The 144,179-nt window shown below is 42.9% G+C and overlaps 2 protein-coding genes across 4 annotated transcripts; both read left to right on the top strand.

The window, feature by feature from the left end:
- Positions 1 to 44,007: 44,007 nt before the first annotated feature.
- On the top strand, positions 44,008 to 55,413 carry LOC139407650 (protein NDNF-like). 2 transcript variants are annotated; one of them, XM_071151489.1, is made up of 4 exons: positions 44,008 to 44,070; positions 50,999 to 51,202; positions 51,652 to 51,776; positions 53,298 to 55,413. In XM_071151489.1, the coding sequence occupies exons 2-4, from the start codon at positions 51,003 to 51,005 to the stop codon at positions 54,689 to 54,691; spliced, it is 1,719 nt and encodes a 572-aa protein (XP_071007590.1). In that variant the 5' UTR covers positions 44,008 to 44,070; positions 50,999 to 51,002; the 3' UTR covers positions 54,692 to 55,413. The 2 variants fall into 2 exon arrangements, with proteins under 2 accessions (XP_071007590.1, XP_071007589.1); XM_071151488.1 differs by lacking the exon at positions 44,008 to 44,070 and adding an exon at positions 44,424 to 44,764.
- Positions 55,414 to 77,956: 22,543 nt separating this feature from the next.
- On the top strand, positions 77,957 to 142,265 carry LOC139407649 (PR domain zinc finger protein 5-like). 2 transcript variants are annotated; one of them, XR_011634112.1, is made up of 17 exons: positions 77,965 to 78,209; positions 78,981 to 79,064; positions 82,363 to 82,485; positions 84,135 to 84,303; positions 84,437 to 84,614; positions 85,285 to 85,383; positions 85,520 to 85,641; positions 87,129 to 87,208; positions 89,548 to 89,632; positions 89,733 to 89,890; positions 96,634 to 96,727; positions 108,597 to 108,757; positions 112,203 to 112,296; positions 128,687 to 128,772; positions 136,644 to 136,748; positions 139,713 to 140,139; positions 140,232 to 141,622. XR_011634112.1 is itself a non-coding variant. In XM_071151487.1 (16 exons), exons 1-16 carry the CDS (start codon positions 78,111 to 78,113, stop codon positions 139,875 to 139,877), a joined length of 1,902 nt encoding a protein of 633 aa, XP_071007588.1. In that variant the 5' UTR covers positions 77,957 to 78,110; the 3' UTR covers positions 139,878 to 142,265. The 2 variants fall into 2 exon arrangements, 1 of the variants encoding a protein (XP_071007588.1); XM_071151487.1 differs by having other exon boundaries at positions 77,957 to 78,209; positions 139,713 to 142,265.
- Positions 142,266 to 144,179: the final 1,914 nt, after the last annotated feature.

Genomic DNA, 144,179 nt, shown 5'->3' with positions numbered 1-144,179 from the left:
ATGATGTCCTGATTATTACGCTTTAAATTACACTTATGAGTTTGTCCACTGCAGGTTTGGGCGGAATGGGAACATCCAGTCCTATGTGTCAGATATCCATCAGATACCCCATCTCCTCCATCATATGCTTTATTCCTATTGATGTTGTGTCACACATGGACTAAAAGCATGCATTCTTGCCTAAAGAGATTGAATATATAGGCCTTAAACAGGTAATTAACTGTTTTGTGTCCAGAGCAGCTGTCATAGAACAGGGCCAAGTTGCATAAAACATTTCAAGTGTCCCTTCAATATGTAACTTTTTGGGCGACCCAAACAAATTCACATAGGAATGTGAGTTATAGATTTGTCATTCTCATTGAAAGCACCTCTAAGAAGCAGTAGATATGTTCTATGTGTGCTATTTCTATGCTTCCTGATCTTAAGTTTTGTTTTTGCTTTTACTTTCAGTTTTGTACACCAGCTAAAAAAACAGCTGAAAATATAATATTTTTGGTTATTGAACATATATTTCACAGCGTTTTAGATGGTTTTGTCACATAAACTGAAATTTGGCGAACCATTCGTATTTTAGCAACCAGGAAAGGGCAGTGTAATTTCTGCATGTTGCACCTTCAATGGGTTACCTAAGGAATCATTTCCCCTTACCTAAGGTAATTGTTTATGGGTGTTGCCATAGCCCCTCAAACATTTCCTTAGGTAAGGGCATAATTTAAGGGTTTTACAAGTTACCATGGAGACAACCTGATTCACTGAATGAAACCTCATCAAAGATTTTTTATTTATTTTATTTTACCTTTATTTAACCAGGTAGGCAAGTTAAGAACAAGTTCTCATTTACAATTGCGACCTGGCCAAGATAAAGCAAAGCAGATCAACACATACAACAACACAGAGTTACACATGGAGTAAAACAAACATACCATCATTAATAAAGTAGAAAAATAAGTCTGTATACGATGTGAGCAAATGAGGTGAGATAGGGGAGGTAAAGGCAAAAAAAAAGGCCATGGTGGCGAAGAAAAAAACAATATAGCAAGTAAAACACTGTAATGGTAGATTTGCAGTGAAAGAATGTGCAAAGTAGAAATAAAAAATTATGGGGTGCAAAGGAGCAAAATAAATAAATAAATACAGTAGGGGAAGAGGTAGTTGTTTGGGCTAAATTATAGATGGGCTATGTACAGGTGCAGTAATCTGTGAGCTGCTCTGACAGCTGGTGCTTAAAGCTAGTGAGGGAGATAAGTGTTTCCAGTTTCAGAGATTTTTGTAGTTCGTTCCAGTCATTGGCAGCAGAGAACTGGAAGAAGAGGCGGACAAAGGAAGAATTGGTTTTGGGGGTAACCAGAGAGATATACCTGCTACAGGTGGGTGTTGTTATGGTGACCAGTGAGCTGAGACAAGGCAGAGCTTTACCTAGCAAAGACTTCAAATCAAATCAAATGTATTTATATAGCCCTTCGTACATCAGCTGATATCTCAAAGTGCTGTACAGAAACCCAGCCTAAAACCCCAAACAGCAAGCAATGCAGGTGTAGAAGCACGGTGGCTAGGAAAAACTCCCTAGAAAGGCCAAAACCTAGGAAGAAACCTAGAGAGGAACCAGGCTATGTGGGGTGGCCAGTCCTCTTCTGGCTGTGCCGGGTGGAGATTATAACAGAACATGGCCAAGATGTTCAAATGTTCATAAATGACCAGCATGGTTGAATAATAATAAGGCAGAACAGTTGAAACTGGAGCAGCAGCACGGCCAGGTGGACTGGGGACAGCAAGGAGTCATCATGTCAGGTAGTCCTGGGGCATGGTCCTAGGGCTCAGGTCCTCTGAGAGAGAGAAAGAAAGAGAGAATTTATAGATGACCTGGAGCCAGTGGGTTTGGCGATGAATATGTAGCGAGGGCCAGCCGACGAGAGCATACAGGTTGCAGTAGTGGGTAATATATGGGGCTTTGGTGACAAAACGGATGGCACTGTGATAGACTGCATCCAATTTATTGAGTAGGGTATTGGAGGCTATTTTGTAAATTACATCGCCGAAGTCGAGGATCGGTAGGATGGTCAGTTTTACGAGGGTATGTTTGGCAGCATGGGTGAAGGATGCTTTGTTGCGAAATAGGAAGCCAATTCTAGATTTAACTTTAGATTGGAGATGTTTGATGTGAGTCTGGAAGGAGAGTTTACAGTTAACCAGACACCTAGGTATATGCAGTTGTCCACATATTCTAAGTCAGAACCGTCCAGAGTAGTGATGCTGAACGGGAAGGCAGGTGCAGGCAGCGATCGGTTGAAGAGCATGCATTAGTTTTACTAGCATTTAAGAGCAGTTGGAGGCCAAGGAAGGAGAGTTGTATGGCATTGAAGCTCGTCTGGAGGGTTGTTAACACAGTGTCCAAAGAAGGGCCAGAAGTAAACAGAATGGTGTCGTCTGCATAGAGGTGGATCAGAGACTCACCAGCAGCAAGAGCGACATCATTGGTGTATACAGAGAAGAGAGTCGGCCCAAGAATTGAACCCTGTGGCACCCCCATAGAGAATGCCAGAGGCCCGGACAACAGGCCCTCCGATTTGACACACTGAACTCTGTCTGAGAAGTATTTGGTGAACCAGGCGAGGCAATCATTTGAGAAACCAAGGCTATCGAGTCTGCCGATGAGGATGTGGTAATTGACAGAGTCGAAAGCCTTCGCCAGGTCAATGAATACGGCTGCACAGTATTGTTTCTTATCGATGGCGGTTAAGATAACGTTTAGGACCTTGAGTGTGTCTGAGGTGCACCCATGACCAGCTCTGAAACCAGATTGCATAGCGGAGAAGGTGCGGTGGGATTCGAAATGGTCGGTAATCTGTTTGTTGACTTGGCTTTCGAGGACCTTAGAAAGGCAGTGTATGATAGATATAGGTCTGTAGCAGTTTGGGTCAAGAGTGTCCCCCCCTTTGAAGAGGGGGTGACCGCAGCTGCTTTCCAATCTTTGGGAATCTCAGACGACACGAAAGAGAGGTTGAACAGGCTAGTAATAGGGGTTGCAACAATTTCGGCAGATAATTTTTAGAAAGAAAGGGTCTAGATTGTCTAGCCCGGCTGATTTGTAGGCGTCCAGATTTTGCAGCTCTTTCAGAACATCAGCTGACTGGATTTGGGAGAAGGAGAAATGGGGAAGGCTTGGGCGAGTTGCTGTGGGGGGTACAGTGCAGTTGACCGGGGTAGGGGTAGCCAGGTGGAAAGCATGGCCAGCCGTAGAAAAATGCTTATTGAAATGATCATTTATAGTGGATTTATCGGTGGTGACAGTGTTTCCTATCCTCAGTGCAGTGGGCAGCTGGAGGTGTTCTTATTCTCCATGGACTTTACAGTGTCCCAGAACTTTTTTGAGTTTGTGTTGCGGAAAGCAAGTTTCTGATTGAAAAAGCTAGCCTTGGATTTTCTAACTGCCTGTGTATATTGGTTTCTAACTTCCCTGAAAAGTTGCATATCACGGGGGCTGTTCGATGCTAATGCAGAACGCCATAGTATGTTTTTGTGTTGGTTAGGGGCAGTCAGGTCTGGAGAGAACCAAGGGCTATATCTGTTCCTGGTTCCAAATTTCTTGAATGGGGCATGCTTATTTAAGTGAGGTGAGGAAGGCATTTAAAAAAAATAACCAGGCATCCTCTACTGACGGGATGAGGTCAATATCCTTCCAGGATACCCAGGCCAGGTCGATTAGAAAGGCCTGCTCGCTGAAGTGTTTCAGGGAGCGTTTGACAGTGATGAGTGGAGGTCGCTTGACCGCTGACCCATTACGGATGCAGGCAATGAGGCAGTGATCAATGAGATCTTGGTTGAAAACAGCAGAGGTGTATTTAGAGGGCAAGTTTGTTAGGATGATATCTATGAGGTCCCCATGTTTACTGCTATGGGGTGGTACCTGGTAGGTCCATTGATCATTTATGTGAGATTGAGGGCATCTAGCTTAGATTGTAGGATGGCTGGGGTGTTAAGCATGTTCCAGTTTAGGTCACCTAGCAGCATGAGCTCTGAAGATAGATGGGGGGCAATCAGTTCACATATGGTGTCCAGAGCACAGCTGGGGGCAGAGGGTGGTCTATAGCAGGCGGCAACGGTGAGAGACTTGTTTTTAGAGAGTTGGATTTTTAAAAGTGTAAATTCAAATTGTTTGGGTACAGACCTGGATAGTAGGACAGAACTCTGCAGGCTATCTCTGCAGTAGATTGCAACACCGCCCCCTTTGGCCGTTCTATCTTGTCGGAAAATGTTATAGTTTGGGATGGAGATTTCAGAGTTTTTGGTGGTCTACCTAAGCCAGGATTCAGACACGGCTAGGACATCCAGGTTGGCAGAGTGTGCTAAAGCAGTGAATAAAACAAACTTAGCGAGGAGGCTTCTAATGTTAACATGCATGAAACCAAGGCTATTACGGTTACAGAAGTCATCAAAAGAGAGCGCCTGGGGAATAATAGTGGAGCAAGGCACTGCAGGGCATGGATTCACCTCTACATCACCAGAGGAACAGAGGAGGAGTAGGATAAGGGTACGGCTAAAAGCTATGCGAATGGGTCGTCTAGGACGTCCGGAACAGAGAGTAAAAGGAGGTTTCTGGGGGGCGATAAAATAGCTTCAAGGTATAATGTACAGACAAAGGTATGATAGGATGTGAATACAGTGGAGGTAAACCTAGGCATTGAGTGATGATGAGAGAGATATTGTCTCTATAAACATAATTGAAACCAGGTGATGTCACCTAAGACAGCTAACGATTGGCGGGCCGCAGATGGGCGTTCAGGTAACGTCGCGACGGAGGGGCCAGTTGGATAACGCCCTCAAAATCAAATCAAATCAAATCAAATGTATTTGTCACATACACATAGTGAATGCTTGTGCTTCTAGTTCCGACAATGCAGTAATAACCAACGAGTAATCTAACCTAACAATTCCAAAACTACTACCTTATACACACAAGTGTAAAGGGATAAAGAATATGTACATAAAGATATATGAATGAGTGATGGTACAGAACGGCATAGGCAAGATGCAGTAGATGGTATTGAGTACAGTATATACATATGAGATGAGTAATGTAGGGTATGTAAACAAAGTGGCATAGTTTAAAGTGGCTAGTGATACATGTATTACATAAAGATGCAGTAGATGATATAGAGTACAGTATATACATGTACATATGAGATGAGTAATGTAGGGTATGTAAACATTATATTAAGTAGCATTGTTTAAAGTGGCTAGTGATATATTTTACATCAATTTCCATTTTTAAAGTGGCTGGAGTTGAGTCAGTGTGTTGGCAGCAGCCACTCAATGTTAGTGGTGGCTGTTTAACAGTCTGATGGCCTTGAGATAGAAGCTGTTTTTCAGTCTCTCGGTCCCTGCTTTGATGCACCTGTACTGACCTCGCCTTCTGGATGATAGCGGGGTGAACAGGCAATGGCTCGGGTGGTTGTTGTCCTTGATGATCTTTATGGCCTTCCTGTGACATCGGGTGGTGTAGGTGTCCTGGAGGGCAGGTAGTTTGCCCCCGGTGATGCATTGTGCAGACCTCACTACCCTCTGGAGAGCCTTACGGTTGTGGGCGGAACAGTTGCCGTACCAAGTCCGACAGGAGGCTCTCGATTGTGCATCTGTAGAAGTTTGTGAGTACTTTTGGTGACAAGCCTCGGGCAGATAACGTCGGTAGTCCAGTCGTGAAGGCCCGGTGGGGCTCCGTATTGGCAGTAAAACGGGTCCGGATAGGTAATTGTAGCCCAGGAGTGGCTGATGGAACTCTTCAACTGGCTAGCTCCGGAATAATTGATGTTTGCTCCGGGACCAACGTAAGCCAATAGTCACTCGGATAGCAGCTAGCAAGCTGCAAGATCCAGGTGTAAATTATATAAGATAAAAGATATCACATTTATTTTGGGAGATCGCAAAATAGAACTTCTACATTCATGACAGGAGAAACAAATTGACCCTTAACTTGTTTAATTAATTTAAGGGGAAAATTTGCCGTAAAATGTTTTGTGTAACTGACTTAAAGTTAAGGAAAAACACAAGGGGAAAATGCACTTTAGATGTTTTATGCAACCGGGCCCAGGCCTTAATCATGACCAATGATAGTCCCAATTTTTGCACCACCCTGCTGCACCTTCAGCACCTCATCTCACCCCTTCCTCTCAGGCCAATGAATATGATGAACTATTGCAGCCAACTTTGCAGTGTCAGGGGTGTGAGCATTTGGGTCTGGGCAGATGAGATGTAGTCGGTGTTTGTGTGTGTCTGTAAGTTTAAAATATATGTTTTAATTGAGAGGTAGGCATTGGTCTGAAGCTGAAAAGTAAGGAAATTCATAGCAGTAGCTCAAAGCTGTGTGCTGGAATGCCTTGGTAGAGCATGGGTGAAGTAGGCATTGTGATGCTCATGTGAATTTCTTCTCTTTTTCGGGTTCAGACCAATGCCTTCTTCTCATTTAAAACATAGTTTTTGCTTTTAATGTACATGTTTTTTTTTTACACCAGCAGGTGATTATTCAACATTATTATACAACATTATAATACAGCATAACACAGCAATAAAAGTACACAATAATGACAAATGGAAACATAAATAATGTAGTTCTTAATATTTATTTAATATTAACAGCTGATTTTCCAGAGGTAAGTTAAAAACCAGAAACCCTAATATGGAGTAAACTGGGGAAAAAAAATCCCTTATCTCTTTTAACAAGACAATCGAGCAAGCTCCAGGAATATATACAAATTCAACATATACCCATTAACTATTGAAAGAAGAACATTTATTTTAAAGTTTACTGAAGAAGGTACTACATTACCTGTAAGCAAAATTAAGTTACCTGTAAACAAAATATAACATTTACAACCAAACTAACATTAACCAGACATAGTAAACTTTCTACATATAATTCAGGGATGGCTACAATTTCTCTTGATGAGCTACAGGGTTATTCCGTTTTTTTTTGTTTAAGCCCAGATCTACCACACCTGATTATACTATTCAAGGTCTTGATGAACAGATGAAAACATAATCCTGTAACAAGTCAAGATACATTTTGGTACAAACGACTTGTCATTAGACTAGTACAAAACACTATATTTACAAATCAGACATTGGATAGGGCCTCTAAATCCTTTAGTTACAAATGTTTTTACTAATTCTGTACACAGCTGCCCAGCTCCAGTAAAAGAGCACACATTTGTACATGGAAGTATAAATATGAAAACAGGTGGGAGTACTCACAGATCTAGAACCTTGATATCCTTCATCTGCACTTCAATTCAAACCACAGCTTTTCAGTGGGGTTCAAGTTCGGAGACTGAGTTGGCCATTGCAAAATGTTGATGTTGTGGTCAATTAACCATTTATTTGTGGATTGCGTTGTATGCTTGGGGTTATTGTCTTTCTGGAATATTCACTTGCGGCTAAGTTTCAGCCTCCTAGCAGAAGCAACCAGGTAAAAAAAAATGTCCTGCTACTTGATGAAGTTCATGATGTCGTTGAACTTAACAAGGGCCCCAGGACCAGTGGAAGCAAAACAGCCCCGTAACATCAAAGATCCACCACCATATTTTACAGAGGTATCTTCTGCATATGCATTTTTCTTTCTAAGGCCAAACCCACCGCTGGTGAGCGTGGCCAAAGACCTCTGACTTATGACCATTTGAGCACCAGCGGTGGGTTTGGCAATCCTTAAGCACAGACAAAGGATATCAAGGATCTGGAAAGGTTCTGTATGGAGGAATGGTCTCAGATTCCTCCCAATGTGTTTTCCAATCTCGTAAAACATTTTATAAAAAGGCTGTGTTGTTATCCTCACACAGGGAAGGTGATGGAGTATTGAAAACAGGGGAGCCAATCATTTGGACCCTTATCCTTTTAGACATTTTTTATAATTCCAGTTGAAGTCGGAAGTTTACATACACCTTAGCCAAATACATATAAACTCAGTTTTTCACAATTCCTGACATTTAATCCTAGTAAAAATTCCCTGTCTTAGGTCAGTTAGGATCACCACTTTATTTTAAGAATGTGAAATGTCAGAATAATAGTAGAGAGAATGATTTATTTCAGCTTTTATTTCTTTCATCACATTCCTAAGTGGGTCAGAAGTTTATGTAACAGTATAGCCACCGTCACTCTCCTCGCCCCTACCTGGGCTTGAACCAGGGACCCTCTGCACACATCAACAACTGCCTCCCACGAAGCATCGTAACCCATCGCTCCACAAAAGCCACAGCCCTTGCAGAGCAAGGGGAACAACTACTTCAAGGTCCTCAGAGCGAGTGACGTCACAGATTGAAACGCTATTAGCGCGCACCACCGCTAATTAGCTAGCCATTTCACATTGATTACATTTACATACACTCAATTAGTATTTGGTAGCATTGCCTTTAAATTGTTTAACTTGGGTCAAACGTTTCAGGTAGCCTTCCACAAGCTTCCCACAATAAGTTGGGTGAATTTTGGCCCATTCCTCCTGACAGAGCTGGTGTAACTGAGTCATGTTTGTAGGCCTCCTTGCTCGCACACGCTTTTCCAGTCCTGCCCACAAATGTTCTATATGATTGAGGTCAGGGCTTCGTGATGGCCTCTCCAATACCTTGACATTGTTGTCCTTAAGCCATTTTGCCACAACTTTGGAAGTATGCTTGGGGTCATTGTCCATTTGGAAGACCCATTTGCGACCTTGCTTTAACTTTCTGACTGATGTCTTGAGATTTTGCTTCAATATATCCACATAATGTTCCTCCCTCATGATGCCATCTATTTTGTGAAGTGCACCAGTCCCTCCTGCAGCAAAGTACCCACACAACATGATGCTGCCACGGTTGGGATGGTGTTCTTCAGCTTACAATCAGAAGCCATGACATAATTTTCTTGAATTTTCCAAGCTGTTTAACGCACAGTCATTATGGCCAAAACAGTTATATTTTTGTTCCATTGTGATACAGTGAATTTTAAGTGAAATAATCTGTCCCCATGTACAGTTGTAAACCCCAGTCTGGCTTTTTTTTATGGCAGTTTTGGAGCAGTGTCTTCTTCCTTGCTGAGCGGCCTTTCAAGTTATGTCGTTATAGGACTCGTTTTACTGTTGATATAGATGCTTTTATACCTGTTTCCTCCAGCATCTTTGCAAGGTCCTTTGCTGTTGTTCTGGGATAGATTTGCACTTTTTGCACCAAAATACGTTCATCTCTAGGAGACAGAACACGTCTCCTGTGCTCTGGCTGGGCCACTCAAGTACATTCTGCGTGGTCCCATGGTGTTTATACTTGTGTACTATTGTTTGTACAGATGTTGTCCTTCGGGCATTTGGAAATTGCTCCAAAGGATTAACCAGACTTGTGTAGGTCTACAATTGTTTTCATGAGGTCTTGGATGATTTCTTTTTCCCATGATGTCAAGCAAAGAGGCACTGAGTTTGAAGGTAGGCCTTGATACACATCCAATTGGTACACATCCAATTGTCTCAAAATCAGAAGCCATGACATAATTTTCTTGGTTTTCCAAGCTTGTTTAAAGGCACAGTCCTTTAGGTATCTTTTGACCTAACTCTAATTGTGATGTCATGTGCCTTATAAGTGAAAGTGGCTCTGTCTGTTAACAATTGATTGGTGGAGTGCTGCAGACCTGGTTGTCATGTAAGGTTCTCCCATCTCCAACTGTACTTGTTAAACAACAACAAGGCCCTGACACACACACACACACACACGCACGGCCGACACCACACACACACACACACACACATTTAAACTTCTTCCATCTAACAATGATGGAGGCCACTGTGTTCTTGGGGACCTTCAATGCTGATCAATTCGTTTGCCAATAATTGGGCAAAATATTGGAATTGAACTCTGTAAATGCAGCCACAGGCGACCTATCAGAATCTGGGGGAATCTTGAGACCAACACAAGCATGGCTGCCTCTACAACACATTGGTCTCTGACCACAACTGGCTGACATATTGATGTAGGATCTTAATTTGAGTCATTTGCTACAACAGCAACAGGAAATGTGAATTATTATGTGGATTATAATTAATGGACATTTTTTGATGGGAGAATCAAGTCTTAAATTTGAAAGTGGAAATTACAAACCTTTTTAAACCTCAAATACAATTCAAGTTTACATTTCCTGCATTGCAGGAATGTCCTCCTGCAATAGGGTGATCAAATTAAGATCCTACATCTGTATGATGTTTCCAAAGCAATGAAATAATTTATCTCCAGTGATTGTTCTTATTTATCTGATTAGGCCATGGAGGTTGCTCTTTTCTATCCTTGTTGCGTTTTCAGCTGTTTGGCTAACAAGCAGACATTCTCTTTACTCCCCCCTCCTTCTCCACGTGTCCCAGATGGGACAGTCCCACCAGAGGAAGGGTGCAGGTGTGGTGGCCACGGCTGGTGCTGAGCAATCATTGGCTGTGATTAGCCAGTTTGGGGTAAGGGATGGGGGAGCTGTGAAAGAGCAGGCAGGCTGCCAGCTGCTAGTGCTAGCCCCCCTCCACACGCTGCTTATACATAGCCGGGCGAGGGGACCATGACTGGGGCCTGGAGGGCGAAGGGTGCTGCTGCTAGGGTGGCTGGTTGGTGGGTGTTCTCTTCTCTTTGTGGTTAGGGGTGTTCTCTCTCTGAGGCTCAGGCCTCCAGCTGCCCTGTCCCTGGGCTGGCAGATGCAGAATATGACACCTAAATCTCAACTCCTGACCTACACATTCCAACACAGATAGGCACAAATAACTAACCTAGGCTGGCTGACACACAAACTCACAGTGACACACATTCAGTTTCGCACTAGGGAGGTTGTAAAACAAATGATATATATATATATATATGAAACAAAACAGATCGAAAAGTAAAAAGCAGTTGGTATACTCATATACACCATCAACCCTTTCTATCCACACAAACACACACGTGCGAACACGCGAGTTACGAAACCAAACAGGTAGGCTTTTAACATGGTTACATGGCTGGTTATAATGGCCATCACAGTGCACCTGTTACGTTGATCCAGACCTATCTCCGATTTCATGGTGTGTGTGTGTAAAGCCAGCTCAAATTAGGCCTCATCTGAGTGAGTGTGTGTTCACGCTGTGACACGGCTCATCTGCTGTAGTCATGGCAACAGGTAATTTCCCTTTGTCGGTGTACACCAAAACCCACCCAGTACACACCGTACCAAATATGACTTTCTCAATTTCATCATTATGGCCCCAAAATTGATGTGGTTATGTGTTCCTGTGTGTTGCTCAGGGGCAGTATGTTATGTTTACCTGACTGTTGTAAGGTCATCTGGTAGTTTCTGGGAGCCTTTCTGAAGGTTTGTTAAACATCTCCTCAGGGTTTGTGCTTGGTTATCGGAGGGTTTTGTTCTGATTTGTAACCAGCATGGCCTGCCTGTCGTGGCAGCCTTTGTTTCTGTAAATTGACTCTTTGTTGTGTCTCCCACCACTGAATAGTGTCTCTCTGCCACTGGCTGATAAAGCATAAAGCCATCACACACACACACGTCAAACCATACACCCTGATGTGTGTCTTCTCCAAGGCCAGGGCAGGCATCCTGTCTGAAACAGACACGCCACACTCCTTCACACCAGACCTCCATGGTCTTCTAGACACAATATATGATGCATCTCTGTGTAATTGGAATTATTCAGAGAGCTTGGCAGAGCAGCAGGTCGGTATCAGAGTGGAACACATTAGCATTTTACGGCCCATTGCAGTGGGATGGTGGCACTGATTGGATCTATGGCATCTCCCGGGCTGAAGGAGTGGGGCTAGGCAGGCGGTCACATCTGTCAGGGTTTACACTTATTAAGGGTCCAGGGCTGGGGTCTTCGGTATCAGAGGAGGTAAAATAACCTCTTTGTGAGAGAACAAATCTGCAGCTCAATCTCTTCTTCCTCTCCTGCATCATTGTGATCACCCTCATTATGCCAGACCAATATCTCATTTTTACTGGAAATGAGTTTGTCTAGGAATATCTATTTGCAATAAATCTCTTCTTGATATTCCCATCAATATCTAATGGGAATATCCACAATGATTTCCTAGGTTGGTGCCATGCAGTATTTTCTCCATCACTACTCTGCACTCAGTAGCTTCCTGTGTGTGAGACACAGCATTATCTTAATGACAGAGTGAATATCCCCTCGCTGCACAGAAGCTAGTGGTCTGTTTTAATAGCAAACATCCACATGAACAGATAACAACCTCGCTCTAGCCTTCTGCTTTCCATTGGACATGTATTAACAATGGTCTCGCTCATGCACGCACACACACACACACACACACACACTGCGTTTACACAGGCAGCCCAATTACGATCTTTTTTTTTACACTAATTGGTCTTTTGACCAATCAGATCAGCTCTTTCACCAACTTGGGTAAAAGATCAGAATTGAGGTGCCTGTGTAAATGCAGCAATTATGCGACCTATCAGAATCTGAGGGAATCCTGAGACCAACACAAGCATGGCTACCACAACGACACCTACAACTGGCTGACGTACAGATGTAGGATCTTAATTTAAATCAGTTTGCTACAGCAGGAAAATAATCGTGCAGCAACAGGAAATGTGACATTTTTGTCGGGGTTGATACATTTTGAAGGTAATCAGGGAAGTGATGGAGTCCAGGTGAGTCTGATGACGCGCAGGTGCACGTAACAATGGTGACAGGTGTGCGCCATAACGAGCAGCCTGGTGATCTAGAGGCCGGACAAGGAGCACACATGACAGTAAGGCCAGAGTTTGCACAAACACACACACACACACACACACACACACACACACACATGCCACTAGCCGTCGATTTTCCATAGAGTTGATATTCACTGTAGGTAAAAACATACTACCTATTGGTCTGGCCTGTAAGCAGCAGACACACATGGGGGTGTCTGTAAAACTGTTAATACAAGAAACGGAGACAACACAGATACACAAAGACTGTCGCACACAAACCATGTTTTCTGATTCTATCTATCAAAACTATTGTATTAGCCTCTACATTACAAGATTATAGCCAATGAAATTTGATTAGTGTGTGTTTGTTTGTTATCAGCAGGGCCATCCCCAGTTTTTCCAGAGCAGCACTCCAGCTGGGGGTCGGAGGTCAATGATGATGACGTGTCCCTGAGCTCCAGATGCTCTGTGTGGTCTGGAAGAGCAGGTGCTGCGGGGAGAACACTGAAAGATAATGGAAAGAGTCTTTGGCCTTTGTCATTTATATTCAACCTACAAATAGAGATGGATTTCAAACCAGTAACTATGTACATTACTCTTTTGCACACCAGTATCACTACTTACACACCATCATCTGCCCTATCATCATCTGCTCATTTATCACTCCAGTGTTAATCTGATAAATTGTAATTACTTTGCTACTATGGCCTATTTATTGCATTACCTCCTCATGCCATTTGCACACACTGTATATAGACTTTTTTTCTATTGTGTTATTGACTTTACGCTTGTTTATTCCATGTGTAACTCTGTGTTGTTCTTTCTGTCACACTGCTTTGCTTTATCTTGGCCAGGTCGCAGTTGTAAATGAGAACTTGTTCTCAAGTAGCTTACCTGGTTAAATAAAGGTTAAATATATTTTTTAAATGTTTTAATTACATTGTACATGGTGGATGCAGCATTGTTACTCAGGCAAGTTTTTGTCTTACATCGACATACAGCAGACACTTGCTGGAGCTTCACTGAATAATGAATTGGGCAATTCAAAGCTCCAGCTATGTATACACACACACATACACATACACACACACACGCACACACACACACGCTGCACAACATTACGCTAATGCCAAAGGACTGTCTTAGATCATTGATGATCATTATCATGACAACTAATAAACATTTCAATAATGTTGCATGGTAGCTGCATACAGTGAATATAAGATATGAGAGAGACCATGTATTTATTATTGATGTACTGAGAGCAGAGCCGGCTCTCAGCCTTTTGGGGCCCAAAGCGAGATTTGGTTGCAATAATTGGAATGCATTATTTGTCACCAGTACTTGAAATCATGTGAAATAAAACTGTAAATACATTATGCTCCATAAATGCATACTGTATGCTACAGTAGAAACGACAACATGATATACAGAAAATAAGGTACTTACTTTGATAGGGAGACACACATGTCCAAAGTCATTATTTGTGAGGAAAATAACAAGGAAGACAATGCGAGCGCCAGCCAGAAAATGTGCCAATTCGTGCAAGACTGCGCAAATGTCTGCATACTTGATCTGCGGAAACATTGGTGAAGTGCTTGGGCTCTCCTCGAAGAGAGAAGATTGTCCGGCTCAGTAAAGCCTCAAACATACATTTTCCGCAACACAATGGGCTAATTATAAGTGAATTAATGAGGATGCGGAACTCAAACTCAAACTGCTTGAAAATAAACTTGTTAGAAAATCATTTTAAATTGACAAGTCGAAGCATAACCTATAGATAATTAGCAGGCAGAGCGTGTTAACCATCCTGTTGCATAACAATTACATTTTGGAACAGCGCATGCATTCTGACATCACGGGCATAAAACAACTCATGCTAGGGTGGGACCATAACAGATATTTGGAACTCACATGTGAAAAGGTTAAAGCAATTCTACTCATTTTGCCATGGGGCAGAGAGAAAATATGATTTTTTTAAAAACAAATTTTACCACAATTTATATGGCAATGAAAACGATCCTGGATAAAATGTATACATTTACAATGAGGGAAAGAAGTAGCATTTCACCCCATCCTAAATTGGTTTAGATATGATTCTTCTCTCCCTGAGTATAGAGAGAAATAAGGTTTTCTCCTATTGCTCCTGAAAGGACTAAACTTTATAATATATAAACAACTTTTGGAATGTTCATATTCTGAGCTAGCTATTAAAAAAGTTTGGCCCACAATCTAATTGAATCTGAACCACATTTTAACTGAAACATAACATGGAAAAATATGACCTTGCCATCCTGTAATCCGAATCATCAATTTATACATTTTAAGTTTGTTCACAGACTGTATTTAACACACCAACAAAAACGTGTTCACCGTGTCCCCTAAATCAAGTAGATTCATTCCTTCATACGATGATGGAGTTCCCTGCAGTTAAATACTTCTGCGGCAAAAGTTACAAAATTAATTTCGAAGTGCATTAATTTAAAGATGAAATGCTTTCCATCTGCTCATCTGCCTGAACGTGCCTTAGGCATGCTGCAAGGAGGCATGAGGACTGCAGATGTGGCCAGGGCAATAAATTGCAATGTCCGTACTGTGAGACGCCTAAGAGAGCACTACAGGGAGACAGGATGGACAGCTGATCGTCCTCGCAGTGGCAGACCACGTGTAACAACACCTGCACTGGATTGGTACATCCGAACATCACATTTGCGGGACAGGTACAGGATGACAACAACAACTGCCCGAGTTACACCAGGAATGCACAATCCCTCCATCAGTGCTCAGACTGTCCGCAATCTATTCTATCTCGCCCAGAAACCTCCCCCTTTTACTCTCTGCTCCGAACGCACTAGACGACCAGTCCTGATAGCCTTTAGCCTTTAGCCGTACCCTTATCCTACTCCTCCTCTGTTCCTCTGTTCCTCTGGTGATGTAGAGGTTAATCCAGGCCCTGCAGCTCCACTCCTACTCCCCAGGTGCTCTCATTTGTTGACTTCTGTAACCTTAAAAGCCTTGCTTTCATGCATGTTAATTAGAAGCCTCCTCCCTAAGTTTGTTTTATTCACTGCTTTAGCACACTCTGCCAACCCAGATGTCCTCACCGTGTCAGAATCCTGGTTTAGGAAGACCACCAAAAACCCTGAAATTTCCATCCCTAACTATAACATGTTCCGACAAGATAGAACTGCCAAAGGGGGCGGTGTTTCAATCTACTGCAGAGATAGCCTGCAGAGTTTTGTCCTACTATCCAGGTCTGTACCCAAACAATTTGAACTTATACTTTTAAAAATCCAACTCTCTAAAAACAAGTCTTTCACCGTTGCCGCCTGCTATAGACCATCCTCTGCCCCCAGCTGTGCCCTGGACACCATATGTGAATTAATTGCCCCCCATCTATCTTCAGAGCTCATGCTGCTAGGTTACCTAAACTGTGACATGCTTAACACCCCGGCCATCCTACAATCTAAGCTAGATGCCCTCAATCTCACACAAATGATCAATGAACCCAGGTACAACCCCAAATCCGTAAACACGGGCACCCTTATAGATATCATCCTAACCAACTTGCCCTCCAAATACACCTCTGCTGTTTTCAACCAAGATCTCAGCGATCACTGCCTCATTGCCTGCATCTGTAATGGGTCTGCTGTCAAACGACCACCCCTCATCACTGCCAAACGCTCCCTAAAACACTTCAGCGAGCAGGCCTTTCTAATCGACCTGGCCCGGGTATCCTGGAAGGATATTGACCTCAACCCGTCAGTAGAGGATGCCTGGTTGTTCTTTAAAAGTGCCTTCCTCACCATCTTAAATAAGCATGCCCCATTCAAAAAAATTAGAACCAGGAACAGATATAGCCCTTGGTTCTCTCCAGACCTGACTGCCCTTGACCAGCACAAAAACATCCTGTGGAGTTCTGCGTTAGTATCGAATAGCCCCCGTGATATGCAACATTTCAGGGAAGTTAGGAACAAATACACACAGTCAGTTAGGAAAGCTAAGGCTAGCTTTTTCAAGCTGCCCACTGCAATGAGAATAACACTGTCAACACCGATAAATCCACTGTAATTGAGAATTTCAATAAGCATTTTTCTACGGCTGGCCATGCTTTCCACCTGGCTACCCCTACCCCGATCAACAGCCCTTCACCCCCCACAGCAACTCGCCCAAGCCTCCCCATTTCTCCTTCACCCAAAACAAGATAGCTGATGTTCAGAAAGAGTTGCAAAATCTGGACCCCTACAAATCCGCTGGGCTAGACAATCTGAACCCTCTCTTTCTAAAATGATCTGCCGAAATTGTTGCAACGCCTATTACTAGCCTGTTCAACCTCTCTTTCATATCATCTGAGATTCCCATAGATTGGAAAGCTGCCGTGGTCATCCCCCTCTTCAAAGGGGAGACACTCTAGACCCAAACTGCTACAGACCTATATCTATCCTACCCTGCCTTTCTAAGGTCTTCGAAAGCCAAGCTCTTCCACCGATCGCTGCCCGCACCCGCCCGCCTGACTAGCATCACTACTCTGGACGGCTCTGACTTAGAATATGTGGACAACTACAAATACCTAGGTGTCTGGTTAGTCTGTAATCTCTCCTTCCAGACTCACATTAAAAATCTCCAATCCAAAATTAAATCTAGAATCGGCTTCCTATTTCGCAACAAAGCCTCCTTCACTCATGCTGCCAAACATACCCTCGTAAAACTGACGATCCTACCGATCCTTGACTTCGGTAGGACTCTACTCAGCAAACTGGATGTAGTCTATCACAGTGCCAACTGTTTTTGTCACCAAAGCCCCATATATTGCCCACCACTGCGACCTGTATGCTCTCGTCGACTGGCCCTCGCTACATATTCGTTGCCAAACCCACTGGTCATCTATAAGTCTTTGCTAGGTAAAGCCCCACCTTATCTCAGCTCACTGGTCACCACAGCAACACCTACCCGTAGCACGTGCTCCAGCAGGTATATTTCACTGGTCATCCCCAAAGCCAACACTTCCTTTGGCCGCCTTTCCTTCCAGTGCCCTGCTGCCAATGACTGGAACTAATTACAAAAATCACTGAAGCTGGAGTCTTATATCTCACTCTCTAACTTTAAGCATCAGCTGTCAGAGCAGCTTACCGATCACTGTACCTGTACATAACCAATCTGTGAATAGCACACCCAACTACCTCATCCCCATATTGTCACTTATCCTCTTGCTTTTTTGCACCACAGTATCTCTACTTGCACATCATCACCTGCACATCTATCACTCCAGTGTTACTGTTAAATTGTAATTATTTAGCCTCTAATTTAGCCTATTTATTGCCTTACCTCCCTACTCTTCTACATTTTCACCCACTGTACATAGATTTTTCTATTGTGTTATTGACTGTACGTTTGTTTATGTGTAACTCTGTTGTTGTTTTTGTCGCACTGCTTTGCTTTATCTTGGCCAGGTCACAGTTGTAAATGAGAACTTGTTCTCAACTGGCCTACCTGGTTAAATAAAGGTGAATGAAATAAAAAAAATAAACAGAATTTGATTCCCATAACAAAGTAAATTTGACATAATTTAATCTTTGACTTCCCTCTTGTGTTTGTTAGTGTGAATTACACTCCAACATTCATTTTGGGTTTAGTGGGGGGGTGCATTTTACTACTCTGGCCAGAAGAGGGAGGTCTTTGCATTCATGACATTTTGGTTGTTTTCTCATCTTTCTGACACCTGGAAGTCATTGGAATCTTGGAGTGCAATTTTTTTACACAGTAACTCTTTGATTGTGTCATAGGAAGATGTGATGTACAGACAACACAGCATGTAACTTCATACAGTTTGTAGGGTAAAGGTAATTTTTATAGCATTTTCATGTATTTACTATGCTTCCGTTTAGTGTAGTCCTGACAGCGATTAAATTATACTTTCCATTAACCTTTTTCAGTCTGTGTTTGAGTAGGCCTAAGTGTGTTCATTTCTACCCATTCATATATTCTTCCAACTCTTCTTTGGCATGCTTGTCTAGACTGTAATGTTGATGCTGGATGTCTCTCAGAGAGGGCTTTATGGGGCTTTTCCTGTACAGCCTCTCTTTGGGAAGGACTGAAAAACCTCTGCCTGAAAAATCTGGAACATCCAATGTTTTTATTTGACATTTCCCCTGACTATGACAGGGCAAATCTAATAAAAACTGAACTGATCTCCCTGGGATCTATGATATCTTAATGATAGTAACATCCCAGCTAGCACATGTTCTGAGAACCATATGTTTCTTAGAGCTTGGTGAGACTGTGGTTGTCCTATGGTTATTTAGCATACAACCTTCCCACAACTTTCTGGATAGTTATTACTTGGCTTTGGAACATTCTCAGCACATTTAAGGAACTTGACCAAAAAACTTTATTTTCTTGGTATTTCATTACTTTAACAGAACATTTCCTTGAAGTTCAAACATGGTTACATTTCATTTCAAATTGGGTAATATTCTAGGAACATTCTCCAACCTGTTTGACATTAGGAATGTTAAGAAAGAACCCACTGGGCACAAATGTCAATGCAATGTCTATTCCACATTGGTTCAACATATTTTCATTGAAATGACCTGGAAACAACATTGATTCAACTAGTGTGTGCACAGTGGGAATGTTCTTCTGTGGGAATTTTAGTATGTATATGTTTCCTACAGGTTTCCTCGTGGTTATATTAAAGTCATGTTCTCAAATTGTTCAGAGGACGTTCAGACAACTTTCACTAAAAACCAGAAGAAAACTTTAGTAACATTCTAAGAATGTTATTAAAAAACATATACATCCCGTTCTTAGCATCAGTGTCGACCTGTCATTCAGGGCAGGTGGGGCAGAGCCTGTTTTGTATGTTATTCTGGCATTAATTCATGTCACATATCAGTTTGCAAACAGTGTAAGAAAAAAAAGATTGAGTTAATAAAGCCGCATACATACATGGTCTCTTTCTTGAGTAAGGCAGCTCGGAAATACAGGTGTTCCAGCCTAGCTCAGTGCTTTCTGTGGTGGCGGGGCAGCCAGCGTAATATACAGAGAGTAGGCATTGGTAATCTTCTCTAGTTACGTTGTGATTTGCTCAGTGATCTGTCACTCATGGGGACACTACGTCACCGCAGAATCTACAGGGAGAGCTAGGCAGTTCAAGCCCCCTTGGGTGCTGCCATAGATTTACATTAGAAGTGTTTGGACTGATCATCTTACTTTCAAAATCTTAGCTAGCAAGCTGGACAAGCAGCCATCATCATGAATCATGTCGACAATCTACTGGCAAATCCTTTTCAATCCTTGTCATATGACATAAACATTACACAAAAATGTCAAATTCAATAATGAGTGGTTTGGAAGGAATCAATGGCTATCTGCAAGCGTTGCAAAGCAATCACTATTTTGCTTCCCCTGCTTGCTATTCGGTGGAGAGGATATGTGGTCCAAGTCTGGGTTTAAGGATTTAAAACATCTGACTGAAATGGTATATTTACCAAGCTTAAAAGGATAAAACATTCACTTGCAACATCATGGGCCAGAAAAGGTTGAATAGATTGTCCATGCTGCCAATCCAGTATGACTTCTACAGTGTTCAAAACAACTGGAAACTTGTACTGGGAAATCTCAGACATCAGTGAGTTCAAGACAACTGGGAAAATAGGTTTTGAACAGTCATCCAACTCAGACTCCCAAGCCAGGAACTTCGGCCTTTTTCTAGAGCTCCGACCTGAAGATCACTGACGTCATGATTCAACCTTTTTTTTCAGACTTCTCAGCTGTCTTGAAAGCACCTTTGGTGACAAAATTGGCAGACAAGAAGGACAACCGCGCCACCTTCCTGTTCAAGTGAGCACAGCACAACAACAGTGAATCCAAAAATGTTTTGTATGTGTAACAGTATAACTTCAGACCGTCCCTCGCCCGGGCGCAAACCAGGGACCCTCTGCACACATCAACAAAAGTCACCCACGAAGCATCGTTACCCATCACTCCGGTCTCAGAGCAAGTGACGTCACCAATTGAAACGCTATTTAGCGCGAACCACCGCTAACTAAGCTAGCCGTTTCACATCCGTTATATATGCTACTGCATAAATTAGCTCATGTGCTTCTCACGAGGAGGGGATACTATATCATTTTGTAGGGTCTGTAACCATGTTTGCCAGTGACAGCCATTCAAATATTTGTTTTCAAAAAAAGTTCAGTAATAGACCCATGTAATTCCAATTGATATTGTGAGGGTTGTTTTGTTTGTGCAATGAGTTGTCTGTGCATCTTTATATTGTCTATAAAAGAGGATCCTGGTGATTGTATTTTCCTGTAATTGAGTAGCTTTTCAGTGTACTTGTACTTTTTTGAGTATTTTTCAAAGGCTGTACTTTTACTTAAGTACATTTTGAATGAAGTAAAGTACTTAAGTACATTTTCAAAACCATCCGTGACAGAGTACAATCTAGAAAAAGGATACACATCACCATGGCAAGCGCATAACGTTTGCGCCTTTTGTAGCAGCTAGAACTGTTCACTTGTTTGTCAGTGACAAGTAACATGACCAGATGGACCAATTCAATTCAATTTCACGCATCGCGCTAAAACGGCCCAATCACAGCTGTGTATGCAAACCAAATGATGATTGGTAGCAGGATTTTCTAGCAGTAAAAAAAAGGCAGCTAAATGCTATGAAAAAAAGGTTTCCTAATCAACTTGAAAAATAAGACAATACAGACACACACAGAGACAGAGCCAGTGGCCAGGTCTTCTGAAGACCATGAGGAAGGAAATCCCTGGCCGCATCTCAAAGAAAACTTCAGCTTCAAACAGAGAAGAGGTGACAGTGTAATTATGGAATGTAAGCTCTGCTTAACAAAGATGGTGGAGGTGGCTGCCTACAAAAACTCTGTGTCATACTTGAGGAAACATGTAATGGTATGAAAAGTAAAGTTATAAATATTTTTTATTGCCATGAATGGCGTTTGTTGTGTAGGCTATGTAATGTAGCTAACAAAGTGTTGCCACTAGCCAGTTGCATTCAATCTGTAGCATAATGCCAACGTTAGCTAGCTCATCCTGTTGCTAGCCAGTTAGAAGCTAACCCTGACCAACGTCTTTATACAGCTGAAGGAACTATAAGCTGTAGTGCGGGCTACTACCGCATTGTTAGCCATCCCCATAATGTAAGTTGTTGGGGATAGCTAAAAGTGAAATTAAGGAACTTGTGAAGATAAAATAAATAAATAATTTTGAGACATGGGATTTTTCGGTATGTGCATTATCTTTTTTTTGCTTGCTTATTACCTGGCTATATCTGGTTGGATCACTGAGTTTCGAATAATAACCAAAAACTATGTTTGGTAAAACTATAGTTCTTATAACTGGGGAAAGGAAAGATATTCCCCAACATCCATATGTATTTGAACAGTGACATTATTCAAAACATGTTGGTTCATTTGATATGAATAAAAACACCTTCTTATAGGTGACAGTCTGCACTTTAACCCCGTTGTCATTGTATCTTTTAAAATCCAATGTGCTGGACTACAGAGCCAAAACAAAAATGTTGTCATTGCTCAAATACTTACAGATTGCACATTATGATTTTTAATAGATTAAAAAAGTTGATTGAAAATACACTTGCACTTATGAGCTTAGATTGCTCTCGAATTAATCAGGTCTCTGCATATAAATACTTAGTTTATCATCCAACCATATCCCTGTCTTTAAAAATGTATGTTGACGAACTTTGTAAACGGCAAAAAAATCAAGCTTGGCTTCCTCTATAGAAACGGGACATGTTTGTCCTCTACAAATGGAAGACAAATTGTGCAAGCTACTTTTATGTCTGTTATAGATTATGGGGATATTATCTACATGCATGCTACGGCATCCACACTTAAATCGCTGGATGCTACACAGGTTTACTATGGGTGCTAGCTACAGAACTCACCACTGTGTTTTATATCAATATGTGGGTAGGACTTCGCTGTCCATGAGACGAGAACAACATGCTCTAGTGTTTGTCTATAAAGCACTTCTGAATAAACTTCCTTATTATTTATCATCACTCATCAACATTAGAATTATTATTCCTAAAACCAGGTCTCAAACATGGATTACACTTGAGGCCCATGCGATTTCCACAGAGTTGGGTATGGCTGCCTTTTCCTGTTACGCTCCTTGCTTATGGAATAGCCTGCAGACTAAACTTAAACTTGAGACTCTTGTCCCCTTGTCGCCCATTTTAAACATTTATTGGAGGATTTTTATTTTTGTATTGCTTGTAACTGTTTCGGGTAATGTAAGTTATTGTGCTGTTAGGGGAAAACCTGTGTGCTAATGTAACAATCTGCTGCTGTATTTTGTTGTGTTATCTGTGATCGTTTTGTTTGTCTTGTGTAATTTCTTAATAATTGTACCTAAACTGTATGTGTAAAGATGTATACGCAGGGCCCAGCTGTAAAAGAGACCTTGGTCTCAGTCTGTGTTCCTTGTTTAAGTTTAAGTTACTTTTTATAAAACCAAACTGGTCAGGCTATGTACATTTTGCCCAGATGATGCAATCATTTTGTCCACAGAGGAAACATCCATTAAAGATGACAAACTACAATATGCCCACCTCTGCAACCACAAACAAACAAACCAAGGAACTATCAAAACACCTCTTCAACTTGTCTAAAATGATGGCAGTGGGAGGAGCCAGGTGCGTCTCACAGGCAACCGTTGACAAGCTTGTCATTCATTTGATCTGGGAGGGCCAACAGCCATTCTCTGTGGTCGAACAACCAGCTTTTAAAGAGTTGGTAACCACCCTGCATCCTCAATGCAAAGTCATCTCCAGACCTACTGTTCGTTCAAGTATACATGAAGCTGCCAATCACATGAAGAAGACAGTTATGGCACACCTTGGCAGGGTAAATTATGTTGCCACCACCACTGATTGTTGGACAGCTCATCAAAGGAGTAACATCTGTGTCACATGCCACTGGATAGATGAAGAAACTCTGGTGAGACGTTCTGCTGCGCTTGCTTGCAAGAGATTGAGAGGTTCCCACACATTTGTTGTGATTGCAGGTGCCCTTGATGACATCCATTATGCATAAAAGATTCAGGGGGAAAGTGGCAAGAACCACAACAGACACTGGATCAAACTTCATCAAAGCATTCAATGTTTTTGGTGAGCAGAGCCAGTCAGTCGAGTCAGCATACCGAGACTCAGATGCTGAAGAGCCAGCAGAGCAGGTTGAATACCAAGACACCTATTCTATCCTGGAAAATGACAGTGGCCTAGAATATCAACTCCCTCAGCATCAACGGTGTGCATGTCACCTGCTGAACCTCATTGCAACAACAGATTCTGCGTTGGCAGAAACAAACAGTGATAGCTACAAAAGGTTGTCCAGGTGGTCTTTTGCCAAATGCTATGTGGAATAAAACGGGGCGGTCAACCTTAGCTGCTGAAGTTGTGGAGAATGAGTGCAAACTGCAGTTGATCCGTCCAAATCAAACACGTTGGAACTCAACTTACCTGGCTGTGGAGAGGATCACACGTATCATACAAGAGAAGGGGGAGGATGCCATAAGAAATGTGTGAGAAGAATTAGAAGTGAAAATGTGAGTAGCAATTCTTTGAATCAATGTTAATGCTTTCCTATTACAGTAATATGTATTGTCCATCAAATGTTAGAATTCTAAGAGGTATTACATTTCCCTCACCTTGTCTTTCAGGCTGTCCCAGCAGAAATGTCCTTCTTGAATGAGTACTGCAAAGTGATGAAGCCTTTGGTTCATTCTACAGTCTGAGACCAACACACATATGGGGTGGCTGCTGCCAGTGATCTTCTTACTAAAAACAAAACTTCAAAGGATGGAAGCATCCTGCCAAATGTGCCTACCACTTATCAGAGCCGTTTAGAACGGTCTCCAAATGCGCTTTGGAGAAATGATGGAGGAGCCACAGCTTATTGCTGCTGCAATCCTGCCAAAGTTCAAGACGTCTTGGACTGACAAAGCTTATGTCATCACAGCCGGTATGATTTCTTTACTCCAGTAGTTTTTAACCTCATTGTCCATATGATGATATCTTTTGGTCTTTAAGTCTTTTCTTTAATTGTTTTTTTGTTATGTTTTTATTTTTTTTTCATTATTTAACTATGTTTGGGTACAGCCAGACATGGACTCACCTGATTAGAGAATTTATTAGATCTGAATGTATTTGAACAACTCAAATTTATCTCAGTATTTGAGAATAACAAGTGTGAAAGTCTGTGTTAGAGCTATTGCAATGCCAATAATATGATTGTGTTGCCAGCCACATACAACAGAGTTTCCTGAAACACCGAATATGTGAATGTTGTGTTGTTTCCAGTGTACAGGTTTGGCCTACCTGAAGAATCATCTTGACACAATCACACAGGACAAGACTGAGCATCTAAGGCAGAATTCATCTGATGAAGAGAATTTCTTCTCATCACTGACAACCAAACGGTCAGAAGGTACAGGGTAGCTGGATGGGTACCTTGCTAGTCCATCGGACAAAATGGATTTACTTCATTTGTTTCCGTACATAAAGAAGTTGTCCCTCAAACCCAACACAGGCCTGCCTGCATCTGCCGCATGTGAGCTTCTTTTTAGCTGTGCTGGACTGCTCTTCACTGCAAAGCGAGCCAGGATAGACTCAATTTACTTAGAAAATCAGCTCCTACTGAGTAAAGTGTTCGATAGGTAGTTTCACAAAAACTATGCCTTTTGAACATTTGTATATATGAAGTTGAAGATATAATATTAAAAACAGCTGTGCTGAATCTTATCTTGTTGGTTATTTTCTGGTGTTTTATGGAACATTTAGCCTGTCAAGCATTACATAAAACAATATTACATATACAGTAGTATATAGTAATTATATTCATTTGTTTGTGAGTAACTTTTACTCTTGAAATAGCTAATTATTTTAGAAGTAACTTTAACTTTTACTCAGTACTTTTTAAATGTGCTACTTTTTACTTTTACTTTAGTAGTTTTTTACACCAGTACTTTTACTTCTACTTGATTACAATTTCATTAAAGTAGGAGTACTTCTACTTGAGTAGGATTTTACAGTACTCTTTCCACCCCTGGCCTCAACATCTTGCTAAATTTATCTGAATTAATATCTACAGTGCCTTGCGAAAGTATTCGGCCCCCTTGAACTTTGCGACCTTTTGCCACATTTCAGGCTTCAAACATAAAGATATAAAACTGTATTTTTTTGTGAAGAATCAACAACAAGTGGGACACAATCATTAAGTGGAACGACATTTATTGGATATTTCAAACTTTTTAAACAAATCAAAAACTGAAAAATTGGGCGTGCAAAATTATTCAGCCCCTTTACTTTCAGTGCAGCAAACTCTCTCCAGAAGTTCAGTGAGGATCTCTGAATGATCCAATGTTGACCTAAATGACTAATGATGATAAATACAATCCACCTGTGTGTAATCAAGTCTCCGTATAAATGCACCTGCACTGTGATAGTCTCAGAGGTCCGTTAAAAGCGCAGAGAGCATCATGAAGAACAAGGAACACACCAGGCAGGTCCGAGATACTGTTGTGAAGAAGTTTAAAGCCGGATTTGGATACAACAAGACTTCCCAAGCTTTAAACATCCCAAGGAGCACTGTGCAAGCGATAATATTGAAATGGAAGGAGTATCAGACCACTGCAAATCTACCAAGACCTGGCCGTCCCTCTAAACTTTCAGCTCATACAAGGAGAAGACTGATCAGAGATGCAGCCAAGAGGCCCATGATCACTCTGGATGAACTGCAGAGATCTACAGCTGAGGTGGGAGACTCTGTCCATAGGACAACAATCAATCGTATATTGCACAAATCTGGCCTTTATGGAAGAGTGGCAAGAAGAAAGCCATTTCTTAAAGATATCCATAAAAAGTGTCGTTTAAAGTTTGCCACAAGCCACCTGGGAGACACACCAAACATGTGGAAGAAGGTGCTCTGGTCAGATGAAACCAAAATTGAACTTTTTGGCAACAATGCAAAACGTTATGTTTGGCGTAAAAGCAACACAGCTGAACACACCATCCCCACTGTCAAACATGGTGGTGGCAGCATCATGGTTTGGGCCTGCTTTTCTTCAACAGGGACAGGGAAGATGGTTAAAATTGATGGGAAGATGGATGGAGCCAAATACAGGACCATTCTGGAAGAAAACCTGATGGAGTCTGCAAAAGACCTGAGACTGGGACGGAGATTTGTCTTCCAACAAGACAATGATCCAAAACATAAAGCAAAATCTACAATGGAATGGTTCAAAAATAAACATATCCAGGTGTTAGAATGGCCAAGTCAAAGTCCAGACCTGAATCCAATCGAGAATCTGTGGAAAGAACTGAAAACTGCTGTTCACAAATGCTCTCCATCCAACCTCACTGAGCTCGAGCTGTTTTGCCAGGAGGAATGGGAAAAAATGTTCAGTCTCTCGATGTGCAAAACTGATAGAGACATACCCCAAGCGACTTACAGCTGTAATCGCAGCAAAAGGTGGCGCTACAAAGTATTAACTTAAGGGGGCTGAATAATTTTGCACGCCCAATTTTTCAGTTTTTGATTTGTTAAAAAAGTTTGAAATATCCAATAAATGTCGTTCCTATCTGAATTTCTGTTGATGTTCATTTTGAAAGTGCTGAAGGAATACCTTGTTGCAGCTCATTTGCTTGCACTTGCTTATACTTAATGATATAAGAACCAACATTATGAATTTACTAAACATAAATGTAAACATGTTTGTGTATGGTTCAGAAGTCAAAACTCATGTTGGCGTTCGTTCTATAGAAGGACAATGCAGTTCTTATCGACTTACACAAATCCACAAGGAATCCACATTTGGAAGCCACATTTGTTTAAGCAAGTCAGCCATATCAGCTATGGTTTTGAAAAGTCAGTAAATGAGGCTGAACGAACTGTTTCGCTGCCAGACGAAGCTCCGCTGAGAGCCAGGTGTAGCAGTGGTAAGGATTCACTCCATGGTGCTGAAGGAAAGCCTAAGAAAATGAATTTACATGTGCTCTATATGTGCTTGGAGTTCAACAAAGTTAACCCAACATAAGCAAGCAATGTCAAAAGTCCTATTGAAACATTCAGTGAAGGTGTTAAGGACGTTATTCACAAACCTCCAAATAACCTATCATTTCCGTTCTCAGAGCATTAATAAATCCTCCCAGGAAAACGTTCAAACATCCAGAGAAAAAAGCTCTCAGAACCTCCCTGCAACCTAAAAATAAACATTCCCAGAACAAGCAAAATGTTCATTTCTGTTCTCATATCATTTAAAAAACTTTACGTTTTACCTGTCAGGAAACGTATGGCTTCGTTACCTCAACCAATGTGAAACCAAAAAATTAACTTCCAAACAACCCCAAAAAAATGTGCCAGCTGGGATACTAACTTTTCTTCAAACAGCCAGTAGAATCTGGGTGCTTCAAATTAACAGTCCAGTATTTTTCTCATAGATTCTCAGAGAACTTTGCATAAGTACACAGTGTAGCTTTTTCCTCATGATGCATAGTGTTATTTCTCGTGGGTTTCATAACCACGTCTTTATAACAATTCAATAATAATGAGACGGGAGACAGGAATTCAGTCCAACCATTTATATGGAGCGTGCCCATCGACTACACATACAAACCCACATGATACTCTGTGGCCCCCCAATATACCACATCTCCTCCCCTACTAGTTAAATTGACCCCATTAAAAAAAAACAGTCCTTTGCAGTATGGACAGTGTAGGACACAGGGTCAGTTTGAGCAATGACTGTAGCAGCAACCCACTTTGGTCTGTTGAGGTAGTTCCAAGCTAAAGTTTGTGGTCAAACGCACATCCTTAAAAACATAGGTGCTGGGCTAATGAAGAACACTAGTATAAAACAAGAAGGCCCGCAAACTGTTAAAGCTCCCAATTCACAGATTTATTGACAACGTTTCGATCAGACCTGACGAAGATCCGTTTTGGATCGAAACGTTGTCAAAAAAGCAGTGAATTGGGAGCTTTAACAGTGTGCGGGCCTTCTTGTTCTATACTAGTAGTTCCTAGCTAAGACGGTTTCTCCAGGATTGAAAGCTCTGTCCTTTGCTCTTAGTTCACAACGTTTGACTTGACTCTACTGTTGATGTTGCACTGTCTCCTTTGCGATCAGAGGTTTGAGTTGGTCGAAGCTTGTGCATAGCTCTCTCGTCATGAGTAGCGTTGCAGGTGAAGCCTTGGTGGTTGCGTGAGGTATGTTCCTGTAGGATAACAGGAAAGCTATTCAAGCGTTGGTGCAGTGTCCCTTCAACCTGAGATGCTTTTAAGGGTCTGTATGAACCTCCCCCTCGCCCGTTGGCAGATACGGTGCAGACCTGATATGCTGTAAACCATTCACCTTTATGAACATGGCCATTTCTTGGGACACTAGCTATGGTCCGTTGTCGCTAATGAGTTGGAGTGGCGATGCGAACCGACTAAACACTTCTCTTGACTGTTTCTAAGCACTTGTAGATCTCATGATTGCCACCTATGGCCACTTAATATGAGCATCCACGACCACAAGATACATTCTGTCTTTGAATGGACCTACTAAGTCAACGTGTATGCGTTGCTACGCCTCATCCTGCCAATCCCATGGATGAAGAAGTGCAAGTTGAGGTACATTGCGGACCTTCTGACATGAGGAACATGTTTTTGCTTTCTCCTCAATGCTTCCATCCAGTCCAGGCCACCAGAAGTAGATTTGTGTGATTTCCTTCATGCGAATCATTGCACATGACCTGTGGAACACAGAATTTTCCGCAAGGATAACTCTCCTCCTACACAGCAGGGAACCGGACTGTACTGACGACTTAGTTGTCCTGAAAAGGTACATATTTAGTTCTGGAGCATCTCCAGTAGCTTTACCTTTGATGACAATGAAGATCATCAAGGACCTTAACCACTCTAGCCACTACCTGTTCACCCTGCTACCATATAGAAGGCAGAGAGTACAGGTGCATCAAAGCTGGGACTCTGGATCTCCAGGCCATCAGACTGTTAAACAGTCACCACTAGCAGGCCTCCACCCAGTACCCTGCCCTGAACCTTAGACACTCGCCATGTCCGAATACCCATACTTGAATCCTAAATAGTAGGCCGCTTGATAATGCAAAAATTTTTTGGTTTAATAGTATGAGACCTTTCGAAAATGCTTGACACTGTCAATGCCCGGATGTCATACTCATTTCGGCTTTGACAACAGCGGATCAGTTAAATATGGGGATGCCTACCGAAATCAACGAATAGCAGTAAAAAACTAAATCGGCCATGACGCAATCTAAGTATCCAAAAATACAAAGTTTTATAGTATTTGAATTATCGAAAATCAAGTATGGTTTAAATGCCAAAATGTCATACTCATTTCGGCTCTTAATCTAGTAGAATTCGATGCACACTTTACCACAATGCATTGGAAGAGGTGGGCTGTTCTCTTCAAGTAGCCAAACAACAAAACTACGCTACTTAATTGGGAGGATGCCGAATAGCGAAGCTTCTGCGGTGGTAGGATATTGCATCATAGGCTACATGTTTGAAAACAGCAGTCTTTTTTTTTTTTTTTACCCAAAGTGAATTTCTGTTTTCTCATTGAAAAGTGTTTCTTGTTCTCTTGTCCTTTGTCAGAGCTTTTAAACTAAATACTAAACCATCTTTTGATTTCTGAACGTGTCAGCACCAGAGACTCTGGATGTGGCTGTGTTATTGATGTGATGTTAATCAGGCCTTTTGATTTGAACATATGGATTGTTTTGGTTTTGTAGACTAGGCTTAGCAATTTGTCTGGGAGGAGATCCCCCAGGAGACCATCCGCCACCTCATCAGGAGCATGCCCAGGCGTTGTAGGGAGGTCATACAGGCACGTGGAGGCCACACACACTACTGAGCCTCATTTAGACTTGTTTTAAGGACATTACGTCAAAGTTGGATCAGCCTGTAGTGTGGTTTTCCACTTTAATTTTGAGTGTGACTCCAAATCCAGACCTCCATGGGTTGATAAATTGTCTCCCAGGTGGCTTGTGGCAAACTTTAAACGACACTTTTTATGGATATCTTTAAGAAATGGCTTTCTTCTTGCCACTCCTTCGTAAAGGCCAGATTTGTGCAATATACGACTGATTGTTGTCCTATGGACAGAGTCTCCCACCTCAGCTGTAGATTTCTGCAGTTCATCCAGAGTGATCATGGGCCTCTTGGCTGCATCTCTGATCAGTCTTCTCCTTGTATGAGCTGAAAGTTTAGAGGGACGGCCAGGTCTTGGTAGATTTGCAGTGGTCTGATACTCCTTCCATTTCAATATTATCGCTTGCACAGTGCTCCTTGGGATGTTTAAAGCTTGGGAAATCTTTTTGTATCCAAATCCGGCTTTAAACTTCTTCACAACAGTATCTCGGACCTGCCTGGTGTGTTCCTTGTTCTTCATGATGCTCTCTGCGCTTTTAACGGACCTCTGAGACTATCACAGTGCGGGTGCATTTATACGGAGACTTGATTACACACAGGTGGATTGTATTTATCATCATTAGTCATTTAGGTCAACATTGGATCATTCAGAGATCCTCACTGAACTTATGGAGAGAGTTTGCTGCACTGAAAGTAAAGGGGCTGAATAATTTTGCACGCCCAATTTTTCAGTTTTTGTTTGTTAAAAAAGTTTGAAATATCCAATAAATGTCGTTCCACTTCATGATTGTGTCCCACTTGTTGTTGATTCTTCACAAAAAAATACAGTTTTATATCTTTATGTTTGAAGCCTGAAATGTGGCAAAAGGTCGCAAAGTTCAAGGGGGCCGAATACTTTCGCAAGGCACTGTATAAAGATATAGATGCATTCGGATTACTGTAACATAAGCATTTCGTTGTACCCGCTATAACATCTGATAAACTGTGTACAGTACCAATAAACTTTGATTTCATTTTGATTTTATTTTAATTTCCATCACTTCAGATAACACCAGGTCGTTTCTGGTGTTTCTCCGCACTTGTGATGAAGTGCCTGTTGCGTTTACCACTTGTCTGAAGTAGAAGATGTCAGCTTGGGGTGACTTCGGCTTGACCACAGGTAGTGGTAACCTGAAAAGTCCATCTGCGTTGCAGTGCAGTTCTGACTTGCGGTAGTTCATGTCGTAGGTGTGTGCTGACAACAACAAAGCCAACCTTTGCATTCTGCTTGCAGCAAGTGACGGAATTCCAGTATAAGGTCCAAAGATGCTCGTCAGCAGACGGTGATCAGTAAGAAGGGTGAACTTCCTCTCGTACAGATACTGGTGAAACTTATGCACTCCAAAAACTGTGCCTAGAGCTTCTTGTTCTCTGTGCGTAGTTCCTTTCTGCTTTTTTCCAATGTCCTCGATGCAAAAGCGATCGACTTCTCTTCATCAGAAGGCATAATATGGGACACGACTCCTCCCACACCATAGGGACTAGCATCACAAGCTAGTTGGATGGGCAATGACAGATCGAAGTGCATCTACCTCAATTTCACTAGTGTTTCCTTAGTTTTCATGTATGCTTCTTTGCATTGTTATGTCCATTTTAATGTTTTGTCCTGTTAAAGCACCTGATGCAGCGGCTTCAGCTTTGTTGCTGAGCTCGGAATGAAGCTTTCATTGTAATTGAGTAACCCCAGGAAAGAACGTAGTTGGCTGACATTCTGAGTAGCTGGGATGTCCAAGATCGCCTTGACCTGTGTTGCTCCCGCTAGCTAGCAAGGAGGACTCTGGTAGGCAGGGGCAGAAATAGTCAGAGAATACTGTTATTTTCCTTTTGACACATATTCAAAAGTGTCACACAAGCATGAAAATGTTGTGCTCGGGGAGGGGGGTGTTCATGCAGGGACCAATGGGGTGCTCGAGGGGGGTCGTTCCTGCAGGGAGGGGGGGGGGGGGAGGGGGCGTTCCTGTGCTGTAGATTAGAGCGGTACTGTAGATCTCGGTTTGCTTTTGGACTCAGAAAGTAATCTTGACTCAGAATAGGTTGGTGACCACTGTCCCAGACTGTAGGCTACCATTGAAAATAACAGTTTTAAACTTCGAAAACTGACTTCTTCCAGACAGAATAGTTCCCGAAGGTTCAGACTTACTCGTCGCCAGTCTTATGTTATTTCTCGTGGGTTTCATAACCACGTCTTTATAACAATTCAATAATGATGAGACAGGAGATAGGAATTCAGTCCAGCCATTTATCTCGAACGTGATCATCGACAACATATACAAACCCCCATGATGCTCTGCGGCACAACCCCAAAACACCACACATACTGTATTGTATAACCCTCTGTGCTTTTTACTTCTACATACTACATACAGTCAGTGCATCTGATACATCATTACAGTGCTAATGAATACATATAGACCTGTTAGTTTTATAGATCTGGAGAGTTTCATCCAAACTCAGTGTAAGTTCTGTTTGCTTAGTTAGTGCTGCTGTGTATGATTGTATAGTAAGTGCTCTTTAACAGGTTTCATGAGAAACCCAGATGAGGTGCTATAAAGAACACAGCACAGCAGATAAGCAAGGAGCCTCCGAGGAGGCACTAAATATGATGCCAGAAAAACATTGAGATCTGGAAGAATGGTTTCCTTTTTCTCAAGTACTTTTCCTGTTTCTCCACAGCAGACCTCACTTTAAGGGCTAGTTACATTCCTGTCTCTATGCAGAGCGTGTTCTACAGCTTGTGTTGGGGGGCTTTGTGTCGGCCTGTGTTTATGTGTAGACCGTGGGGGCTATACAAGGTCGTATCTGTGTGTGTACACAGGGATTACAGCACATGACAGTATGTGTGAGGGTATGGTCATAGTTTCTGTTTGAGCGTATATGGGTTGTTCTCTCTAAGCTTAGAGACTAATATTTGTGTTGAGTGTTTGTGCTGACCAGGTCTGGTCCTGCTGTTCCAGCTGTAGAGGCTGACCTGACCCAGTCCAGTGGTCCAGCTGGAGATGATGCTGACCTGGTCTGGTCACTGGCAGCTGTTCTGATGGATGATAGAGGGAGGTCAGGGCCCTGTCAACCACTAGGGGGCACTGTTCCCTAGGCATACACTGCATGGGATCAGAGAGAGAGAGAGAGAGAGAGAGAGAGAGAGAGAGAGAGAGAGAGAGAGAGAGAGAGAGAACATGGTCAGTGATGAAATCAGTGGAGGCTGCTGAGGGAAGGAGAGTTAGTGGTGATGACTTTGTTAAATATAAGTAATTAATCATCTGATACTGATACAGCCAAGTGTCTTCCTCCGTGAAGACTGTCGATGTTGTACCTTTCACTTATGGAAGGCTAAGTGTAGGTTTGAGTCTGGACTGCGATAAACTTCTTAACAATAACTGCAATACTGCCATCGGTAGGACGATAACGAGAGTGCAACCTGTAATCCTACTCTATTAGTCTTCGTAATGCGTGTTCTCCAATCAATTAACCATAACGCATATGTGACATAGTATATGACCATAAAAACGCATGTGAAACATTGTAGGCTTACATTTAGGTGTACACCTCCATGTAATATAGCCTATGCAACATGATTATGAGGCCATAGCAGTGTGTTTGTCTCCAAGGCTGAATAAAGAGAGAGTTCCTTATTAAATTAATTCTTAATCCTCATTTTCAACCTGTTGGCTGTAGGCTACATCCCTTCTACACACTAAAATAATAAATGCAATTATACATTTAAAATGGGGAAAAAACTTAAGAGATTTGAACCCCTGCCACAATCCGTGACAATTATGAGGAGCTAGGCACCCTACACAGAGTGCAATTTGACCAGTCAGTCAAAAACATGTGATGAAGTTGCTTTGATTATCAGAAATTGCTGTTGGACTTACAGTACCAGTCAAAAGTTTGGACACACCTACTCATTGAAGGGTTTTTCTTTATTTTTTAACATTTACTACATTGTAGAATAATAGTGAAGACATCAAAACTATGAAATAACAAATATGGAATCATGCATTTTCCAAAACAGCATATATATTTTATATACTTTGAACACTCTTGGAATTCTCTCAAGCTAGATGCCCTCAATATCACACAAATTATCAAGGAACCCACCAGGTACAACCCTAAATACTTAAACATGGGCACCCTCATATATATTATCCTGACCAACTTGCCCTCCAAATGCACCTCTGCTGTTTTCAATCAGGATCTCAGCGATTACTGCCTCATTGCCTGCATCCATTATTGGTCCGCGGTCACTGTCAAACGCTCCCTAAAACACTTCTGCGAGCAGGCCTTTCTAAACGACCTGGCCCGGGTATCCTGGAAGGATATTGACCTCATTCCATCAGTAGAAGCTGCCTGGTTGTTCTTCAAAAGTAATTTCCACACCATCTTAAATAAGCATTCCCCTTTCAAAAAATGTAGAACGAAGAACAGATATAGCCCTTGGTTCACTCCAGACCTGACTGCCCTCGACCAGCACCTATATATCCTGTAGCGTACTGCACTAGCCTCGAATAGTCCCCGCGATATGCAACTTTTCAGGGAAGTCAAGAACCAATACACACAGTCAGTTAAGAAATCAAAGGCTAGCTTTTTCAAACAGAAATTTGCATCCTGAAGCTCTAACTCCAAAATGTTCTGGGACACTGTAAAGTCCATGGAGAATAAGAGCACCTCCTCCCAGCTGCCCACTGCAGCTGTCACCACCGATAAATCCACGATAATCAAACAGAAAATATGACCGTACCCTCACACATGCTGTCATGTGCTGTAATCCCCGTGTACACACACAGATACAACCTCGTATAGCCCCCACTGCCACCACCAATAAATCCACGATAATCGAGAATTTCAACAAGCCATTCTCTACGGCTGGCCATGCTTTCCTCCTGTCTACCCCAACCCCGGCAAACAGCTCTGCACCCCCTGCAGCAACTTGCCCAAGCCTCCCCATTTCGCCTTCACCCAAATCCAGATAGCTGATGTTCTGAAAGAGCTGCAAAATCTGGACCCTTACAAATCATCCGGGCTAGACAATCTGGACCCTCTCTTTCTAAAATGATCTGCCGAAATTGTTGCAACCCCTATTACTAGCCTGTTCAACCTCTCTTTCGTATCATCTGAGATCCCCAAAGATTGGAAAGCTGCCAGAGTCATCCCCCTCTTCAAAAAGATTGACACTCTAGACCTAAACTGTTACAGACCTATATCCATCCTGCCCTGCCTTTCCAAAGTCTTCGAAAGCCAAGTTAACAAACAGATCACTGACCATTTTGAATCCCACCGTACCTTCTCCTCTGTGCAATCCGGTTTCTGAGCTTGTCACGGGTGCACCACAGTCACGCTCAAGGTACTAAACAATATCATAACTGTCATTGATAAAAGACAGTACTGTGCAGACATCTTCATCGAACTGGCCAAGGCTTTCGACTCTGTCAATCACCACATTCTTATCGGCAGACTCAACAGCCTTGGTTTCTCAAATGAATGCCTCGCCTGGTTCACCAACTACTTCTCAGATAGAGTTCAGTGTGTCAAATCGGAGGGCATGTTGTCCAGACCTCTGGTCTCTATGGGGGTACCACAGGGTTAAATTCTCAGGCCGACTCTTTTCTCTGTATATATCAATGATGTCGCTCTTGCTGCGGGCAATTCCCTGATCCACCTCTACGCGGACGACACCTTTCTGTATACATCTGGCCCTTCTTTGGACATTGTGTTAACTAACCTCCAAACGAGCTTCAATGCCATACAACTCTCCTTCCGTGGCCTCCAACTGCTCTTAAACGCTAGTAAAACTAAATGCATGCTCTTCAACCGATCGCTGCCCACACCCGCCCACCCGACTAGCATCACTACTCTGGATGGTTCTGACTTAGAATATGTGGACAACTACAAATACCTAGGTGTCTGGCTAGTCAGTAAACTCTCTTTCCAGACTCATATTAAGCTCTCCAATCCAAAATTAAATCTCCAATCAGCTTCCTATTTTCTAATCAAAGCCCCCTTCTCTCACGCTGCCAAACATACCCTCGTAAAACTGACTATCCTACCGGTCCTCGACTTCGGCGATGTCATTTACAAAACATCCTCCAACACTCTACTCAGAAAACTGTCTATCACAGTGCCATCTGTTTTGTCACCAAAGCCCCATATATTACCCACCACTGCAACCTGTATGCTCTCGTCGGCTGGCCCTCGCTACATATTCGTTGCCAAACCCACTAGCTTCAGGTCATCTATAAGTCTATGCTAGGTAAAGCTCTGCCTTGTCTCAGCTCACTGGTCACCATAACAACACCCACACGTAGCACGCGCTCCTGCAGGTATATCTCACTGGTCATCCCCAAAGCCAACACCTCCTTTGGCCGACTTTCCTGACAGTTCTCTGCTGCCAAAAATCATTAAGGTTGGAAACTTATATCTCCCTCACTAACTTTAAGCATCAGCTATCTGAGCAGCTTACCGATCGCTGCACCAGTAACATAGCCCATCAGTAAATAGCCCATCCAACTAACTACCTCATCCCCATATTGTTTTTATTTACTTTTTTGCTCTTTTGCACAGCAGTATTTCTACTTGCACATCATCATCTGCACATCTATCACTCCAGTGTTAATTTGCTAAATTGTAATTACTTTGCTACTATGGCCTGTTTATTGCCTGATCTCCTTACTCCGTTTGCACACACTGTATATAGATGTTTATACTGTGTTATTGACTGTACTTTTGTTTCTCCCATGTGTAACTCTGTGTTGTTGGTTTTTGCCGCACTGCTTTGCTTTATCTTGGCCAGGTCGCAGTTGTAAATGAGAACTTGTTCTCAACTGGCCTACCTGGTTAAATAAAGGTTAAAAGAAGTGTGCCTTGAATTCTACATAAATCACTGACAGTGTCACCAGCAAAGCACCCCAACCCTTCCAGCTCCATGCTTCACGGTGAGAACCACATACGAGGAGATCATCCCTCCACCTTTTTGGTTGGAATCAAAAATCTCATATTTGGACTCATCAGACCAAAGGACAGATTTCCACCAGTCTAATGTTCATTGCTCGTGTTTGTTGGCCCAAGCAAGTCTCTTCTTATTATTGGTGTCCTTTAGTAGTGGTTTCTTTGCAGCAATTTGACAATGAAGGCCTGATTCACGCAGTCTCCTATGAACAGTTGATGTTGATCTGTGTCTATTACTTGAACTCTGTGAAGCATTTATTTGGGCTACAATTTCTGAGTCTGGTAAGTCAAATGAATGTATCCTCTGTAGCAGAGGTAAGTCTGGGTCTTCCATTCCTGTGGCGGTTCTCATTAGAGCCAGTTTCATCATAGCACTTGATGGTTTTTGCAACTGCACTTGAAGAAACTTTCAAAGTTCTTGAAATTTTCCCGAATTGACTGTAAATTCTTAAAGATGGATGGTTGTTTATCTTTGTTTATTTGAGCTGTTCTTGCCATAATATTTGTATTTTTTATTTGTATTTTTTAAATTTCACCTTTATTTAACTAGGCAAGTCAGTTAAGAACAAATTCTTATTTACAATGATGGCCTACCCCAGCCAAACCCAGACGACACTGGGCCAATTGTGTGCCACCTTCTGGGACTCCCAATCACGGCCGGATGTGATTCAGCCTGGATTCAAACCAGGGGCTGTAGTGACGCCTCTTGCACTGAGATGCAATGCCCTAGACCACTCAGGAGCCCATTTAACCAGCATGGCCACCACAGCATTCTGCAGCGATACCCCATCCCATCCGGTTTGCGCTTTGTGGGACTATCACTTATTTTTCAACAGGAGAATGACCCAACACACCTCCAGGCTGTGTAAGGGCTATATGACCAAGAAGGAGGGTGATGGAGTGGTGCATCAGGTGACCTGGCCTCCACAATCACCCGACCACCACCCAATTGAGGTGGTTTGGGATGAGTTGGACTGCAGAGTGAAGGTGAAGGCAGCTAACAAGTGCTCAGCATATGTGGGAACTCCTTCAAAACTGTTGGAAAAGCATTACTCATGGAGCTGGTTGAGAGAACGCCAAGAGTGTGCAAAGCTGTCATCAAAGCAAAGGGTGGCTACTTTGAAGAATCTCAAATCTAACATGTATTTTGATTTGTTTAACACTTTTTTTGTTACTACATGATTCCATATGTGTTATTTCAGAGTTTTGATGTCTTCACTATTATTCTACAATGTAGAAAATAGTAAAAATAAAGAAAAGCCCTTGAATAAGTAGGTGTCCAAACGTTTGACTGGTACTGTATGTTAAGGATGCTTCTATGAACAAGTGTTGAAACACGTCCAACTCCGTCTACGATCTTAGTTGGCTGATATGGAATTTGTTACAGGAAATAATCACGGCCATCTGGTGAGGTTAGCATAGGGCTAAATCTGCAGGTTTATGCAATCGGAACAGCTAACATGTAGCCTTTGATCAAATGCCTCTACGTCGACGATTTAAATTGGCTGATTCTTAAACTTAACCTTGATCTTTTTCTAGTGTTTGCATGTATGGCCCCCCAGTGTTTTCCTGTTAGCAGCTCTTCAACGACACATTGTTTATTTGAACTTCATCTTAATTCTGTAAATGGGTGAGTTGTGTAACCATGCTGCTGTGCTGCCAGTGATGCAATGCTTCCTCTGAGTGTGTCCTCCTGTGGCCTGGACGAGAGGCAGAGTAGGAAGTCAAGCTCTCCTCCACTCGTCTCACTCTGACTCTCCCCGGCTGTGTTTACAAAGCACATACCATGCCTCTGGCTGCTTTGCTCTAGAGTTGCAGTAAAAAGGCCTGGACTAAACGTCTGTGTGTATACAGTATATTTGTGTGTGTGTGTGTGTGTGTGTGTCTGTGTGTGATTGTGAATCCAAACTTTGGGCTATGTTTATGTCTACTGTCCCTTGGGTATTTTGGGCACCACTGACATGCTGCTCCATTATTGGATAATAAGACACCGCGCTCTTTTGGATTTGGATAAGAGGAAGTTAGACACTGACACGATATTCACTCTTCACTCTTGTCTTCTTTCGTCTGGCTTCAATTGTAGCTTTTCGTCTTCTACCTCAGTCCCCCGCACCTCTCTGATTCAGAGGGGTTGGGTTAAATGCGGAAGACACATTTCAGTTGAAGGCATTCAGTTGTACAACTGACTAGGTATCCCCCTTTCCCCATGATTGAAATATAATTTTTAGAGAGAAGGAGGGCAGGAAGGATAGACACATTTTTCCGAACAATTAATCATTCATGTCACTAAAAAGTCCAGTGATGTTAATCTGAGTGTCCTGTTTCTGAGCATTTTCAGCTGCGTTTAAACAGGCAGCCCAATTCTGATCTTTTTTCTACTAAATGGTCTTTTTCACATCAGATCTTTTCACATCAGACCTTTTTCAGAGCTGCTTGGATTGTTCAAAAGACCAATTAGAGAAAAAAAATGATGGATTGCTGACACAACCAGAGATATATTAAAACTGTTAGTCCAACAGAAGGGGCTCTTCCACATACTTTATGTTCTTTTACAGGTGTCTTTCATCTAAGCGATATTTACTGAAAGACAAGTTGTGTTCAGATAAAGTTTACTTACTGCTATCATCCTCCCCTGCCTCTTTCCTTACCTTGAACTGTAGCCCCCTTTGCTTCTCTCCCACTCTGCTCTCTTCCTTGGAAACTTTGTAACAATATATTTTGCCAAATGTCTTTGAATGACTAGAAGAAGAAGTAGTGGCCATTGGAGGTCAGAGTTCAGCCTTTATGCCTAATCCGTCCCTGGTCCCTCTGGTCCTGTCACAAACACAACAGGACAACAGGAAGGGGAAACCATAAATGGTGAAAGCTGTTTACACAGCAACTGTTGCCATGGCACAAGCTAATGTCTGTCCAGAGTAAATGATTAGCTGTGATGTGTAGTGGACTGCTCTGTTAGCCAGCAGGGGACACTGGCCAGGGAACAGCCTCCTAGTTAGCATTCCATAGCTCTGAGGAGGAGACCCATAGATAACCTAGAGAGTGTATGTGTGTGTATCTCGGAGTGTGTGTTTCTGATTTCGTATGTTTATGTATTTTGTCTGGTGTCCATGTTTCTCCCTAACAATTATCTTATTGTATCTAGTGTGAATACACCGCCCCCCCTCACCCCACACCACTAGCCACCACCTCCACACACACTAAATACATTCCAGCCTGATAAGCTATGGCATTCCATCCTCCCTGCATTAATAGCTTAGGGGAGTAGTTGAGAAGTGTGTAAGGGGAACATTTAAAAGAGGTAACAATCAGTCATTGCCGTACAGCATCCCCCAATGCTAACAGACTCCAGGTCAGTGATAACAATGAGAGAACGCATCTCCACTCTGACAGGCTGACCAATCCAGGATTAGGTGCATAGAGATGCATGCTGATGAATGTTAGGAGTGGGCTATAATAATGTATGGGCTGAAGCTGACTCAACATTACAGTAAGCATTTGAAAGGAATGTATGTCTAGAAAAAGTACACCACTTTAACATAATGTTTTTAATCACAATTGGCTATAGGTAGTGTAATGCTAAAATGTGTCTAATAGTTTACCGGTATGTGCATGGAATGCTTTTGTCAGTGAATGTGTGTGAACATGAGATACTAATCATCCCTGCAATGGGGCTGAAGTACAGTGGAGAGAATTATGCCATGAACATTTTTCACCTCTTTATCCCCCTCAGTCCTTTTCCCATCTGTGGTATAATGTCCTTACTGTGGATACTTTTCCAAATCTTTGTCATGTCAATAGCCAAACTGTTTTATGTCTCTCTTTCTCTCTCTCTGAGAGTGAGAGAAAGAGATAATGTGTGTTTGAGATTGTCCCTCCCCAGAGTGGATTCCTTTTCCTAGCTCAGGGGTGTAGCCCAGACCAGATTGAATTTGGCACCAATTTGAATCTGGTCTGTGTGAGTGTATGTGTATGAGAGAGAGAGAAGGAGAGGGAGAGAGAAAGAGAGGAAGAGAGAGGGATAGAGAGAAGCTGGTCCTGGGGCTCTGTGGGATCGGTTTGTGTTTGCTGCCGACAGCAACACAATTAGATCCAACCAAATCATGAGAAAACAAGAAGAAAATTACTTGACACATTGGAAAAATAACAAAGAATACAGAGCAAACTAGAAATCTATTTGGCCCTGAATACCTGACCACTGTGACTGACCCAAAATTAAAGAAATCTTTGACTATGTACAGACTCAGTGAGCATAGCCTTGCTATTGAGAAAGGCCTTTGAAGGCAGACCTGGCTCTCAAGAGAAGATAAGCTATGTGCACACCGCCCACAAAATGAGATGAAAACGGAGCTACACTTCCTAACCTCCTGGCAAATGTATGACCATATTAGAGACACATATTTCCCTCAGATTGCACAGATCCACAAAGAATTTGAAAACAAATCCAATTTTGATGAGCTCCTATATCTATTGGGTGAAATACCACAGTGTGCCATCACAGCAGCACGATGTGTGACCTTTTGCTAATAGAAAAGATCAACCAGTGAAGAACAAAAACCACTGTAAATACAACCTATATTTATGTTTATTTATTTTCCCTTTTGTACTTTAAGTATTTGGACATCATTACAACACTGTAAATAGACATAATATGACATTTGAAATGTCTTTATTCTTTTGGAACTTAGAAGTGTAATGTTTACTGTTAATTTGTATTGTTTATTTCACTTTTGTTTATTATCTATTTCACTTGCTTTGGCAATGTAAACATATGTTTCCTATGCCAATAAAGCCCCTTAAATTGAAATTGAATTGAAAGAGAGAGCGAGCGAGCGAGAAAGAGAGCGAGCGCGAGAGAGCAGCGAGCGAGAGAGAAAGAATGGCTTTGCATTATGCAGAGTGATAGCAGGATGTGAGATGCAAGGTCAGGAAGTCAGGGGTCTGGAGCTCTACTTCAAGTTGCTCCCAAATCATTTATCAAACTTGACACAACCTTCCCTACAGGATCCAGACAGTCCGGACCATGCGAGGAGCCAGGAGTGGCCAGCACTTGCCCACCTACCACTGTGGCAGCATAGTCTGTCCGAATGACTCAAACGCATAAAACCCTGTGCGCTGACGAGACCACTTCGCCATGGCGGCAGCCATGTGCCTGGAGAACCGTTAGTTTACAGTGGACATAACAAGAGCCATGTCCATAAACTTCGTGTGTTTGATGTATTTGATATCATTCCGCTCCAGCCATTACCACGCGCGCGTCCTCCACAATTAAGGTGCCACCAATTTCCTGAGATAGAAAGCCCACTCGGTAATTCCCTAGCCAGCGCGCTAACCAGTCTAGGTTAGTGTGCGCGGAATTACGCCTCCAGAGAGACCACTGACGCTAGATGATGCTGTTGCACCAAGGCGTCTCACTCAACGGTTTTTACTTTAATTGCGGTATGTTTGTTAGGCCTACTTACTGTCTATACTGATACTATAATGTGCGAAATTACGCATATATATTTGTTTTTGGCTGAAAAAATATATTATATATAGAATAGGCTACGCATATTGAATTAGTCTGCATTAAGTGATATGATTAGGCTAGAGGTCAAATTGGAAATGTATGATGGAAAATGATCTATATATTTAGGCCAACTGTTCTCTAACATAATGTTAAATAATTGCCAAGTTCTCTCCTATCCAACGTTGCTTTCCTTTCCCTCTCCCCTTAACGAGGTAGAGTATGCTAACCCTTTATATATACTATGCATTATTGATACACTTGTTCCTGCTAATGCGTCAAGGGATTCGGGGTAATGAAACAACAGTTTTAAACGGTAACGCTCCTATCTATTTTCTGGACGGGTGGGATAAAGGCATCATTTTACTCGGGCTACTCTGCTGAGCTCGGCAACCCCCATAAAGTCGTAAATTATTTACAATTCACATCACCGACAGAACTCAGTCAAAGGCTCTTATCTTGGATAAATATTTACTTCCCTGGGTTATGGCCCGGGAACAGACAAAAGCATCTCTGTACCGCCGGCGTTTTCACACCTTTAAGCTACACGGAATAACGTATTGTAAGCAACAAAAACACATTCGGCCCAGAATTGTTTTGATGTAAACACCCGGGACAAACGAAAGCAACACAGAGAAAACGCTCTTTATGGGTAAATTACACATAAATTACACACGACAGATGAAGGAATAAAATGGTTGTGCTTACACATCTATCTAGGCTCATGATAAAACTTGCTCACTGACAACACAGAAAATGTAACCTGAGGGTTGCGTGACTTTGAAAATGGTCCTACCCAAATGTGCTCGTTTTCTGCGCGCATTACGACGTACGTAAACAGCTCACAGGGGATCCCCGCTCTTAAAATAACAGAGGTGAAGACACCAGATCTATGCCTTGTTTTGCTTTGCTCTAGGTTTACAGACACGTCTCTCAAGTATTTCTGGTAAGTTCAACCTTAGTGTTCGCCTTGTATATTACCTTATTCGATGGAAAAATGTTTTTAAAGTTTTATTTTGAATGCAAAGAAAAAAGGTTTAATACAATGTAATGTAAAACGTGTGTAATTGTCATCCAATTTATACAAAGTAGGTCTACTTGGTATGGCTATAGCCATTCAAAGTAAATCCAAAGTAATGTAGAAATATAGGTTTTTCATTCACAAAGTGATGTCAGTTTGAGTTCATGTCTGTGATAGGTCCGTTGCTGGTTCTGGCTGGTCTCTGGTTGGTTTTTTATTTGTTGGGGTTGTGATGTCCAGGAGGAGTGGGCTGGTTATCGGAGTGCACCTAGGGAGTGCGCAGAGACAGAAGTTCGCACCAGTTTGCCAGTCGGAATCTTAATAGCAGCCGCGCGACAGGGGACGGACGCGCAGCCAGAACTCAGGATACCTACCCACTCAGATTCTGAAACAAGACTCTACCCTCCAGAACTGCCACCAACTAACCAGACCTGTAATCCGATTGCCACCATACAAGAACTGACTCTAGGAATCTATTGGACAGTGAAAAGGACAACTGTTTTTTTTTCTTCATTTTTTACATTTGTTTATTGTGTTCTCATAATTGTTTCGCTGGTTAGGAAAAAGCAACATATTCATACAACTTTCCAACTATTTTCATCATCCCTAAAACTGAAAGGTAAGACGCTCATTCACAAAATACTTTAAATGTATCAGTGGCTCATTAGATCTCTGTTTTATATAAATATCCCATGAAATAGCCTAAACTTACGAATGCCAAATCACATCGATTGAAAACGCTGCTTTCGGGCAACATTTTGTAGTAGCCTGGTCTACTCTATATGGTTTGTGGAGCGCTTTTTGAAGATAATGAGACGGTTCCATAAAAAATAAAAACAGAGAGGGACTCTCCGATTAAATAACGCTTGCCTTTGAAAATACTGCCAGATAGAGGGGAAAGGGTTTTGTGGTTTACAACTCCGGGAAGTTAAGGTTTTCAAACACATTTCAATCAAGCCCGGGCTCGCATGATCTTTTAATTTGGTTTCCTTAGTTTGGCTGTGGCCATTATTTCACTTGGCAAGGTTAATGTCGCGCAAAAAGGATACACTTTTGAGGGAGTTGAAAAGGACACGCGGAAGGCAGTGTCCTCGAGCTCGGGGCTCTGGATCTGAGGCGCGCTGCTTTGTGCTCTTAACTGGGTTCCCATGCTCCCAGGGGTGACGGAGCACCCTCCAAAGCCGCCAGACGCAATTCACCAAGATGCGTTATCACCCCATTCTATAGTGCGTGGCATACATTCTCGTCACTTGCCCTTTTTTATAGTGGTGCTGCCGATGCAACATGCCACACATGTTGAGACATCTGTTTTTTTTTTAAATGGGACATCAGTTTTTGGAATAGTTTTACTCAACCCTGTGCAAGCCCCCGCACCTGCACTATAACCGCTATCCTGCTCTGATTACTCTCTTACACAAATATATTAACATTTGGAGACCCTTAAAAATCTTCTTAAATTTAAAACTAACTACTGCATTTTTTAAAACAATTGATCATTGATCATATAAATCCTCTCTTGTTAACTGTTTTTTAGAAATACATTTATTTGAGTCGTAATATGATATTTTTCATTGATTAAACGTGTTATTCGTTTATAAATAATTTGTATAAATGAATGCATTTTACGTTATGAATTTTACGCAAGGAAATCAGAAGGGAAGGAATTCCAAGTTCTGTGCTTCTGTTATTCACCTCATCCATCCCTTGGTGAGACTTGTTTTTCCCCCAGCTGCATTCCCCATTGGGCTCAGGAGTATAATGAGAGACAGACTCAGAATGGGAATTTGAATAACTGTATTTAGTAGCAGAGAGAAGCCACACTGCCTCCCGTACTTTCTCAGGAGAATGAATCATGAACAAAAAGTCTGAAAATGGGAAGGTCTGTGTTGCATACCGTAACTAAACCGTGATTTGCATATGAAAACTCTGGGCTGAAAGAATTCCGCCAGTGTTGCTACTGCAATTTATGCGTCCGGAGAAGTGACGAGCTGCAGTATATACAGTCTTCTTCTCGTTGCGTTTGCTTTGTGCGGACCGCTGGAGTGGGATGTCACGTCCAGAGTCGTTGCTGGAAGATTAAGGACATAGCGACAGGTTTTTAGTCCCTTCAATTAAACTATTCATTTTATCCACCCACACCCTCTCCCAGTGTCCAAAACATTCACTCTGCAAATCCCTCATTATGCCTCTTCAAATGGACACAAGCAGAGGCAGTGCCCTCAGACTGACGGATCTCTCTCCTGAAGAAGGGGTCTGTGCTCTCTGCCCAGTGGAACATAATGGATACATGACTGCCTCATTTCCCACGATGCTGGTCTATGCCCTTATCGTTGATATGCTGATGGGCAGAGAGTGGACCACTTCTTTCCCATGGGGCTTTTTGTGGGCTAATCTTGTGTGCGCTTCCCTTTAGTCATAATGACAGCAACGAAGTGCACATCAGTCAAAGGTGCGCCCCTCATTTGAATGGCTCATTTGTTGTGCAGTAATAGAAAGTGCCCTATGACCTGACCCGCTCCACCAAGCAACATTCCAGGATGCCGTGCTAACCACTGCCTCGCTCAGAGATGGACCATAAAACAGAACAAGAGAGAGGCAGGCAGGGATGGAAAATAGGCTCCCCTTCCTGAACACGCTATTGTGCCAGCAGCAGCAAAGTCTTTGAGTCTTTGTGGGCTGATGATGATGATGATGTGGGTGGTTTAGAGACAGAATATGAGTGATGATGTAGACTTATACACACTCTGAGGAATTTGACGGTTTAGAAGACATACACAAACAGAGAAACTCACATTGTGCACAGACAAAAGTTCTGCCCCTGGACAGAAGCCTAAACCACAGTCTCTACCAATTCATTAATGAGCTGTTTGGCTCTCCAAGAGCACCAGACGTGCTCTGGGTTTGGCTCTCCATCAGAATGGGCCCAGGTTATGTGTGGTTGGTTCCATCTCAGGCTCTTAGCCCTCAGCCCAGCCTGCCTGTCTGTATCCCAAATGATTGTATCCCCAATCACAGCAGTGATGGAGTCTGCTACTGAAGAACTACCGACCGTAAATCTGCCTTCAGAGCAGCTTTAAGAAATCAAACAAAGGCTCCAGGTTCTGTGAGCCCTGCCAGGCGTCTTCTTGGGGAGAATCTGAAATGTCTCTTTATTTGTGTTGAAATTAAAGTGTATTTGTTTCCTTCCCGTCCTGCTAATGAGCTCCATGTGGGAGCAGGCATGAGGTTTACCCGTCCTGACAGGGAGTCATGGAGCTGGGTGTGGGAGGCTGGAGGGAGGATGAGGTTGGGACTGCGGCTGGATGGAGAGGGCAACCCAGAGAAGACATTGGAGGGATGGAGAGATGGAGGGATGGAGAGATGCTTACACACACACATACATATGCTTACACACACACACACACACACACACACACACACACACACACACACACACACACATACACATACACACACACACACACACGCACGCACGCAGAGGCCCTCACACACACACACACACACACACACACACACACACACACACACACACACACACACACACACACACACACACACACACACACACATACACATACACACAAACACACACGCACGCAGAGGCCCTCACACACACACACACACACACACACACACACACACACACACACACACACACACACACACACACACACACACACACACACACACACACACACACACACACACACTCCACATGGGTCTTTCATGTTGGACAGTTGGAGGGCAGGACTATTGCAGGGCCGTGTGAATGACAGGCGTAAGCTGCTCCGTTGTGCATACATGTTCTCTGTCACTCAGAAACACTGATCAGGTGTGCTAGTTATCAGGCTGTGCTGGGCTAGCTTCACAATGACTGACTGACTGACATCTGGAATACCAGCTGACTCCCTGACTCACCAACTGATCTCAAACTGTACATACGTATAGTATATAGTTCAGAAATTCACACTGGCTATCTACTCCGATTTCAGAGCACTCTCGTCTGAGTGTGCCAGAGCGCAGAATAACTGATGAATTTATGAACGCTCAACACCCGTTGAATATGGCCGGTGTCAGTAATATTCGGCAAAAAAAGTGCAATTAAATTGTTGCCAGCAGCCCAGTTACATTCATCAACACTCTGGATAACATGAAAACAGCCTAACCAGCTCTGCTAGGGCGAGTAAAATGGTCAGAGTGAGGTGTTCTCTGATTTGTGTCTTTAAGTAGCTAGCAAGCTAGCCAACGTTAGCCAGCTTGGGTGCTTGACTGCTGTTGTGAGATCCGAACGCTCAGATCAACCCTACTCCTCGGTCAGAGTGTCCAGTGTAGTGCGAAACGCTCTGACTTTACGAACAGACAATCTGACAATGCTATGAATTTACGAATGCCCAGAGAGCACTCCAGATTATATTTACGAACACACCCATAAAAACATTCATAAACAAACATCTACGTCCTACAACCAAACTGACCACACACAATGACTTCTCTATCATGTAATACATGTCATTTGTTTAATGTATGGATTGATTGAGACTATAAAAATAGTATCCACGAGTTCATCCAGAGGTCTCCCTTTAACATTGTTATCTGGCTAAGTTGTCATACACATAGTTCTGGTAAAGGCATGAGATAGGCACAGGGTAAACACCGGTTCATTTGTTGTTGTCATAGGAGAACTAACCGTCATTGTAAAGTCATATAATTTAGATGGTTATTACGTAGTTATTACTATGGGTTAAACAGTTGAACTGTGACATACCTTTATTTCCATCAATTACTATCTTAATTATGCTTTGTGCACCTAACCTGTTCAGTATTATCCTTACCCCCCCCCCCCACCCCCCCACCCCTCAAGCTGCCACAACTTACCATTTATTAAGCATTAGACTTTTTCTTTAACAACCAAAAGAGCTTCAAGTTTTGAACAAAGTTCCAGTCGGAGTGACACTGAAAAATGAATGAATATATAAATATACAAAAAACAGCAGCAAAACAAAGTTGACACGATTGTGGCCGGCTCTGCCTTCAAATTATCCTCCCCCCAAATTACTATCATACATTCTCCCTCACTCTAATTAAACATTAGGCTTTATTTGTTCCAGATGCAGCTTTTTTGAAGTTTTATTTTGGTAAAGGGAGCCTGTGAATGGTAGAGGCAGGCCTGCAGACTCATGCATGCACAAACATTCCAGATTCCAGCCTGCATGACCCATACATACTGCCTGTGCTGCACCACACAACCTCAAGGTCTAGACATTAGCACAGTCAAATCCAACTGTTTTAATGTGCAGGTGTCATCTTTCAGCAGGGGCTCATACATGAGATCGGAGCCTGGATAGAGGAACGTAGCATTTAGTGGTAACGCTTCTCAGACTTGGGATACTGCAGCACGTTGACCAATTCAAACCCGAGCCATTAGTTTGAATCAGTATTACCACACGCGGTGGGCAAGTTGCTTACATTGGAAACAGCACATCAAGTGCATGTTGGATTATGCCACAAATGTTTGCAAGCAAATCTGCAGGACGATTCCACACTAATTAATAATTGAGAGCGCACATGTCCCATATCTGATGACATCAGTCCAGTAGTGTCATTATGTGGGCTTGGTGCAGCAGAGACTGGGGCCTCTGGGAGCCTCTGTGCTTTGTTTTGAGGCTGAAGAGTGAGAGACAACACTGTAGAGCTCTGTACATACCACCTCAGGACTGTCTCGAGTATTAATAGACATGTCTTTGTTCCGACCGACACGCTTCTGAAGTGGAATAAGACAAGCGGAGATAAGCATCTTCTCTCTGTGAGTCAAATCTCAAAGTACCACTTAGAAGGCTTTCCTCCACCTCTCTGAAGTCTGGCTGAATGAGGGAAGGCTCAGCTCAGACACGAGAGGCCTAAAGGGACAAATTGACACAGCTGTCAAGGGCTTTTCTCTGGCTTGTGTTTTAAAAGGAAGACAATGTAGTAACGAAGCCATGTTTGTAGCATGGAAGCATGTCCAGCTTTGGGTTCTCTGGTTTGACTTATCTGTCTTTCCAGAGGGAGGGAGGAATGATAGGATGTCTGTGTGACAAGGACAGAAAGAGAAGGGATAGAGATTGTATGTGTGTACAAGAGACAAAGATGAGCTATATTTGCAGCAGAACAATAGATGGAGAGCTAGGGTGGAAAAGAAAGAGGGAGCGAGAAAAGGAGAGCAAGGAGGGAGAGAGAGGGGTCATTAAAAGGACACACTCTCACTTGCTGTAAATGGCAGTAAAGTATCTGGCTAATCTGCTATCATTATCCTGATTAAATCACCAGGGATTTGCCTTTCCCATCAGCTGCAATCAATGTGGCCAAATCAATAGACAGAGGATATCTGAGTGTTCCTGATCTTCAGTGAGCTGCAAAGACCTGTGTACTGAGCCACGTCCCATAGCCATGGGGATATCTACTGAACAGTACAGTTTAGCGGCTGGTGCCAATCTCTTCTCCTCTTCAATCCCCTTCAATCTAGTTTCTCTGACCTTGGGGAACCTTTCTCACACTAGCCGCTGTATTCCTCTTGATCTTCTCCCTCTTTCTGGTCCAAAGTGTCTTCTCTCTTTTTATCTGCCTTCCACTTTCTCTCTTTTTCCAAGAGATGGGGCCTCTCTCTGTCCATCTCTGTCTCTCAGTTTCCTCTCTTTGGCAGCGAGTTACTGGTTTCCCTTCCATTCTGATAGACTTAACAGGCACAACTGGAAGTACATTTTCAAGTTCCTCTTCCAAGCATTGATTGAAAGGTGGCCAATATTCACTACTTTGCTTTTCTAACATGAATTCTACTTGTTCTGACGGTCCTGCATGTCTGACTTATGTGTTGCAGGAGGATGAGGCTGGATTTTGGACCTCAGGGCTGGCCTCTGGCCCTGGCTCTACTGCTGGGGGTTGTAGTGGGCCAGAAGCTGCCCACGCGAGACGAGGGCCTGTTCCAGATGCAGATCAGAGACAAGACCCTGTTCCATGATTCCTCCATCATCCCAGACGGAGCTGAGATCAGTGGATACTTGTTCAGGGACACGCCCAAAAGGTAATGAGTTTAGGTCTATGTAAAGACAGCTGTCACTATCAACAACCATTACCAACATGTAGGTTTACTGCTCCAAACATGTACATGCACTGTATGTCTTATCTTACCAAATGCATTAGGCCAGGTTGTGTATCGCTCAAAAACAGCGTCGTAGCCTTCCCCCACTAAATAGCACCGTAGGCTCTGTATGATGACTTATGGCAAATGGATGCATGGGGAATATGGAATGCATTGTAATGTATACTAGGATGAGGAAATGCATTATAGATGAGAAAGAGATGTTCATGTGATTTAGGTAATGTCTGCTGATAGAGGCCCATGTCATTAGCATACCATAGAGTGACCATAGACTTAGTGTGTAGAGTGATTTCAATAGTTAACCCTGCAGTTAACCCTGCATTCTGTTTGATCCCTGTCATTTACCTGGGCAATACTTCTTGTTTCTGAAGGTACTACTTTGTGGTGGAAGAGGACAACACCCCACTGTCTGTGACGGTGACACCATGTGATGCTCCTCTGGAGTGGAAGCTAACTCTGCAGGAGCTGCCTGAGGAGGCCAGTGGAGAGGCATCAGGTATTTACATAAACATGATTTATAGAACTGATAGCTAATGTAAATTGGGCTATTACACTAATTACATTGTAAAATTTGTGTAATATATGTTTGATGTACAACAAGTACATAAACAATCATCTCACTAATTTATCAGGATGAACATAAACTAACAGCAACATAAACATTTGATTGATATAGTTTTGAATAAAATGAAAAAGACTTTGTACGTTTTGTTGTGGTTGGGCCGCGTTACTGGTGGGCTTTTTTTGGTGTGGTTGTGATATGGTTATTAACTAACTAGTGACACAATGTCTGAACTGACCACACTGAAGTCTGAATTGACCACACCTCTGTAGTCTGTGAAAAGGGCACAGAGCTCTGAGTAGAACAGACTGCCCTTGGCTGGCTGGTTGGTTGGCTGGCAGACAAACACAGTGTATGAGTAAAGAGTTTAGAATGTGATTAAGCCTTCCTCGTTCCTCCCCCATAAACATTTTTATATAGCTAGGTACAATAACCCCCCTTGTCCATTCCTAACGTATACTCCCTTTGTCCTCCAAAGGGAAGACTCTCTCTCTCTCTCGCTCTTTCTCAACCCTCTCATTCTCACACACTCAGTCACTCTCTCTCCATCTGGACATTGTCTTAGAAACACAAGAAATCAATCAACTCCCTCAAGCCCAGTCCCATTAGAGCACAGACATGGACTGCAGCGGTGGTTTTAGAGTGTGCATAATGTGAGGGTGTGAAAGTACATGTGTATGCACGTGTAGGACTATATGGGTGTGCATGTGTCTGTGCCAATGAATAAATGGGCTCCTTGCCTGATACCACCTGCTTTTTTGATGTTCACTCACTGTCCTAATAGATTATACAGTAGAATAGAGACTAAATACTGCAACACAGTTAATCTCCAATATGTGCTACACATGGCAGCTTAACATAGACCGAGCAGCCGTTCACATAGGCTGAGTGGAGCACTAGCCGTCAGGATTGCATTAGTTTCCAGTGTAAATACACAAATGCACAACCTCTCTGTCTGTTCATATGTTTGCTCCTCTCTTTGCTGAATGTCTCGGCCTCGGATCGGATCTTTCAGCATTAATTTAGAACACCGTTGAGCACACTCTCTGGTTGACAAGCATAATATTATGTTTCCTTGCTCAGCTGAAATAAGGCCTGTGACTGACTCCCTCATAGATAGGCTACAAGGTGCCTCTTTGTAGCATAGCTTCACAAGTTCCCAGGAAGGGCCAAGTGAATACCAGCCTGGGATTTTTGGGGATGTTTAGAGTGAAAACATGGTCGCTGGCTCATGAGGGGCTAATCGTCCGTACGGCTCGGAGAGAGCTTTACCATGACCTCATCAGGATCAACACATTAAACGGGTCATTTTTAGCCACCTGTGGAAATTATTTTACTTCAGAGCCCGAAAAAAAATTAAATAAACATTAGGGGAGGTTAGCAAAAAATATCTCAGGAGGTGATGGGGATGCTGTGATATGAAAGGAACTCATGTTAAGTTCGTGTGTTTTCCAGGTGAGCCAGAGCCCCTGGACCAGCAGAAGCAGCAGCAGGTGACAGTGGATGAGGGCACAGAGCTCTTCTCCTACAAGGGGAACGATGTGGAGTCCTACGTGGCCACCAGCTCTCCCTCCGGCCTCTATCAGCTGGAGATGCTCTCCACAGAGAAGGACAGCAACTTCAAGGTGTACGCTACCACCACCCCAGCGTCTGACCAGCCCTACCCCGAGCTGCCCTACGATCCCCGGGTGGACATCACCGCCCTGGGCCGGACCACTGTCACCCTGGCCTGGAAGCCCACCCCTACAGGCGTTCTGATGGGCCAGCCCGTCCAGTATTGTGTGGTCATAAACAAGGAGCACAATTTCAAGAGCCTGTGTGCTGCCGAGGCTAAGATCAGCGCTGACGATGCCTTCATGGCCGCTCCAAAGCCAGGCCGGGACTTCAGCCCCTTCGACTTTGCTCACTTTGGCTTTGTCCACTCAGACAATAACTTAAACCGAGGTCTCACCAGCAACAAGATCTCCCGCTCCTACACAGCCAAACCCAAGGCCTCTGACATTCAGAAAGTCTGCATTGGTAACAAGAACATCTTCACCGTGTCGGACCTGAAGCCGGACACTCAGTATTACTTTGACGTGTTCGCTGTGAACTCTGCCACCAACACCAGCACCGCCTATGTGGGCACCTTCGCCCGCACCAAAGAGGAGGCTCGGCAGAAGACGGTGGAACTGAAGGATGGCAAAGTGTCCGACGTCTTCATCAAGAGGAAGGGCAGTAAGTTCCTGCGCTTCGCCCCTGTTTCCTCCCACCAGAGGGTCACTCTGTTTGTACATGCCTGTCTGGACTCTGTTCAGGTGCAGGTTAGGCGTGATGGCAAGCTGCTGCTCTCCCAGAATGTGGAGGGTGTACGGCAGTTCCAGCTGCGAGGGAAGCCCAAGGCCAAGTACCTGATCCGTCTGCGAGGCAGCAGGAAAGGAGCGTCCACCCTGAAGGTGCTGGCCACCACAAAGCCCAGCAGCAAGCAGCCCTTCCCATCGCTACCCGAGGACACACGTATCAAGGCCTTCGACAAGCTGCGTACCTGCTCCTCTGCTACTGTGGCCTGGCTGGGAACGCAGGACCGCAACAAGTTCTGCGTCTACAAAAAAGAGGTGTCCGAGAGCTACGGCGAGGAGCAGCGGCGCCGTGAGCAGAACCAGTGTGCCGGGCCCGAGACGCGCAGGAAGTCAGAGAAGGTCCTCTGCAAGTACTTCCACAGCCCAAACCTGCAGAAGGCCGTTACCACGGAAACCATCACAGGGCTGGAGCCGGGCAAGACCTATCTGCTGGACGTTTATGCTGTGGGCCACAGTGGTCACTCAGTCAAATACCAGAGCAAACTGGTGAAAACGAGGAAGTACTGCTAAAAGACTGCACAGAATAAATCTATTATATATATATATATATATTAAAAAAGTTTTATTTAACTCTAAGTGATATTCTACTAAGGAGTGTATACAGACTGACCACTCACACAGCTGATGAGCCTGTGGCAGAGACTTAACTGTTTGCAGAGGGAGATATCAACCTGTATATTTATGTTTACATTTCATTGTTGGCATGTTTTGGGGCGATCCATAAGTGAGAGGTGCTCACCTATGGATCGCCTTGTGCTTGGGGTCCCAGAATCTCGTTGCCAACAGGGAGACTTCACAGCTTCAGAGAAGAGACTGTTTCATCTTGTGCATCTCTCTGTCGCTGCATGACTCTTGCGTTCCTCTGTCAAAATGGTTTGTTACTTCAGTTTGAATTTAAGTTGACCTGCAGAGATAAAATAGATAACAGACGTGTATAGTTCTCTCAGTGCATCATTTATATTTAGGAGAGATTTAAATTATTTTATACTTCGCCTCTTTTGATTTGATTGTTTGTTTTTATTGATCATGATGACTATTACTGTTATGAAGAAATCATTCAAATTCTATGAGGAAATTGTCATTGTGGAGACATTCCGTTGTGTAACTCAGCCAGTGTGCGCTCTAGAGCCTGTCTGTAAATGTGTTCTGTGCTGGAGGTCTATGTGTTACCACTGTATTGCTGTGTGTGTCACATGTACAGAGTTGTCCTGCCAATATTCATGTACATAAACACTAAATATAGAACAAGTAATCCCTGTGTCACCCTGGGTGTCATGTTCTTCTGTGGGCTAGTTAACATCACATACTGTAGATATATGGAGGGTGTCAGGCAGCACTGCACCAGTGTATCAGCAGAAAGGAGAATAGGAGTATTTATAGATTTTACATTAAGCCTACATTATGTCCACGTACGCATAACATGATCCTTGATATAAATGATTACTGACATAAGAACAATTTCCCATGGACATACAGTACCAGAGTGAATGGGACTGCCAGAGGGAATTATTTTGATGAACGTACAGTGCATTGCGAAAGTATTCGGCCCCCTTGAACTTTGCGACCTTTTGCCACATTTCAGGCTTCAAACAAAAAGATATAAAACTGTATTTTTTTGTGAAGAATCAACAACAAGTGGGACACAATCATGAAGTGGAACGACATTTATTGGATATTTCAAACTTTTTTAACAAATCAAAAACTGAAAAATTGGGCGTGCAAAATTATTCAGCCCCTTTACTTTCAGTGCAGCAAACTCTCTCCAGAAGTTCAGTGAGGATCTCTGAATGATCCAATGTTGACCTAAATGACTAATGATGATAAATACAATCCACCTGTGTGTAATCAAGTCTCCGTATAAATGCACCTGCACTGTGATAGTCTCAGAGGTCCGTTAAAAGCGCAGAGAGCATCATGAAGAACAAGGAACACACCAGGCAGGTCCGAGATACTGTTGTGAAGAAGTTTAAAGCCGGATTTGGATACAAAAAGATTTCCCAAGCTTTAAACATCCCAAGGAGCACTGTGCAAGCGATAATATTGAAACGGAAGGAGTATCAGACCACTGCAAATCTACCAAGACCTGGCCGTCCCTCTAAACTTTCAGCTCATACAAGGAGAAGACTGATCAGAGATGCAGCCAAGAGGCCCATGATCACACTGGATGAACTGCAGAGATCTACAGCTGAGGTGGGAGACTCTGTCCATAGGACAACAATCAGTCGTATATTGCACAAATCTGGCCTTTATGGAAGAGTGGCAAGAAGAAAGCCATTTCTTAAAGATATCCATAAAAAGTGTTGTTTAAAGTTTGCCACAAGCCACCTGGGAGACACACCAAGCATGTGGAAGAAGGTGCTCTGGTCAGATGAAACCAAAATTGAACTTTTTGGCAACAATGCAAGACGTTATGTTTGGCGTAAAAGCAACACAGCTCATCACCCTGAACACACCATCCCCACTGTCAAACATGGTGGTGGCAGCATCATGGTTTGGGCCTGCTTTTCTTCAGCAGGGACAGGGAAGATGGTTAAAATTGATGGGAAGATGGATGGAGCCAAATTCAGGACCATTCTGGAAGAAAACCTGATGCAGTCTGCAAAAGACCTGAGACTGAGACGGAGATTTGTCTTCCAACAAGACAATGATCCAAAACATAAAGCAAAATCTACAATGGAATGGTTCAAAAATAAACATATCCAGGTGTTAGAATGGCCAAGTCAAAGTCCAGACCTGAATCCAATCGAGAATCTGTGGAAAGAACTGAAAACTGCTGTTCACAAATGCTCTCCATCCAACCACACTGAGCTCGAGCTGTTTTGCAAGGAGGAATGGGAAAAAATGTCAGTCTCTCGATGTGCAAAACTGATAGAGACATACCCCAAGCGACTTACAGCTGTAATCGCAGCAAAAGGTGGCGCTACAAAGTATTAACTTAAGGTGGCTGAATAATTTTGCACGCCCAATTTTCCAGTTTTGATATGTTAAAAAAGTTTGAAATATCCAATAAATGTCGTTCCACTTCATGATTGTGTCCCACTTGTTGTTGATTCTTCACAAAAAAATACAGTTTTATATCTTTATGTTTGAAGCCTGAAATGTGGCAAAAGGTCGCAAAGTTCAAGGGGGCCGAATACTTTCGCAATGCACTGTATTTGAATGTTGGTAAATGTTGTCATATGCCAAGTGTCAAAAGTTGCCAAAAGTACTCTCTACACCGGAACAATGTAGAACTAATGTCACATCAGTGTCTGCGATCGTTTTGTGTTTACATGTGTTTTAGGATGTAGGGTAACAGTTTTAACCACACATACAGTACACTTACCACATATAAGAGAAGAGGAGTTCAGCATGCACTGACACACACCGACATAGACACGACCACACACACATCCACACGTTGTAATTAAGAGTGGTCACAGTTGAGTGGAGAAGTCCTGACTGTTGTGGCTAAGACAAACAGCTGTTCCTTGTGACTCTCCATGTTTCCATCACAACTCGATTCTGAGCAGTAACGCTCTTATTCTCCACCACAACTCCCTGTCAATCAAACAACCCCATTCAGAGGAAGCGTAGAGAAGGCTCCATCTGGCTTACATTAACCTGCTGTTGCCCTGGAATAATGTGGAGCTCCAAGAGAGCTGTGGGAATGTCATGGACAGGCCTGTAAACTCCTGCTAATAAAGCCAGTAAGTAGGGAATGTCATGGACAGGCCTGTAAACTCCTGCTAATAAAGCCAGTAAGTAGGGAATGTCATGGACAGGCCTGTAAACTCCTACTGATAAAGCCAGTAAGTAGGGAATGTCATGGACAGGTCTGTAAACTCCTGCTAATAAAGCCAGTAAGTAGGGAATGTCATGGACAGGCCTGTAAACTCCTGCTAATAAAGCCAGTAAGTAGGGAATGTCATGGACAGGCCTGTAAACTCCTACTGATAAAGCCAGTAAGTAGGGAATGTCATGGACAGGCCTGTAAACTCCTACTGATAAAGCCAGTAAGTAGGGAATGTCATGGACAGGCCTGTAAACTCCTACTGGTAAAGCCAGTAAGTAGAGAATGTCATGGACAGGCCTGTAAACTCCTACTGATAAAGCCAGTAAGTAGGGAAGGTCATGGACAGGCCTGTAAACTCCTACTGGTAAAGCCAGTAAGTAGGGAATGTCATGGACAGGCCTGTAAACTCCTGCTAATAAAGCCAGTAAGTAGGGAATGTCATGGACAGGCCTGTAAACTCCTGCTAATAAAGCCAGTAAGTAGGGAATGTCATGGACAGGCCTGTAAACTCCTGCTAATAAAGCCAGTAAGTAGGGAATGTCATGGACAGGCCTGTAAACTCCTGCTAATAAAGCCAGTAAGTAGGGAATGTCATGGACAGGCCTGTAAACTCCTACTGATAAAGCCAGTAAGTAGGGAATGTCATGGACATGTCTGTAAACTCCTACTGGTAAAGCCAGTAATTAGGGAATGTCATGGACAGGCCTGTAAACTCCTACTGATAAAGCCAGTAAGTAGGGAATGTCATGGACAGGCCTGTAAACTCCTACTGATAAAGCCAGTAAGTAGGGAATGTCATGGACAGGCCTGTAAACTCCTACTGATAAAGTCAGTAAGTAGGGAATGTCATGGACAGGTCTGTAAACTCCTCCTGATAAAGCCAGTAAGTAGGGAATGTCATGGACAGGCCTGTAAACTCCTACTGATAAAGCCAGTAAGTAGGGAATGTCATGGACAGGCCTGTAAACTCCTACTGATAAAGCCAGTAAGTAGGGAATGTCGTGGACAGGTCTGTAAACTCCTGCTAATAAAGCCAGTAAGTAGGGAATGTCATGGACAGGTCTGTAAACTCCTCCTGATAAAGCCAGTAAGTAGGGAATGTAATGGACAGGCCTGTAAACTCCTGCTAATAAAGCCAGTAAGTAGGGAATGTCATGGACAGGTCTGTAAACTCCTCCTGATAAAGCCAGTAAGTAGGGAATGTCATGGACAGGCCTGTAAACTCCTACTGATAAAGCCAGTAAGTAGGGAATGTCATGGACAGGCCTGTAAACTCCTCCTGATAAAGCCAGTAATTAGGGAATGTCATGGACATGTCTGTAAACTCCTACTGATAAAGCCAGTAAGTAGGGAATGTCATGGACATGTCTGTAAACTCCTACTGGTAAAGCCAGTAAGTAGGGAATGTCATGGACAGGCCTGTAAACTCCTGCTAATAAAGCCAGTAAGTAGGGAATGTCATGGACAGGCCTGTAAACTCCTACTGATAAAGCCAGTAAGTAGGGAATGTCATGGACAGGCCTGTAAACTCCTACTGATAAAGCCAGTAAGTAGGGAATGTCATGGACAGGCCTGTAAACTCCTACTGATAAAGCCAGTAAGTAGGGAATGTCGTGGACAGGTCTGTAAACTCCTACTGATAAAGCCAGTAATTAGGGAATGTCATGGACAGGCCTGTAAACTCCTACTGATAAAGCCAGTAAGTAGGGAATGTCGTGGACAGGTCTGTAAACTCCTACTGATAAAGCCAGTAAGTAGGGAATGTCATGGACAGGCCTGTAAACTCCTAGTGATAAAGCCAGTAAGTAGGGAATGTCATGGACAGGCCTGTAAACTCCTACTAATAAAGCCAGTAAGTAGGGAATGTCATGGACTGTAAACTCCTATTGATAAAGCCAGTAAGTAGGGAATGTAATGGACAGGTCTGTAAACTCCTACTGATAAAGCCAGTAAGTAGGGAATGTCATGGACAGGCCTGTAAACTCCTACTGATAAAGCCAGTAAGTAGGGAATGTCATGGACAGGCCTGTAAACTCCTACTGATAAAGCCAGTAATTAGGGAATGTCATGGACATGTCTGTAAACTCCTACTGATAAAGCCAGTAAGTAGGGAATGTCATGGACAGGCCTGTAAACTCCTACTGATAAAGCCAGTAAGTAGGGAATGTCATGGACATGTCTGTAAACTCCTACTGGTAAAGCCAGTAAGTAGGGAATGTCATGGACAGGTCTGTAAACTCCTACTAATAAAGCCAGTAAGTAGGGAATGTCATGGACAGGCCTGTAAACTCCTACTGATAAAGCCAGTAAGTAGGGAATGTCATGGACAGGTCTGTAAACTCCTACTAATAAAGCCAGTAAGTAGGGAATGTCATGGACAGGCCTGTAAACTCCTACTGATAAAGCCAGTAAGTAGGGAATGTCGTGGACAGGTCTGTAAACTCCTACTGATAAAGCCATTAAGTAGGGAATGTCATGGACAGGCCTGTAAACTCCTACTAATAAAGCCAGTAAGTAGGGAATGTCATGGACTGTAAACTCCTACTGATAAAGCCAGTAAGTAGGGAATGTCATGGACAGGCCTGTAAACTCCTACTAATAAAGCCAGTAAGTAGGGAATGTCATGGACAGGCCTGTAAACTCCTACTAATAAAGCCAGTAAGTAGGGAATGTCATGGACTGTAAACTCCTACTGGTATAGCCAGTAAGTAGGGAATGTCATGGACATGTCTGTAAACTCCTACTGATAAAGCCAGTAAGTAGGGAATGTCATGGACAGGCCTGTAAACTCCTACTGATAAAGCCAGTAAGTAGGGAATGTCATGGACAGGCCTGTAAACTCCTACTGATAAAGCCAGTAAGTAGGGAATGTCATGGACAGGCCTGTAAACTCCTACTGATAAAGCCAGTAAGTAGGGAATGTCATGGACATGTCTGTAAACTCCTACTAATAAAGCCAGTAAGTAGGGAATGTCATGGACAGGTCTGTAAACTCCTACTGGTAAAGCCAGTAAGTAGGGAATGTCATGGACTGTAAACTCCTACTGGTAAAGCCAGTAAGTAGGGAATGTCATGGACATGTCTGTAAACTCCTACTGATAAAGCCAGTAAGTAGGGAATGTCATGGACATGTCTGTAAACTCCTACTGGTAAAGCCAGTAAGTAGGGAATGTCATGGACAGGCCTGTAAACTCCTGCTAATAAAGCCAGTAAGTAGGGAATGTCATGGACAGGCCTGTAAACTCCTACTGATAAAGCCAGTAAGTAGGGAATGTCATGGACAGGCCTGTAAACTCCTACTGATAAAGCCAGTAAGTAGGGAATGTCATGGACAGGCCTGTAAACTCCTACTGATAAAGCCAGTAAGTAGGGAATGTCGTGGACAGGTCTGTAAACTCCTACTGATAAAGCCAGTAATTAGGGAATGTCATGGACAGGCCTGTAAACTCCTACTGATAAAGCCAGTAAGTAGGGAATGTCGTGGACAGGTCTGTAAACTCCTACTGATAAAGCCAGTAAGTAGGGAATGTCATGGACAGGCCTGTAAACTCCTACTAATAAAGCCAGTAAGTAGGGAATGTCATGGACTGTAAACTCCTATTGATAAAGCCAGTAAGTAGGGAATGTAATGGACAGGTCTGTAAACTCCTACTGATAAAGGCAGTAAGTAGGGAATGTCATGGACAGGCCTGTAAACTCCTACTGATAAAGCCAGTAAGTAGGGAATGTCATGGACAGGCCTGTAAACTCCTACTGATAAAGCCAGTAATTAGGGAATGTCATGGACATGTCTGTAAACTCCTACTGATAAAGCCAGTAAGTAGGGAATGTCATGGACAGGCCTGTAAACTCCTACTGATAAAGCCAGTAAGTAGGGAATGTCATGGACATGTCTGTAAACTCCTACTGGTAAAGCCAGTAAGTAGGGAATGTCATGGACAGGTCTGTAAACTCCTACTAATAAAGCCAGTAAGTAGGGAATGTCATGGACAGGCCTGTAAACTCCTACTGATAAAGCCAGTAAGTAGGGAATGTCATGGACAGGTCTGTAAACTCCTACTAATAAAGCCAGTAAGTAGGGAATGTCATGGACAGGCCTGTAAACTCCTACTGATAAAGCCAGTAAGTAGGGAATGTCGTGGACAGGTCTGTAAACTCCTACTGATAAAGCCATTAAGTAGGGAATGTCAAGGACAGGCCTGTAAACTCCTACTAATAAAGCCAGTAAGTAGGGAATGTCATGGACTGTAAACTCCTACTGATAAAGCCAGTAAGTAGGGAATGTCATGGACAGGCCTGTAAACTCCTACTAATAAAGCCAGTAAGTAGGGAATGTCATGGACAGGCCTGTAAACTCCTACTAATAAAGCCAGTAAGTAGGGAATGTCATGGACTGTAAACTCCTACTGGTATAGCCAGTAAGTAGGGAATGTCATGGACAGGCCTGTAAACTCCTACTGATAAAGCCAGTAAGTAGGGAATGTCATGGACAGGCCTGTAAACTCCTACTGATAAAGCCAGTAAGTAGGGAATGTCATGGACAGGCCTGTAAACTCCTACTAATAAAGCCAGTAAGTAGGGAATGTCATGGACTGTAAACTCCTACTGATAAAGCCAGTAAGTAGGGAATGTCATGGACATGTCTGTAAACTCCTACTGATAAAGCCAGTAAGTAGGGAATGTCATGGACAGGCCTGTAAACTCCTACTGATATAGCCAGTAAGTAGGGAACGTCATGGACAGGTCTGTAAACTCCTCCTGATAGAGCCAGTAAGTAGGGAATGTCATGGACAGGTCGGTAAACTCTTACTGATAAAGCCAGTAAGTAGGGAATGCTAGTGATATGCTCTGGGGGTCAATATACTCATGAACAAGGTCTGAATGGAGGTAGATGGAGTTTTAATGAAGCCAAGGCCCTCCTTCGTTCTCTCTATACTAGTCACTTAGGAGGTATACACTTTAAAAAAATACAAACACACACTTCTTGATATACACACAGACCACAGAGTAAGCCACACAGAAAAGCCTATTTTCTGGAGCTCACAGACAGGAGATGTGGCTTTCTCTCTCTCTAGTTATTGTCACCTTTCCCCGATCATACTGACACCTACCCTCTTCCATTTACTGTTTTATACCTTTATTTAACTAGGCAAGTCACTTAAGAACAAATTCTTATTTTCAATCAACAGCCTAGGAGCAGTGGATTAACTGCCTGTTCAGGGGCAGAACAACAGATCTGTACCTTGTCAGCTCAGGGACTTGATGTTGCAACCTTTCGCTTACTAGTCCAACACGCTAACCACCAGGCTACCTGCTACCTGTAACGAGCATCCTCTCCCACTGAGCACAGACCAACACCGGACATCCATGGACGTTGAAAAGTAGTTGAAATTTGGTCTGGACCATACAAATATGGTCTTGTTTGGGGGCAGAGCTTATTACAATTATAGCAAGTGTGTAGAATAACACCCAATAATACCCAGGAAGAGAATGATATTCATTTCCATAATTATGCACTTTTGTATAGTTCAGATCAGGGACCCACGATGTAATTCCGTTGCTTAATTACTTTACCAGATGTAAATCCAATTCACCTACCATACTGTAGTTCAGTAACCAAAATAAATGTTTCAAACTCAAGGTGCCATGTCATAGCTGACACACCATTCTTTCTGCAGACATCTTTTAATCTCAATTCAGAGCCGATATTTAACTGAGTTTTTGGAAAACGTGGTTGCCTAAAAGACAGATGGAGATTATACCCTAACTCTATCTCTGGGCTCCTGAGTGGTGCAGCAGTCTAAGGCACTACATCTCAGTGCTAGAGGTGTCACTACAGACCCTGGTTCAATTCCAGGTTGCATCACGACTGGCTGTGATTGGGATTCCCATAGGGCGGAGAACAATTGGCCCAGCGTTGTCTGGGTTAAGGTTTTTCTGGTGTCTGCCGTCATTGACTCGTTAAACAAAAAATCACCAAACTTTGCATCTGGACAGATATTCCAGTAAATGTATTTTTGTGACATTTTCTGTGTAAATTGTTCAAAGTAGTCCTTCTGCATAGAGTTGTTTAGTTTGTTAAACTTTTAAATAGAAAACGTTTTTTTGTTAGGTATACACATTTTATTAGAACATCAGAGTCAAAGTGTAATTCAGTCTGGTGGGCTGTGTATATTTGTTTTTTAACATGGTAATGCTTTGATCTGTGAGTTATGTATACTGTATATGCAGCTGAATGAAGAGTGGAGACATCCATAACACTACAGGTATGGTAGAATGGCGAGATTTGTGCGCTAGAGACCCAGCTTTGATCCTTGGCCAGAGTTAGCATGACTTGCCTGCCCCTCAAATTCACTATGCTGGTGTCGGGAAGTTACCTAGGCCAGTGTGAGGCATGGCAGACTGCTCTGAGGTAAGGTCCAGTTTAACAATCACAGGACTGCTAGTTGAGCACAAACGCAGCAGATATACATTAATATATTGTCAGAGAAACAATATATTATTATGTTAGAAGTATAATTACAAAAGATACATGGCAGTGTGTGAGCATATATAGTCATTTTTTGCCTAAAAAATACCGGGAATAATTTATAATTTTATTTATATTTTTCCCAAGAGTCTCGGGAATGTACCTCATCAATCGGAAGTGCCTATTTTAAAGCGTTTACAATCAAGATATGGTCACTATGCCAGGGTTCTCCCAAAATTAGATTGTCCCTGCGCAACGTTACAGGCTTGGCTGCTCCACTATGTAAAGATTTCACAGCTATTAAGTAATCATAGAGTAATTGATCGCTAATGACATCGTTGTGAATTGCGAAACAGGCCTTTCATAAATTCCGAGCGTTATCTTGTTCCTCAATAATTTCAGCGCATTTCAGCAGTAGGCCCTAGAGACAGAGCGTGCTCAGGACTCTGAGCGTGCACCCGGAGTAGGCTATAGCGTTTTCGAATCATACAAACTTTCTAATTGCAGTCAAACAAAAGTAAATTGACTAAAGTTGCTAAACTTGCTACACAACCTCCAACGAACTACAGAATATCTTCTATTTGGCAAAATGGAGTTGATGATTATACGGATAGCAGATCACCTCATGAATAACTGGGAGATGAATAGAGGAACCTGTTTAATGTCAAGGTATTTTAACGGGACCAACTCTTCTTTTTTTTAAGCCCATATCTACCTACTCTCGTATCGTTAGTTGATCACACATTGTCTACGGAAACTCTCATAAGGGCAGCAAAACGAGACAGCAGGGGAAATGTTATAGCGGTATTTTGACATGCATAGACGAGACGTGCTTTGATAATGCAACCTATGGATTACAGAATAAAGTTAGGAATTTTCATGCGAGACATGAGTCAGGATTTTGGGTTTCAGTGGGATTGGAAAAATAGGAAAATAGCCTAGGCTCTATATAAGGAGTCACTACATTGATAATTCACTTGATTTAGGCTACATTATTTCATGCTAAATTATTTTGATCATTGATAGATGAGCAAACTAATACATGAGCTACCACTTCCACTTGTCTAGCCAGATATCTTCCAAATATACAGACAGAGATTCAGTTCAACAAAATCACATTGATTGATTTTCAGACAAGTCGCGGGCTTTTGTTCGGGAGTTGAAGATCAACATCCAATTGTATAACATGCTAGAAACATTTTCTGATCAGCTAATATATGAGCAAACTAGAATAAAGAAAATCATTAGCACTCATCTCAATTTAGCTAACATTTCCCCGTGCTAATTGTTACCAAATATCCAAAGGGAGATTCAGTGAAAACAAAAATCTGACACTAATTGATCTGATCATTTCTGATTTATCTAGTCGGCACATGCTTGTGTCTAAACGATGCTGAAATAATCTAGGTGACCACATACGACTATTGCTTTATATTAGTATAACGATTGGATACGATTTTGGGAGTTTCAGCATAAGTAAGAATTTGATAAATGCCTTCAATTGTATTAGCCTACTTTATTCCAGTATTTCCATTCAGTTGATCATCACCAAGGTGAGTTTTCTGCTTTCTGCGCTTTTTCTATGCCTAACGGCTGTTTTCTCATTTCCTCACTCCTCTACAGCCCACCTCGGGAGCTTTGTTCTCAAACCCAGTTTAAATCAATATAGTCTACTGTAGTGTTTTCTAAAAATCTGTATTTTTATCGGGTTTGGGAGCATTTAATTGATGTGATGTAGAACCAGGCCTGGGCCAGTAAATCAGCTAGGCTAAAGGCTTCCATGAAACAACAACCTGTTTGGAAAATGTGCTTTTTTCTTTTTTGAAAATCTGCAGCAGGCATGTTGTGTATTTTGTGGAATTGCATACATTCGACATTGGGGGACACATTTTGTCTTGTGATTTTATTTTTTCTGGAAATGTGAAGATTTGACACTCCAGGGATCCCGGTAATCTTTAATGTACAATTTTGTCGAGTTTGTGAAGAAGAAATAGCCACTAGAGTGGCAGGTATGCATACAGACCCACAGAGACAGACAGCCATACACCTCACACACACACACACACACACACACACACACACACACACACACACACACACACACACACACACACACACACACACACACACACACACACACACACACACACACTAACACACAGCCTCTGTTCATGACACTCTCATGTGATTTGAAACTAAAGAATAACATGGAACGCTTCTCAGAGATGATTATCCCTTTGGCAGAGAAAGCAGTGAAACTGAAGACTCTCTGATGACTGTTATAAGCATTTTTGGAGCAGAATGAGGCCAAGGCACCTAGGCTACTATCCAAGGCACCTAGGCTACTATCCAAGGCACCTAGGCTACAATCCAAGGCACCGAGGCTACTATGCAAGGCACCTAGGCTACTATCCAAGGCACCTAGGCTACTATCCAAGGCACCTAGGCTACTATCCAAGGCACCTAAGCTACTATCCAAGGCACCTAGGCTACAATCCAAGGCACTGAGGCTACTATGCAAGGCACCGAGGCTACTATCCAAGGCACCTAGGCTACTATGGGAAAATAAGATGTGGACTGAGTACGGGTTTAGTCACACATTTCAGCTCCACACTGGGGCCAACTTAATCTTTTTCTAGGATCTCAACACCATAACATGGGCATTGCGATTTTCCAAATTAGTGTTATACAAATCATATACACATGCACATGCACATGCGAACGAACACACACGCATACTGAGCCCTGGCAGGACAATACAGAGGGGTAGACTATGATGAACATGATTCTACTTTTGCCTCTCAGGGTATAGATCATTGTTGGGGTTCTGCTACAAACCAGCATAAGGTCAGGCAGGCGGAAGTCTGGGGCTGATGCCCAGAGCCATCCCTAGCCCGCAGTGTCCTGTCCCAGGGCAGGGAGAAAGAGACCTGTGACCCCCTGTCTTCAAACGACCTCCATCTGCAAACCCCAGCTGAAGGACTCAACCAATGTATGGCTGCAGTGATAATACACTAACACTGAATTCCCTGTTTAAACTGCCAGTCATTTACCATCTAGGAGTATGTGTGTGTTTCAGTGTGTCTATGCATGTGTGCAATGTGTACTAAGTCTATTTAGGTTTTATGTATATGTATGGAGCGTGAGTTGTATGAGTGTGTGTGTGTGTGTGTATGTATGTGTGTGTGTGTGTGTGTGTGTGTGTGTGTGTGTGTGTGTGTGTGTGTGTGTGTGTGTGTGTGTGTGTGTGTGTGTGTGTGTGTGTGTGTGTGTGTGCGTGCGTGCGTGTGTGTGTGTGTGTGTGTGCGTGCGTGCTCATGAGTGTTATACATGAACATGAAAGGAAACATGTGTTTGTGTACACTTATTACAGTATGAATGCCTAGGAGGACCCTCGTAGGGGTGGTCCCTCGGTTCTCTGCTCACTCCTAAGTGCCTGTAATTTCTCACCCTTCATCAGTACTGTAATCTCTGTAGACGCCCTCTGAAGAACCTTCTCTAACAGGGTCCGCCGGGGACCAGGGGTTGACAAACGAAAACATAATTTATCCAGTGACCTCGGAGCTGCAGGAAATGGTTTGCTGGCTGTTTTACAATAGCCTTGAAATAGGGGGTTGGGGTGGTAGGGGACTGAGGGGGTTTGTGAAACCTGAAAAGGTGGTCTGGCCTCTAAACCTACAGTATCAGGTTTGAGTATTTCAACAAACATGCACTCATACATTTGGAAAATCCTGTATGGAACCATTTGTGTGTTTGCCAAACTGAGTTTTCCCTGCAGTGAAAATATTTATTTAGAAAAAAATAAACTGAAAGTGTTTATTTCAGGTCAATCTTCTGCCATGTCCTAAATGTGATTTCTGTGCTCTGCGGCCCTCTCGTCATTGGCAGTACAGAGAGAGGATGGCTGGATCCTAGGTTTCATGGCTCATTGCTCTTTGTGTTCTAAGTCCTGGTCCTGTTGTGTTAGTGATCTTCTGGCCTTTTTTGATTCAGTATAATGGTCTGATAGATGATATGATAGGACCCTGTTGCTGATCTAACCTGAATTTAGCAGTCCGGGTACATCCAGCTTTTTTGCGACCTACTGAAGAAGGCACATTAACACAAGACCTGATGAAAAGCCCAGGGAAACCGGTGGCCATGTTATGATGGTGTGTCTGTCTGACTGTGTGCCTGACTGTGTATCTGAATGTGTGTGTGTGTGTGTGTGTGTGTATGGTTACTGGTCAACAGTAGATGACCAGGGTTGGTCTGGATTACCTAGGGGTAGTCATGAAAGCTGAGTGAACGTTTATGGGTAGGGAGGTTCTACAGGGGTCTAAAGAAGGAGAAAGGGTTCATGGCCTTTAATTGTCTTGGTCCTGACCCTCCAGACCGTGGCACTGACAGGGATGTCAGAAGGGGACAGGAGGGGATGGGGGGTTGGGGGCACAGAAAGAGCCTCTCAGTCCACTGGTCACTCCTGTCATCCAATAGATCCACGTAGACTTCCCCCCTACTGCTCTTCTATAATGTCAGTGGGGTCTTATAGCACACCTGGAACACTGGCTAGCGGTTAGACAACCTCAAATACAAAGGTGAACTGAGACAATACACAAACAGACGAGGAGAAACAGACAATAATTTTAAAGAATACGAAGATTAGTTCCTTCAGGTCTCGTGTGATATGAAGTAAGGGACAAGTTGGAGCTAATTTTGTTACCGTATCAACTGCATTTCAAGGTGGCATGTACAGTTTCAGCATGAACAATGTGTCCGTTTTGAATTCATGCCGATTTTGTGTAAGTAAATATGGTAGGCTACCGCACACAAACAGACACACACGCAGAGCATTGATTCTTGATCATGCAGATAGCAGAGCATTGATTATTGATCATGCAGATAGCAGAGCATTGATTATTGATCATGCAGATAGCAGAGCATTGATTATTGATCATGCAGATAGCAGAGCATTGATTATTGATCATGCAGATAGCAGAGCAGAAAAGGCTGTATGAAGACAGATTTAGACTTTGCATATAATTTAACAGTTCCATTTCACGTCACACTGTTGATAGAAAGAATGTTTCTCACAATTATTCATTTCTGGAAAGAGGAGTGAGTTTTGGCAGGTAATCTTGGTAAATCGTGGTAACCCGGTTCCCGCCAGCATGCCACGTTCACGTAATAATCGGAACTAAGAACCTCTAAAATTTCTAGCTCGCTAACTGGTTGAATGTGGCACGTGTATATCTACAACCAATTAGCAAGTTGGAAATTTCAGAGGTTCCTAGTTCCAACTAGCACATGAATGCGGCATTAAACCCAAATGAGCACCAACATGTGAAGTTCATTTTCCATCCTAAAATTCAGAATAAGCAAAATGTTTGATTTCATGTCAAACAGATCTTAGAAGGGTCTTAGACCACATCTACCAGAAAAGTCTTAAAAGGTATTAGAAATACATCAAAACACATTAATGTTGAAGTTAAGACCCCTGACAACTAATTTCAACATTTATATTTAATTTTTCAGAAATGATTTGCCTTCTGTAAGTTTAAGAAATATTTCATTGTATCATGTCATTTTGTTACAAAAAACTTGCAAATCGTTAAGATATTTTCAAATTTCCCTCCCTCATGAGTGAAGAATAACAACAGAATAATACACCAAAATGCAATGGAGGATATTGCATTTTTCTACATTTGTATGACTAGTCGGGATACATCACAATGAATACATCACTATAATTACGCATTTACAGTGCCTTCAGAAAGTATTCAGACCCCTTGACTCCACATTTTGTTACGTTACAGCCTTATTCTAAAACGGATTAAAAAACTAAATCCTCAGCAATCTACACACAATAACCCATAATGACAAAGCAAAAGCTGTTTTTAGAAATGTTTGCACATTTATATACAAAAAAAAAGAAATACCTTATTTACATAAGTATTCAGACCCTTTGCTATGAGACTCGAAATTGTCCTGATTCCATTGATCATCCTTGAGATGTTTCGACAACTTGATTGGAGTCCACCTGTGGTAAATTCTATTGATTGGACATGATTTGGAAAGGCACACACCTGTCTATATAAGGTCCCACAGTTGACAGGGCATGTCAGTGCAAAAACCAAGCCATGAGGTCGAAGGAATTGTACATAGAGCTCCGAGACAGGATTGTGTCGAGGCAAAGATCTGGGGAAGGGTACCAAAAAATATCTGCAGAGGTCCCCAAGAACACAGTGGCCTCCATCGTTTTTAAATGGAAGAAGTTTGGAACCACCAAAACTCTTCCTAGAGCTGACCGCCCGGCTGAACTAAGCAATCGGGGAGAAGGGCCTTGGTCAGGGAGGTGACTGTCCCGAGCAGCCCCTCTGTCCAGTGGGGTCATTAAGTAGGGTCGCCGTGGCTAGGAGGCCGCGGAAGCGGACAAGGTGGGGGACTAAGACAATGTTGAAGTGGGGTCCGCGTCCCGTGCCAGAGCCGCCACCGCGGGCAGACGCCCACCCAGACCCTCCCCTATAGGTCAAGGTTTTGTGGCCGGAGTCCGCACCTTTGGGGGGGGGGGGGGGGGGGGGTACTGTCACGTTCTGACCTTTATTTCCTTTGTTTTGTATTTATTTAGTATGGTCAGGGCGTGAGTTGGGTGGGCAGTCTATGTTTGTTTTTCTATGATTTGCGCATTTCTATGTTTCGGGCTAGTGTGGTTCTCAATCAGAGGCAGGTGTCATTAGTTGTCTCCGATTGAGAATCATACTTAGGTAGCCTGGGTTTCACTGTGTGTTTGTGGGTGATTGTTCCTGTCTCTGTGTTTGCAATAGATAGGACTGTTTAGGTTTTCACTTTTCTTGTTTTGTTTAGTTATTTCATGTATAGTGTCTTTAGAAATTAAAGAACATGAATAACCACCACGCTGCATTTTGGTCCGCTTCTCCTTCACAACAGGAAAACCGTTACACTTGTAGCGTTATACCTAAGAAGACTTGAGGCTGTAATCGCTGCCAAAGGTGCTTCAAAAAAGTACTGAGTAAAGGGTCTGAATTTATTTATATAAATGTAATATTTCCGTTTAAAAAATATATATATATATGAGCAAAACATATCTAAAAACCTGTTATTGCTTTGTCATTATGTGGTAATGTGTGTAGATTGATGAGGAACAAAATATTGAATTCGTTTTAGAATAAGGCTGTAACCTAACAAAATGTTGAAAAAGTCAAGGGTTCTGAATACATTCTGAAGGCACTGTATGTACAGTATAGTACAGATCAGGGACCCACGAAGTCATTCTGTTACTGTCACTATGTTATCAGATGTAAATCCACTTAATTTACTGTTGTTCAATTAAAAGGTTTTTCAATCTCAAGGTGTCCTATCATAACTCCCTTCCGTATTTTTTCTGAAGACATCTTGGAATCTTAATTCAGAGTAGAAAATTGACATCTGCACTGTTCAAGTATTTGTGTTTTTGTAAACTTTTCAGTTACATTTTTTAAAAGTTGTCACGAATCCTGCCGAAGATGGTGCCTCTTCCTGTTCGGGCGGCACTCGGCGCTCGTCGTCACAGGCCTACTAGCTGCCATCGATTCCCTTTTTTGTTTCTGTTAGTTTGGTCTGATTGGTTACACCTGTTTTGAGTTTAGTTTTGTTTGTGGGCTATTTAAGTGCACTAGGCCCGCCGGCTTTTGTGCGGGCTTGTTTTCTGTTCATGGTGTTGGATTATTTGTGGATTCTATTTTTCTGGACAGTTTAGTCCTGTTTGTTTGGACTGGGTATTTTATGCGCCCTTGTGTTTGGCATGTCCGTTTTCACTGTCTTTGGAATAAAGATCCACGTTCTGAACTACCTGCTCTCTGCGCCTGACTCCCCCACCCACTACTCCTAGAAGCCGTAACAGTAGTTGAATGGCTTGTTTAGCTTCGCAATCAATGGTTTTGTTTTTAAAGTGAAAGAAATTGTCACTTCAGTGTCATTCTGTTGCCATTGAATTGCCCATATACTATGTGAGAAAAAAATTGGTAGTGAAGAAATGTTTTGTTTTTGTGTCTTTGAAAGGAGAAATATACACAAAATAGACACCGTTTAAATGTAACACTGAAAGGGAAAAAAACAATCACCAGCTTAACTAGGATTTGGACGACGGAGTCCAGAGTGCTGAGTCTTAAACAAATGTTCCTACCCATGGAAACTCATCCCCTTTCAAAGAAACAGAGCAGAGATGCATGCCAGTTCATTGGCTCTCCAGTAAACAAGAACATCATGACGCAAAGGCACTGTGGTAACCTAGTCAACTCACACTGATCATGTGAATCAATCATGGCAGTGCGGAACACGGACCCATAATGCCACAGGAAGTCATTAAGATAAACAAGAGCTACGAACATTGTAAACAACACTATCACAATGCTGACACAACACTGATTAGAGAGAAAGGAGATTTGTTGAAGATGTGCATCCAACAACATATACAGTTCTTCAGACAGACAAACACACCAACAGAGCCAGAGTGAGTATATGTGTACTTGATGACACTAATCTCTGTCCTGCGGGGTAAAAGTCAACAAATCAAGGTGGATGATGTATTTCTCCCTCACTAATGGTCTGAGATTGAGTTTGAACTGAGACCTAATGCATTTGTGTATAGTCTCTCATCCACCTTCCACATGTGAAGTCACTTAGACAGTGTGATGTCAGCCTGCACAGATGGTTTCTAAATACAGAAAGGTATATTTTCTAGTAAATTGGCCGTAGTGTCATACTCTGACCAAAATAGGCAGATTAGGAGGTACATGAGGTCTACAACGTAGAAAAAGTGCAAGATGTTTAGCTAAGGATAGCAAATCCACTATATTAACATGCACACACACACACACACACACACACACACACACACACACACACACACACACACACACCAGAAGCCATAAAGAGAATATACAGACAATATTGGGACAGCAATTGGATCAGAGTACCATAGTTCTTTGAAAAGGTTATTTTAAAGCACTGGAAACAAAATGCTGATTTTGGCTCAGTGTTGGCCCTAGAGCAGTAACTGATATTATGCTGTACACCCACTGTGATTGGGTTCCTACTGTTATGCCAACACTTTTACCTTCTATCATAAGGGGTTCATAAAACTCCAGGTAAGCTAGTTTGGTAGAGGAAGGCCAAGTCAATTAGCATGAAACAGCTGCCATGACTGTTTATGCCATTATGTTACATGTATCTGTATTAATCATAGATAAAAGCAATGTCATGGTGGAAATGCAATTATTGTCATCAAGCTTTCAATTAGTCTGATTTAATAGGCTGTCACGTACGTGAGGAGAGACGGACCAAGGCACAGCGGATGTTGAGCTCCACATATTTATTATAAAGTCAAACTTAGCAAGAACAAAACAAATAAATCAATAAACTATCAACGAAACATGACTACGTGGTGCACATGCACAAAACACAAAATAACAACAAGGGCTCTCTATGGCCAGGGCGTGACAGTACCCCCCCCCCCCCCCCCCCAAAGGTGCGGACTCCGGCCACAAAACCTGAAACCAAATTGGGAGTGTAGGGTGGGTGATTAGTGTTGGTGGCGGCTCCGGTGCGGGTCATAGCCCCCCCCCAGACCCGGGAACCGACCGGGCTGAACGACGTGCCCGTACTGGGCATCGGCGCAGAGGAAGGCTCGTGCCTTGGAGCTGGGCTGGTAGCCATGCCTGGACTGGTCACCGGCGCTGAGGAAGGCTCGGGCCTAGGAGCGAGACTAGATGCCGTGTCTGGACTGGACACCGGCGCAGAAGAGGGCTCCTGCCATGGAGCTGGACTGGATGCCGTGTTTGGACTGGACACCGTTGCAGAGGAAGACTCCGACCTTGGAGCGGGACTCAGCACCGTGCCTTGACTGGACACCGTCGCAGAGGAAGACTCCGACCTTGGAGCGGGACTGAGCACCGTGCCTTAACTGGACACCGTCGCAGAGGAAGACTCCGACCTTGGAGCGGGACTGAGCACCGTGCCTTGACTGGACACCGTCGCAGAGGAAGACTCCGACCTTGGAGCGGGACTGAGCACCGTGCCTTGACTGGACACCGGCGCAGTGGAAGACTCCGACCTTGGAGCGGGACTGAGCACCGTGCCTTGACTGGACACCGGTGCAGAGGAAGACTCCGACCTTGGAGCGGGACTGAGCACCGTGCCTTGACTGGACACCATCGCAGAGGAAGACTCCGACCTTGGAGCGGGACTGAGCACCGTGCCTTGACTGGACATCGGCGCAGAGGAAGACTCCTGTCCTGGAGTGGGACTGGACACCTTGCCTGGAAGCTCTGGGCCGTCGACCGCAGCTGGAGGTTCCTGACTGTGGACCGTCGCAGGAGGTTCCGGACCTTGGACTGTCGTAGGAGGTTCCGGACCGTGGATCGTCGCTGGAGGTTCCGGACTGTGGACTGTCATAGGAGGTTCTGGACCGTGGACCGTTGTAGGAAGTTCTGGACTGTGGACCATCACCGGAAGCTCTGGACTGGGAACCGTCGCCGGAAACTCTGGACTGGGAACCGTCACCGGAAGCTCTGGACTGGGAACCGTCGCCGGAAGCTCTGGACTGTGAACCCTCGCTGGCGGCTATGGACTTTGAACCCTCGCTAGCGGCTCTGGACTGTTAAACGTCGCTGGAGGCTCTGGACTGCGAACCCTCGTTGGCGGCTCTGTGAATACACACTGGAGGCCTAGTGCGTGGAGCCGGACTGGTGACACACACTTCAGGGCGAGTGCGTGGAACTGGCAGAGGACGTACCGGATTGGGGAGGCGCACTGGAGGCCTGATGCGTGGAGCCGGCACAGGTGGCACCGGATTGGTGACACGCACTTCAGGGAGAGTGCGGGGAGTTGATACAGGACGTACCGGACTGGGGAGGCACACTGGAGGCCTGATGTGTGGAGCCGGCATAGGTTGCACCGGACTGGTGACACGCTCTTCAGGGCGTTTGCGTGGAGCAGGCACAGGATGTACCTGACTGAGGACACGCACTTCAGGGCGAGTGCGATGAGGAGACACAGGACGTACCGGACTGGGTAGGCGCACTGGAGGCCTAGTGCGTGGAGCCGGCACAGGTGGTACCGGACTGGTAACACACACTTCAGGGCAAGTGCGAGGAGGACAGGACGTACCAGACTGGGGAAGCGCACTGGAGGCCTGATGCGTGGAGTTGGCACAGGTGGCACCCGACTGGTGACATGCTCTTCAGGGCGAGTGCGAGGAGCTGGCACAGGACGTACTGGGCTGTGAAGGCACACTGGAGACCTGGTGTGTATAGCCAGCATCAATTGTACCGGAACGATGACACACTTCGCACCGTTAGTGCGAGGAGCTGGCACAGGACATACTGGGCTGTGGAGGCGCACTGAAGACCTGGTGCGTAAAGCCGTCAGAAATGGTACCGGACAAATGACACTCTCCTCAAGGAAAGTTTGGAGAGCTGGCACAGGACGTACAGGGCTGGGAAGGTGTACTGGAGACCTGGTGAGTGAAGCCGGCACAGATTTTACCAGACTGATAGCACGCTCCTCAGGATGAGTACGAAGAGCTGACTCAGGTTGCATTAAACTGATAACACGCTCCTTAGGGCAAATGTCGTGCCTCCTCCACCAACTCAACAACTCTCTCCATTCTTTCTCCTCCAATATCTCCATCCACTCACTGACGGTCTCGGTTAAGTCATTTTTCCAACAATTGTTTACAGACAGATTATTTCACTTGTAATTCAGTGTATCACAATTCCAGTGGGTCAGAAGTTTACATACACTAAGTTGACTGTGCCTTTTAACAGCTTGGAAAAGTCCAGAAAATGAAGTCATGGCTTTAGAAGCTTCTGATAGGCTAATTTACATAATTTAAGTCACTTGGAGGTGTACCTGTGGCTGTATGTCAAGGCCTACCTTCAAACTCAGTGCCTCCTTGCTTGACATCATGGAAAAATCTAAAGAAATCAGCCAAGACCAAATTGTAGACCTCCACAAGTCTGGTTCATCCTTGGGAGCAATTTCCAAATGCCTGAAGGTACCAAGTTCATCTGTACAAACAATAGAACGCAAATATAATCACCATGGAACCACGCAGCCATCATAATGCTCAGGAAGGAGACGGCAGGGTAGCCTAGTGGTTAGAGCGTTGGACTAGTAACCGGAAGGTTGTGAGTTCAAACCCCTGAGCTGACAAGGTACAAATCTGTCGTTCTGCCCCTGAACAGGCAGTTAACCCACTGTTCCCAGGCCGTCATTGAAAATAAGAATTTGTTCTTAACTGACTTGCCTGGTTAAATAAAGGTAAAATAAAAATAAAAAGACGTGTTCTGTCTCCTAGAGATGAACGTACTTTGGTGTGAAAAGTGCAAATCAATCCCAGAACAACAGCAAAGGACCTTGTGAAGATGCTGGAGGAAACATGTACAAAATTATCTATATCCACAGTAAAACGAGTCCTATATCGGAATAACCTGAAAGGCCGCTCAGCGAGGAAGAAGCCACTGCTTCAAAACCACCACAAAAAATCCAGACTATGGTTTGCAACTGCACATGGGGACAAAGATCGTACATTTTGGAGAAATGTCTTCTGGTCTGATGATACACAAATATAACTGTTTTGGCCATAATGACAATCATTATGTTTGGAGGTAAAAGGTGGAGGCTTGCAAGCCGAAGAACACCATCCCAACCGTGAAGCATGGGGGTGGCAGATTCATGTTGTGGGGGTGCTTTGCTGCAGGAGGGACTGGTGCACTTCACAACATAGATGGCATCATGAGGTAGGAAAATTATGTGGATATATTGAAGCAACATCTCAAGACATCAGTCAGGAAGTTAAAGCTTGGTCGCAAATGGGTCTTCCAAATGGACAATCACCCCAAGAATACTACCAGAGTTGTGGCAAAGTGACTTAAGGACAACAAAGTCAAGGTATTGGAGTAGCCATCACAAAGCCCTGACCTCAATCCTGTATAAATTTTTTGGGCACACCTGAAAAAGCGTGTGCGAGCAAGGAGGCCTACAAACCTGACTCAGTTACATCAGTTCTGTCAGGAGGAATGGGCCAAAATTCACCCAACTTTTTATGGGACGCTTGTGGAAGGCTACCCAAAACGTTTGACCCAAGTTAAATAATTTAAAGGCAATGCTACCAAATACTAATTGAGTGTATGTAAACTTCTGACCCACTGGGAATGTGATGAAAGAAATAAAAACTGAAATAAATCATTCTCTCCACTATTATTCTGACATTTCAAATTCTTAAAAAAGTGGTGATCCTAACTTACTAGGATTAAATGTCAGGAATTGTGAAAAACTGATTTTAAAAGTATTTGGCTAAGGTGTGTGTGAACTTCCGACTTTATATACAGGGTAACCGTGATGACCTGCTTAACGTTAGTTTTGGCACGTATTTGTGGTTACCGTTTGTCATCTAAAGTTAAGGGACAGAGGGACTTCCAAGTGCACGAGCATCCTTCACTAAATATGTAGCTCCTGGTAACAAACTTTCAACCAATCAGGACGCTCCGCTACAGTCTTACAGCAAGAGTGGAAGTTGAACCTGGACCAAATTACGGAAAAACAACCCGCTGAAAACTCTCTGCTCTGTGCGAAAACAGACAATATTCATTACTTTTGCCGTCGGCATTGTTTCGAATTATCACTTTAGGGATTCGTTTAGAGTAATGACAATGTTGGGTATGTATGTGCCAGATAGATTTTCTTTGAAGTCATCTAAGGTCCAGGATGGAATCGGGCTTTACACGGCGAGACGAGTGAAAAAGGTTTGTTCTTTTGGTCAGGACAACTTTGTATGTTTTGGGTATGAATACATTTACCAACGTGCAAAACTAATTCGGTGAAATAGAGAAATAGGCAGTTTTCTGTTCGCATTTTGTGTTCTTTTGCGAGTCGCTTCCAAAACCTAAAGCCGTAGCCTACACGAAAGCTGCTCTGACGTAAAGTGCCACGTAGCTAGATACTGTAACTGTGATTTCAGCACTACTGTAGCTCACTCCACCATGTCCAGTCAGGACTCTCGTATGTTACACTTTAACACATTTGTTGATACATTATAACATTGCTTCATTGCATATTGCTGTCATTTAACTTTCATACTCAACATTAATCGGGTTTTATAGGCTATTCCACAATATTGTAGCAAAGTTGACAATGGTGCAAACCATATTTTTTTTAACTTGAAGTTATTTCATTATGTAATCTCACATTGTTCAAAACTTAAACGTGAAAGCTTCATTCATTTGGAACACATTGATTCCCCCCCCCCCCCCCCTAGCGTGTTCTAACTAGTCTACTACTACTAGTGGGTCCAAAGTGAAATGCATAGGATGGATTCAAGGACAATACTATTTATTATAATACTATATAGTTCTATACTGTTGTACAACTGCACATTTTTTGGGGGCCTTTATTACATCGCACAATTTATATATGGTTACCTTCACATAGCCCCTGACAGTTCTGGACAAGACCTCTAGTAAAAAAGAAAGTGAATATCCTGTACCCTATTTCTGACAATGTGTGTTTTTTCCAAGGGTGAAAAGTTTGGCCCTTTTGCTGGAGAAAAGAAACTGCAGAGTGAGCTGGATGAGAGCACGGACACCAGACTGATGTGGGAGGTGATAGCACTGCAGTCACAGCACATATTTCTCTTCATAGGCACAATAGATATATGATACATATACTATATACACTGAGTGTACAAAACATTAGGAACTCTTGCTCTTTCCATGACAAACACTGACTAGATGAAAGCGACTGTATGATCCCTTATTCAAATCAAATCAAATGTATTTATATAGCCCTTCGTACATCAGCTGATATCTCAAAGTGCTGTACAGAAACCTAGCCTAAAACCCCAAACAGCAAGCAATGCAGGTGTAGAAACACTGCGGCTAGGAAAAACTCCCTAGAAAGGCCAAAACCTAGGAAGAAACCTAGAGGGGAATCAGGATATGAGGGGTGGCCAGTCCTCTTCTGGCTGTGCCGGGTGGAGATTGTAACAGAACATGGCCAAGATGTTCAAATGTTCATAAATGACCAGCATGGTCAAATAATAATAATCACAGTAGTTGTCGAGGATGCAGCAAGTCAGCACCTCAGGAGTAAATGTCAGTTGTCTTTTCATAGCCGATCATTGAGAGTATCTCTACCACTCCTGCTGTCTCTAAAGAGTTGAAAACAGCAGGTCTGGGACAGGTAGCACGTCCGTTGAACAGGTCAGGATTCCATAGCCGCAGGCAGAACAGTTGAAACTGGAGCAGCAGCACGGCCAGGTGGACTGGGGACAGCAAGGAGTCATCATGCCAGGTAGTCCTGAGGCATGGTCCTAGGGCTTAGGTCCTCCGAGAGAGAGAAAGAAAGAGAGAATTAGAGAAAGCATACTTAAATTCACACAGGACACTGGATAAGACAGGAGAAGTACTCCAGATATAACAAACTGACCCTAGCCCCCGACACCTAAACTACTGCAGCATAAATACTGGAGGCTGAGACAGGAGGGGTCCGGAGACACTGTGGCCCCATCCGATGATACCCCTGGACAGAGCCAAACAGGAAGGATATAACCCCACCCACTTTGCCAAAGCACAGCCCACACACCACTAGAGGGATATCTTCAACCACCAACTTACCATCCTGAGACAAGGCCGAGTATAGCCCACAAAGATCTCCGCCACGGCACAACCCAAGGGGGGCGCCAACCCAGACAGCAAGATCACATCAGTGACTCAACCCACTCAAGTGACACACCCCTCCTAGGGATGGCATGAAAGAGCACCAGTAAGCCAGTGACTGAGCCCTGTAATAGGGTTAGAGGCAGAGAATGCCAGTGGAAAGAGGGGAATCGGCCAGGCAGAGACAGCAAGGGCGGTTCGTTGCTCCAGAGCCTTTCCGTTCACCTTCACACTCCTGGGACAGACTACAATCATATGAAGAGATGAGTCTTCAGTAAAGACTTAAAGATTGAGACCGAATCTGCGTCTCTCACATGGGTAGGCAGACCATTCCATAATAATTGAGCTCTATAGGAGAAAGCCCTGCCTCCAGCTGTTTGCTTAGAAATTCTAGGGACAATTAGGAGGCCTGCGTCTTGTGACCGTAGCGTACGTGTAGGTATGTACGGCAGGACCAAATCAGAGAGATAGGTAGGAGCAAGCCCATGTAATGCTTTGTAGGTTAGCAGTAAAACCTTGAAATCAGCCCTTGCCTTAACAGGAAGCCAGTGTAGGGAGGCTAGCACTGGAGTAATATGTTCAAATTTTTTTGGTTCTAGTCAGGATTCTAGCAGCCGTATTTAGCACTAACTGAAGTTTATTTAGTGCTTTATCCAGGTAGCCGGAAAGTAGAGCATTGCAGTAGTCTAACCTAGAAGTTATTGATGTCACCTGTTAAATCCATGTCAATCCGTGTAGATGAAGGGGAGGAGACAGGTTAAGAAGGATTTTTAAGCATTTAGATGGGCCTTCGCGCTTCAGCAAACAAAGGAAAGGAGGGAGGTTCAACAATAATGACAGCCATCATGAGAAGAGCTTACCAAGAACAACTTCCTAAAGGACTCATTTGAGGTAAAAAGGAGTTGTAGCACTCAACCAAAAAAAAGGCAGTGTTTAGCACCTCAAGGATCAACAGTGTCTATGGAGTAGTGCCAGAATCACCTATGCATATTTTGACATGGCATTTTAATTAACGAGACACACCCTTTCTCTTATTATTTTGTGTTATTATTTGCCATTTACCTTGAAACATATTATCAGTATACTTGTTTTACATTGTTGTGTCTCAATGGGTTAATGGGATATACATAGGAGCTACGTGCAGTGGTCAGGTCACTGAGGAAGATGTCCAAACGTCAGTCACCTGTTCGCGTCCTGTACAATGGATTAAAGTGAGCAAAAATAAATCAATCTCTGCCTTTTTTTGGTTGGGTGCTCCAACTCCTTTTTGCCTTGAATTAGTCATTTTTGATGTTTTTCTTGGTAAGCTCTTCTCAAAGATTTTTAAGCCTTGAGAAAATTGAGCTATGGATTGTGTATGTGTGCCCTTCAGAGGGTGAACGGGCAAGACAAAAGATTTAAGTGCCTTTGAACGGGGTATGGTAGTAGGTGCCAGGCGCAACGGTTTGAGTGTGTCAAGAATTGCAACGCTGCTGGGTTTTTTCATGTGTATCAAGAATGGTCCACCATCCAACATCCAGCCAACTTGACACAACTGTGGGAAGCATTGGAGTCAACATGGGCCAGCATCCCTGTGGAAGGCTTTCAACACCTTGTAGAGTCCATGTCCTGACAAATTGAGGCTGTTCTGAGGGCAACTCAATTATACACTCAGTGTATAATACAATGCATTATATTTATTTTCAGTGTAGGCCTACCATTAAAATGAAAGGATAAATAGTTGAATAAATGCTCTTGAATTCTGTGGCAGTTCAGATACAGCACAGGTGATGCCTAATCGGAGCAGCTAGTTTGATGCACATACTCTTCTTGACTGTAGAGTCTTGGCTTGACAAACTCCACCCATATGTTGTGCCTCTGTTAATCAAAGTGCAATTCTGTTTTATCCCCATCATGAGTTTTTGAATTGATTTGATATAAGGGACATGCTTAATAACATTTCTGATCAGTGAGATTATGTGTATCTGTAACTGCATATCTGTCAGCCATAAAGAATTCAGGTGTGGTTACATCTGAAATTACAGTATAATCATCTAGCAGCCTATAACTGTCATGTTATATTGGATAGATCCACATTGTTTTATATCCCAGGTTTTTTTTCCCATAGCAACTGTGATTTAGTTTGTTAAAACTGCATGTCCAGATGAACAGAAAGCTAGATCAAGATGCTAAACCTGTATGGAAATAAGACATGTCAACAGTATTTCATGTCCTTGATAGGCATGTTTGTTCTCTGTTGCAGGTCCGAGGTAGTAAAGGCGATGTGCTCTATGTGTTGGATGCCAGTAACCCTCGCCATGCCAATTGGCTGCGGTTTGTCCACCAGGCGCCATCGCAAGAAGAGAAGAACCTGGCAGCCATCCAGGTACAGCCCCACTCTGAAGATAGGTCTGAAGGTGTTACTATCTCCGCAGGGACAGACACAGGAAGAGCTCTGTGTGAGCACACATCTCAGAGAGAGAGAGGGGGGGGAGAAGATGGACATCGGAGAGAAAACGATAGAAGAGAAGAGGGAATGTTAGATAGAGTTGAGATAGATAGTGGGAGTGAAGTGAAGATGGAGAATATGGATTTTCTTGTTTTGTCGCACCATGTGCTGCTGATCAAGCCTGCCATATCAGAAGGAGATATGAAGGTGGTTTTGCTTGATGACTATAACATGAGGTGTCTTTCGTAGCTGTAAGTAACTCCCACTCGGTGTCTGAAATTACGATGAAAATCTTCTCTAGTACCTTGTGCATCGCTTACATTCCAACAGATGAACATCCCTTCTAAATTGAACAAACCATGTCCGTCACTGTGATTAAGATCAGATTCATTACATCCATAATCCCACAAACATAGACAACCCATACACAATCAGATCTATTAGCCAAAGTCATGAACACACACATCATGTGTGTGGGAGGCAGGTAGCCTAGTGGTTAGAGCGTTGGACTTGTAACCGAAAGGTTGCAAGATCGAATCCCTGAGCAGCTGACAAGGTAAAAATCTGTCATTCTGCCCCTGAACAAGGCAATTAACCCACTGTTCCTAGGCCATCATTAATTAAGGTAAAAATAAAATGTGTCCCTGGCCTTAGCTTAAACTCACAAACACCTTTCTTTTACTGTCCTTGTGGGGACCAAACATCCCTTCTAAATTGAACAAACCATGTCAGTCACTGTGATTAAGATCAGATTCATTATATCCATATATCCATAATCCATAATCCCACAAACATAGGATTTTCCCATTCAAAATCCTATTTCCCCTAACCCCTAATTTAAACCCCTAACCCTAACTCCTAACCCTGAGCCTAATTGTAACCTTAAACCTAACCCCTAAGCCTAAAATATAATTTTTCCTTGTGGGGACCAGCAAAATGTCCCCACTTGTCGAATTTTCCTTTGTTTTACTATCCTTGTGAGAACTTCAAGGATAGTTCAACCGAACACACTCTCTCTCACACACACACACACACACACACACACACACACACACACACACACACACACACACACACACACACACACACACACACACACACACACACACACACACACGGTTTGGCCTGGGAAATGTCAGCTCTCTAAGAACGTAATGGTTCACTAGAGGAAGAAGGGAAAACAACTGTAGAAGGAAGGGAAGAAGAACAGGACCTGTGGTCGTCTGGCTGAGGTTCTGTCATTAATTCCAGAGTGCTAAAAGTGATTACTTATTCAAAGGTCATTCATGTGTGTTAGAGCTCTGTGTTACATCAAAAGTGACATTTATTGTGTTTTACCCTGTTAAATTAATATATATGTCTATTTATAAATCCCTTAGCCAACAGAAAATTACGCTTTGATTTCGTTAGAGCATGACTTTAGGTATATGGAAGTTAATGACGACATGTTTAAGAGTTTGAGTGCTTGACCTCTGACCTTAATCAAGCCTTAGCAGACGAGTGTCTAGGTTCAATGAGTTCAACCTTCAGCTAACCCCTTTCTTCCTCTGTCTGTGTGTGTGTGTGTGTGTGTTCTGATCTCTCAGGATGGAGAGAATATCTTCTACCTGGCAGTGGACGACATTGAGACAGACACAGAAATGCTGATAGGCTACCTGGACAGTGATATGGAGGAAGAGGAAGAGGATGAGGAAGAGGAAATCATCAAAGAGGAAGATGAAGACAGCAAAGAGGCCAAACATCTTATTGAAATGGGTACATGCCTATCAAAGTTTTACACCAACCATGTTTATAAACCCTGTTTTGTCGGTTCAACAGTTTGCTTGAAGTGTGTAATATGTGCGCGCGTGTCCGTGTGTGTGTAATGTGTGTGTGTTTGTGTGTATAGAACTGGTGATCAAGAAGGAGGACCACCCGTGCCTGCTGTGTGAGAGCAGCTTCCCTAGCGAGGAGATCCTAGCAGCCCACCTCCAGAGCCTGCACCAGAGACCAATCACAGAGGAGAAAGAGTACAAGTGCAGGAACTGTGGCAAGAAGTTCCCCATCAAACAAGCCTTGCAACGCCAGTGTGTAGCCTACATCATCTCTCTACTCTACTTACCTGACATTCTTTGAGTTACACAGAAGTATGCTACCAAATGGATCATATAGTGGAACTGACAGATTTGCACACACTCCAGTAAAAAATGTATCCACCCGATTCATCCTCTCTATTAGTTTCCTGTTATAAAAAATATCTAACTTTTTATTTAACTAGGCAAGTCAGTTAAGAACAAATGCTTCTTTAGGCAAAACACGCCTCCTGCGGGGAAGGGGGCTGGGATTAAAAATACATTTTTTAAATATAGGACAAAACACACATCATGACAAGCGAGACACCAGAACACTACATAAAGAGAGACCTAAGACGACAACAACATAGCATGGTAGCAACACATGACAACATAGCATGGTAGCAATACATGACGACACAGCATGGTAGCAACACAACATGACAGCAGCACAACATGGTAGCAGAACAAAACACGGTACAAACATTATTGGGCGCAGACAACAGCACAATGGGCAAGAAGGTAGAGACAACAACAGCCACAAATGTCAGTAAGAGTGTCCATGATTAAATCTTTGAATGTAGGCCACTTGGATATTTTTTTTGTATAGTATTTTCTTCTACAGCATTTTTGTTATTATCTTTATTACCCCTGTCTGACTACACCTCCTTTATTTTCCCCTCAGTGTTCTGCACTGTGCTGAGACCCTGGGTCATTCAGGAGACTCCTCCAGAGGCCACCACCAGTGTTCCCTTTGCCACATCACCTTCAGCTCAGAGTCCAGGTAGGCCTACATAACTAGAACACAAACCCACATAGTAGCATAACATGCACACAGGGGCTGCTATCTGTCTGAGTTGTTGTATGAGTTCCTGTGTGTGTGTGTGAGTGACTTGTGTCTGTATTCCCTGTGCGTGTAGTTATGACCAGCACAAGGAGGCGTGTAGAGGAGACGCCAGGTTCATCTGTAAGGCTGAGAGCTGTGGGAAGAGGTTCAAGAGCAAAGACGCTCTGAAGAAACACAAAGGGAACGTCCACACAGGTCGGTCTCCGTCTCACACATACGCAGGTAGTCAACATATACAGACAGACGCAGCCAACAATGATGATGAGTAGAAATACGTATCTGCCTTGATCTTTTAACCGGTCTGGTCAGTATCAGGAGTGTGTAGGCGAGGGGGGATGTGGTTTAACTCTACAGATGTGGCACACGTGACTCATAAATAAATGATGAGAATGGGGGAGTTCAGGTTTCGTCACTATACTGAATTGAGCTTTAATTGTCCAGTAAATTTGTCGATGAGCCCAGTGGTGGCAGACGGCTCTTAATAGTGTCTTGTTTATGCTACGTCTTGGTTTCCCCGACAGTCGGAAGAGAACATAGTCAGGTCCAAAATGAATGGCACCCTTGATAAAGATGAGCAAAAAAGACTGCATGAAATAAATAATATAAATACTGAGCTACGTTGTGTGCTAAAAAAAATTGCTAAATGATGTTATTTTATACTAATACAATTGCTCAGAGAAACCGATTTTGTTTAACAAGTAATACAAATAAAATACAGATAGGGGTCAAAATGATTGGCACCACTGATTTCAATAATACTCCAGCACCCTCCCCTTGTGAGGATGACACTGAGCCTTTTTCTAAAATATTTCATGAGATTGGAGAACACATTGGGAGGGATCTTCTGTCAAATATGGTGGTGGATCTTCAATGTTATCAGGCTATTTTGTGTCCGCTGATCCTGGGGCCCTTATTAAGGTCAATGGCATTTTGAACTTTACCATGTACCAGGACATTTGAGCTAAAAACCTTGTTGCCTTGCCAGGAGGCTGACACTTGGCCTTCCAGCTACACAATAACCCTAAGCACCCATCAATATCCGCAAATAAATACTTAATTAATCACACTATCAACATTTTTCAATGGCCAGCTCAGTCTCCGGACTTGAACCCCATTGAAAACCTGTGGTCTGAATTGAAGAGGGCAGTCCATATTAGCAGGCGGAAGGATATCAAGGATCTGTATGATTCTGTATGGAGGAATGGTCTTAAGATCCCTCCCAATGTTTGTCATGAAACATTTTAGAGAAGGCTGTGTTGTTATCCTCCCAAGGAGAGGGTGCTGGGGTACTGAAAACAGGGGTTTGCCAATCATTTTGACCCCTATCTTTTTAAAGGTTGTCAAAACAAAATCTCTTTCTCTGAGAGATTGTATTAGTATAAAATAATATAATTTTCCGATTTTTTTTAACATACAGTCAAGGGTGCCAATACTGTTGGACCTGACTGTACATCTGGTAGTTCATCTTTGACCTCAAGTGATTATCTGATTCAATATGTGTGTTTGTCTGGCTGTGCTTCAGATGGAAATGGCTTTGCTATCAGGTGAGCGATGATGCTGTTCACTAACATGTGGAATGCCCTGACCATTGTTGTTATTGCTAGCCACCACATTATCACACTGTAAATTGAGACATGTAGAGCAGGATTGGTCACTCTGCTTGTCCAATCATTGTGTTTCAGGAAGTTCCAGGCGGAAGCTTATGTGCACCATCTGCAACAGGAAATGCTCCTCCTTACTGAATCTCCAGGAACATCGTAAGGTCTGGCTCCTACCTACAACATCACTGTCTCACCTTCCTAACTGTCTCACTGTTACACGGTCTCTGGCCAACCCTTAGCCTGTATTCCTAGACACAGTTTGGTCCTTCAGAGATCTGGAAGGACTGGATAGGTGTAAGCTGTATGTTTTATTGGCCCCACCTATCCCTCTGGTATTAGGGTCCGGGGCTAGTGCTGATTTCACACTGGCCATGTCTCTTCCTTTAAGGTCTATTTCCTTCATATCATCCATCTTTTTTTGTTCAATTCCTTTGTGTCCCTATCCCTTTCCTAATCCCATGCTCACCATCTGCTCCTGTCTCACTCTTCTTCTCTCTCAGTAGGAGTTTGGCTTTATGCTAAATTTGTTACATTTTCTGACCGTGAGACAGTAGAGAAAGGTTGGTTTTTATTTCACAAGCTCATCCCCACAGACTCTCATGAAACTTAAGAGGCATGGCGAGTAGACAACAAGGCTAACCCTGGCGTCAGGATTCTTCCTCTCAGAGATTGACCTCTTTAGGAAAAAAAATTAAACGGAAAAATGACAGGACCACAAAACCATTATATTACATTACTTTTAGAGATTAATGGAGGTAAGGTATTCCCATCACAAACTATCTCACAGTGAGGCATTTTCATCTGCATGAAATGAAATATGTTTGCAGTGAGTTATTTGATTGGTTTGTGATTGGTTTGGCTTCCCATCCAAATGAGGGTTTGATATTTATGACCAGTGAACTCAGCTGGTGTTTGGGGAAGGCTTCATTTCCCCTGTCAACATCCATCCAATAGATTAGTCAGAAGACATTACTATTACTCCACTCTAATGAACTGAACAGGGTCAGAAGGGATTCATCACAAACACACTTTATCAGCAGCTGTTAATCATTAAGAAATGTTTAGATAGGTGGATTGATCTGTTGTAGAACTATCAACCAACCAACCAATCAACCTGCCAGTCAGTCAATCAGTTTTCATATTGTGTTTCTAAACTTCCACCTTATGTATTTGAGTGCGTTGCCATATTCTGACCTTTTTCATGCTGTCAAAAGTCAGTTCTATAAATTCTATATGTGGTACATGTGAACTTGAAGAAGTTTTTAGCGGTATTTGCTGTGTTAATGTCTTTGTGAGAGGCTCTTTCCTCATTGACAGTAGTCACAGAAAAATGTGATTTGATAGGGAGATGTGGGTCAGTCACAAACTTGAATTCAATGAGTGCTTCATTCTTCTCTTGTATGACGTAGGTTATTCAGAAAAGGATTTAAAAGTCATTGGAAGAATCCTTTTCGGAGGTTTAAAAATCATTACGCAAAGAAAGAGGAAAGAATTGTTGGACCGAAGTTCTATGGAACAGAAGACATATTACTGCTGAACTTCAGACAAAGACACTAGAACGTAGCACAAGAGTGATCAAACTTTCCATGAAGACAAGTTTGCACAAAAGCTTCTTAAACCAGCTATTGTGATAATTTGCCTGAACTGCTCAATCTTAGTTTTATTATTGAATAGCTCCTCTGCTCAGAGCTTCTGTCTTAGCATTTTGTAGCATTAGGCAGAAGAGCTATCAAATGTGCTATTGTTACAACCATGCTCAGAGCAGACGAGGGATTCAAACTTTTCAGCAGTTTAATTATATTTCTGTGTGCAGACGTAGTTGTGTAAGGAGTAAAAGTGTGACTGTGTGTCTCTGAATGTACTCTCCTACCTGCAAGTGTGGAAAAGGTCACACAGTGTCATGTACAGAACACAGCGAGCCCAGAAATGCTCTCTTTCTGTGTCACCTCCAGGGTTGGGGTCAAAAATATACCATTTCAAATATGCGTTTGATTATAACTCAAAGATGTCAAACAGATTTTTTTGTTGTTGTAATGAGATGTTAAGATTGTTCACTTCCATACTGCAGTGTTTGATCTAATGCGTTCTGATAAATGTATTTTTTCTGATATTTAAAAACATGAAGGGAATTATTATTATTATAGACAACCCACAACATGATCTTAGAATATTTCCTTACCAATGTAATTATTATATATATTTTTTTAGAAGAATGAGTTTTAAAAAGCAAATGGTTCAACCTTATGCTACATGGTTTTGGTAACCATACATAATGTCAAAATAAAAATGTCTATGGTGATGTGTAGAATAAATAAGCCATTTGAATTTCATTGAATTAAATTCTACCTCCTTTCATTGAAGTTGAATTACAATTCTGCTTCCTTGGAATTAAAGAGCAATTCAGAATTGACCTCAACACTGATCACTTCACACCACGATCTCTAACTCTTACTTAACCACCCTGTGTGTCTGGTCTTTTGGGTACTGTATGTATCTCTAGGTACACGAGATATTTGACTGTACTGCCTGCGATAAGAAATTCATCTCTACCAATCAGCTCAAGCGCCACATGATCACTCACTCAGGTAAGAGAGCCCATGTACACTCAGAGCTACACTCAGACATTGTATACTATCTCACTATCTCTCCCTCGCTCTCTCTGATTGTCTGTCTGTCTCTGGTTAGAGAAACGTCCGTACACCTGTGAGATCTGCAGTCGTTCGTTCAAGCGTCTGGACCAGGTGACGGCCCATAAGATCATCCACAGCGAAGACAAGCCGTACAAGTGTAAGCTGTGTGGGAAGGAGTTTGCCCACCGGAATGTCTACAAGAACCACAAGAAGGTGAGCAGGGAACAGGAAGGGTCTGAAAGCTCCAGATTTAAATGGGTGGTTATTAATATGCGAGTTCTATAATGCTGAAACTGAGGCAAGATTTTTAAGTGATGACATGTATAGCCTAGTATCAACAAGCACATACAGTGCATTCGGAAAGTACTCAGACCCCTTTACTTGGTTTCCTCTATCGTAATCGCTCCTTTTTCACCCCAGCTGCCAAAGTAACCCTGATTCAGATGACCATCCTATCCATGCTAGATTACGGAGACATAATTTATAGATCGGCAGGTAAGGGTGCTCTCGAGCGGCTAGATGGTCTTTACCATTTGGCCATCAGATTTCCCACCAATGCTCCTTATAGGACACATCACTGCACTCTATACTCCTCTGTAAACTGGTCATATCTGTATACCCGTCGCAAGACCCACTGGTTGATGCTAATTTATAAAACCCTCTTAGGCCTCACTCCCCCCCTATCTGAGATACCAACTGCAGCCCTCATCCTCCATAAACCTCCACAAACACCCGTTCTGCCAGTCACATTCTGTTAAAGGTCCCCAAAGCACACACTGGGTTATTTGTCTTTTCAGTTCGCTGCAGCTAGCGACTGGAACGAGCTGCAACAAACACTCAAACTGGACGGTTTTATCTCCATCTCTTCATTCAAAGACTCAATCATGGACACTCTTACTGACTGTTGTGGCTGCTTCGCGTAATTTTGTATTTATTTATTTTTATTTCACCTTTATTTAACCAGGTAGGCAAGTTGAGAACAAGTTCTAATTTACAATTGCGACCTGGCCAAGATAAAGCAAAGCAGTTCGACACATACAACGACACAGAGTTACACATGGAGTAAAACAAACATACAGTCAATAATACAGTAGAAACAAGTCTATATACGATGTGAGCAAATGAGGTGAGATAAGGGAGGTAAAGGCAAAAAAAGGCCATGGTGGCAAAGTAAATACAATATAGCAAGTATAACCCTGGAATGGTAGATTTGCAGTAGAAGAATGTGCAAAGTAGAAATACAAATAATGGGGTGCAAAGGAGCAAAATAAATAAATAAATAAATTTGGTTGGGAAAGAGGTAGTTGTTTGGGCTAAATTATAGGTGGGCTATGTACACGTGCAGTAATCTGTGAGCTGCTCTGACAGCTGGTGCTTAAAGCTAGTGAGGGAGATACATGTAAGGGTTTCCAGTTTCAGAGATTTTTGTAGTTCGTTCCAGTCATTGGCAGCAGAGAACTGGAAAGAGAGCCAAAGAAAGAATTGGTTTTGGGGGTGACAAGAGAGATATACCTGCAGGAGCGCGTGCTACAGGTGGGTGATGCTATGGTGACCAGCGAGCTGAGATAAGGGGGGACTTTACCTAGCAGGGTCTTGTAGATGACATGGAGCCAGTGGGTTTGGTGACGAGTATGAAGTGAGGGCCAGCCAACGAGAGCGTACAGGTCGCAATGGTGGATAGTATATGGGGCTTTGGTGACAAAACGGATGGCACTATGATAGACTGCATCCAATTTGTTGAGTAGGGTATTGGAGGCTATTTTGTAAATGACATCGCCGAAGTCGAGGATTGGTAGGATGGTCAGTTTTACAAGGGTATGTTTGGCAGCATGAGTGAAGGATGCTTTGTTGCGAAATAGAAAGCCAATTCTAGATTTAACTTTGGATTGGAGATGTTTGATGTGGGTCTGGAAGGAGAGTTTACAGTCTAACCAGACACCTAGGTATTTGTAGTTGTCCACGTATTCTAAGTCAGAGCCGTCCAGAGTAGTGATGTTGGACAGGCGGGCAGGTGCAGGCAGCGATCGGTTGAAGAGCATGCATTTACCCCATAATGACAAAGCGAAAACAGGTTTTTAATTTTTTTTACAAATTTATTACAAATAAAAAGCAGAAATACCTTGTTTACATAAGTATTCAGACCCTTTGATGTGAGACTAGAAATTGAGCTCAGGTGCATCCTGTTTCCATTGATCATCCATGAGATGTTTCTACAACTTGATTGGAGGCCACCTGTGGTAAATTCAATTGATTGGACATGATTTGGAAAGGCACACACCTGTCTATATAAGGCCCCACAGTTGATAGTGCACGTCAGAGCAGAAACCAAGTCAGGAGGTCGAAGGAATTGTCCTTATAGCTCAGAGACAGGATTGTGTCGAGGCACAGATCTGGGGAAGTGTAAAAATATATATATGCAGCAGCGTCCCCAAGAACACAGTGGTCTCCATCATTCTTAAATGGATGAAGTTTGGAACCACCAAGACTTTTCCTAGAGCTTGCCGCCCAGGCCAAACTGTGCAATCAGGGGAGAAGGGCCTTGGTCAGGGAGGTGACCAAGAACCCAATGGTCACTCTGACAGAGCTCCAGAGTTCCTATGTGGAGATGGGAGAACCTTCCAGAAGGACAACCATCTATGCAGCACTCCAGCAATCAGGCCTTTATGGTAGAGTGGCCAGATTTAAGCCACACCACAGTAAAAGGCATGTTTTTCAGTGGCAGGGACTGGGAGACTCGTTAGGATCGAGGGAAAGATGAACGGAGCAAAGTACAGAGAGATCCTTGATGAAAACCTTATGCTCCATTACGCTCAGGACCAAAGACTGGTGTGAAGGTTCACCTTCCAACAGGACAACGATGTTAAGCACAAGCCCAATACTACGCAGGAGTGGCTTCAGGACAAGTCTCTGAATGTCCTTGAGTGGCCCAGCCAGAGCCTGGACTTGAATCCAATTGAACATTTCTTGAGAGACCATTAAATAGCTGTGCGGCGACGCTCCCCATCCAACCTGACAGAGCTTGAGAGGATCTGCAAAGAAGAATGGGAGACACTTCCCAAATACAGGTTTGCCAGGCTTATAGCGTCATACCCAAGAAAACTCAAGGCTGTAATCATTGCCAAAGGTGCTTCAACAAAGTACTGAGTTTTTTTCAGTTTATACATTTGCAAAAACCTGTTTTTGGTTTGTCATTATGGGGTATTGTGTGTAGATTGATGAGGAAAAACACAATTTAATACATTTTAGAATAAGGCTGTAATGTAACAGACTGTGGAAAATGTAATGGGGTCTGAATACTTTCCGAATGCTCTGTACATACACATAAGCAAACACACAAGCATACTCTGATTGGTTCAGAGCTAATATTATTATTGGTAGCCTAAAACCAGAGGTCTCTTCAGTTGTCTTTGGGGTTCTGTAGGGTCAGTGGCCTGTCTCCCCCCTGAAGACTCCCATGTTTACCTAAGAGAATGGGGTGTCACTCAAACACAGGTCAGAGCGGGGGAACAGATAAACACAAGCACTTTGAACCTAAGCCCCTCAAGCTACTTGTCTTCATCAAGTCAACAAACCAAATCAGCCATGGAGCCTAACCCAAACTCTATCCACAACACCAATGGTCACACATCTGATCCCACATCAACACAGACTGGAGACAGCGCTCAGATTGAACTAAGATGAGAAGTTTAGAGAACTCTTTAGATATATTTAGCGGGTGTCAGGACTGTTAGCTCTGCTAGCTGTTCTCATGAACCGACCGCAAACATTAGATACTTATTCACTCTATATCAATACATTTAAATAGAAAAGAAGGAAACTGGTACATTATGTACAGTGGGGAGAACAAGTATTTGATACACTGCCGATTTTGCAGGTTTTCCTACTTGCAAAGCATGTAGAGGTCTGTAATTTTTTTAATCATAGGTACACTTGAACTGTGAGAGACGGAATCTAAAACAAAAATCCAGAAAATCACATTGTATGATTTTTAAGTAATTTCATTTGAATTTTATTGCATGACATAAGTATTTGATCACCTACCAACCAGTAAGAATTCCGGCTCTCACAGACCTGTTAGTTTTTCTTTAAGAAGCCCTCCTGTTCTCCACTCATTACCTGTATTAACTGCACCTGTTTGAACTCGTTACCCGTATAAAAGACACCTGTCCACACACTCAATCAAACAGACTCCAACCTCTCCACAATGGCCAAGACCAGAGAGCTGTGTAAGGACATCATGGATACAATTGTAGACCTGCACAAGGCTGGGATGGGCTACAGGACAACAGGCAAGCAGCTTGGTGAGAAGGCAAAAACTGTTGGTGCAATTATTCGAAAATGGAAGAAGTTCAAGATGACGGTCAATCACCCTCGGTCTGGGGCTCCATGCAAGATCTCACCTCGTGTGGCATCAATGATCATGAGGAAGGTGAGGGATCAGCCCAGAACTACACGGCAGGACCTGGTCAATGACCTGAAGAGAGCTGGGAGCACAGTCTCAAAGAAAACCATTAGTAACACACTACGCCGTCATGGATTAAAATCCTGCAGCGCACGCAAGGTCCCCCTACTCAAGGCAGCGCATGTCCAGGCCAAGTCTGAAGTTTGCCAATGACCATCTGGATGATCCAGAGGAGGAATGGGAGAAGGTCATATGGTCTGACAAAAATATAGCTTTTTGGTCTAAACTCCACTCGCCGTGTTTGGAGGAAGAAGAAGGATGAGTCAACCCCATAAATACCATCCCAACTGTGAAGCATGGAGGTGGAAACATCATTCTTTGGGGATGCTTTTCTGCAAAGGGGACAGGACGACTATACCGTATTGAGGGGAGGATGGATGGGGCCATGTATCGCGAGATCTTGGCCAACAACCTCCTTCCCTCAGTAAGAGCATTGAAGATGGGTCGTGGCTGGGTCTTCCAGCATGACAACGACCCGAAATACACAGCCAGGGCAACTAAGGAGTGGCTCCATAAGAAGCATCTCAAGGTCCTGGAGTGGCCTAGCCAGTCTCCTTAATTGGCACCTTAATTTGGGAGGACGGGTTCGTAGTAATGGCTGAGCTGAATATGTGAAATGGTATCAAATACATCAAACACATGGTTTGATGCCATTACATTAGCTCTGTTCCAGCTATTATTAAGAGCTCTCAGCAGCCTCCACTGGTAAAGAGGAGTAGTGTTCAGTGATGCCGTGTACCTTAAAACTTCTTATGGCTGGGGGGCAGTATTGAGTAGCTTGGATGAATAAGGTGCCCAGAGTAAACTGCCTGATACTCAGGCCCAGAATCTAAGATATGCATATTATTAGTAGATTTGGATAGAAAACACTCTGAAGTTAGTCAAAATGTTTTAATGATGTCAAGGAGTATAGCAGAACTCATATGGCAGGCAAAAACCTGGGACAAAATCCAACCAGGAAGTGGGAAATCTGAGGTTTGTAGTTTTTCAAGTCATTGCCTATCGAATGAATATACAGTGTCTATGGGGTCATATTGCACTTCCTAAGGCTTCCACTAGATGCCAACAGTCTTTAGAACCTTGTTTCAGGCTTCTACTATGAAGGAGGGGGGAATGAGAGTTCTTTCAATCAGGTGTCTGGCATGAGCTGATCATGCGTGCTCCCGTGAGAGCGACATGCGTTCCATTGCATTTCTAAAGACAAAGGAATTCTCCGGTTGAAACATTATTGAAGATTTATGTTAAAAACATCCTAAAGATTGATTCTATACATCGTTTGACATGTTTCTACGAACTGTAATGGAATCCTTTGACTTTTCGTCTGACCTGCGCGTCGTGAATTTGGATTTGTGAACTCAAGGCGCGAACAAAAAGGAGGTATTTGGAACATAAATTATGGACTTTATCGAACAAAACAAACATTTATTGTGGAACTGGGATTCCTGGGAGTGCATTCTGATGAAGATCATCAAAGGTATGTGAATATTTATAACGCTATTTCTGACTTTTACTGACTCCACAACATGGCGGATATCTGTATGGCTTGTTTTTGTGTCTGAGCGCCGTACTCAGATTATTGCATGGTGTGCTTTTCCGGTAAAGCTTTTTTGAAATCTGACACAGTGGTTGCATTAAGGAGAAGTTTATCTAAAGTTCCATGCATAACACTTGTATTTTCATCAACATTTATGATGAGTATTTCTGTAAATTGATGTGGCTCTCTGCAAAATCCCTGGATGTTTTGGAAGCAAAACATTACTGAACGTAATGCGCCAATGTAAACTGAGATTTTTGGATATAAATATGAACTTTATCGAACAAAACATACATGTATTGTGTAACATGAAGTCCTATGAGTGTCATCTGATGAAGATCATCAAAGGTTAGTGATTCATTTTATCTCTATTTCTGCTTTTTGTGACTCCTCTCTTTGGCTGGAAAAATGGCTGTGTTTTTCTGTGACTAGGTACTGACCTAACATAATCGTTTGGTGTGCTTTCGTCGTAAAGCCTTTTTGAAATCGGTCACTGTGGTGGGATTAACAACACGTTTATCTTTAAAATGGTGTAAAATACTTGTATGTTTGAGGAATTTTAATTTTGAGATTTCTGTTGTTTGAATATGGCACCCTGCACTTTCACTGGCTGTTGTCACATCGATCCCGGTAGTGGGATCTAAGCCATAAGAAGTTTTTAAAGGCATACCTCTGGATTTTAGCAATGACTATTCTCCCCCCCCCCCCCCCCCCGTACACACACACCAGCCTCCATAGCCTAATATGCTAACTAGAGTTAGCTAGCATGCAGTCATTGCGCTAACACTAGTTAGCATTGGCTCATGAAACTACCTCAAACTTCTTTCATACACTAGACACAGAAACCTAAAAATTGTATCCATGAGTACATCTGACTCTGGGGAAGTTGATAAAGGGCCTCATTTGCTAAAATCCTGAAGTATCCCTTTAACCATGAGTGCTTTCCTGTTCTTTCTCCAGACTCACTCAGAGGAAAGGCCCTTCCAGTGTGAGGAGTGCAAAGCCCTGTTCCGCACCCCCTTCTCTTTACAGCGCCACCTACTCATCCACAACAGTAAGTATAAGTGTGTTTGTGTGTGTATCTCTGAGTGTAAGAGTGGGTTCATACTACCTTAACTGACTGTAGCCACTAGTACCTACATTCAAGGCCCCTACCAACACATACGCTTACGGTTCCCAGATCCCTATAGATGCTATAGCCCTTAGTTCAAACCTCTCTTTACCAGCAGATACTGAGGGCTTCCACAGCCTCCTTCTGGTCTTTTGTGGTCCTCCTAGCCCTGAGTGTCATAGTCCTGCAGACAGAGACAGTGGTCCTTGAGGACTGAGGAGCCCTGCAGACAGTTGGTCTTAGCAGGATGGAGTCCTGAATGGTCTCCGAGTCGAGACAGATGACACAGAGACTGTGAAGCTCAAGGCATTTCCTTCCTGTGTCTCTGGACACAGATCACTATTCACACAAAACAGTGGGATACTGGACCATGGGGGCTGGTATTATGAATCAGGTGCTTAAGTGTGTGTGTACGTGTGTATGGGGAAAAAAGAGAATGAGAGAAATAGCATGTGGGAAGAAAGTGCGTGAAAGTCTGTATATATACTGTACATTACCAGTCAAAAGTTTGGACACACCTAATCATTCAAGAATTTTCCTTTATTTTTACTATTTTCTACACTGTAGAATAATAGTGAAGACATCAAAACTATGAAATAACACATATGGAAACATGTAGTAACCAACAAAAATGTTAAACAAATCTAAATATATTTTTTATTTTATATTCTTCAAAGTAGCCATCCCTTTTCCTCGATGACAGCACACTCCTGGTATTCTCTCAACCAGCTTCACCTGGAATGCTTTTCCAACAGGTTGAAGGAGTTCCTACATATGCTGAGCACTTGTTGGCTGCTTTTCCCACACTCTGCGGTCCAACTCATCCCAAACCATCTCAATTGGGTTGAGGTTGGGTGATTGTGGAGGCCAGGTCATCTGATACAGCACTCCATCACTCTCCTTACTCTCCTTCTTGGTAAAATAGCCCTTCCACAGCCTGGAGGTGTTGGGTCATTGTCCTGATGAAAAATACATGATAGTCCCACTCAGCGCAAACCAGATGGGATGGTGTATTGCTGCAGAATGCTGTGGTAGCCATGCTGGTTAAGCGTGCCTTGAATTCAAATAAATAACAGACAGTGTCACCAGCAAAACACCCCCACACCATCACACCTTCTCCTCCGTGCTTCACGGTTGGAACCACACATGCAGAGATCATCTGTTCACCTACTCTGTCTCACGAAGACACGGCGGTTGGAACCAAATCGATTTCCAACGGTTTAATAATGTCCGTTGCTCGTGTTTCTTGGCCAAAGCAAGTCTCTTCCTATATTTGGTATCCTTTAGTGGTGGTTTCTTTGCAGCAATTCAACCATGAAGGCCTGATTCACGCAGTCTCCTCTGAATAGTTGATATTGATGTGTCTGTTAGGCTGCAATTTCTGAGGCTGGTAACTCTAATGAATGTATCCTCTGCAGCAGAGGTAACTCTGTCACGTTCTGACCTTAGTTATTTTGTTATGTCTTTGTTTTAGTATGGTCAGGGCGTGAGTTGGGTGGGTTGTCTATGTTCGTTTTTCTATGTTGTGTTTTGAGTTTGGCCTGGTATGGTTCTCAATCAGAGGCAGGTGTTGTTAGTTGTCTCTGATTGAGAATCATACTTAGGTAGCCTTTTCCCTCCTGTGTTTTGTGGGTGATTATTTTCTGTTGAGTGTTTGTATCTGCACCAGACAGAACTGTTTCGGTTTTGTTCGTTCACTTTGTTGTTTTTGTTCAGTGCTCTATTACGTTATTAAAAATTACCACGCTGCGCATTGGTCCTCACCTTCTTCCACCGACGAGCGTTACACTGGCTCTTCCTTTCCTGTGGCGGTCCTCATGAGAGCCAGTTTCAAAGTTCTTGAAAATTGACTGACCTTCAGGTCTTAACGTAATGATGGACTGTAGTTTCTCTTTGCTTATTTGAGCTGTTCTTGCCATAATATGGACTTGGTCTTTTACCAAATAGGGCTATCTTTTTTATACCACCCCTACCTTGTCACAACACAACTGATCGGCTCAAATGCATTAACCTCTTTGATCTCTAGGGGCGCTATTTCATTTTTGGATAAAAAACGTTCCCGTTTTAAGCGCGATATTTTGTCACGAAAAGATGCTCGACTATGCATATTCTTGACAGTTTTTGAAAGTAAACACTCTGAAGTTTCAGAATCTGCAAAGATATTGTCTGTAAGTGCCCCAGAACTCATTCTACAGGCGAAACCAAGATGATGCGTCAACCAGGAAATGAGCAGATTTCTGAAGCTCTGTTTTCCATTGTCTCCTTATATGGCTGTGATTGCGCAAGGAATGAGCCTACACTTTCTGTCGTTCTCCCAAGGCGTTAGCAGCATTGTGACGTATTTGTAGGCATATCATTGGAAGATTGACCATAAGAGACTACATTTTCCAAGTGTCCGCCTGGTGTCCCTGCGTCGAAATTGGAGCGTAAAGCCAGGTGCAATTATTTTTCCATTTGAGAGCAAGGAGAAACCAGGCAGGATATATCATTGAAGAGATATGTGGAAAAACACCTTGAGGATTGATTCTAAACCACGTTTGCCATGTTTCAGTCGATATTATGGAGTTAATTTGGAAAAAAGTTCGCGTTTTGAGGGCTGAATTTTCTTTTTTTTTTTTTTTTTTTTTTTTGGTAGCCAAATGTGATGTACAAAACGGAGCTATTTCTAATACACAAATAATCTTTTTGGAAAAACTGAGCATCTGCTATCTAACTGAGTCTCCTCATTGAAAACATCAGAAGTTCTTCAAAGGTAAGTTATTTTATTTGAAGGCTTTACTTGTTTTTGTGATAGTTGCCTGCTAAATGCTAACGCTAATGCTAACGCTAAATGCTACGCTAGCTAGCTACTGTTACACAAATGATTGTTTTCCTATGGTTGAAAAGCATATTTTGAAAATCTGAGATGACAGTGTTGTTAACAAAAGGCTAAGCTTGAGAGATAGCATATTTATTTCATTTCATTTGCGATTTTCATGAATAGTTAACGTTGCGTTATGGTAATGAGCTTAGGTCTATAAATAGAATCCCGGATCCGGGTTTGGTCGTCGCAACAGGTTAAGAAGGAAAGAAATTCCACAAATTAACTTGTAACAAGGCACACCTGTTAATTGAAATGCATTCCAGGTGACTACCTCATGAAGCTGGTTGAGAGAATGCCAAGAGTGTGCAAAGCTGTCATCATGGCAAAGGGTGGCTGCTTTGAAGAATCTCAAATAAATTATATTTTGTTTGGTTTAACACTTTTTTGGTTACTACATGATTCCATATGTGTTATTTCATAGTTTTGATGTCTTCACAATTATTCTACAATGTAGAAAATAGTAAAAAGAAAGAAAAACCCTTGAACGAGTAGGTGTGTCCAAACTTTTGACTGATACTGTATACAGAGAGAGAGTAAATATCAGTGTATGTGCTCTGTGTGTTTATGAGATTTGTGTGTGCCCCTCACAGTGAGAAAATGAACCACAGCTGTCATAGCATTTTGACATGAAATAAAGTTGTTGATTTAAAATCAGTGGCTCACATAATAATAATAGATAGTAACAGCAGTGGTGAATGTGCGTGTTTGGAGAGTCAATGCAGGCGGTTCTAAGGTGCAGGCGAGTAGACAGCTAGGTTCTAGCTGTTCAACAGTCCGATGGCCCGATGGTAGAAAAGAGACCTGATGTTATTTGCCTAGCTGGGGCGGTTATAAGGCCCTCCCTCCCCACCCCTTCAGCAAATCAGATCATGCTGCCATTCTACTTCTCCGCCTATAGGCAGAAATTAAAGCAGGAAACATCCGTGGTAATGACTGTACAAAGCTGTTCTGGCCAATCAGAATCTATGCTACAGAACTGTTTAGAAAAATGGGAAATGTTCCGGGTCGCCTCCGACAATAACTTCAACAAGTACACAGACTCAGTCACGTGGTTCATTAGGAAATTCATAGAAGACGTTGGCCCAATAGTGACAATGGTACAAATCCCAAACAGAAAAGGCAGTACAGGGACAAAGTCTAATCGCAATTCAATGACTGACGCTAGACGCATGTGGCAAGGACTACTAACGATTATGGTTTATAAAGGGAAAACCAGCTGCATGGCGAACCCCGGTGCCTCTCACCCAGACGAGCTACCCTGCTAACAGTTCTAGGGAAATACAGAGAATCTTGTTTCTCATGGTCTGAGAGTCCTTCGGGTGCCTTTTGTCAAACTCCAAGCGGGATGTCATGTGCCTTTTACTGAAGAGTGGTTTCCGTCTGGCCACTCTACCATAAAGGCCTGATTGGTGGAGTGTTGCAGAGTGGTTGTCCTTCTGAAGGGAGCAGGTAGCTGACTGGTGGTGGCTATTCAGCAGCCTGATGTTCTGAGGGTAGAAAATATTGGCCAGTCATTCAGTTTTTGGCATGATGTGTCTGAGTGATTAAAGCAGGGAGAACAGGGCATGGATTGGGTGGCTGGGGTCCCTGATGATATTTTTGGCCCTCCTGCAACACCTGGTGTTTTAGGTGTCCTGTAGGGGAGGTAGTGTACACCCAACAGTGCGTTTGGTTTCCTTACCAGGCTGTGATGCAGCCCGACAGTATGCTCTCGATGGTGCTCCTGTAGAACACTGTGAGGGTCCTCTGACACAGGCCGAATTTCTTAAGCATCCTGAGGTTGAAGAGTTGCTGTCGTGCTTTCTTCACCGCGGTGTTGATATGGTTGGACTATTTCAGCTTCTCTGAGATGTGTGTGCAGAGGAATTTGAAGTTATTGACTGTTTCCACAGTGGGCCCGTTGATGAGGGTGGGGGCTTGTCCAACCTGGTTCCTCCTAAATTCCCCAGTTTCTCCAGGCAGTACGGGACCATGGACTCATGCTGCTTATGCCAAATCCTGACGCTGCCATCAACATGAGACAACAGAAACAGGGATTTGTCAGATCAGGCAATGTTTTTCCTCTCCTCATTTGGCCAGTGTTGGTGATCGAGTTCCCACTGGAGCCACTTCTTCTTGTTTTTAACTGATAGGAGTGGAACCTGCTGTTGACGTCTGCTGCAATAACTCAACCGTGACAAGGACCAACGAGTCGTGCGTTCCGAGATGCCGTTCTGCACGTCGGTTGTTTTGCTATGTTTTTTTGCTTGCTTGTTGCCCACCTGTTAGCTTGCACAATTGTTGCCATTCTCCTTCAACTTCTCATCAACAAGCTGTTTTCGCCAACAGCACTGCTGCTGTCTGGATGGTTTTTGTTTGTCGCACCATCCTCTGTAAACCCTGGACACTGTAGTGGGAGAAAAGCTCAGGAAACCGGCCATAGCAGCGAACCATTTTAATGAATGGGGTGGTGTACCTAATAAACTGGCTAATGGTCCCAACTGAACCAAGACTGAACTGATTATCGAGATTATGGAAGCGGCGATATGGTGTATAATACAATTTTGGAATTAATGAATAAGTTAACTGGTGAGAATTTTTTTTTATGATGAGAAAACATTGTTCTATGTCACCTTCCAGTTCAACTGTTCTCCAAAACCTAGGAGTTCTGTTATAGATGGAAGTGACCGCAGGTGTCGGACAAGTTAAGTTTGGAGTAGAGAGTGGAGACCAGTCCAACAGATTTGGGAGTATTCAACCATGGGATGGGTGGCATCAAGGGAATCCCAGGGTACTGCGTATGCTTTTAGATCCGAGCGGAGACTAAGCAACAACAAAAAAGGAAGTCACTGGGAGATTATATGATTCTTTGAGGTCTTGAAAAGTTCCAATACCGAAATGATCAAAGATGTCACTGAGGGTGAAAATATTTCTATTAGACCATTGAGGAAAAACAAAGGGTTTGAGCCTGATAAGATTAGGTTATTGTTCCATCATGGAGAATGGCTGTGAAAAGGGAATGAGATCATGACATCATGAGATGTCTATTGGCCTGTCTCCACACTTCGACTGCATTAGCTATTATTGGACCCATTCAGAGACAGATGTTTGTTTAACCTTTTAACTTTAAGTGTTTGAAACTTGAACAGCCCTGTCAAGATAATTTGGTGTTTAGAGTAGTTACGATGTAGAATATTGATTTCGCCTTCCTACAAGAGACCCATTTGACAGCCAATGATATCAATAGATTTCTGATAAAAAAATAAGATAATAGCGTACTCTTGTGCCCCCCCCAAAAGACAAAGGGTGTTATGATTGTAATTAACAGGAAACTTCCTATGAAGGTGGGGGTCTCTGGGGGATACACTGAAATATGGTATTATAATGCCTCTGTTGCTATTAATGGCACTAAATCATGTTTTTTGTCCTCCATTTATGCACCATATTCTTTTGATGAATCCTTTTTTAAGACGTGAAGCTTTTTAGACTTCCCAAATTTTGACTGGCAATAAGGATTTCTTACAGGTTAATGCACAACCAGGGGTACACCCACATACATTATGGGAAGTAGCTAAGTGTTGCATTAGAGAAATATTTGTAATTCCTTCTCATCACAGATTAAAACACACAACCTTCAGATTTCTTCATTAGAGTGAAATAGCCCGTCTAGAGTTGATGCAAAAGTCTAACTATACTGAAGATGGGAAGGCAGGTAGCCTAGTGATTAGAGCATTGGACTAGTAACCGAGAGGTTCCAAGATCAAATCCCTGCGCTGACAAGGTAAAATTCTGACGTTCTGTACCTGAACAAGGCAGTTAACCCACTGTTCCTAGACCGTCATTGAAAATAAGAATTTGTTCCTAACTGACTTGCCTAATTAAATAAAAGGTAAAAAAATGTGAAGATAGAACTCACCACATTTAAAATTGAGCCGAAGATGGTGACTAGTTCTAGGGCTGAATGTATTCATTTTAAAACAAGTCTATGAGAACATGATAATGTGACTATGATAATGTGGATAGACTGAATAGGCACAGTGAAACTGAAGCAAACTGAACATTTATTTTTTATATATTTTTTTTTTTTCCAAAAAAGTTTGGAGGGTTCTCTCTACCTTTTAATCTCTACTATGGGGCATTTCAGCTGAGGTCACTGAGTATTTGGCTTGACTCTCCATCTGATGTGCCTTGGTGGAAAATAGAGGAGTCCAAGTCTCATGTAATTAGAATTCAGCACCTTCCTTGTTCTGGGTTCAAGCATATAAATGCCCATAAATGTATTCATTTTCAATTTACTAACAGGTTTTATTTTACCCCAGAGCAAAAGTTCAAGATGAAGCCTATGGATAGTGATTTATGTAATACATGTACCCAATCTGAGCTGGGCAATAATATGTTTATGTTTTGGAGCTGTGTACCAGTGAAGTCTCTTTGGGTTCATTTAGTTAATATTTGAATTGTTATTCTTGGCAGGAGCCTACCTGTTTGCCCATCCCTGCTCCTGCTGGGTTGCAGCCCTAGCATTTAGTTATCTTATGAAGAGAGGCGGATTGTTATGGCTGCAATAACAGCAGGAAGAAAAACGATTCTAAGGAGTAGGTTTGAACCGGGTATTGCCCTTTGCAGATGTTGGTTGCATATGAACTTGGACATTGCACAGCTGGAAAGATTCACTGCCAGACTGTGTGGGGCCAAGCCCGAAACTCTGGTCAATTGGTCACATGGTATCTCCCACTTGCAAGAGCTAATTTAACAACAATGTTTGGTCGTGCGGATGGGAGATAGCATTGCCATGCTCAGTCTTTAATCTATTTTCCTATGTGGCTCTGGGTTGGTAGCCTTTGAGAATTAAATTTGAATAGATCGATTTGTATTTGGAAATACTGAAACATATTTGTCTTTTAATCTGTTTAGAATTTTTTTTATTTGTATGTTTTTTTTGTGTTTTTACATTTACAGTTTGTTTTCTTCCTATTGAACTCTACATTTGTATTGTATCTTGATACTGTAATTATCTAGGACATGCAAGAAAAACAAATAAATCATTCTTCACAAAAATAAACCCGCAAAATTGCTGAAATAAGTGGATACTGAGATTAAATGACACAGACATGGAGTACATTTACATGCACACTAATAATTTGATAGTAAACTGATTATGGCAGTAGGCCGAGTATGGCATTACTCACTTAAACACCTTACTCTGCTTATCTTAAACGCCGTAAGGTCATAATCGAAGTAAGCATATGCTGATTAAAACACCTGGGTTTCTAAACATTCTTTTGAGTTGTTAGGGCATGTAGACACCTTAATCAGAGTTGCAGAGGTGTATTTGATCTGCACATGTGCTAGCACCAGCAGCGCTAGCTTCCCTCCCATGAGTGAAGTGAATTTGGGAAGAACTGAACAAATTGTATAGTTTCGAACTCAAAAGAATCAAATAGGCTTCCCAAACATAACATGGTCACGGTGGTAGAACTTTTATTTTGATTGGTGATTTTCTGCATTTATCAAAGTCCCATCAGGTGGCCTGATTTTCATATGTGTCCATGTAAATAAACAGCATTATTAGGGAAATCGTTATTTTTGCAACGCGTGTGTGCAGTAGCGGTGCGTGGGTAAAATCACTGGTGAAGCCAAGACAGAAAAAAGTGATATTACAACCTATGTGTTGTGATAATTGTGTTTTTTTCTCTTATAACCTGTTATTTCATATGCCTTGCGACCGTGATACTGTAAATAGGCCTAAAGGCAGAGACAATAATATACAGTGGGGCAAAAAAGTATTTAGCCAGCCACCAATTGTGCAAGTTCTCCCACTTAAAGAGATGAGAGAGGCCTGTAATTTTCATCATAGGTACACTTCAACTATGACAGACAAAATGAGAAAAAAAATCCAGAAAATCACATTGTAGGATTTTTTATGAATTTATTAGCAAATTATGGTGGAAAATAAGTATTTGGTCACCTACAAACAAGCAAGATTTCTGGCTCTCACAGACCTGTAACTTCTTCTTTAAGAGGCTCCTCTGTCCTCCACTCGTTACCTGTATTAATGGCACCTGTTTGAACTTGTTATCTGTATAAAAGACACCTGTCCACAACCTCAAACAGTCACACTCCTAACTCCACTATGGCCAAGACCAAAGAGCTGTCAAATGACACCAGAAACAAAATTGTAGACCTGCACCAGGCTGGGATGACTGAATCTGCAATAGGTAAGCAGCTTGGTTTGAAGAAATCAACTGTGGGAGCAATTATTAGGAAATGGAAGACATACAAGACCACTGATATTCTCCCTCGATCTGGGGCTCCATGCAATATCTCACCCCGTGGGGTCAAAATGATCACAAGAACGGTGAGCAAAAATCCCAGAACCACACGGGGGGACCTAGTGAATGACCTGCAGAGAGCTGGGACCAAAGTAACAAAGCCTACCATCAGTAACACACTACGCCGCCAGGGACTCAAATCCTGCAGTGCCAGACGTGTCCCCCTGCTTAAGCCAGTACATGTCCAGGCCTGTCTGAAGTTTGCTAGAGAGCATTTGGATGATCCAGAAGAAGATTGGGAGAATGTCATATGGTCAGATGAAACCAAAATATAACTTTTTGGTAAAAACTCAACTCGTCATGTTTGGAGGACAAAGAATGCTGAGTTGCATCCAAAGAACACCATATCTACTGTGAAGCATGGGGGTGGAAACATCATGCTTTGGGGCTGTTTCCTGCAAAGGGACCAGGACGACTTATCTGTGTAAAGGAAAGAATGAATGGGGCCATGTATCGTGAGATTTTGAGTGAAAACCTCCTTCCATCAGCAAGGGCATTGAAGATGAAACGTGCCTGGGTCTTTCAGCATGACAATGATCCCAAACACACCGCCCGGGCAACGAAGGAGTGGAGTGGCCTAGCCACTGGAGTGGCCTAGCCAGTCTCCAGATCTCAACACTGTAGAAAAGGAAACAGGAGCTGCCTCCACTATTTCAGCACCATTTCAACATCATCAAAACACCTCTGCTTTGTTTAATACAGTGACAACTAAAACATACCAAAAACAATTTAGTCCAATCAACGTAAGCTAAATATGATGTGGCTGTCCATGGTTCTGATTTGTCTGTGTGTGTGTATGTTTGTGTGCGCGTTTGTACAAGTAGACAAAACATGTTGACTCACCCTACTTGTAGAGAAACGCCAATGCCATCCTCCTCTCTTTCATGTTGACGAAACAGTCTATGACTGTTATTACAGTACAGTCTTTTATTTTTGTTGTTGTTCTAGCCTACTTTGCTAAAATGCTTGCTCGCTAGCCTAACTTCCTTTCATGAGCAATGTTAGCTAGTTAACATTAGCCTTCTACATCTAGCTTTCATCCTCTCAGTCCAGGGGCACAATGTATTTTATGGTAGGATCAGAATTGCTGTTACAATCATTGGCTAGTATGGAGAATAAAGTAAAAACACAAGTTCAAATCCCGATCCCCATCCATGGCAAATTTAGGGCCAATTTTAGCTAGCTGGGCCAGCCACCGGAGGACAACACAACGAGACGCAACAATTCAAGTTGTTTCTGTCGATTTAAATATTTCTCTGTGATAGGAGTGAAGCCAACAAGCCACTTTTTGTTGGTGCGGCAGGACCATTAACAGTTGAACTCACTCAGTTTAGCTCAACAGTAATTGGCTATTATTTAATACGTTTTTTATCATGGGAGGCCAAATACTCACTGGCTTCCCTTGCATTCAATGCTGCGGACGGCAACAATGTCATACTCTTTATGACCAGACTGCATCAGATAGATGGCCTACACATACAGAGACAGAGGGGCTCTGTTTCGCTCGCTTCAATGCTTTCTCCAGTGAGATACATTCAGCCTCTTGCGAATTGAAAGACAATTATGACAACACAGAGACAACCTTTGTTGGTAAACATTATTTTGGGAAACCTGGCTTCCCTTGGCATCCATGAATACACGCCACTGACCGTGTGCATATGACCAATACGCTTTGATTTGATTTGACCTTTAAAGTAGGGTCAAATGTCACTCTCTGTGTTAAGCCCTCCACAGAATACCCCTTCATCTCATAATCAGTCATGTTTGTGAATGACTTAAAACCTCAGCATTAATGAAGTCTGTGTCTGGTTGAGTACCTGACTTTAATATTAATGGAGGGAATGGTTTTATTTGACTACTAGAGCATTAAAGGACACAGGCCTCTACTTGTGTCCTACTTTATTGTGCTGACCATCATGTTCATTCTTCGTAATGGGAGAATGAACACACGTTTGGGGCCAAGGCTCACTCTGCCAAGCATACACGCTCTCCAAACCACTTGATGGAAACCAACCCACTGATCCCTCTATAATGGAAAAGGCACTTTTCAACAAAAGCCTCTGTTGTATGGAGTCACTGAGTTAAGGCGTAAAGAATAACACCATGCTGTAGTCTATATGGCTCTGGTTTGGGAACAGCTGACAGATGTGCTTTTGTTTAATGTCAGAGTGATGTCTGGTGTTTTTAATGTTTTTAAGTGAATGAAAAATGTAAGTGTTGGTTGGTGTTTTTTATTGCTGTGAAATAAGAGACGCATTCGAAGAGCAAGCAGCTCTGTATGATCAGCGTCTGTCTGTTTCTGTCCTCTCCTTCAGTCTGGGTTGCTATGGATGCAAGATGAGCATCATTTTTGAAAAAGGGTACAAGGTAAAGGTATAAAAATAAGTACAGTCCAGATCATTTGTAAAGAAAATTGCAGGGAGCAGTAATGTAACACACAATGTTCTTTAGCCCATACAATTGGCCTGGAGAAATTGTTTTCAGGCCTACTGTGAGTGATGGTTATGCTTTCACAGATACAACAATGGATCCCTCTCTTTCTTGTCATTCTCCCCAGAAAATAAGAGGGTGCAAAAATAAGTGACAGAAAGTTGCTCTTTCTTTACTGTGTTGGGTTGGTCTTTTGTCATTTCTGAAGGTGAGAGGACATTCAAGTGTGACCAGTGTGACGCCACCTTCAAGAGGAAAGACACGCTCAACGTACACATCCAGGTGGTGCACGACGGACACAAGAAGTACAAATGTGACCTGTGTGAGAAGGCTTTCGTCACCCCCTCTGTTCTCAAGAGCCACAAGAAGGTGAGTTCAGCCAGTCCGACGTACACCATTCTAAATATTATATACAAAACTGTATATAGACATATGACATTTGAAATGTCTTTATTCTTTTGGAACATTTGTGTTTACTGTACATTTTTTAATGGTTTATTTCACTTTAGTTTATTCTATTTTACTTGGTTTGGCATTGTAAACATATGTTTCCCATGCCAATAAAGCACCTTAAATTGAATTGAAGAATTCCATAAATCAAGGAACGTATAACTCCCAAACCAGCAGACTGTCGGCCAATCGCGTTCACGTTGTCATGCTGCGTGACGCGGTTGCTAAGCTTACCGTCACACAATGCATTCTCAAAGTCAGTGTATATGTTGAGGAAGGTGCCTGTTGTCACGATTCTAAAGCTATACGATACTACAAATGGCGAGTTAATTATCTCCAATCTCGGAAAATATTTGTTTTTGAGCTAGCGCCCAATAGACTCTCATTCACTCTTTGAAGGAGAGCACTCCTTGTCCCAGAATTGTCCAGAATGCACCGGTGCCCCCAATGGCTTAGCACGGGCAACATTCCCATCTCCTCAAAATTCTATCTGCCGTTGCAAATGTTAGACTCCACTCTGAGGCACATCGATCTGCAGGTTGAACATGGTGAGGTTGTAGACTCCTAAACTGATAGTGCAGTTTGTTTAGGCGATTGTACAGCTAACTATGTCACATGCTGATATTGTCTTTGGTTTTATTGTGTGTAGCTACGTTTGCTAACTAACTAGCAAGCCAGCTCATAGAGAGAGCATTGCATTGTGGATTTTGTAGTCGACTTGAGCTGCAACAGATTTCCACGATGAATTTCCATGTTACTACCAACCTTATTTATAACCTTTTTTTAACAACAAATGTTGTTCTCATATATTAGTGTTAACACTGTAAATTAAAGGAATGAGTGGTTTTGGGTGGATTTTTCCTTTAAAGAAAAGTAGAGAAAATGTACATTTGATGTTTTCTTGTGATCTCTCTTGTATGCTGGACCGGAACTAGGCTACAGTGTATAGTCATCCTCCACCATTGTTCCCAATGCAGCCCAGGAATCATCCGGTCTCTGTTTGTAAATTACACATGGCATTTAGTACATTAGCTCCACAGGGTTTCAAAGCACTGGACAGATCCCAGAGCAGATTACCAGCCTCAATCTGACATTGCCCGCTTGGTTTATGGATCAGATTGAGACCAAACAGTTTCTTGGCACATGGCAAAAGAAACAAATCAAACATAACATGGCCTTAGCACAGTAGGACTGAAAACAGACAGGCACAAGGCACATGAGTTGTCTCTCGGTCGGTCGGTGTTCAGAGACTGGAGACTGCTGAGAGAGTGCTCGGTTCTGGCAGTGATTAAAGACAGATAGCTGACCTCAGAAACCTGGCTGGGACTGTGGCACCCTATTTCCTTTGTAGTGCACTACTTTTAACCCAGGGCCCTGGTCAAAAGAGCCTAAACCTCTGGTTAAAAGTAGTGCACTAAATATGGAAAATGGTGCCATCTGGGACACAACCCAGAACTCTGACTGGGGATCTGGGGAAAACATGGAGTACATAGTGCTCTGTGTGCTGTAGTATACTATAAAGAGGACAGTCTTTATCCTCCATTTCCTATTCCACTCATGGCAAGAGACTATGGATCGTCTTGTTCCTGTCATCTGTGTTTGTTTTCCTCCAGGTGCTTTTGTCAGTGTGCTGTCTGGGTGTCCTCTCAGCTGCCAGGTTGATCTGAAAATGAACAGTAATGATGCGTTTCTCTGGCAGCCCTAGTTTAGTCTTCCTTTCAGAACACCCTTAAATTGCCGTAATCATTCTTAAAGGCAGAGATGTGTGTACATGTAGCATTTGTGCGGTGTGTGTGCACTACCTGTACAGTACCTGTACATTGTTTATTCGGCACTGCTTTTGTTTGTGTTTATGTTTTGTGTGTGAACAAATGATGGAGGTGTTAGCCAAGTTATTAATGTCACATCCGTACTATTCATATTAAAAGGATGGTGTAATGTTTATGTATAACCCCAATACTTTCCCAAGGTCTGTTTTGGAACATAATGTTCCCCAGTGAAAAATATGAAGCCTTATATGAAGTAAGAATGCAAACAACAAACCAAACAACTGTACATTGAGGCATCTGGGAGACATCTGTCCGTGTTTGTGTGTCTCAGAGAGGGAGAGTGAAGGAAAGGGTTTATGTAACCTAATGCCGATAGCGTGGGGGTGATGGGGGGATGGAGAGAAGAGGATGGTGGAAAGGAAAAGTGGTATTCCTGTCTGTATTGTTGTACTGCTGTTTAAACTGTCACACAGAATTTGAGCTTCTAATAGTTGTGTTTATTCTGGGGAATTTACATCAGGCCAGCAGCAGAATTCACATCATACTTACCTTTCAGCAGGAAGAAAGAGAAAGAAAGAAATAATGAGAGAGAGGAAGTCAAGGAGAATGAAGGAAGAGAGAGAGGGAGGGTGAGAGACATTTAGCCTTGCTGAGGGGTGCAGCACGCTCCTCTTTTTGCACACATTTTCTGCTGTGTATACATACAGTGCCCGTCAATCTGGACCTCAGAGAAAAGACTGACCTGAGTGTGTTTTTCGAAGCGAGGACAGGAGGAGGGAGAGGGCAGGTCGAGGAGGGGAAGAGGAATGCAGGCAGAGCAGATCCCTCTGGTCTCCACCCTGCTCCTCACCCTCAACCTCCTGGCTCTTTGACTCTAATGATAGGCCTGCTGAATCGTTTGGATTCTTTAATCCAGCTTTCCGCAGAGAGACTGAAACCACCCTAATGTCAGCCTGTAGAGTTCCAATTGGAGAGCTGGAGAGTTCCCGCTGGAGAGCTGTAGAGTTCAGAGCTCACAGAGTTCTCACTAGAGAGCTGTGGAGTTCAGAGCCTGTAGAGTTTCTATTGGCGAGCTGTAGAATTCAGAGCCTGTAGAGTTCCAATTGGAGAGCTGTACAGTTCATATGAACACAAGCGTTAGTAACAGTGTCTAGCTCTATCTGCGCCATGCAGATTCCTGTCTAGCACCAGGGAGGTCTGGTCTCTCAGTGGGCACTCCCAGTGGTTAAATGACTGACATCAAATATTTGTCAGAAGACCACCCTTGAATACACCCTGAAAGGGGGTCGGCTTTGAGGCTTTGTAGCTTTTGAGTGACAATATATATTAAACAACTTTGACAGCTTATCCAACACTTTATTTAAAAAGACGTTGTAAATGGCATATAACCATAGGGCATTTAACTGGAATGGAACCTTTCAAAGTTTCTCTGTTTAGTATCCAAGAGTTTTAGCAGAGCTAATAGTATCCAAGTGGTTGGTCTGCTCTAGCAGTGATCATCATGTGCTTTGTAACGAGGGAAAGATGTACCACTGAATGTTACAATTGTCTTTCCTAAATACCGACAATATGTTTTCTGATCTTTGCCGTACCAGACGCACACAGGGGAAAAGGAGAAGATCTGCCCATACTGCGGACAGAAGTTCGCCAGCAACGGCACTTTGAGGGTCCACATCCGCAGCCATACAGGTCAGTGGCCCTGCCATAATAAGACAATATATTATCATCATTGTTTAGTTAAATTCATCAACTGTCATTGAACGTCACATAAAACGGTGTAAGATAAACACCAATCCAGTCTACCAGATCCACACAGTCTGCTCCCCCAGATCCCAGTGGTAACAGTATCCCAAAGTGGATGTTCATTAAATTGCCTTTAACTGGAGAGCCCCACATTCCAGTCTGTTTCCTTACCAACAGACTAGCGCAGAGACCTGGCACAGTTACACACACTCCATCTACCCCCTTCTCACTCCCTCCTTTTCTTTCTGTTTCTCTACATCTACTTGTCTGTTTGGCTCTTGTCTTTCTCCCGCTTAGAGACTCTCCCCTACCTATCTTTCCTGCTCTCTCCCTATCCTCCTCTTGCCCTCCCTGTATTTGAGATTGAATCCTCACTCCAGTCCACTCATCTTGTTTTCATGCCACAGATACATCAGCTGAAATCATCTCAAACGAAGTAGCTCCCAACAAACAATGGTTGTTTTCTTTCCCAATTCCCTTCATCTCGGGAATGTGTTTGCAGCTTTAGTACTAACGATTTTCCCCAGGCTTTTCTGCCATTGAGATCCAAAGCACACAATCAGTGCTATCACATCCTCACTAGGGCATCTATCACTATCACAACCATCACTGCTATCACTGACCACCATCCCATTTAATTAACTATGTCTCATCTTCCAATCATAGCTACCTAATCGGGGCTCTAGATTATGATTAAGCAATCAAAATTCCTTTTGACAGTTTTAATGAGCATGCTCATATATTTATTAGCCTAATCTTTTTATTTTTTATTTCACCTTTATTTAACCAGGTAGGCTAGTTGAGAACAAGTTCTCATTTGCAACTGCGACCTGGCCAAGATAAAGCAAAGCAGTGTGACACAGACAACAATACGGAGTTACACATGGAGTAAACAATAAACAAGCCAATAACACAATAAACAAGTCAATGACACAGTAGAAAATATAAAGTCTATATATAGTGTGTGCAAAAGGCATGAGGAGGTAGGCAATAAATAGGCCATAGGAGCGAATAATTGCAATTTAGCAGATTAACACTGGAGTGATAAATGAGCAGATGATGATGTGCAAGTGGAGATACTGGTGTGCAAAAGAGCAGAAAAGTAAATCAAATAAAAACAGTATGGGGATTAGGTAGGTAGATTGGGTGGGCTATTTACAGATGGACTATGTACAGCTGCAGCGATCGGTTAGCTGCTCAGATAGTTGATGTTTAAAGTTGGTGAGGGAAATAAGTCTCCAACTTCAGCGATTTTTGCAATTCATTCCAGTCACTGGCAGCAGAGAACTGGAAGGAAAGGCAGCCAAATGAGGTGTTGGCTTTGGGGATGATCAGTGAGATATACTTGCTATATACCTGTGTGCTACGGGTGGGTGTTGTTATCGTGACCAGTGAACTGAGATAAGGTGGAGCTTTACCTAGCATAGAATTATAGATGACCTGGGGCAGGTGGGTCTGGCGACGAATATGTAGTGAGGGCCAGCCAACTAGAGCATACAGGTCGCAGTGGTGAGTGGTATAAGGTGATTTGGTAACAAAACGGATGGCACTGTGATAGACTGCATCCAGTTTGCTGAGTAGAGTATTGGAAGCTATTTTGTAGATGACATCGCCGAAGTCGAGGATCGGTAGGATAGTCAGTTTAACTAGGGTAAGTTTAGCGGCGTGAGTGAAGGAGGCTTTGTTTTGCGAAATAGAAAGCCGATTTCTAGATTTGATTTTGGATTGGAGATGTTTAATATGAGTCTGGAAGGAGAGTTTACAGTCTAACCAGACACCTAGGAATTTATAGTTGTCCACATATTCTAGGTCGGAACTGTCCAGGGTGGTGATGCTAGTCGGGCGGGTGGGTGCGGGCAGCGAACGGTTGAAAAGCATGCATTTAGTTTTACTAGTGTTTAAGAGCAGTTGGAGGCCACGGAAGGAGTGTTGTATGGCATTGAAGCTCGTTTGAAGGTTAGTTAGCACAGTGTCCAAGGAAGGGCCAGAAGTATACAGAATGGTGTCGCATGCGTAGAGGTGGATCAGGGAATTGCCCGCAGCAACATCATTGATATATACAGAGAAAAGAGTCTGCCTGAGAATTGAACCCTGTGGTTGCCCCATAGAGACTGCCAGAGGTCCGGACAATCATGCCCTCCGATTAGACACACTGAACTCTGTCTGCAAAGTAGTTGGTGAACCAGGTGCAGCAGTCATTAGAAAAACCAAGGCTTTTGATTCTGCCGATAAGAATACGGTGATTGACAGCCTTGGCCAGGTTGATGAAGACGGCTGCACAGTACTGTCTTTTATCGATGGCGGTTATGATACCGTTTAGTATCTTGAGCGTGGCTGAGGTGCACCAGTGACCGGCTCGGAAACCAGATTGCACAGAGGAGAAGGTACGGTGGGATTCGAAATGGTCAGTGATCTGTTTATTAACTTGCCTTTCAAAGACTTTAGATATGCAGGGCAGGATGTATATAGGTCTGGAACAGTTTGGGTCTAGGGTGTCACCCCCTTTGAAGAGGGGGATGACCGCGGCAGCTTTCCAAACTTTAGGGATCTCGGACGAGACGAAAGAGAGGTTGAACAGGCTGGTAATAGGGGTTTCAACAATGGCAGCGGATAGTTTTAGAAAGAGAGGGTCCAGATTGTCAAACCCAGCTGATTTATACGGGTCCAGGTTTTGCAGCTCTTTCAGGACATCTGCTGTCTGGATTTGGGTGAAGGAGAAGCTGGGGAGGCTTGGTTGAGTAGCTGCGGGGGGGGGGGGGGGGGTGGGGGTGGAGTAGCCAGGAGGAAGGCATGGCCAGCCGTTGAGAAATGCTTATTGAAATGTTTGATTATCATGGATTTATCAGTGGTGACCGTATTACCTAACCTCAGTGCAGTGGGCAGCTGGGAGGAGTGCTCTTGTTTTCCATGGACTTTACTGTGTCCCAAAACTTTTTGGAGTTAGAACTACAGGATGCAAGTTTCTGCTTGAAAAAGCTAGCCTGCGTGTATTGGTTCCTGACTTCCCTGAACAGTTGCATATCGTGGGGACTATTCGATGCTTTTGCAGTCTGCCACAGGATGTTTTTGTGCTGGTCAAGGGCAGTCAGGTCTGGAGTGAACCAAGGGCTATATCTGTTCTTAGTTCTGCATTTTTTTGAAAGGGGCATGCTTATCTAAGATGGTGAGGAAATTACTTTTAAAGAATGACCAGGAATCCTTGACTGACGGGATGAGGTCAATATCCTTCCACGATACCTGGGCCTGGTCGATTAGAAAGGCCTACTCGCAGAAGTGTTTTAGGGAGCGTTTGACAGTGATGAGGGGTGGTTGTTTGACCGTGGACCCATAGCGGATACAGGCAATGAGGCCGTGATCGCTGAGATCCTGATTGAAAACAGTGGAGGTGTATTTGGAGGGCAAGTTGGTCAAGATAATGTCTATGAGGGTGCCCATGTTTACGGATTTAGGGTTGTACCTGGTGGGTTGCTTAATGATTTGTGTGAGATTGAGGGCATCTAGCTTAGATTGTAGCACTGCCGGGGTGTTAAGCGTATCCCAGTTTAGGTCACCTAACAGAACGAACTCTGAAGCTAGATGGGGGGCGATCAATTCACAAATTGTGCCCAGGTCACAGCTGGGAGCGGAGGGGGGTCGATAGCAGGCGGCAACAGTGAGAGACTTATTTCTGGAGAGGTTCATTTTTAAAATTAGAAGTTCAAACTGTTTGGGTATAGACCTGGAAAGTATGACAGAACTTTGCAGGCTATCTCTGCAGTAGATTGCAACTCCTCCCCCTTTGGCAGTTCTATCTTTACGGAAAATGTTGTAGTTGGGGATGGAAATCTCAGAATTGTTGGTGGCCTTCCTAAGCCATGATTCAGACACAGCAAGGACATCAGGGTTGGCGGAGTGTGCTTAAGCAGTGAGTAAAACAAACTTAGGGAGGAGGCTTCTGATGTTGACATGCATGAAACCAAGGCTTTTTCGATCACAGAAGTCAACAAATGAGGGTGCCTGGGGACACACAGGTCCTGTGTTTACCTCCACATCACCCGAGGAACAGAGGAGGAGTAGGATGAGGGTACGGCTAAAGGCTATCAAAACTGGTCGCCTAGAGCTTTGGGGACAAAGAATAAAAGGAGCAGATTTCTAATACCTATTCCTACCTATTTTGTTAAGGACTTAGTCTAACACCATTTTATTGCCAGCTCAGATCAACTCAACCTCTAGTTTCCAAAAGCATAAAATAAAGAGTGTGGGGGGGAGTGTCTGCATACGTGCATACATATGTACAGTGCCTTCGAGAAAGTATTCAGACTCCTTGACCTTTTCCTCATCAATCTACACACAATACCTCATAATGTCAAAGTAAAACAGTTTTTTAGAAATAAAAACAGAAATGTCACATTTACATAAGTATTCAGACTCAGTACTTTGTTGAAGCACCTTTGGCAGCGATTACAGCCTTGAGTCTTCATGGGCATGATGCTACAAGCTTGACACACCTGTATTAGGGGAGTGTCTCCCATTCCTCCCATCCTCTCAAGCTCTGTCAGGTTGGATGGGGAGAATTGCTGCACAGCTATTTTCAGGTCTCTCCAGAAATGTTCGATCGGGTTCAAGTCCGGGTTCTGGCTGGGCCACTCAAGGACATTCAGAGACTTGTCCCGAAGCCACTCCTGCATTGTCTTGGCTGTGTGCTTAAGGTCATTGTCCTGATAGAAGGTGAACCTTCACCCCAGTCTGAGGTCCTGAGCGCTCTGGAGCAGGTTTTCATCAAGGACCTCTCTGTACTGCTCTATTCATCTTTCTCTCGATCCTGACTAGTCTCCCAGTCGCTGCTGCTGAAATAAATCCCCACAGCATGATGCTGCCACCACCATGCTTCACCATAGGGATGGTGCCAGGTTTTCTACAGACGTGACGCTTGGCATTTAGGCCAAAGAGTTCAATCTTGGTTTCATCAGACCAGAGAATCTTGTTTTTCATGTTCTGAGAGACTTTAGGTGCCTTTCATGTGCCTTTTATTGAGGAGTGGCTTCCGTCTGGCCACTGTACCATAAAGGCCTGATTGGTGGAGTGCTGCAGAGATGGTTGTCCTTCTGGAAGGTTCTCCCATCTCCACAGAGGAACTCTAGCACTTTGTCAGTGATCATCGGGTTCTTGGTCAACTCCCTGGCCAAGGTCCTTTCCCCTGATTGCTCAGTTTGGCTGAGCGGCCAGTTTAGTTTTTATATAGACAGGTGTGTGCCTTTCCAAATCATGTCAAATCAATTGAATTTACCACAGGTGAACACCAGTCAAGTTGTGGAAACATCTCAGGGATGATCAATTGAAACAGGATGCACCTGAGGTCAATTTCGAGTCTCATAGCAAAAGGTCTGAATACTTACGTAAATAAGGTATTTCAGTTAGTTTTTTTTGATTAGCAAAAAATCTAAAAAACAGTTTTGGCTTTGTCATTATGGGATATTGTGTGTAGATTGATGAGGGTTATTAAACAAATGAATACATTTTAGAATAAGGCTACAACGTAACAAAATGTGGAAATTAATACTTTCCAAGTGCACTGTATGTGTTTGTGTGTGTGGCAGTGTGGGACATGGCTGAGTCTGGTTTGTATTTATATCTAAACAAAAGAGCGGGCCATGGGGGAATGCAGGGGGAAGGGTGGGAGCGGAGGGGACACCTCAAAGAAAGAAAGGAGGAAGGAGAGAAAAGACCACTCCAAAGAAAGCATCCAGCAGGATGACCCTTGACCCTGACTGGCTGTAAATCTGTCCTCTCATTCTATAGCCCAGAACTCACTCGCCCAAGCTTTTGTTGTTTCTTGAGTAAAGAAAAATAAGATTGAGGAAAAGTGTGAGTAGTTCCCATAAAAAACCTTGACAATGCTCATTTTGTTCTCTCACATTGATGAGTAATTGGTTGGGCATACAGTTCTTTCCAGAGTAATTTGAAGTGTTAGTTAGTCCAGCATAATACATTGAATATACATTGGATGCTTAGTATGGGCTTACAAATGATTCTGTATGAACTGAATCAGTGGTGGGGGTATTTTAATTGGGGTAGAGTCCAGTGGCGGTCGGTGCCGTTTAAGATGAGGGAGGACGCAAAAGTTTTTTCATGAGCATGGCCTTATTTATATTATAACATATTGGATGACTGTCATTCATATTCCATTCACCCAGTTCAATGTAACAGCGATAGGTTTAGGCTACTAAATTATACTGAAATTTTCCCTGTACCCATCACGAGGTTGCTACAACCTAGCCTATGAATGAAAGTTTACTACGTAGGTGCACAGGTCGAGAGAAATTTGAGTAATCAAGGTGACAAACATTGACACATTCAATACCGCCGTGCACACTCTTGCCTGCATCTAGCTGATCTAGGGTGTAATTATTAGTCACTACAGTTGACAACGAGAGTGTCTATTGGACAAATTTAGGTATTTTTATCCCCGTTTTTGTTCCGTGTGCTTCTGTTTAGGAAAATAATATATACAGAATCGTCGGAATGAATACACCCCTGATCTCACGCAAATGCAGTTCACTTTCATAGCAGACACATGCATACAATACAGAATGATCGTTGTAGAATTTCTTCTTGCATCTAGGCACTCTCCTCATCTTTTCCCTTCACTTGTGGAATTCAGTGCACAATACATCAGTTGTCTGAGACCAGGCGAAAAAACCTTTCCAAGCCAAACCTTCATATCATAACCGCTAACCGCTACACACAGCCTTCATCATTGTCACCATATTATGTCATAGCCAACATAGCTACTAGAACTAATGCATTAATAAACCCGCTACAATCATGCAGTACAGTCACAAAGGCATTTAGCAGTTACACCGGCGGGCCCCGTTGGCAATACATCTATAAAACCAAACGCTTACCATGACTTGGAAGAGTTCCAATGTTGGATAGCCAGCTAGCCAACATAGCATCCCTCTCTGTTTGAGCCAAGTGTTTGAGTAGGCTTAACAAGCTAGCTGCGTTCCCTTGCTAAGTATGTGAAAGTAAAAAATAAAAAAAACTATGAAATACAACTAGCTTTCTCCATCTCTCGCTTCTCCTTCATTTTTGAAGAAATTAATTTGTTCAAAACTTTTCAAAAATTGTCTCTCTTTGAGTCAACTTCTCATCACATTTTATTCACTGCAGTGCTACCTAGCTGTAGGTTATGCTTTCAATACTAGATTAATTTTCTGATCATTTGATTGGATGGACAACATGTCAGTTCATGCTGTAAGAGCTCTGACATGTTGAAGGACATCCTCCGGAAGTTGTCATAATTACTGTGTAAGTCTATGGAAGGAGGTGAGAACCACAAGCCTCCTAGGTTTTGTATTGAAGTCAATGTAACCTGAGCAGGACGGAAACTAGCTGTCCTCCAGCTACACCATGGTGCTGCCCTACAGAGTGCTGTTGAGGCTACTGTAGACCTTCTTTGCAAAACAATGTGTTTTAGTCAATAAAAATTCCCTGAGGAGGATGGTCCTCCTCTTCCTCCCATGAGGAGCCTCCACTGGTAGAGTCTCTCTTCTAGTTGTTTGACTTCCCTGCAGGGAGGAAGATGGAGGAGTTACTAATAAATTGCTAGATGTCTGGTTGGCTTTGTTAAGTACAGTTAAAAAGCAAGGTGCTGAAAGACTAGTGTTGTCTCTGTACTCCACTAGGTATGGTTTTGTCCATGTGGCTGCTAGTTCTGTAAATAAACCTTTAACGTGGCTCCTCTTCCTGTCAATAATCTCTTTTAAAGGAAGCCTCCAGCTGAGGTTAAAGGCCCGTGTGTCGACAGTCTCTCTGGATGGTACAAAGTTAAACGCCTGGTATTGTTTGTTTTTACATTGTCCCCACACAGGAACAGCACAGCTTCACTTATTTACCTGGTAAACACTAATCACACAGGATGCTTTGTAAGGTTTTTCCTCTCAGCGATTTTCCGTGAGCGGTCACTCAACACTCTGGTCATCAATGTTTCACTGGTCATGGTGAAATTGTCTATGTGTTTGGCCATCACATTCATTTGGGATGTGGTTTGGCTAACATGTGGTTTCATGGGATTTAGCTGATTGATTCCCACACCTTCTACCAGCCAGACGGACAGGGTGGGACTTCTCCCGAGAGAGTGTACTGCCGACGATGTCAAGGCATCCTGGCGAGTGGCAACATCATTCACTTTAGAGAGGAGGGAACCTTCCCTGCCACTCACAATCAAACTCCATGTCTGGAACTCCAATTAGAACTGATTTCATTCTAAACTAAAGCAAAGAGGGGGACTCCCTCATATTCTCATTAGCAGGTGATTCCAGAGAGTATGACTCTTCCAGAGAGTCCGTTCCTTATTTGATGATTAATGTTGGCATAAGACTGGTGTAAATGCAAATGACCATAAATAGATCATAGGTCAGTGTGACAGTTTTCTACAGTGTGCAGTGAGTCCTGGGGTTGACCAAGGTGCTTACACCCAAGGAAGTGTTCACAGAACCCAGTGCCCACTGAGTGTCACTGACATCATAGCACATGTCATAGTTTGTCGCTCACAAATTGTCACTATTATAGAATCACCCAGTTCAACTATTTAGTGTCTCTAAACAGAGAAGTTCTTTGTGTGATATTTTGATTCAGTTTATGGAAATGTAACATTTAGGGTTCCTAATGTATGACTGGCTCATATTACGTACAGTAAAACAGTGAACTTTGCAGTTATTGTTCAAACAGGCGTCATTGAAATCGAGATAAATTGGCAGTTTGGTTTAAAAATCCTGTGTCCTCCATGTAAGACATGAGTTGAGTAAAACAGTTGAGTCATTCCACCTTTGACCCATCACTCTGCATGATATGTGTAAAGATATTGTACTGCATGTCATTATAAACACAGTGAAGCAGATGTCTTTAGTTTCCCTCGAAAACGGCCAGAAAAGACTGAGTAGTGGTGTGTCTAATGGACTGAAGACGATCGGTAATTCTAAGGGACATGTACTCTGCTGGAGACCAGTGTCTTCACAGTTGTTAAGTATGCAGTAGTCTCTCCGGGCACAACGGGATTCAGATGCAATCCAAATGTACATCTGGCAGACCTCTGGGAACACTGATGGACCACTTAGCTAGTAGCTATACTAGCTACTAGTTAACGTTAGGAGCTGGATTTTCCTGTCTTTGCAATTTGTTTGTTTGCGCTCGTTAGCATTTAGCTAAAAGCATCCATGAGAATTCGCTATTACTTTAGTTTCCACTGAACAAGGTGTGTGGTGAGGGTTGTTTCAAAAGTGCGGGTCATTATTGGGTGTGTGGTAGATAGAGGGCAGGGTGTGAAGTTCTCTGATACAGGTTGTCTCACATCAGCCAGTTTTAAGAGAACCGTTTGAGGAAGTAAATCAACCTTTGGAGGCCCAGGTCATAATAGAAAGGTCAAGTGTAAAGTTGTTGGGCATTTCTGGGGCTGATCAAAGTCAAATCGCTTATCGGCTCAAATGGATCGATATCACATTACCACAGTGGCCCCTGTCGGCATGCAGAGAGCGAGAGGGGCCGAGGAGGGCCAATGGCTGGCTGGACTGGAGGAAGCCAGGAATTAATTTCTGATGGACAGCGCTAATGTCTTTCAGACCAGGGCCTGGAGCTACAAAGCGTTCTCCGTAACACGAATGCTGTGTGGCAGGCATGCGACGAGCAAGACCATCTGTTTACCAGACACTCACGCACACACAAGCACACACACAGGCACACTGTCAGAGGTGCCAAACGGATCGATTAGCAGACAAGGGGTGTGAGGAGCACAGTGGGGGGGTGGGTGGCAGGAAGACTCAGGGTCACAGGGAGATGGTGTCCCATTTCAGCACATGCTAAATCAGTTACCATCTCCACCACACAAAGCCCAGCCTCCTCACACAATCCACAAACCATCTCACTCAATCTAGATAATAAGTGGATGGTTTCCAATTACGGTAGTGTTCAACTGAAAGTTCATAGCGCCTCTCATATGAACCATACCAGCTCAAGGAAATGATTCCTGAAATGGTTGCTATTTCTGGTCCATGTTTGTATCCTGTAAAGGATTGAGCTGACCTTTTCAGACTATTCTGGATGTCAGGCGTGTGTTAGAGAGAGCTTGTCTGGTTTGATGTGAGCGGTGCCAAAGAGTTGGGGTTGTGTGTCAGTCAGCTGTGGATGAAGCATAATGTTACTGAACATGTACGTTTGATTGTAGCGAGCACATTGTATTGCTGCTACAATAGTGAGGACTACTGCCCGAGCTCTCTATTTGCAGGGTGTGGGTGTCTGTACAGTGTATCAGTATATCAGCCTCGTCCTCTGCTCTTACCCAGAGGGATGCGCTCTAAGCCACAGAGCAGAGCACACTGTGCCGACCATATTAGAACACACTAATGCCTTCTCCCAGGCCTTAACCTGATACCCTGGCATGCTACATAACAGACAGATTCTCTCTCCTCTGCCTCTATGCACATCTGGGATTCAGATTTTCCTGTTTGTCAACAAAGGCCTTCTAGAGACTGAAATTGAGCAGAAGGATTTTTGGGGTTTGGGGTTTTGAGCTGCCGTCTCTGCACGTTTCTGAATGCGTGATCATTCTGTACTGTACGAGGCCTGTTGTTATCCCTTTACAAGCTATGTGTTGGATGGATGAAACAGGACAGTACTGCTCTGTCCCTCCCTGGTCCTGGTTAGCTCCCTTGTGGCCACTGCTGGTTTATGAGGACAGCAAAGTGATGGCTAGCCTAACTTTGACTGGCAAAAATGTACTGGGTTGGAAGAAATGGTCAGACACAATTGAAAACAAACCAATAGAATCCCATCCTTGAGTTAGAGAGGACTTAAACAGATTGGAAATGTTTTTCCTCCCCTGAAAATGAGTGAATCTGTGAAGGATGCACCCTCGCTGACTGTTCACTCTCAAAAAAGTCTGGTAATAGACAATGCCCTACAATAATGTAGTGTTTAACCTAAAACCACATACAGTACATGATGGATTTGAGTTGAGTTTGTGTCAGTGGGGAATTAGCCCCAAACAGAGCTAAATGTTTATTATGGGTGATTATTTCTCTGCTGATGTTCTCTCTCTCTCTCTCTCTCTCTGGGTGATTGTGGTTCCTCTGATTGAATAGGCATCTCTGCATGTTAACTCCCTGTCTCCCCGGGACACTCATCTTATTAACCTTATTACGTACAGGAGCAAAACATCTTCTCCATCAATTCCTCCTCTATCTAATTAAAACACTCTCGCTTTTTCCTCTTCAAATTTGAGTCAGTGAAGAGGTATTAGACTACAACAAAGTGTAGGAGGAATTAGATTGTGGTACCCACAAGGACACACACACACACACACACACACACACACACACACACACACACACCACACACACACAGTCATCAGTATCTCTTAAGGCGGTGTTTTATTAAGTTACCATTTTGCTGTCTCACTTCTCCCCCTGGAACTGTTCTATTTACACTGGCAGGAACAGCTCTTATTCTAAGGGGACTAATTTTGTCCAAAATACCCTGATTCTATTAACCCAGAAATGAGCCAAAATAGTCTTGTCTTTAGTTTCATACATTGGTGTTACCTGGTCGTGACTGTTGTGGTCTAGTTAACTATAATTTACTGTGATTCTCTGTGAAAGGAATTTCATTCTCCTGACTTCAGTTGTTCAGAAGCAGTAAAATACAGTGCCTTCAGAAAGCGTTCACACCCCTTGACTTTTTCTTCATTTTGTTGTGTTACAGCCTGAATTTAGATTTTTTTTGGTCTCTGGCCTACACACAATACACCATAATGTCAAGGTGGAAGTATGTTTTTTTGACATTTTTACAAATTAATTAAAGAGGAAAAGCTGAAATGTCAATACGTTTTCAACCCCTTTGTTATGGCAAGCCTAAATATGTTCAGGAGTAAACATTTACTTAACAAGTCGCATAATAAGGTGCATGGACTCACTCTGTATGAATAATGGTGATTAACATGATTAACAAGAAGGACATCTATTGTTAAATGGATTTTTAAAAAGCAGACATTGAATATCCCTTTGAGCATGGTGAAGTTATGAATTACACTTTGGATGGTGTATCAATACACCCAGCCACTACAAAGATACAGGCGTCCTTCCTAACACAGTTGCCGGAGAGGAAGGAAACCTCTCAGGGATTTCACCATGAGGCCAATGGTAACTTTAAATCAGTTACAGAGTTTAATGGCTGTGATAGGAGAAAACTGAGGATGGATCAACAACATTGTGGTTACTCCACAATACTAACCTAATTGACAGAGTGAAAAGGATGAAGCCTGTACAGAATAGAAAAAATATTCTAAAACATGCATCCTGTTTGCAACGAGCCACTAAAGTAACACTGCAGAAAATGTGGCAGAGCAATGTCCTGAATGCAAAATGTTAGGTTTGGGGCAAATACAACACATTACTACAGTTGTACCCTCTCTGTATTTTTAAGCATAGTGGTGGCTGCATCATGTTATGGGTATGCTTGTAATCATTAAGGACTGGGGAGTTTTTCATAAGATAAAACAAGAAACAGAATGGAGCTAAGCACAGACAACATCCTAGAGGAAAACCTGGTTCAGTCTGCTTTCCACCAGACACTGGGAGATTAATTCACATTTCAGCAGGAAAATAACAAGACCAAATCTACGCTGGAGTTGCTTACCAAGAAGACAGTGAATGTTCCTGAATAGCCGAGTTACAGTTTTGACTTAAATCTACTTGAAAATCTATGGCAAGACCTGAAAGTGTTTGTCTAGCAATGATCAACAACCAATTTGACAGAGCTTCAAGAATTTTGAAAAGAATAATGGGCAAATGTTACTCAATCCAGGTGTGGAAAACTCTTAGAGACTTACCCAGAAAGACTCACAGCTGTAATCGCTGCCAAAGGTGCTTTAACAAAGTATTGACTCAGCATTGTGAACACTTACGTGAATTAAATATTTTTACATTTTCAGTAAATGTTTGAACATTTGTTAAAACATGTTTTCACTTTGTCATTCTGATGTATTGTGTGTAGATTTTGAATTCAGGCTTTACTTAATACTTTCTGAAGGCACTGTAACCATGGTGGAACCCCAAAATACTACCTTACAAGTATTGCACTGTATTTTCCTTTGGAAGGGGTATTTTCACTGCGGTTATATGAGTTACCTCATATTCCATATATAGGTTGGTAATCAGTGCTGGTTGTGCTATCTGGGCTGCGGATCAGCTCTGGGGTAAATAGATCCACGTGTCTGCTGGCTGTTTGACTGACAGCCTGTCACATCCTCTTTGCCATCGTACAGAGCGTGCTCAGATAGGATCTCTGGGAGTTAGGCTGGCCTGTCTTTGATCCACTGGGCCCGGGCTCAGCTCAGCCGGGCCAGCCTGACTATGGGTTGTAGTGTGTTCTTACTTTGGAGCTATGTATTTTCATGAGACAAGCGGTACTACTGATTGTGAGGCCTTTTCTCTCACTAGAAAGAACACATGGATTAGTGTGATAAATAATCAATCATTATTTCCTCACATAAAACTATAGGCAGATTTGTGAGTGTGTACCATTTTATTTGATTCGAATAAGATAAAAGCAAGGTTTTCTAAACTCGGTCCTCGAGACCCCAAGGGGTGCACGTTTAGTTTTTCGCCCTAGCACTACACCGCTGATTATTTGAATCAGCTGTGTAGTGTTAGGGCGAAAACCAAACCGTGCACCCTTTGGGGTCCCGAGGTCCAAGTTTGGGAAACGCTGGATAAAAGGATATTTGACTTTATCTGATTCTGATAAGGTTTGTGGGAGTTCTGTTTGATTTTCTTCATCATTGCCCAGTGAGGATCTTCTCAGAACACATCTACATTATAATAACCTCTACCCGAACCTAACGACCATAGAATCCCTTCATAATTGTCCTGTGAGGACCTACAGCCTGGAGAAGGGTTTCCCTGCATAGAAAAGCATCAGTGCACAACCAGAGGCAGCATGGCTAGAGGGAGAAAAGGGCCTTGAGAAGAACCAGATTTATGCTCAGCACAGGTCCACGGACCAACTTACTATTGAGAGTTAGAATAGTAGAATGAATACACAAGTTGCAATTAAAAAATGTGGCTGTGCATCAGCAGTTTTTCTCTTATGTCACTTACTGACATTCACTCACTCATGTCACCTAACATTGTTTAGATTGGTAAATTAGTCTAGCCACCTATCTAAACTTGTAATCATGGTCAAATGACCAACTGCGGGACCCCTTAGATTTTGTTAGTCATTCTCACTCCGATATCCTATTAAAAACTGCAAACATTTCTCTCTTCCCCATGGCAAAATGAGTAGAATTGTATGAAATGAGTTAATACTGCAACGTATTCTCTATGCCCAGTGCTTCATTTGTAAATTGGCAGGTGCCGGAACAAAAAGTTTGTAGCCTAGGGTCCGGGAAGACCTTTTTTATGTATTTATACATCATTTTACATGACTGCAGACTTTGGCAGAATCTTTTTCAATGCCGAAAAATGTATTGAAATGACAGGCCACTTTGACACTGAAACTGAGATCATTAAAAACGTCTTGAATCCATCAATAGCCTAGGCCTAGGTGTGTGGAGACACACATATTGTACAATATGAGGAGGAAATTATAGTCCTAAAAAAGCTTTCCAGTTTAACTGAATCATCCAATGATGGATGCGCAGCTCACTCATCAGCGATGGCTGATGCCCTTGTGTCAAAAGCCTCTCTCTTGTTTTCCTTTGCAAAACAATGCTGTTTGCTCAATAAGCCTATTTGGAAGTTGGTAACATATTTGGTAGCCTAAAGGCAGATTAGTCTTCTCTTTTCAGCAGGAGCCATTTGCTTTCCAACCTGTGTTTTCCCACGATTGTATTTGCAATATTGCGAAAGCCCTGTTTTGGCTGTTTTGGCTGCATGTTCACTGACAGATTTGCCACATGTTCCCAACTGTAGGCATGGCCTGTTATTGGGCTACACACAATCCACAGCTAGACACATTTAAAAAAAATAAGCTATTGATCTTCTGTGACTAATTATAGGCCTACTTCAGGTGTAGTCTTCTGAATTATTGCATTTCTTTCTGAACAGACAGCAGTAATTCTATAACTTCTTGGCAAATGTATTTCAATTCATCAGGGCTGCTGCCAGAACCTCCAGAACCCTTCCCATGGCTATGAGTACATAAGTACAACGCTGGAGAGATGAGTTGCAGGCTAATGTCTATCAGAGCAGAGAGAGGGAGAGCGATCATAGAAAGTAAATGTCATTCTAGTTCTGTGAGAGATACAGGCATGCTTCTCTATCTCCCCACAGCAATGGACATGCATTTGTCTATAGGCTACAATGTTGTGCAATCCAAAAACCTGGGCCGGACTAACTCAAATCAATTCTTATCAGGCACGTTTTCACAATGTTTTTTAGGGGGAAGGGGAATTACAGAGGAGGCAACTCGAATTAACCCTGATTGCTTTTATTACATTTTTTACATTGCAAAGAGTGAAAAAAATAATTATGCCATGAGGGGTACCAAATCCTGGCAAATGGGTTCCTGGAATGAAACAGTCCAAAACTGAGAGGTGCCAGATCCTGTTTCGGCAGGATCCGGCTCAAATTAAGCACTGTCTACGCCCCATGGCAAAATGTGTAGAATTGCAGGAAATGAAGTGTATAAAACTTGTTTTTCTTTGCTATCAAGAAGGGGGCTGTTCAAATGTTTTGCTCGCAAGGGCCCCCAAAAGGCTAGGACCGGCTCTGAGTGCATGTGGGTATGGATGTGGGTACGCAGACCCATGAGCCACTGCGGCCCTCATGATGAGTTCAGATTTTTTGTGGCCCCCATCAGTGTCAGAGTGCAGTGTAGTGCATCGGTGCATGGCAGCGCCAGCAGCTCTAGTTTAGGGGCAGGGGTGGCATAAACATGAAGATCTCCCCTCCCGTCTCTCTGCGGCACTGCATCAGAGCTGGAGGCCCGGCCGGCAGGAAACAGATAACTTTGATCAGGGTCTGCATGTGGCCAGCCGCAGCGCAAAAATTTGTATTTTCCCCCTACATTTTTTTCATGCCTCCAATTCCTCTGAGCTTAGATCTGCTCTGTTTGAAGATTACCATGGTCATAGTAGTTTTGGGTGGATGTGTGTGTATATATGTCTAGTGTTTGATCATTGTGTAGTATTTTGTGTTTCAAAAAGTTTTTTGCATACTGCCTAGTGTGTAGACAAATGTGTGCTTATCTAAACTACTTAAGAGCATCTGCACACTGTATTTGTAATCCTCTCTGTATTGATTTTGATGTTTCCTTCTCGCTGATGTGTGTCGATCCTTCTGTTGATGCTTCTCTCTAGGTGAGCGGCCTTACCAGTGTCCTTACTGTGACAAAGCATTCAGCAAGAATGATGGACTGAAGATGCACATTCGCACACACACTCGGGTAAGTCTCTTTTCCACACCCACTTCTACCACACACTCTCTCATCTCTTTGTTCCAGGAACAGTTTGAGGTGTTGGTGTTTCTCTGCCACATGGAATTGGTTAGATTTCCCTTTACCTCCTTCTCCTCCTCTTTCCATCCTCACACCCCTACGCGTGTGTGTGTATTCACACATGTATGTCTCTGTATGTATTTGAGTGTAAAAACCAGTCATGAAAGCCAAGGAATAGTGATGGGGGAAAATGTATACAGCTACATATCACAATATCAGGTTTGTACAATATTATATCAATATTTGACTCCCAAGTCCCCAGTTTCTTTTTTGCTACTGTAGGTAGTTATCTAGCGCTAGTTGGTTGTACCTGAACCAAAACTCTGATATTTTTCATTCTATAGCTTGTTCTCCATCTTCTTTTTAAATAGTGAGCCAACATGTTTTCAGCGCTTTTATTTAATGACTGATCAAAACTCGTTTATTCGTTGCTCTCTCTTGTCTCTCTGTAGTAGACATTGTGAGCAATATGTTTGGAACATCAAATCGCAACAAAACCGCAGTATAGAATCTAGGGCTGACCCCATTTAGTTGACTGGTCGGTAGAAATGGTAAGATATATTGGTGTAACCTACAAAGCTGGTGTAGCCTATTACCAGCAACTTCAGGAGTGTAATGGCAAAATCTGCGAAGGCCAGCAGCAGCGGGAGGAGGGGGGTCAGAAATATATATATTTTTCTGGTTAGGCTATCTTGATCTCTGGCTCCCTCTTTAGTCATTTGTGTGTCTTAGTTATTTAATCAAACAGCGTGCTTAAAACATCAGACAAGTTTAGTATTTATAGTTGATTTTATAAAAACACATAGGGTGTGTCTATATATGGAAAAATAGATATTTAAACATTTTGACCAATTGATTGGTTGAAAGAAAAAATGACTCGATTGACTAATATTTTTTTGAGGGGTAAGTGACAGCCCTAATCGAATCACAATACATATCGTATCGTGATAATATCGTATTGTGAGGTCCCTGGCAATTCCCAACCCTACCAAGGAATAACAGTAACATTCTGGATCTGTTTTCGTTGAGAGCTATTTTTGCTGCCGGATGTTTTTAACCACCAAATGAGCTAGGAAATAACTTCTTACTATGACATGACTTATGGTGTATTCCATAAGTCACATGAAATATCCTTAAGCATACTTTTCTGTTTTTATGTAGGAACATCTACACATGCTACTGTGTCTATATTTGCAATTGTGTGTGTCTAAGATACACTACATGACCTAAAGTGTGCGGACACCTGCTTGTCAAACATCTCATTCCAAAATCATGGGCATTAATATGGAGTTGGTCAACCATTTGCTGCTATAGCAGCCTCCACTCTTCTGGAAAGGATTTCCACGAGATGTTGGAACATTGCTGTGAGGACTTGCTTCCATTCAGCCACGAGCATTAGTGAGGTCAGGCATTGACCACAGATTTGGAGGCACAGAATCGTCTTGAATGTACAGTTGAAGTCGGAAGTTTACGTACACTTTGGTTGGAGTCATTAAAACTCGTTTTTCAACCACTCCACAAATTTCTTGTTAACACACTATAGTTTTGGCAAGTCGGTTAGGACCTCTACTTTGTACATGACACAAGTAATTTTTCCAACAATTGTTTACAGACAGATTATTTAACTTATAATTCACTGTATCACAATTCCACTGGGTCAGAAGTTTACATACACTAAGTTGACTGTGCCTTTAAACAGCGTGGAAAATTCAAGAAAATTATGTCATGCCTTTAGAAGCTTCTGATAGGTTAATTGACATAATTTGAGTCAATTGGAGGTGTACCTGTGGCTGTATTTCAAGACCTACCTTCAAACGCTTTGCTTGACTTCATGGGAAAATCAAAAGAAATCAGCCAAGACCTCAGAAAACAAATTGTAGACCTCCACAAGTCTGGTTCATCCTTGGGAGCAATTTCCAAACGCCTGAAGGTACCACGCTCATCTGTACAAACAATAGTATGCAAGTATAAACACCATGGGACCACGCAGCCGTCATATCGCTCAGGAAGGAGATGCGTTCTGAGATTCCTAGAGATTAACATACTTTGGTGCGAAAAGTGCAAATGAATCCCAGAACAACAGCAAAGGATCTTGTGAAGATGCTGGAGGAAACCGGTACAAAAGCATCTATATCCACAGTAAAACGAGTCCAATATCGACATAACCTGAAAGGCCGCTCAGCAAGGAAGAAGCCACTGCTCCAAAACCGCCATAAAAAGCCAGACTACGGTTTGCAACTGCACATGGGGACAAAGATTGTACTTTTTGGAGAAATTTCCTCTGGTCTGATGAAACAAAAATAAAACTGTTTGGCCATAATGACCATTGTTATGTTTGGAGGAAAAGTGGGAGGCTTGCAAGCCAAAGAACACCATTGTGAAGCACGGGGGTGGCAGCATCATGTTGTGGGGGTGCTTTGCTGCAGGAGGGACTGGTGCACTTCACAAAATAGATGGCATCATGAGGTAGGAAAATGATATGGACATATTGAAGCAACATCTCAAGACACCGGTCAGGAAGTTAAAGCTTGGTTGCAAATGGGTTTTCCAAATGGTCAATGACCCCAAGCATACTTCCAAAGTTGTGGCAAAATGGCTTAAAACCTCTGACATCCCGTGAACGAGACCGTTGTCATCATCTGACACTAATTAGCATAACGCAACGGACATAAATATTCCTTGAAAATATTCCTATTCATGAAAATCACAAATGAAATATATTGAGACACAGCTTAGGCTTTTGTTAATCACCCTGTCATCTCAGATTTTCAAAATATGCTTTACAGCCAAAGCTAGACAAGTATTTGTGTAAATTTATCGATAGCCTAGCATAGCATTTTGTCCAGCTAGCAGCAGGTAACTTGGTCACGGAAATCAGAAAAGCAATCAAATTAAATCGTTTACTTTTGAGCTTCGGATGTTTTCACTCAAGAGACTCCCAGTTAGATAGCAAATGTTCCTTTTTTCCAAAAATATTATTTTTGTAGGCGAAATAGCTCTGTTTGTTCTTCACGTTCGCTGAGAAATCGACCGGAAATTGCGGTCACTACAACGCCGAAAAATATTCCAAATTAGCTCCATAATATCGACAGAAACATGGCAAACGTTGTTTATAGTCATTCCTCAAGGTGTTTTTCAAATATCTATTTGATAATATATCAACCGGGACTGGTGGCTTCTTAGTAAGAGAGAGAAACAATGGCCGCATTTGTCCTTTACGCACCAAACACTATGAGAGACTTCAGCTGACCACTGACGCAATGTTGACGTTAAGGCTCATTTTTCTAAATAAAAGCCTGAAACTATGTATTGTGACTCTAGACACATTAGGGAAGCCATAGAAAAAGTCTGGTTGATAGCTGGTTGATATCTGGTTGATAGCGCATTCACTGCTCAATAGGGACGCATAGGAACGCAGAGCCTTCTAAATAAGAGTCCCTTCCTGTTTGGATTTTTCTCAGGCTTTCGCCTGCAACCTCAGTTCTGTTATACTCACAGACATTATTTTTACAGTTTTGGAAACTTTAGAATGTTTTCTATCCTAAGCTGTCAATTATATGCATATTCTAGCATCTCGTCCTGACAAAATATCCTGTTTACTACGGGAACGTTATTTTTCAAAAAATGAAAATACTGCCCCCTAGTCACAAAAGGTTAAGGACAACAAAGTCAAGGTATTGGAGTGGCCATCACAAAGCCCTGACCTCAATCCTATAGGAAATTTGTGTGCAGAACTGAAAAAGCGTGTGCGAGCAAGGAGGCCTACAAACCTGACTCAGTCACACCAGCTCTGTCAGGAGGAATGGGCCAAAATTCACCCAACTTATTGTGGGAAGCTTGTAGAAGGCTACCCGAAACGTTTGACCCAAGTTAAACAATGTAAAGGCAGTATTACCAAATACTAATTGAGTGTATGTAAACTTCTGACCCACTTGGAATGTGATGAAAGAAATAAAATCTGAAATAAGTAATTCTCTCAACTATTATTCTGACATTTCACATTCTTAAAATAAAGTGGTGATCCTAACTGACCTAAGACCGGGAACTTTTACTAGGATTAAATGTCAGGAATTGTGAAAAACTGAGTTTAAATGTATTTGGCTAAGGTGTATGTAAACTTCTGTCTTCAACTGTATGCCGTAGCGTTAATATTTCCCTTCACTGGAACTAAGAGGCCTAGCCTGTACCATGAAAAACAGCCCCAGACCGTTATTCCTCCACCATCAAACTTTACTGTTGGCACTATGCATTCGGGCAGGTTGCATTGTCCTGGCATTGGCCAAACACAGATTAGTCCGTCAGGCTTCCAGATGGTGAAGCGTGTTTCATCACTCCAGAGAACGCATTTTCACTGCTCCAGAGTCCAATGACGGCAAGCTTTACACCACTCCAGCCGACGCTGGACATTGATGTGTTGATCTTAAGCTTGTGTGCGGCTGCTCGGCCATGGAAACCCATTTCATGAAGCTCCCGATGAACAGTCCTTGTGCTACACATTGCTTCCAGACGTAGTTTGAAACTTGGTAGTGAGTGTTGTAACCGAGGACAGATTATTTTTATGTGCTACGCGCTTCAGCACTCGGGCGTTCCCGTTCTGTGAGTTTGTGTGGCTTACCACTTTACCCCTTGAGCCGTTGTTGCTCCTAGACCGTTCCACTTCACAATAACAGAACTTACAGTTGACTGGGGCAGCTTTAGCAGGGCTGACATTTGACGAACTGACTTGTTGGAAAGGTGGCATCCTATGACGCTGCCACGTTGAAAGTCACTGAGCTCTTCAGTAAGGCCATTCTACTGCCAATGTTTGTCTATGGAGATTGCATGGCTGTGCGCTCAATTTTATACTCCTGTCAGCAACGGCTGAAATAGCCAATTCCACTCATTTGAAGGGATGTCCACATACTTTTGTGTATATATGGTGTACCAGTCCCAGGTGTCCATAAATGCTTATCTACCCATCTCCAGCGCTACGCTTTAGTTGATCTGCTCCATGCTCAGCCAAGCTGTAGAACCTAACACCCAGGAATAGAGGTTCACACACCTCTGCCAGGCAGCCAGGAATAGAGAGGAGTCCTGTCTTGCCAGTCAGTGTCTCGCTCTGCAAACATGAAAGCTGAAGGACTTTTTTTTCCATGAGGAGATTCCAGGACACTCACGTAGGCTTCTCCCACAGTTATTTTTTTTTACGTCTGGGGAGGATAATGATTACTACTTAGAGCTGTATATGGTGGACTAGAATACATCCACATGTAATAGCAATCTCACAGCAGACACTGAGCACAGTCTGAGAAGTTTTGAAAGTTTGAAAGACTGTGATTGGGTTCCTGACTGTACATTGTGAGGACATGACAGGTGTCGTTAGTGTTGATACGATGAGCGTGTAAATGTACACTGACTCAGAGCTTGGACCAAGCTGCTCAGGGTGGGGAGAGGAAGAGCATGGTCACCCTGCTCTCTCATGAGGTCATTTCCTGCTCGTGCCTCTGCACTACTTCTCTACCCACTGAAGTTCTCCACCTAATCACCGCTTTCCATGAGATGTGTGTGTGTGTGTGTGTGTGTGTGTGGCCATGGTACTGTATATTTATGTACAAGTATTTATTTATGACTTTTTACATGATCGTTAATTCATATGAGTATGCCCTGTCGGTTTTGTTGACACGTTTCAAGTACATTTCCTGTTTGCTCAAGCACACATCAGTACGTTGCACTCTATGAACCTGGACTGCAGGTACAGTATAAAGCTTCTGACCTAAAATAGTACAGTGGAAACAGACAGCTGGCGGCACAGGGACACTCCTATCAGCTCCTATTCTCTAGCGAGGACTTGATGAAACATTCATGTTTGAATTGAGACATGGCTTTGTGTGTCCCCGGCTCTGTCTTTGCTCAGAGCACCGTGACTGCAGTAGTGAAATATGGGCTGAGCTGACACACAGCAGAGAGCTGGACGATGAAGTCACCCCTCAGCAGAACAAATGCCATTTGGCTGAAGGAGCTCCAGCTCAGTGTTAATGTATAGTTTAGAGATGGATCTGTTTAGAGTTGTGTGTTTATCCCACATAGCAAACCATCGGCAACTACAATAGAACACATGTGATTCGTATAAAGCGTCTGACATGTTGCCTGGTCAGAGATTTTTTATTAATCTCTTTAAGTTTCTCTGATGGTGACAAGAGTGATCTGACTGTAAACACACTGATTAAAATTCCACTGGTTCCCTCTGTGGGGGTGCCTGTTTGATTTTGTTTGACTTTGGCCCAGAGTTCTGAAGTTCCATCAGAATCTTCCAAGCTCCTCTGTTTTCAGTTTGGAAACCTTTGAACGGGTTTTACTGTAACACTTTTTCATTGGTCAGTTATAGCTGGTCCCTATTGGTCCAATATAGCAGTCTCTGATTGGTTCATCACAGCATTAAGTGAACAGACCAGTTTAGATGAGTATTAGCAATACGGCAGTTGCTCCACCTTGCCCTCTAGTAGGCTAGGCGGAAGCATCACCATATTGCTAATTACCTCCAATTCTTTCAAAGCCATAAGAAGTGCTTAGGGGTATATGGGTTTGATTTTGTATTGGATTACAGAGGATGTTGGTTTAGAGATGATCATTGACCACGTTTGATATGAAATGTGATCCTACTGGATCTCTTAGAGTTACATAAACAGAGCTTTATCCCTCCATTCATAACCCCGCTGGCTCCTGACTGGACAGATTCAGATATGAGCCAATCAGAGGGTCAGGTTGAATGTCAGAAGGGTGAACATCTGCCGAAGAGCAGATACAGATGTTACTGGGGTCACAGTGATGCATTCTGGGTCCTCCACATCACCCCTATACATCTGTGTGTTTTCTTCTGAACTTGAACCTTTTTTGGTTTTCTGTATGTCATTCAGGAGGAAGTTTTCCCCTGAGTGTGAAAGTGATGCTTTATTAGAAAAGTGATACCAATTAAACTAGCAGGTTTATCTGGCGGTTTACAATACACAAACCGTCACTTATGTTCTGGTTTGGTCTCCACACCCAAGTAACTCACACACCCACACACACTGTTAGGCGTCTCTCGTTTTCTTTCTCACTCACACACACACTCATACACACTCACTCATATACACACACTCACAGACATATGCATTGAACCTGATCTTTACCTCCGGTTGTATCCTGTGTCATTGGCCACTCCTTGTCCCGCCCACATGATAGCTCTTTTCCCAGGACCCTTACTTCCTGTATTCACCCGGTTCCCATGACAACTGCGCACTAAATGGGTAGAGACTTTGCTATCAGTGAGTCTTGTCAAAAAGAGCCACAGAGTGACTGTCCACCCAGAAAATCACGCACACACACACACAAAACACACACCCCCACAGAGCGATAGGAGCTTTTGAGTGACACCCAGAAAGGCCTCTGAAAGGGACAGAGGAAATGTTCTTTGGTAAACTGATGAGGTGTGGAGAAGAGGGTGATATTCTACAGCCCCAGTGAGCCGGCGCACTGGTACATGTTCAAAGGGCTTTTCTGTGCCGTGTTTTCTTACGCTTTAGAGGGATCCATGTGTTCCTTATGGCCCCATACGCTTGCCATTTCCTCCCTACTGCAGGGGCTGTACAATCTCTCATTTCATATCTTCATAAACTCACTAGGGGGGCGGTGGGGTTTGAAGTGAGAGGATATGAGGGTGTGTGTGTGTGTGATTGTGGGTGTCCATTGTGTGAGAGTCCATGTCTCTGTTTGAGTACAGTATTTGTGTATAGTATACGGGTTGGCTGTGTGTTGAGAGGTGATCTGTCTGTAAGTGTGCATTTGTTTGTGTGTCCCTGCAGGAGAAGCCATATAAATGCAGTGAATGTAACAAGGCCTTCAGTCAGAAGAGAGGTCTGGACGAACACATGAGAACCCACACCGGAGAGAAACCCTTCCAGTGTGATGTAAGTTCTGGGCCTTTGAAGTTGCTCCGCTGTTTCCTGATTGCCAGACACATAACCAAAACTTAAGAACGGGAAGCATAGAAATAGCGCACATAGAACAGATCTACCACTTCTTAGACTTGCTTTCAAGTAGAATTATAGATCTATAAATCACATTTCAATGTGAATTTGTTCAGGTGGCACCAAAAGTTACATATTTCCACTTTAACCATAACTCCAAATGGTGTGGGGATACAGTACCAGTCAATTAGATTTTTTATTTTATTTTTTATTTTTTACTATTTTCTACATTGTAGAATAATAGTCGAGACATCAAAACTGTGAAATACATATGCAATCATGTATTAGCCAAACAAGTGTTAAACCAATCAAAATATATTTGAGATTCTTCAAAGTAGCCACTCTTTGCCTTGATGACAGCTTTGCACACTCTTGGCATTCTCTCAACCAGCTTCACCTGGAATGCTTTTCCAACAGTCTTGAAGGAGTTCCCACATATGCTGAGCACTTGTTGGCTGCTTTTCCTTCACTCTGCGGTCCAACGCATCCCAAACCACCTCAATTTAGTTGAGATCGGGTGATTGTGGAGACCAGGTCATCTGATGCAGCACTCCATCACTCTCCTTCTTGGTCAAATAGCCCTTCCACAGCCTGGAGGTGTGTTGGGTAATGACCCTATTGAAAAACAATTGATAGTCCCACTAAGTGCAAACCAGATGGGATGGTGTATCGCTGCAGAATGCTGTGTTAGCCATGCTGGTTGTGTGCCTTCTAAATAAATCACAGACAGTGTCACAAGCAAAGCACCCCCACACCATCACACCTCATACTCCATGCTTTACGGGGGGAACCACACATGCGGAAATCCGTTCACCTACTCGGTGTCTCACAAAGACACGGCAGTTGCAACCAAAAATTTAAATTAGAATTTCAAATTTAGACTCATCAGACCAAAGGACAGATTTCCACTGGTCTAAAGTACATAGCTTTTTTTTCTTGGCCCAAGCAAGTCTCTTATTCTTATTGGTGTCCTTTAGTAGTGGTTTCTTTGCGGCAATTCGACCATGAAGGCCTGATTCATGCTGTCTCCTCTGTACAGTTGGTGTTGAGATGTCGGTTACTTGAACTATGTGAAGCATTTATTTGGGCTGCAATCTGAGGTGCTGTTAACTCTAATGAACTTATCGTATGCACTTGAAGAAACTTTCAAAGTTCTTGAAATGTTCCGTATTGACTGACTTTCATGTACTCAAGTAATGATGGATTGTTGTTTCTCTTTGCTTATTTCAGCTGTTCTTGCCATAATATGGACTTGGTCTTTTACCAAATAGGGCTATCTTCTGTATACCACCCTACCTTGTCACAACACAACTGATTGGCTCAAATGCATTAAGAAGGAAAGACATTCCACAAATTAACTTTTAACAAGGCACACCTGTTAATTGAAATGCATTCCAGGTGACTATCTCGTGAAGCTGGTTGAGAGAATGCCAAGAGTGTGCAAAGCTGTCAAGGCAAAGGGTGGCATTTTTTAACAATCTCAAATCTCAAATATATTTTGATTTGTTTAACACTTTTTTGGTTACTACATGATTCTATATGTGTTATTTCATAGTTTTGATGTCTTCACTATTATTCTACAATGTAGAAAATAGTACAAATAAAGAAAAACCCTGGAATGAGTGGGTGTGTCCAAACTTTTGACTGGCACTGATTGTATGTGTACATATGTGTGTGTCCGTGCTTTTGTATCCACGCTTATGTATGTGTGCTTGTGTGTGCATGTACTCTGCTCAGCCAGACTGTGGCACGGGGCCAGATGTGGGCTAAAACTCAATATGAGGAAGATAAAGATCTCTCTCCTCTGGAGAGGTCTAGTCGACTGATCTCACGTAAACACATTGAGAAGATCAGAGGGAGAAATTACCCTCTGTTTATAATACCGCAGGAGTAATAATGATTCTCAGAGAGAAACACGCGACCACGGGTCCTGCTGATGCTCTGGAAGGATCTTTTAAGACCTGTTAAAGTCTCTGGATCCCCCTCACTTTCCTCTTACCATGTCTGGAAATTGAAAACATCTTTCCTTCCACTGTTTTTATTCTGTTTTATGGAAGACCCACAACGGTGTCTTTTTAAATTACTAGAGTTTTACATCTGAAAGCCAATCAAATTGGCTGTTTCCTTAACCCTCAGAACCCTCTGACATGATGGGTCTTTTAAGCCTAGACTGGCTGGGTTAGCACTAGGGGGTTCGGGAAACGAAGGAGAGTACTGTTATCAGTTAAGGCCATCTCTTTATTTTTAATCATTTCAAGGATGTGTTTGAATTCAATTCATGAAATGCATTGTTGATTCACTATTAAATTATTTTGGTATTCTGTATCTCCAGCCGTCTAGTGTTATGACGTGCATCCTAAATGGTGATTAAACCTGGTTGATGATGTGATCACAGAAACACACACTCTGTCATAGGAACTTTAGGGGACTTCTCTACTGTTTGCATTTTGAATGGATGATATTTAAGTGTGAAGAAGACATGCTGGGAAGCCTGAGACCGGGTGTTGAACTGCTGCACCCATGCCAATGCAGGATTAAGATGACTGGTAGTGTGAAATGGAGTCGTTTTTTGGGGGTGTGAAAGTGATCATTTGTGATGGATGTTATGTTTAATTTAATCCCTCTTTATGTCGGGGAAAATAGGATTTCTATCTAAGCCTTCTCTCGTGTGATTTCCAGTACCAATTAAATGTGGTTCAGTCAGCTGGCTGTACCCATAATAGGGATTGTAAAGCTTAATATTGCTCTGCAGCATACTTGTTTAGTTTAGGACTGAATTAATTCAGTAAGATCCATCAGAGAGCTACTATAACAGAGATGTGTATGTATTGTAGTTAAGGTCTAATCCGTTCTGATCTCTAACAGAGCTAACTAACACACTTCTCTCTCCTCTGCTCTCTGTAGGTGTGTGATCTGTCGTTCAGTCTGAAGAAGATGCTGAGCAGGCACAAGCTGACCCACAACCCCAACAGGCCCATGGCAGAATGCTCGCTGTGCCATAAGAAGTTCACCAGGAATGACTACCTCAAAGTGCACATGGAGAATGTTCACGGGGAGACAGAGGGCTAGGACCCATCTACTGTATATGATACTACTGAAGATAAACTGCAGTGAACTCCAAAAGTATTGGCACAGTGACACATTTTGTGGTTGTTTTGGTTCTGTACTCCAGCTCTTTGGATATTAAATGATACAATGACCATGAGGTTAAAGTGCAGACTATCAGCTTTTCTTTGAAGGTTTTTTCATCCATATCAAAATTACACCACTTTTTGTATAGTGCCCCCATTTTAGGGGACCAAAAGTATTGGGACAAATCCACTTACAGTATGTGGGCTGAGCTGGCCCAGACCAGACCAGCGTCCACCCACAGCTCCCCACGCCAGCTACGCCCACCGCCATGGAGTGTCATTACCACACCAGCTGTATTAAAGAAGTAAAAAGTTAAGTATTGTGTGCCATATTCATAGCGCATAATGACTACATGAAGTTTGTGACTACAAATTTGTCAGATGCATTTTCTGTTTGTTTTGGTTGTCTTTCAGATTATTTTGTGCCCTATAGAAATGAATGGTAAATAATGCATTAGAAACATATTCTATTCTTATTTACAATAAAAGTGACTACAAAATGACACTATTTACCATTCATTTCTATTTGGCACAAAATTATCTGAAACACAACCAGAATAAACAGCAAATGCATCCAACAGGTTTGTAGCTTCACAATCTTGATGTAGTCGTTGTGTGCTATGAATATGGAACCAAATACTTAACTTGTGGCTACTCTAAAACACATGCAAGTGAATTTGTCCCATTAATTGTCCCATTAATGAATTTGTCCCATTAATATTATTTTAAATCCAAAGTGCTAGAGTACAGAGCCAAAGCAACAAAACATTTATCTGTCCCAACACTTTTGGAGTTCACTGTATATTTACAGTGTTAAACGTACAGGATGGCCTGCTATGCATTTCAGACGTAGCAATAAGCAGTCTTTTCTTTTTACGATTAAATATATACAAATGCAAAATATGGAAAAGATTAGAATTCAATATCGGAACATATCCTGCACATAGGAATTATGGAGTATGGAGTACATATTCAATTCACAGGGGGTTTGGATGAGGCGCAAGACCCACGCTGTTCTGATCTGCTTCCAAACCGCTCTTCTCTTCCTGTTTATACTTTACATTCAATTGAGTTTTAATAAGAAAGTTTGGGAGTGGCATGTCCAGACAATTCAGCGCGATACAATAACTAGCCTCGCTCCAAAAGTCTCTTTCCTGCTTATCGGCTTCTAGGTTCCCATCTTATGCCAACCGTACCGTGCCTTACTCTGTTACAGCTATATGACCAGGTAACACACTTTCCAAAGAGTTTGAAAGAGAGATGTTTACCAAACACAGCCAGCCTACTCCCTTCCTCCAGCCCACGCATTGTCTGGAAATGCAATAAATTCCTTATTACTGTTGTCAAAGTTACTGTTACTGTTTGTCAAAAGAAGAGCAACAAATTGTTCATAATACTGTTATTCATGTCTGCTAAGACTGTTTTATATGGTTATTTCATATATTGAGGGACCATGCAGTTTCTTTCTGTTTATACTCCTGTATGTTAAATGGATAATGTATTTAATGGATGGTGCAATTATGTATGTTTATCTGTTCTTTTTGTATGGTCAGACCATAGCCTTCCTGTGTTCCACAGACTGTTACACATTTTGTATCTTTTACTATTCATCTCAAACTGTGAATATTTCACATCACACTTTCCTGTTTTGAAATGTACTTCATAAAAACCTCATTACTTACCAAACAGCCATTTACTCTGTTAATTCTAAGTATGTGTCGATTAACTGTTGACGTTTGGGTATTTCGGAAAACACTTGAATTGATTAAATTTGCTCGCTTTGTTGTTGTTAATTTAACCCTTATTCTTGGTTTGGCTGGCAGTCTGCTGGGAGCCTAATTGAAGTGTTTTTTCCCCCAGTGGCCACTGTCACCACTGATCACCGCTGCCTGATCTCTACAGTTCCCACTTTGCCTGATCTAAAGCAACCCACTAAAGAGGCTATCTGATGGTTGCTCTACTCTCTTCTCTCCTCTCGCTATAAAGGGACTCACTCGGACTCATTTCTCACACTCACCCACTGCCGAAGCTCCTGAAAGGCTCAAAGGCGTCTGTTTTGAAGAGTTTTTCTGAGTCTGTGAGAATTTCCTGAATGCCATATGGATGCTGGATCAGACTCCCAGAGCTGGGAGTCTCTAAGCTTGTCATCAAATAGTCTGTTAAGAGTCGGTATAAATCCTGTCATGTTTGACAGTCAGTCTCCGCAAACACATACTCTGGTTTATAAAACCAATGCATTCGGCATGTTTATTTTCTGTGTTTGGGTGCTTGTTTGTGTTGTTCTTTTTGTGCAAAATCCATCAATAAATCAGATGTATTAAACTGGTAACACCTTTCCCCCCAGAGACTGATTAGGCATATGCTACTCTTGCGTGCTAAACACATGGGAGATAGTGGATATGGGAAGCGACATGTACATGCGCCTCTCCATTCAAAGTCCCAGTGTTCCTGAGGACTGGGCGGCTGGCTGTTCTACAGGATTCTCAGATCAGATGTGGCCATGTTAACCTCCACTCCCTCTGAAGCTGGGTTCACCACATGGCTGTCCGGGCCGGGCGTGGTTCAGCCAGCACACAGGTCCCTGCACACACTCTGCCCACTGGGCCGGCTGTGCTCGCTGTCTGTGCCCACTGTCTGCTCTTAGTGGGCAGGCCTCAGGGCTGAGCTGACGCTCTCAAACAGTGTCATTTTTTTTTTCATATTGTAAACAAAGTATGGGGGCTTTTCTCAACCGTGGAATAACCGTTTCCACACCTCAACGCAAAGTTTAGAGGTTTGATGGCTTAGACGGTTGATGGCTTTTCCCTTACCAGTGTGTGTTTTCATGGGACAGCCCCCCATCTCCACATACAGAGCTGTAGTATCATGCACACCGGGGCTTCCAGCAAGTCAATGTGTTTCTAATTACTTGTTTTTACTGGAAGCCCCAGTTCCCTGCTCTACCTCCCCATCTGTGAGTGTGACCAGACTGGGCCCAGACCAGACCAGCGTCCACCCACAGCTCCCCACGCCAGCTACGCCCACCGCCATGGAGTGTCATTACCACACCAGCTGGGGTTTACAGCAAAACCACCATCACGTCGGGAATCACACGGACAATGTTGTCTCGCCACGCTGTTTGGTCGCCGTTGCCGTGGTAACGGATAGTCCGGAACACTTCCGTGACCAGGGGAATGCGGAGTTGTTGGGTGCCCATGTGCAGGGTGCCATCCATGTGCATTTTGTGTAGGGAGGGTGTGTGGGTCTCTTTTGGGCCTCTGTACCAACATTCCGGGACATTCCTTTAAAGCTGGGTACCAAAAAACCCTGATGCCCAAAACCACTTAGATGTCAAGAACTTGACAGTCAGTCAGACAACACCAGCAGGAAAAAGAGTCGTAGAAAAGTGTAGTAAAGATAATTGAGTGCTGTAGGTGGAGAAAGATGAAATATCTCTAGTTTGACCTCAAAGCCTCTGCTGGTCAAAGAAAGCATTGCAGTGGAATACTCAACACAATTGTATCTGTCCTTGTTCTGTGTGTGTGTGTGTGTGTGTGCGCGTATTTAAATGAGGAGACGGTCTAACCTCATCTCCAGTCTCCCAGACTGCATGGAAAAGGAGGGGTCTATCAGGTCAGGTAGACAGGGATTATTAGTAGCAAATTGGGAAAGGCATATCCCCCAATTCCCAACCTCACACACGCACCAACATAAACGCTTCCTGAAGATTCAAAACATGAGAAATGCATTTTAGAAAATGGTATCCTCCTCTAACAGTATTCAGCCCAGTATCACAAGCAAGATGCATTTATCAATCAAATGTATTTTATAAAGCCCTTTTTACATCCATTCATAGATGACCAGCAGGGTCAGATTATAACCATGGTGGCTGTAGAGGGTGCAACAGTTCAACACCTCAAATCTCAGTTGGCTTTTCATAGTCAGGGAAAAGTGAGAAAGGAACAGTGGTGTTCTCACATTGTTTGAGAAGATGCAGATTTGGAGTTCAGACATTGTGTTCTTATTGATTTACTGTAAATGTCAGGATGTGGGACTTGATTTGAACAAGATGCCTCAGACTCCAGGCTGAGGCTGAAGCTCATGAGAAACGCTGTGAATGTAACAATGTACAGAGAACAAAGCTGGACAGGCATTGTCCCGAAACAATGTTCAGTTCAAGAATGTCAGCTTCTTTTATATGACTGTTTTTCCAGTTCTGTCAAATACGCTGTTCCTTCTGAGCAGTAACCAGGCCTGGGCT

This window comes from Oncorhynchus clarkii, chromosome 4 (genome assembly GCF_045791955.1).
Source record: "Oncorhynchus clarkii lewisi isolate Uvic-CL-2024 chromosome 4, UVic_Ocla_1.0, whole genome shotgun sequence".
Classification (NCBI taxonomy): domain Eukaryota; kingdom Metazoa; phylum Chordata; class Actinopteri; order Salmoniformes; family Salmonidae; genus Oncorhynchus; species Oncorhynchus clarkii.
This window is presented reverse-complemented; position numbering and strand designations above follow the sequence as displayed.

Bases quoted from the DNA above. Each gene is read 5' to 3' on its own strand.
- LOC139407650 (XM_071151489.1), top strand. From the start codon at position 51,003: ATGAGGCTGGATTTTGGACCTCAGGGCTGGCCTCTGGCCCTGGCTCTA. The intron at 51,203-51,651 runs GTAATGAGTTTA...TTGTTTCTGAAG, and splicing joins TTCAGGGACACGCCCAAAAG to GTACTACTTTGTGGTGGAAG. The intron at 51,777-53,297 runs GTATTTACATAA...TGTGTTTTCCAG, and splicing joins GGCCAGTGGAGAGGCATCAG to GTGAGCCAGAGCCCCTGGAC.
- LOC139407649 (XM_071151487.1), top strand. From the start codon at position 78,111: ATGACAATGTTGGGTATGTATGTGCCAGATAGATTTTCTTTGAAGTCA. The intron at 78,210-78,980 runs GTTTGTTCTTTT...GTTTTTTCCAAG, and splicing joins CGGCGAGACGAGTGAAAAAG to GGTGAAAAGTTTGGCCCTTT. The intron at 136,749-139,712 runs GTAAGTTCTGGG...TGCTCTCTGTAG, and splicing joins AGAAACCCTTCCAGTGTGAT to GTGTGTGATCTGTCGTTCAG.